Source organism: Manihot esculenta, chromosome 6, assembly GCF_001659605.2.
Source record: "Manihot esculenta cultivar AM560-2 chromosome 6, M.esculenta_v8, whole genome shotgun sequence".
NCBI classification, from domain to species: domain Eukaryota; kingdom Viridiplantae; phylum Streptophyta; class Magnoliopsida; order Malpighiales; family Euphorbiaceae; genus Manihot; species Manihot esculenta.
In genome coordinates this window covers 27265439-27406666 of record NC_035166.2, presented here as the reverse complement: position 1 = coordinate 27406666, position 141228 = coordinate 27265439, and the positions used below count along the sequence as shown (strand labels likewise).

The window sequence follows — 141228 nt, the reverse complement described above, 5'->3', positions numbered from 1 at the left end:
ACAACTTCGTCCCCAGTTCATCCAGGTAAATGCTCTTTTTCATATCCGCATATATATGTGTTTTCGTTTTGTATTTATTTTCGCGTGTTTTACTGTGTTGAATCTGTTGGTGGGTTTCTTTTGTATTCTACTGTTAGACGTCACCACAAGATTGGCTCTTATTGTTTGTGCATGGAGATGAAGTCTGAAAGATAATCATCTGTTAATATGTTGATTTCATGGATTAATTTGTGTATTTAATTTCTCATATCGGCTTATTATATTTCTCAAGACGGTTTAGTTGAAGTTCATACTTAACTTTTTCACTTTTTGCTTTGGTGCCAAGAAAACTATGGAATCATAACAAAATATTAAAGAAATAAATATCAGCTTATTTTTGCTCAGATATTATTGGCTTCGTTTTTCTTCTTCTTCTTCTTTTGCATAATTCCTGAATATTGATTAGAAATTATATGCTGTTTATTAAGTGATTGATACGAAGTGCTAATGTTATTGAAGAATAATTAATGACTGATTTTTTCCCTTCTGAATTCCCTTTGTTTTTTCGATAGCGCCTTTTTTTTTGTTCATTTTATTGATTACTGGGTGAAGTAGGATACTGTAGCTACTTGTTTTTGGTGAATTTGTTGGAAGATAATAGCTCTATGATTAAAATCCATTTACAGAAAGATATTAGGAGAATTTTTTGTGCTTTTTCTTCCCCAACTCTAGATGTAAAGATATTATGACTTGGTCCTTGTCAGTTAAGATTGGTTTCTTGGCTTCTTAGTATAATATTATTCTAACTTAAATTTTCTGAATGGGGATGGGTTAGTGGTGCTGTGCTGCAATGTGGCAAGCGTGTGGTTGTGAGATTGAAGCAGGTACACAGATAATTTAGTTCTGTTTTTCGGGAACATTTTACCAAGAAGTTGATTTATTTCAAGCATTCACATGTAGTTATGTCAGGATTTTGTCTCATAGACCTGACTCTGAATAGTAATCTCCATTGACAACACAAAATGAAGAAAAAAAGAGGATAGAAGAATGAGAAGAAGGAAAGCTTGAAGAAGATAATAGAAGATAAGGAAAAAGAATTAGTGAGAAAGGAACTGATTCTTGTATTATTCATCAATGATCATATTCTATACAATCAAGAGTATTTATTCTAGAGTTAAAATCCCTCCTGCCAATCAGTGAATCAGTTACAACTATTTCAGCTATTCTTACCGACTGCTAACTCCTTACCAGCTCAGAACTACCTGTAGCTAATCCCAGCTCACCAACTACTTGCGCCAGTCACAACAAATTATCGATAATATAATTTTTCATGCATTTGAACTTAAGCATGTTTTTATTTCCATTTCAATAGTGCAGCATTAATCACTTGAATCATTAACTGATATGTTGACACCATGTGAAACCCAATGACTGAAACCGGTGGTACCAATATTTAGGCTTGCACAGCAACCAATATTTAGGGGGATAGAGAGAGCTGGATGGGATTTCAAAAATGATAAAAAATTATAATGGCACATCAAGATCTTTGCTATCTTGAGTTTAATGAAATTTTCGTATGCATAATACCTGCGGTGATCATTTATCATACTTTTTATTTGATTATATAATTACTTCTACCTCTATGATGCAAAGTTTTGACTTTTGATATAGAAGTTAATGAAACAAGAGTATTGCAACTCTTGCTGCTTTCTTTAAGGGAGTCTCTAAGAATCCTAGAGTAATTCAACACAGTGATCTCTTTTCCCCTTTAGTATGTCTTACATAATGCTTTATTTCCTTTTGCTTACTAAATACCGTCTCTGTGCAGGTACTTCAGACACCTGACTTTCGGAATTGCAAGGCAGCTCATGAACTTCGAATACGTTAGTCCCTGTATTTTAACTGTGTTGCTTGATGCATGGAATTTTAATGGACATATATTGTCCCAAAAATTTTCTGATATTTGTGGGATTTGCTGTATGGTGATAAAAGATCAGATTTTCTGTTTTGTTAATGGATTCATTTATCCAACTTGCAGAAATAAAGCTTGTTATGGATTTATACAAGCAGATGACCGTGGAGATACAGCCACTTGAGAAGGCAGTGTTAGAATGTCAGCCGTCCTCAGGTAAAAGCATGCCTGTAAAACAATCCTGGGGCGCAGAAAAAGATGGGAAAGTAGCAGAGTTGCTTCAACATAAACAGCCATCAGAACAACCTGCGGAAAGCAAAACACCTGCATATTTCAACTCACAGAGGAAGCTTGATGATGGCCAGTCCCGAAAGAGTTATATTGTGGGTGGTTCAGTTTTTGGTTGGAACTTCATCACATTTGGAGGCAGTAGCCCTGTTTATTATGGGAGGACGAAGGAGTCGTATAGAAACAACCTTAAGAGGAAAATGCCCTGAACCTGGTGTACTTCCCGTAGTAGCCGACTCTCTCAAGTAATAACACAGATATGCATATTCCGCAGTAGCAACCTTACAGTAACCATTTGAAGCCAGAAAATATTCATTTTGTTTCAGAAAGTCGAAATTTTTTAATGGAAAGAAGCCATTTGTCATGTTACTAACAGACAAGACCAATTTTGTCATTAACAAGATGGGTGGGAATGGATTTAGAATTAATCCATATTGCTTTCAAGATGGGCCACGGTGCAGCTTATTGTTTCCATTTTTCTTGCTTTTTGAGTCACTCTTCTAGGTTCTAGTACTTGCTTGTCTTTTGTTCTGGTGAATATCGTCCAGTGAATGTCTTAATCATAGTGTTTCGTCTTGCCCTCAAATTCAAATGTGGCGGTTTCCCTTTTGTTTGGAACTGCAGATCATTGTATAAAAGCCCAGAAGGGCCACAAGGGCATATTGAGGCCTAAGCCGTAAGAAAACCCATATCCCGATCAAAGGGACCTAAAGCTCAATCCGTATAAGTAACGATGGAGAAGATGGTTCCGCCAACATTGTTACCGACTGAAACTCAGAAAAGATTAGAACCATCCAGAAGGAAGCAAACAATAGAAAAGCTCAAATCAAAATGATTTTATGATGATTTTTTACTGTATAAATGTACATCATAAATATATTCTGATACTTAAATTTTTTTAAGAAAAAAGAAATTATCATATGCAATAGCTAATATGTATAATTGAGTATATATTAACTATTAATCACGACAGAATTCACCATAATCAAGTACTATAATCTATTTATTTATTTATTCAGTAATTTCTTCTAGGACAGGCTACTAATGCTTAGTGTTTTTGAACCATTATAAAACTGGACCTAGGCTATTGAGTTCGGTGTGGTAAAATCGCAAGCCCTGCATGCAGAACATAGTAGAGTGAACAGAGACCCATCTTGCGGATGGAATTCAGAACATAGTAGAGTGACCAATTGACCATTGATGAAGAAAGCCCACAAATTTTAATCCAGTCTCCTTGCATGCAGAAGATCACCTTTTAAATTATAAAAATTATAATAATTAAACATAAATTAGTCATTCAATTAATAATTTGTGAAAGAAAAAATAACAAACAATTTCAATATGTTACTGAATATTACTTTAAATTTTACTAGCTGAAATCTAACTTTTATAAAATAATAATTTATATTTAATAAAATGAAAGTCGTTTTGTCATGTAAACAAATTTAGAGTATAGCCATTAAAATCTATAATATAATCAGTAATAATTAGGATTATCCTTTACTTGTTTTGACGAATATCAATTATATGAATAATGTATTTAACTCTAATGATAATAAGTTATTTTAATTTAGATATTCAATGAATTAATTTTAAATGGTATAGATATGCTAATATATATTTAGTTGATAAATATTACATGGATGATTCACTGGGATGATTTCATATTAGATTTTTTTTAGAGATTGTATTTGTTGTATATGCAGACTCGTCAATGTCTGGTTGTTCTTTGCATAAGTTAGTTTCAGCCTACTATTAGAAAATATCCTCCTTTTTTTTTTTTAAGAAAAGAAGCTGGCAACTATTCCTTTATAACAAAATAAATCAGTCTCGGAAATAAAAATAATGAAAGTACAACTGAATAATTAAAATCTAGCAAATGGTAACGTGGCGTCATGTATCCTTGGTTTGAAGGAGAACAGCTTTAATAGAGAGAGAAACTCCCTTTTCTAGCTTAGCTTTCTAGAATTCAAGACATCCTTAGCTTCGAGGAGGCATGCATGGTTGGTGGATCAACGATTTGTGTGGTTTGGAATCTTTGGGGACGTTATCAGTGCCAACGAGGTGCATCCAGTCCTTTGAAACAGCTCAAGAGATTGAGATTACCACAGGAGCTCTTCTGCCCACCCGTGGTCACTCTGTCACATATCCTTTTGGCACAAGATGGTTTTATTACTAGGGAACGGTTCCCCTGAGTTTTTCTCAGCTGTTGCGATTCTAGTTGTGAAGTTCCAGATGTGTCTCTGACAAAAAAAAGTTCCAGATGTGTATGGTTCTTCCGTCCTCCATCTTGATGCCGATGGTGACATGCAAAATATTTATTGATATGTTTTTTGCCGGGTTCAGATTGGGTCCTTGGGTCCTAGAGTTTCATGGCTTTTCTGTTTTCTTTGGGCTGGGTATTTATAATGGGTTGGGCTTTTAGTAGATCTTTTACCCCTTTTTATGAATCTGTCCTATGTATCTTGGAGCTTTTTAGACCCTTTCAATGATAATCTCTTATCTTTAGGAGGGAAAAAAAAACAGCTTTAATAATTAAAAAAAATAACGAAAGGAAAAGTCCATTTCGATTTCTGTCTAAACCACAAAGAAGCCGAAGAACAAAAATCAGTGAGATTAATATAAAAATTTAAAATGTTCCACTAAGCTTTTCTTTTACCTGATACTCTACATAATTCCTGTTTTAGGTATCTTGTAGCCCCAGAGAAGCGATATGAATAAACCATATCCTAATGCTAAAATGAACAATTGAACATGCACAAATATGCATACACGCAGCAAGATACACCTCGCACATAAACGTATAAACAGAAACGCTTGTTTTACCTCCATAAGCAAGTAGTCATCCTGCCAGAGCTTATAAGAGTCTGGGTTGTTTCCTTCATTTTACATAGTATCTGAAACCTACAGAAAAAAGTAAACAATATAGCAAAAGCATCATCTGAACAAAGCCCACCGAAGACAGAATAAAGCACTACTAAACAAAACCAGAAAGAGTTTTTTTTTTTTCTTTAAATAAAGAAGTCCAAAAAATTTAACGTGCATAACGGTTTAAGCACATCAAATCACATTGAAATTTTGCTTAGTTAAAATTTTCATCCCACAACACGAAATAAAAGAAGCTACACATCTACCAGATGATTCTATTTAGCCAAATTTGCAACACCATGAATTTTTTATGTCATTTAACCCCAAGCATAGGGCAGGAATTGCAAATTTCATAGAGCACCTGCCTTGCATCTCCAGTATAAATCCTCAAAACACACTTAAAACCTCAGTATTGCATCCATCATGTGAATTATAGCATATTGGAAATTCAAATTAGGATAATAATTCCTTTAGCACTTGCAAGTTCAGAGTAAAGTTAGTTGGTCTAACTAATTACATTATCAGTCTCAAGTAGGCGACTGGCCTTAGACAGTAACCTAAACATTCTATATGCATCCCTCCCATATCTTTTCAACACTATAGATTCCACCTGCAATATAGAAAATGGAACCAGACATTTGTTGACATTTAATTGACACCAGTGCTTCAAATTTTGAGGAAAATCCATAAAATCAAACAGACTTCTTCACTCTGAGCTACTTCAATAATACACTGGAAATCTGCATAAAAAGCACATTAATAAGTCATTAGAAGAGATGGAGCCATCTTGGAAGATTTTATATTCGAGCAGTACCAAACTTGAAAGAAAAAAGACAAACGATTACCTATACTATATGATTCATCAACCCCTGTTAGAAATGGCGGAGGAGAACTCAACTGAATAAGAGCAGCTCCGACTTGATCAAAGGTCATGTTACGGCCTATTTCACTCTTAATTACTTCTTCATAACTGGAATTCGCCCACAATGCAACTGCAAAACTTGTACTTGTCAGCATCGACACGAGTAAATAACTGGAAGAGTTGCTTGAAAATTGGCAGAGAAGAGGATTCATATTTTTCTTGCTTTCTTAAATTCTTCCTCTTATTTTCTTTTAACAAAACACTGGAACAATATGGAAAAAAGATATACATAAAATAAAAAAGATGTAAATAAATTACAAGTGAGTTACAACTAACAATACGTGCTCTACTTCTACTAACAAAGACATCTTTCACTAAATCCAGTGACAAGTCTATAAAGCTGATTAATTTGAACCTTAAATTGATGAGACTAAAGTAGTTGCTCTCATTAGATGATACCATTCCTAACTTGGGACTCTGCACTGGCCTAAATCATTTAGCCAACACAGAAACCAGCATATTTTGCATCACCAGTAATTCAGGAATCATTAGCTGCAAAACTCAACAACTTCAGGATAGTTCTTTTGTTTTTTTGTATTCAGATCTAGAGTCATGAAGCATCAGTTGCAAAGCTATTTAGGGCAAACATCTTCAGTTATGCCACCTATATATAGTAATCTTTGTTTGTTTGTGTCATATACATGGAAATATATTGATACAAACACGGTGCCAAGAGAGAAAAAAGGGAGAGCAAGAAACACATGGATCGAATATTCACGGAGGGCAAGGAAAAATCCAGAAACAGTGGGGCTGAGTTAGTTATAAGAAATGATGACATAGGTGCCTAGGTGCAGAAGTTGTTACATCTGCAGAGGTTATTACATGGGTATATAGCTATAAATAGAATAAGACAAGAGAAGGGGGGTATCGAATGTTTTCTGATTCTAAAAGATAGGAGCAGATCTCTGCTTGAGGGGAGCCTGTTCTCCTTAGTAGTTCTGTTTGGCTTGTATTTACTCTGAGAAGTTGTAATACAAGTTACCATTTCTCCATCCCTCTGTTAAACCCAAGTCTGTTCCTCTCCTCTCTTCTTGTTATCTATCATATATCCAGTCATTTACATAGGAATTAAAGCAATTAAGCAATCATCTAAGAAATATTATCACCTGAACATGCTGTTTTCACTTTCTTCTCTTCAGTTTTAGATGCCTCTAGCATTGCACTTAAGACAATGGCAGCTCCATCATCAAGCCATTCTTTCACATTCTCAACACAAGCCTAGTATGTAATAAAACAAAGAGCATCATTTAAATATAAATATGCAACAAAGCACACACACACACACACATTAATCAGTGCCTGCAGAAAATTTTACAGGATATATATATACCATTCCAACATTTTGGCTACGTTACTTTACCAGGAACTTTGTCTAAAAGAAAAAAGCTATAGAAACTGCCACTTTGCACCCACTTTAAACCAGCCTATGAAGATAAAAGACAATAGTCATGCATGCACCATGTGACTGCTTTTGCGACTTTCTGAAGCTATCTTGTGTCTATTTCTTCAATGAGTCCAACCTATCCACATACATGTTATGGTGGAGAATAGCAGCAAAAAAGGGGAATCATCCTGTTTAAAATCTGAAGAGGACAGTAATCTTCCAGTACTATACAATTTTAAGACCTAAGATATTTGCCTTGACCATTAAGAGACTATACAAAAGAATCAGAAAGAAAACAACTGAAAATTACATTTGAATTTTTCAAACCTTACCAATGCAAAATTTATTGGAAAAATATCATGCCCTTGTTTGTTTTAATATAAAAGTGTAATGGAATGGTTAAACCAACCTTATGCCTAGGCCAACAAACAAGTTCCTCAAAATTAGCAAGCCAAAGAACTACTTGATTTTCTGGAGCCTTGCTATCTATATCAGGCTCTGAAGCATCAAACTTGCCCTATAAAATGTGAGAATGAAATATTAGTACGTGTGAACTTCATAATTTGACAAAAAACTCATACATAACCTTGTCTCCAACATGTTTGTCAGAGGTTTATTCTGGTTGTTTTCATCATCACTTAGTTCAGCATCCATTACAAGTGAAAATCTTTGTGCTTCCATAGGCATTGCTGCTGCTAGAACACGTTGTTCTGTGGTTTCTAATTCTATAACTGTCCGCAAATAGTAGAAACAGTTTATACAATGAGAACTATCACATAAAGGAACCTAATCATCTACTTTGGAAAGATAAATGTTCCTTTAGACTATATGGTAGTTCATTGATAAATCAGTAATTTCCCATGCACAACAAATCAAGTGTTACTTCTTTTCTATTTGACAAGAACCTGCAGATAAATTGTCCGTAAATAAACAATAATCTTAGCAGATTTAGCACCTCGCTTCCTCGCAGGCATATCTTCTTCAGTTGGTGATGCAAGAAAAGGTTCAGAATTGTTCAGGACGCAATTTGGCCATGAAATGCAAGATATCCAAGCATTCAGGACGCCAATTGGGCCATGAAATGCACTTCTGCAGTTCCAAAAGGAAAAAAAAAAATCAGGAGATAATTATCTTCCTTATGACTTGAATTGGCTCTCTCAACAATTTGCTTCAGTGTAAGCCTACCATGTTGAACCAAACCCTCAACAATGTCTACACACTGCAAAGATCAATACTCCAAGAATGATTATCCAAATCTAAGCCAATTTCATAAGATTAGTTTACATCAAAATGAAACAAAGACAACTAACCAGCTTATCGAATTCTTGAGATATAATTGCACAAAATTTGGAAAACCTCCCGCGGTGGAGTATGTTATCAAACAATGCCACATACTGAGTACTCTGTTTTGTAGCGCTCTGAGATATTCAAAGAACTCCTTACCTGAATTTGATTATTTCAATCAAAAAAATGGATCACCTGTTTCGTGGATACAGAAAGCTTGAACACAGTTGTGCTGAATTAAGACTAGTAAACCGTTCTTGACTTGCATCTGAGTGAGCTCCGTGTATCGGACAGTAGTATGTACAGGTAGGGATCCTCTGCGGAGAGGACATTCGCAAATTTTCAGTTTCAGATTAAACTCGTCATAATCCGTCTAATCATAAATGGACGTTTTAGACATAACATACATCCAGAGAGAGAGAAAGAAACTTACAGCGACGAGATTACCGATGTGATTAGTGTTTAGGTGACGGCGTGTTTGATGCCGTGATTAGCCTTCACCGTTGTTGTTGCTTACTGCTCTTTCTGACGAGGAGAGGCGCGAAGAAAAAGGAAACCGAAAAGCAACAGAAGACAAATATAGTAATCATTTGACATTAAACAAATTGGGTCCATAGCTCAGTGGTAGAGCATTTGACTGCAGATCAAGAGGTCACCGGTTCGAACCCGGTTGGGCCCTTTTTTTTTTCCGTTCCATTTTTTTAAAGATTCAATTTCATATTATTTTATTATATACTAAAAAATTTAAATTTTACCATCCATATATATATAATTCTAACCTCATAAATGGCGGTAAAGCCCAAGTTGTGATAGGGCTATATGTCCTTTACATGATTTTAGGTATTCTCTTTTTAAACTAATTTATTAGAGGTGGGTTACATTTAGCCTATTTTTTAAAAAAAATAATGCAAGTGTTTCTCAGTTTAATTTTATATTTTTCACAAATATTTTACACTTTGTATTTATTTTTAAGTGTAAAGACATTTAGTAAATTTTAGTTTTGTCATAAAAATAACATATTTTTTCCATAGTATTAGACGTTTCTTTTTCTTTAAATTAACTTTAAAAAGTAAAATATATTGAAATAATTTATTAACAATAATTTTTTAATTATTAACAATATTATTAATTCTACTATTTCATTTTATAATTTTTATTCATTTCATTTTTTTATTATTTTAAAATTATTCTTATTTTTAAAATTATAATAATACATAAATTCACTATTATAATTCTATTTAATTTTATTTTGTTTTTAAATTTTTTAAAATATTTTTTAATATTTAATATATTTAAAATGAATATAATTAAAAAATTAATATAAAAATTATATTTATTAATATATATGAAAAAATAAAATAAATAAAAATTATGAGAGAAGGAGAATATTATTTTATAAACCACTTATTTTTATTAGTTTAAATTTTTAAAACTGATTTATATACGCACAACAATTTATGTGAACTATAAAATAAAATATCAAAATTCTAAAATTATAATTTTTTAAAATAAAATAAAGATATTAAATTAATATTTTATCATGAAATAATTACTTGGGTAATGTAAAATAAATTTATAAATTTAATAAAATTGAAAACTTTTCATTAAATAAATTTATTTTATTTTTAATATTAATAATAGAGAAAATTACTTTTTAGTCCCTAAGGTTTAACGTAATTAACACTTCTGTCCCTCTATTTTGGTGACCCAACACTTAAGTCTCTTACTTTCTTTTCTGTCCAAATTCGTAGTCCTTTCATCCAAAATAGTCGTTTGGGACACGTGAATTGACAAAATTGACTCTCACTAAAAGTCCCGCTATTTCAAAATCACGAAACCCAAACCCAATGTCTCTTCACTGTAGATTCTTCTTCTTCTTCTTCACCATAACCCTACTCTTTCTACAACTTCTTCTTCTTCTTCACCACAACTCCTACCCTTTCTGTAACTCTCAAATAATGCTTCAGGGAGAAGAAAGATGAAAAAGAAAAAAAAAAAAATCAACAATGTCAAAAGGAAATAGAGAAAATATGAGGGAGGACAACGATGAAAAAGAGAAAAAAAAAAAGAAAAATCAATAATGTAAAAAAAATTAGAGAAAATATAAGGGAGAAAAAAGATGAAAAAGAGAAAAAAAAAATCAATAATATCAAAAGGAAATAGAGAAAATATGAGGGAGAAGAAAGATGAAAAATAGAGAGAGATAGAAAAAGAGAGAATTACCAATGGATAAAAGGAAATGGAGAAGATATGAAAAAAAAGAAAAATAGGGATTTCACGTTGAGAGGAGGGTATTTTTAAAAAAAATTATCACATCTCACCTTTGAATTTTTTATCAAACGGCTTAAATGGATAAAAGGACTATGAATTTGGACGGAAGAGAAAGTGAGGGACTTAAATGTTGGATCGCCAAAATAGAGGGATAAAAGTGTTAATTACGTTAAATCTCAGAGACTAAAAAGTAATTTTCCCTTAATAATATAACCATAGAATTCATCTCTTCTTAAAATAAAATTGGAGCTCTTCTATGTATTGACCGGGTTTTGTACTATTGAGTTTTAGTCTTTGTTTTCTTTTCTTTTGTTTTTTTCAAGAGTTTTTGTCTTGTTAATTTGAGCTTTTTTGCAAAATTTCTACAGTATTGCAGTGTGGAGTTATTAATAAAACGCTTAACCATCTCCTTTGATTGATTAATAAAACGATCAAATTTGTGTTATTTTCATAATTAACCATGTCCAAGCATCTGTGGTAATGGCAGACACATTCTCAGAGTGATGCGCTGATGTTCTTTTCCCCTGAGATAGAAGTATCGAATCTTTTTCAAATAAAAGAATAAAATTTAATTAATTAAAAACTCATGCTTATGGTATAAAAATCTCGACAGGCTGTTCACTTTTTTTTATAAAATTTTGTAGGAACCCAGATGTTGAGTATAAATTCAAAAAAATAATTGATTCCAACAAACGTACAAGGAGCTCAGAAGAGTTTCTGATAATGCTCAGCTCTAAACGACATGCTTAATTTCACATGGGAACATTAATGGATGGACAGGATTATGATGTAACAAGACAATATTGAAAGAAATAAGTAACACTTACGTTGATGTACAATGCGATTTTTATTTTCCAAATAGGGTAAATATTATTATTGTTATCGTCCGGATCGCAACCGATCAGAAAAAAATTAAAGCTAAGTCCAAAAAAATGAATCGAGTCTAAAGTTTTCAAGGTCTATCCCGGTAGACCGATCCAGCACTTTCAGCTCTAATTCAAACACGTGAAACAAAGCAGGTCGGATCACTCACAAGTCAGATTCAGTAGGAATAAGCTCAGCTCAGTGACGTGACGTGACGTGACGTAAGGAAAGATAATAGGTTCAGTCATGCAGTTCTGTCCGCATGCGCGACGGGAGAATTAAATAGCCGTTTGACTTAGAGAGGAGTTTTAACACATCCGTGCGTACGAATCTTAACGATAGAAACATGTGACAATCTTAACGATAGAAACATGTGACAATAGATCGTTAGGCGTCATTGACAGACGAAGGAAAGGAAATAAAAGGAGATGAATATTTTTCTTTTTGACTAAACTCACAATCGCACTGTAAACTTCATTATCTGGATCTCAAGACATTAATAGCTAATATTAAAATTATTTTATATAAATTAATTATTATGTATATTTAATTAATAAAATAAAAAAAAATGGAAAAAATTGGAGAACTAATGTGAAACGATGCATTTTGATGAGTTAAAGAGAAAAACAATATTGAAAGGGGAGGAGAGAGCGGACAGAATAATTTAATAAAACTAAATAATTATATAGTAATCTGGTTATACCAGGTAAAATTATTTATAAAATATAATAAATTAATAAAAGATAGATAATTATATAAATATAATCTAATAATGGATAAATTTTAAAAATATAATAATTAAAAAAAGAAAATAAATGTTTTTATATAATTATTTATTTTTTATTGATTTATTATATCATATAGATAATGTTATATAATATAACTGCTTTATCGTAAAGTTGAGGAAGAAGAAAGAGAAAAGGAGGAGGAGAACAAGACGAGCCCATGTGTACCAAATCGAGGGGACACACAGACGCAAGTGCATCGTGAGAAGATCATGCGTGTGGTGTGCCGCTAATACGGTCAGTGGTTACCACTAGCATCTCACATGAGAGAAATATGGCTTATTATAATGGCTTTAATTAATTTCTCATGTTCATGCCTCCTGTCAACTCTCAACAATTTTTCTTTTTCTTTCTTTTGATACCCTCTTCAAAATTCCAACGTCTTTCCCTTAATAGGAGGACGACATGTACATGACCACCGGCCAAATTCTTTCAAATCATTTATATTATAACAGTATTTCATCAGCCCCACTGCATGCTTTCCTCAAATAATTCATGATATTCGTTTTATCATCCATAAATAATTAATTCATTTTGAATTTAGTTATGACTGTCAAACTTCTTTCTCCTAATTGTGTTTCTCATCTTTACAAATCTCATAACATGCATGTTTTTAATTCTTTTTCATTTTAATTATGTAAAAAATAATCTTTAGATATATGTATTTTTAAATATATACCAAATCCATTAAGTCGGACATATACAATATCATCTCTTTGGTTGACCACACACGTGCGGCCTTGGATATTTTAATTTATTGAAATAGTTATATTTGGATGTGAAGTTAATAAAAGCAGCAATAATGAAGAAGAAAAGAAGGAAGAGGCCTTACGCTGTCATTTTCTTGAATGGACTAAGTGCTTAGTTTCTTCCTAACACCAATAGTTGTTTGATCGCTATTCTTACCTGCCTTCTAGTTATAAAAAAAATTATCTAAATTGAATCTACGAAAACTCGCAATATAAATTTATAAAATTTGATAGGAGTAATATTCTTTTTTACATGGATCTATATTAATAATATATAATTTTTCTTAAATCACATATTTTCTGGATTATTTTATCTGCTTTTCTTATTACTTATTTATTTTTAATTTCTTCTACATTATACTAATTAATTTTTATTTTTCATAATTATCTATATACATAGAAGTTGACACAAAATAAAAATAGATTTAAATAAATTGGGAGAAAAAAAATAAAACGTAAAACTTAAGTATTTTGAAATATGAAAAAATTATTAGGCGAAAATTTAAATCACCATAGACTCAAAAACATAATTCTCTGGAGACTTATGTTTTGATCTATATGAACAGGATTCCTTTGAAATATGAATGTATATTTTTTTTTTCATGAAAAGCTTATTTTAGTTTTCCCAATAATTCCATTTGCAAAGAGAGAACTAGTTTAGTAATTTCACAAGTAGAGATACAGAAAAAGGAATCATATTGATACAGGCTGCCTAACATCCTATCACACCAAATGCGTGAAGGAAAGTAGGAGGGTGTAACAGTCACCAAAAACACCCAACATTATTTCTTCCTTCCTTCCTTCTATAAATCAAGATGTAGAGCAACCCTAGGTTTTGGATTTCCATATATGCTACTGCTTATCCAATCATTTCTGCGTCGCTGATAATTAGTGCAGGGTGGAGAGTTCCAAAGGGATCGCATTGATCTGATGATTTCTGCTGATTCGTCTCAATGATCGTTAATCATCATTTTTGTTCATTGGATCATGCGATCCCTTTAGAATTTTCCACCACTTGCTCTAACTTCTCACTATATGTTCTCTCCAGGTTAGCCAACTTTTATGTCTGTTTCTCTCTTCTCAACTTTCTTATGGCCTTAGTTTGTTTTTAACTTTCACTTCTGGAAATTTATTAGAAAGGCATTGCTTCTCTTCTTGTTAAAATTGAATTTCTGATTTATTAGCACTACTACATGGATGAGCATACTGATTATGTGGATGATCTTTTAAAGGGATTTAACCATGTACTGAGTTATTTCTAGCATATATATGTACTAAGTCTCAGAGTTGTTAATTTCATTTATTTATTTTTATTTGATTCTGAATGATATTTAAATTCAAAAAAGCTTCCACTTTGAAATAAAAAATTTTATAAGAATATCATATATCTTATTTAAAATAAAAAAATAATTTATAAATTTTTTATTTAAAAAAAAAAGAAATTATGCATAATTTTATTTAAATTTTTTTAAATTTTTTTTACAAAATAAATCGTGTGAAACAGTGGAAAAAGTTAAAACTATATATTTATTGTTGATTTCACACTTTTTTTTAACTATTAATTATATATATATATATATATACATATATATATATATATGTATATATATATATATATATAATAAAGGTGTAAGAAAAGTTTTTCTTTTCGTTTTTTCCTTTTTTAGAAAAGGTTTTAATTGCTTCCACTCTTTATTCTTTATTCTTTCTTCACTTTCCTCCTCAATAATTGGCTTTATGGGCCAAATACATTAATTTAATTAAATTTTTTTCTTTAAACACATTGTGTAATTTAATTTATCTAAACACTTAGATAAAAGTTCTTGTCTAAACTGCCGTAATTTTATTCCTTAACTCCAAATGGACCTATCCTATGCTAATTTCTTCTCAACGGTGGACTCGATGTACCCTACAAGGAATTGTAATAAAAGAAAAGAAAAATAGGAGCTTTTTCATAACCTAAATGCGTCTAGCTGCTTCATCTTCAACTACTTACAGCTTCTGGATAACATGGTTCATCCCAGAAACTTTCATTTAGCGGCACGAAAGTAAATCTTCAAAAAAATTACTATTCATGAGATCTTTTCCAACCTGAAGAGCCTAGAAATTAAAGGCAGACATGAAAACATTATTAATATATGGCAATATGAGAAACAGATGAATGGCTATTGAGGAATCCACTGGATTTCATTAGCTAGGCATGGGCGGGCAAAAAATTTTTCGGCAGAACTGTTTCTGTTTTGTTGTTGAGGTAGCTTTAGAAATGTACATCATATGAAATGCAGATTTGGTGGTACTGTGTTTATATTATGCCTCATGCCTACGCTACAACAATCATACAGATCAGTCAAATTTCACTCTTGTTTAAGTAAATTCCATCTCTTGTTCTTCTTATATTTATCTATCTTCAAGCTTTCTTGATTTTTATGTTGAATTAGATTTTCAAAAGAAAAAAAAATCTTTATTAATATTATTACTTTACTCATGTAAAACTTATGTAAAATCTCTTTCGTTATTATATAACCATCTAGGAGGTTAGCATTTCAAGTAAGGCATAATAATCAAAATATTTTATTTTCAACCGTCATTTATCTCCCGTTCATTATTGTGAAATACATGATTTCATTAAAAACAAAATCTAAATGAAATCAAAGTTGAAGGGGAACAATAACAGAAAGCTAGCTACTTAATGGAAAATGAGAAATTATTAGACTCAGCACAAAATAATTTGTATTTAAAAAGAATATTTTCTAGAAATATTTTTAAAAAATAATTTACACAGAAAATATTTTTTAATAATATAACTTATTTTTTCATTGTTTAGTTTAATTTAAAAAATAAAATATATTAATAAATTTATATATGAAAGTGTTATTAACATTCTCAAAATAATTTATATTTAAAAAATATTTTTTAATAATATAATTTATTTTTTTATTTAATAACATTCTCAAAGTATATAAAATTATATATTTTTTTTGAAATGGAAAGTCATTATTTTTAAAATATTTAATTTTTTATTTAATTAAAAAAAATTTGTTAATAATTTTTTTAATATTTTAAACATTAAAAAAATATTTTTTTAAAAAAAACAGATGCTTAGTTTTCACAGAATACTCTCTTAAGACTTAAATAATTATATATATTTTTTTCATATTTTTACAATTTTTTGAAAAATTGTATGAGTTTAGGAATTTATTTAGAATTTGTAAAAAAAGCATATTCATAGCACGTGTAAAGTGCTCAGACAGGGCGACACCAGATGTTCTGAAGCTCATGGCTCAAAGGCCCCAAAACTATGTTCAGACCATAAATTCTCTCTCAGGTCCAATACAAGCTCAGGCCTACACGAGCCCCGGCCCTAATATTAATATGCTTCTTTTATTTAGGCATACGAACTTGTTTGACATTGATATTGAATAGTTAGAAAAGTTTAGAAAACTTTTCTGTTATGTTGGTGTTCTTGTAAATTATATTTAAATTAATTTTAAACTAAATATTTGATATTCTCCAACTATTTGTCTTTTTCTCAATTTTATTTTAGAAAGGTAATTTTTTATTAATTTTTCAATTATATTATTTTAAATATATTAAATTTTATTAAATATTTAAAAATATTTTAAATATTTATTTAAAAAATAATAATTAATAAAAAATTATTTAAAAAATAAAATAAAATAATATTATAATAATCAATTTATATATTAATATGATGTAAAATAAGAAAAATAGATAATAATTTTATAACAACTAAAAAATTTATAAAAAATATTATAAAACAGAAAAACAGTTAATATAATAATTTTAGTTTATTTTTAATATAATTTTTTATTAATTATTTATTTTTTTAGAATAAGAAGTCAATTTTTTTTTTTTTTGAATCAAAAGAAGTCAAATTAACTTTTACTATTTAATTCAAATCATATGTTTTTAATAACGTTATTATTATTATTTTTATTTCAATAAGATTTACTATCTTATTTTATATTTTAAAAAATATAATTGAAAAGTAAATAGAAATTTTTTTAATTAAAATAATAATTATTAAAATTTAATACGTATGAAAAAATAAAATATATTTTATAAACAATAACTTGCAATAGGTAATGATTGGATCAACGGAGGGCTAACCGCAAGAGAAGCTGGTAAGTGATTGTTTTATTATATAAAATAAAAATTATAATTAATTTAATTATTATTTAAAATATTTTTACACTATCGCCTTTATAATTATAAATAATTTACCAAAATAATATTAATTTAAACACATGAAAAATTTGTAACTGATAATTTTTTTAAAAAATAATATAATTTAACTAAAAATATAGCTACTAAATCATAAGCTGTTGTAGAATCATCAAACATCCTCTAACAGTCTGTTAGCTAATCTATTAATTGTTATATAGCTGAGATTGGCTTTCATTGTACGTAGTTGATTCCATTATTAATAAAACCTCCTTCTGTTGAAAACCTCTAATCCCTTCTTGTCTTTTCTCTCTCAAGTCTCAACCTTGCATTTTCTCATCTACTTTCCCACTGTTTCTGGGGTCCCAAACAGATGGTGGGTTAGGTCGCACAATGTGATATTCAACATCCACATTAATGCAAATTAAACATTTAATAAGTTTGTTAAAACATAAAATTTATCTTAATTAAAGTTCAAATATAAATCATGCGGGTTGAATGATCTTCTCAAGCAAGCAGACTTGATTTAGAAAAGTAGTTTAAATAGGAAGCTTTAGATTATACCAACTCTCCATAGAAACTCGAAGATGTCTTCTCGACTCCAGCCTAACTCCGTAGTCAAAAGATTTTAAGGTCTGTTCACCGTCGTCTCTGTAGAATGTACAGAAGAAGAAACATCCTTTTCAAAGTTCGCTCCGATAATCACGGAGGAGAAAAGTCATTGTAAAAAGCCAATACTTTCCCAGCACCGCCACAAGGCCACCTTATTTTTACTGCTCAGCTTTTCCAATTAATCAGCAGCCGCCTCTGGAAGTTTCAGACACTGACTTCTCCTTCTCGAGGTTTTTGTTTCTTAATTCGAAATAATTTATTAAAATAAGGAATTATCAATTACTAGCTTAAATATTTTTATTTTATTTTATATTTTTTAATAAGATATACAAGACAGCATATCCTTGCAAAAAAGAAATTATCATGAGCATGGCAATGCCACTAAAATCACACAAGAACAGAGAATATACTGGGATTTATGTTTTTAACAAATCTTCTTTATTTTTGAGGTAACCCTCGCCTTTTTAAACATTGAAACGTAATAGATTTTTGAAAAACCATGTGACCAAACAAGACACCTCTTCGTAAATCTCAATCGTGATGTGATGATGGACGAAAGAATCCAAAAGAAAAGTATATCAGTTAGCAACAGCATGCATTAATAGTAATAATTAGTCTCAACCCTCATCACAACCAAAATCAACGAGATGTGCATCAGCATCCGCCATTGATAGCGCTGATCATTGACTCTCGCCAACATAGCTTCTTTTTGGAGGAAAACACTTGACACACCTTTAGGACACGTATCCCTGCTTGTGGGGTTAGTGCCATTCACAGTTGAAACTCATAAATTTCATCGTGGACTTCCAATCCACAGTGCCATTTGAAAACAATTATATAAATGCCGAAACCTTCTCTCGAGACTTCACAAACTAAATCAAGCTCCTAGCAGACAGAGCACGAAGTTGTTGGGCATATATTATTTCCCATAAAAACTTGTGCCAATGGCTTGCTTCAAGACCCTGGCTGTCCTGGCTTTTGCCCTTGTTCTATGTGCCCAAGTCACTCGAGGTAAAAATATAGCATATTTTTCTCTTTATTAAGTAGCTCAATAATAAGCTTGATGGTGAACTGCAGGAGAAATCAGATGCGAGCATTTGGACCAAGACACATGTTCTTATGCAATCTCATCCACCGGCAAGCGCTGCGTACTTGAAAAGCATGTCAAAAGGAGCGGTGAAGAATCATACACTTGCGGAACCTCTGAAATTGAAGCTGATAGATTGAGGAACTGGATCGAAACTGATCAGTGCATCAAAGCATGTGGCCTCGACAGAAAATCACTGGGAATCTCATCTGATTCTCTCCTCGAGTCTCGCTTCACACAACAGCTCTGCTCTCCTCAGTGCTACGATAGCTGCCCCAACATTATCGACCTTTACTTCAATCTTGCGGCTGGAGAAGGTACAAACACAACCCTCGTTGTCATTTTCACAAATACTTCATCAATATTTACAATAATTTCCTGTGTCATATTGCAGGTGTATTTCTTCCCAAGCTCTGCGAGGCACAAGAGGGAAATGCACGTAGAGGATTGATGGCTGATATCAGGAGCTCTGGTCTCGTTGCACCAGGACCAATTCAACCAGTGAAGTACACGATTGCCCCAGTAGTTGCCCCAGCATTGGCTCCCTTTTAGTCAATGAAAACACAGAGAATCAGAACATAGATGTGAACTTAGACAATGAGTATGCGAATAAAAACAAAGTAGCACCAAGATTTTAGTAGCAGGCCAGCTTGATTGCTTACGCAAGCATGTGGTGGTTCTGTTATTTGAATCAAGGTGTTATTGTAGGCAGATAATTTTAGTCGTTCTTGTATTCGGAGGATTATAGATATACTGGAACCACACAATAAAGGATTTGGTATTTTCTAGAGCTTTTGAACTTTTATTATTTCAACGAGGTAAGATCGTCTCATATTTGAATTAAGATTGTATTTCTTTTTCGTATAACTACTTATTCTAAAAACACATACTTATTATTAGAAAAATTATTTAATTTTTTTTCATCAAACTTCATGAATTCAGTTTGAATTGAAAATGAATGTCGATATACCCAATCAAAAACTTCATTAATTAATTTGAGAATATTCTTAATTATTAGTATTATTAACTTCAAATAATAAAGAACTGGACTATTGAGATATCAAATTTTATATACTAACTTATTAAGGTTTTTTTAAATAGTAAAATAAGAGTTTTAGTTATTTGTAGTACATCGTTTGTAATGTGTATGTGTTGAAGTTTGACATTAAACTTAATTAAACTTTTTAAACATTATTAATATCTCATATAACTTTTTGTTTACTGCTCGAAGGAAAGGGGGAGTGCATTACTGAAAAATAAATTTGCAACACATATGGACTGTATACCAACTTAGTCATTAAGCTCATAGAATCTAGAGATACACTAGCTACACTAGCCCAAAGCTTCAATTACAGACATCAGCACAATAAAACCCAGGAGCAACTGGAGAGTATTTCACAACCCAACGAGAAACGCATTGGCGGAAACATCGGCCTACCTCCCTCGCACCGCCAAGAAGTGATGGAATATGCTTTGACAAATTTTAAATGTACTTAAGAACCACTTAAGCTTTGTCTTTTGAGGGTCTCCTTTGTTCATTCTATATACGACTTTCACATTAGAGGTCGTAAGGTCTACTCAAAGGAATTCCATGAAGCAATACAGTTTGTTAGGGTGCAATTTGATTTTGGTATAATATTAATAAAATCTTATGATTTGATTTTTTTTCCAGAATTTTTATAATAAAAAATCTCAATTTAAATCCAAATTTCAATAAAACATTTCACAGCATAGAATAAATCATAAATGGGTTGTGTACAGGAAAGATCTACTGATCTGAGATAAAATAAATCCTTTTATGTCAAAATTTTCCGAGATAGGATTTAATAAAATTTGCTTTCAAACAAATTGTTAAAACAATCCCAGCAAAATTGTGTTAATTTTCCCTATTACTAATGATATTTTAACCCATGAAAAATCGGAAAATCTTTAATTAATTACAGCCAACAGTAACCCTGATCAACTAGGCCACGGACTGTTATACACTTGGGGCTAAAAGCTTAATGGCTTTTAATACAATAATAATAATATCAGCTTATATTAACTATTGGTTGCCAAAGGTGAACTGCGCATATTAACTATAGTCAACCATTTACTGACAGTAAGAATGAGGGTAAACCATGTTTGCCTACACTACAATATCAAAGGTCCCATATCATCACAATCCAAACTCCCAAATAAGATATTCAGGTACAAAAACAAAACATTAAAATCAACAACACAATTGCAGCAAAACACAAAGCCTGACACTAACAATATAGCACTTAAACTTCCTCTTGAACCTCCTCTTCGTCCTCGTAGTCATAACCTTCCTCATCTGCTGTTGCATCTTGGTATTGTTGGTACTCAGATACCAGATCATTCATGTTACTCTCTGCCTCGGTAAACTCCATCTCATCCATACCCTCTCCTGTGTACCAATGCAAGAAAGCCTTCCTGCGGAACATGGCTGTGAACTGTTCACTAACCCTACGGAACATTTCCTGAATTGATGTTGAGTTCCCGATGAATGTTGAGGCCATCTTTAAACCAGTTGGGGGGATGTCACAAACTGTTGATTTCACATTGTTGGGGATCCACTCAACAAAGTAAGATGAATTCTTATTCTGAACATTAATCATCTGTTCATCAACTTCTTTAGTGCTCATTTTTCCACGGAACATGGCTGAAGCAGTCAAATATCGGCCATGACGAGGATCAGCAGCACACATCATGTTCTTGGCATCCCACATTTGCTGAGTTAATTCAGGTACAGTAAGGGCTCTATACTGCTGTGACCCACGAGATGTGAGTGGAGCAAATCCAACCATAAAGAAATGCAACCGAGGGAATGGGATAAGATTAACAGCAAGCTTGCGAAGGTCGGAGTTGAGTTGACCAGGAAATCGAAGGCAGCATGTCACTCCACTCATGGTGGCAGAAATAAGGTGGTTGAGGTCGCCAACTAGATTTAAGAACATGGAGTACCATCAAGGTTATTATTGTTCATAAATATATTCATTTAGAAGTAACATAGTATAAATAAAGCGTGTGGTAGTTTAAACACAAATACCTACCAAAGAATGATGCCATACAATAATAGAGCAGATAATAAATCACAGGGTAATATGGTCCCCTACAACAGTACATATCACAGTAGGGGACCAGGTGAGAAATAGATTTGACTCTCTACACTAGCCTCCAGGTGAGATCTAGATTCAAGATTTTATTTTTGGGAATAACACAAAGAGCTAATAAAACAAATTTATCATTTTCCACAAATGAGAATCGAGATCTTCAAAAAAATGCCAACCATCCGTCTAAACATAAAAAGCAGATAAGGACCACGTGCAACCAATGGCTCACAGCTGTAAAGAACATGATAATGCCTGACCTTATTACTTTGGCAGCAAAAAGGTGAAAATACTAATCCCCAATTCCAAAACATAAACAATTAACAAAGATGCCTCACAGAAAAATTAGGAAAGATTTTTCTATTAAACGACACCATATTTAAGGACCAGGCACCAAAAGTCACATAGAGTTGGGCCATATCAAACTAAAAAGAAAGTTTTAGAACTTCAAACATGATAAAATGAAAAAGCATAACATTTGGAAATAGCAAAGACTTACAGCTGGGAGTAGTAAGCTTAAGTGTTCGGAAGCAAATGTCATACAAGGCCTCATTATCCAAAACCATACACTCATCTGCATTCTCAACAAGTTGGTGGACGGAAAGGGTCGCATTGTATGGTTCAACAACAGTGTCAGACACCTTCGGGGACGGGAACACAGAGAAGGTGAGCATCATTCTATCTGGATACTCTTCTCTGATCTTGGAAATTAGTAGGGTTCCCATGCCAGACCCAGTACCACCTCCCAATGAGTGGCAAACCTGAAAACCTGCATAAGTTGAAACTTGTAAATCCCGCAACCCACAAACGTAATGATGAATAAAAATAAAAAATAGCCAAACAAAGAGCTCCGCATCAGCTTATCCAGATTAAAGATTAATCGCTAGAAAAGTTCAAATTATGTACTTGCAAATCAATATACTAAAAAGAACAGTAATATCTAGTTCCCGCATACAGTACCATTAAACTGAAAATTCAAGTTGTTCAGGTGCCATTAGCATAGAAAAACAAAGGTCTTTTTAATGTAAATTAATCTCCAGAGTTCAACTGAGCACTTGATACAAATTAGTACTCTCAATTCATGTTATTGAACTCTGAAACTCATCTTCAACCACTTTTGACACAGTTAAGTGAACCAAACACAACTTGTCAAGTACTTTTAGACTGATTAAAAGTTAAAACCAGCATCACAGCATGGTTTGGAAGTTAATAAATATGCATCTTCGGAATTATTGGATCCCAATTCTATATCCAAATATTCGCCTTAGAAATACTTTGAAGACAAATTAAAATAATTGCGCATAGAACACATAGACAACCACCTCCAGTGAGTGAGAATAGAGAAGATAAAACAGTCTATTTTGAATCCAACGGATCTATAGATTGAAAATATAAAATGCAGCAAAACCAGCTTCTGTGAGAAAAGAAAAATAAAGAACACGGATAAACTAATGAATGGATTTCATAAAGCACATACCACGCTATCCAGGTCACAAAATAGTATAATAACCCAAAAAATATTTTCCTAAAAGACTGCATAGGAAGTACCTTGCAAACAGTCACAGTTCTCGGCTTCCTTCCTCACAACGTCAAGAACCGAGTCAATTAACTCAGCTCCCTCCGTATAGTGTCCCTTAGCCCAGTTGTTTCCCGCACCAGACTGGCCGAAAACAAAGTTATCAGGACGGAATATCTGCCCGTAGGGCCCGGATCTGACACTGTCCATGGTGCCTGGTTCCAGATCCATGAGGACGGCGCGTGGAACATACCTTCCGCAACTCGCCTCGTTATAGTAAACATTGACTCGTTCAAGTTGTAGATCGTTGTCCCCCTGGTACCTGCCTGTGGAATCAATCCCGTGCTCGGCGCAAACCACCTCCCAGAACTTGGCCCCGATCTGGTTACCGCATTGGCCTCCCTGGATGTGAAGAATCTCACGCATTTTGATCGGAAACTTTTGAGTTTTCGGAAGAGAGAGAGGGGTAGAGAAGTGGAGAGCTCGCTTCAAGCAACCACTGAGAACAGAGAAGAGAAAAAGTGCGCGAGGAAGATGGGCAAATGAGAGAGAGATAAAGAGGCTTATATAGTACGGAAAAGACGGAGAGATTCTCTGCCGTTATATTCGTAATAAGTTAACGAAGAATTTGACGGAAGTTTTTGTTTAAGGGGGAATTTCAAATTTCAAATTTGAAATTTGGCAAACCCCTCACTAGTTTTATTTTCGTGTGAAATTGTGATTACGGTTACATTAGGTGTGGAAATTGGGAGACGGGAAGCCCACGCTCCGTTAAGGAGATATAACAAGACGCGCTTTGTCATCCGGCTAAAAATTAGAAGGAAAGAATATCGCATCTGTTTGTGCGCACATGAAAGTGGTTGAGAAGCACGTGATCTGGAAGTGTATCATGTGAATCCAGCAGAGAACAGAATACAATCACCTTTTGCCGCTGCCTGGCCCAACGCTTCTTCAACGTGAAAGCTAAACAACATATGGCCCACACATTCCATCTTTTGTTTTTTTTCTCTGAAAAAATTTCTTCTTCCCTTTTTTACTATTAATTTTTACCGTTAATGAGGAAATAAGCAACAATTAAGTTGCTTGATTTGATTATGATGTAAGGTATTTGAATATTGCAAAGAATGCTAATCCGATGGCCCACATAGAGCAGATGGCAAATGGGCCAAGCAAGCGTACGTTGCACTCATGCAAGGAGGCTTCAGGTTGAGAGCATTGAGGAAGACAAAAGAAGAAGGCTTTTCGGCCTTCGAGTTGACAAAAAGAGAAGCAAAACGGCAATGTAGTGGCGATCAAGTAACCCTCTTCTAGTGGGACCATTGCTCAACCAAGGACTATCATTTCTTATGTCAAGAATCTGATTCAGCCAATAGTGTTGCATTCTCTTTGAAGCAACTTCATCCAAATTTTACTGTCATTCGCTGGCAACTGCAACTATTACTGCAATATTTCTTCCTTTTATTAGAGACTCTCCCCTTCAACTTTATTTTCCATTGACTGCTGCCTCCTACTTCGAATGGGCTAAGTGGATCGAACATCGTAATACCCCTTTCCTTCTGTTAAAAAAAAAAAAAAAAAACTTTATTTTCCAATTGATTCTGGGTCATGCGACCCTATTTTGATGGCTTAAAATACTAAATTACGTGTTTATTTATGCCGTTTAATTACTTTTTACTGTAAAACATGTGTATCTCTTAATTTATATTAGCAATTTATTAATTTTCAGTAACAATTTATTTTAAAATACAGTTGTAGATCATTCTATTTTAGTACAATAGCCTTTAGGTGGCAGCTGCCTCCTAATTTTATGTTTTTTTCTTTGAAAATTTTTTATGTATACTCAACTTATAGTAAAAATTTAATGGAGAGACTTTTAATTTAACTGAATCAAATACAGTAATAAACAATTAACTATTAAAAAACAAAATTCCATTAAATTTATTGTTCAATTAATTTTTTAAGTTGATTATATTTAATAATTAAAATCGCTCTTAAAAAAAAAAAGTCTGTTAAGACGGTTGGGTATTCTCATAGTGGAAACTTGTGACCCCCTCATTTATCTCTATACACGTGACGTCACATAGTTTATTTCTCGTTGATGGCTCGATCCAGCCTTTACAATATGCAAAGCGAAAAACACATAGGAGCACGAAATTACAATAGTAGATATATTTATTTAGCCCTAGTAGATATATAATTAAATATTTATAACTAAAAATTTTAATTTTAAATAATAAAGTTACATCTTTAAATTTATTGTAATTATATTTAATTTTTAAAATAATTTAAATATATTTTTTATTGGTACATATCTTGCCATGCCGCAAGTTGTTTATTTCATTTTTAAATATTAATTAAATTTATATAAATGATCCCTTAATTTTAATTATTTATATATGCTAAAATACTTAATTTTTATTATCTTAATTTTTAATTTAAACTATTAAAACTTTTAATTTAAACTAGTCAAATTTAAGAATTTATTTAATAAATATTTAAAAAATTAAATAAATAATCAGAGAGCATGCCACATATACTAATTTAAAATTGATTAAAATAATTTTAAAATTTCTTTTATTGAAAAATAATTTTAAAAGTTAATTATAATTATAATAAAATTGAAATATTTGAATATGAAATTAAAGTTTTGGTTATATTTATGATTAAAAATAAAGGTTCATATTTTTATATCTAATTGAATAAATTATATTATAAATTAATTATAATTACAACAATTTTAAAAATTGAAATCTTGTCATTCAAAATTAAAATTTTAATTATAATCAGGATTAACCCTAAATTTTTAGCCTTTTATGTTCAATAAGCCATTTAATTATTTAATTCTTATGCAATTAACCAGCCAAATTAGAATTCTTCTGAAAAAAAGAACTAAAATGGAAATTGAATTGATAATTTTCAATTCAGTTGTCCTTTAACAGTCTCAAGAACTGTATATTATGAAAAAAGTGAATATTCAATTGACTTTTGATCTTCAAAGCATGAAGTCGAGTATGGTCTGAACCAATTTAATTTGTAACTGCACATTTGATAATTTGAATTGGGAAAATAAATCCAACAGATAAGGTTAGTTGGGACTGTAAGTCTGTAACTGATGGAGCAATTTCAAGTAAATGGAGGATTATGAGCACAAAACTTGTGGTGGTTAGTTTGTCTATTTGGTGAGGCGTCTTGAATGATTGCTTGTTGGTGAATATAACATGACACTGCACCTTATAACTGGTGAATTAGACAATCAAAGCTCTGAATAAAAAATACATGATTATTTCTTCATGACAGCATTGGGGAAAAAGTCAGAGATGAATGCTGCAAAATCTTTTTTTTTTCTTCTTCTTCCTCCCACTGTGTTTGATTTGGGAGTTGCCACCGAGGTAATTTAACAGGGAGTAAAATAAGTCTCTAATGAATTTTATACTTAAACATGTGTAACAATCCGATTCTAAATAATTTTTAAATCTATTTTCCACTTGATTTAAATACAATTCAATATGATAGTTGTTTTACCAATGCTAGGCTACCCAAGCAATGGCTTACATGGTGTCTACAGATCTCAATTTGGCATCATGCTGATATATATGGTGTGTTCCTTTTATTTGGGCCACTTAGAAGAAATGTTTTTGCAAAGGACGACACCTGAATTACAAGTAAATTTCATCTGACAATAGGACCCAAAAAAAAAATAATGGGGAAAACTTTAAACTATATATAGAAAGATTGGAGTACTAATGTTCTGGAATTTAATCTGAATATTGCAAAGAATTAATGTTTTAGCATTATATGATTTCCTACTAAAGCATATTAAGGAAAAATTCATGGGTCTGCAATGGTGAATTTGCTAAGACCTCTTGTCCAAAATTTTATAGAAACTCTGATTAAACGATCTTTAACCATTGCCACAATGAGTTTTTCACAATATTTCACTTGTCGGACGCTGCATGCATGCATTCTTGTTAGTTGATTCATGCATGATGAACGTGGAGCTTCTAATTCTTGTACGGGGTTTTTGTTTAATCCTTTTGCTAGAGTTCTTGTAAGTTTGAGAAAGCAAAAGGATATTATTATAAGAAATTACTACCCATTGGTTACAGAAATCAAACGTGATAAGAAACGAGACCATCAAGGAAAATAGTAACAAGTACGTGAAACCATTATCCTAAAAATAATTTATCAATTTATTATTCGGTTTTTTAATAAAAAAAAAAATGAAAGGTTGACAAAGAGGTCAAGCAGGTAAAGACGTGGCAATGGAAACAGTAATTTGCTCATTATTTTCGCTTGATTCGATGGATAAACAGCAAGAAAAACATGGTTGTGGACATGATGAGCTTTGGAAGCTTAGACAATTCTCAACCCTTGTTTTTGCGCCCCCTCAAATTTCTCTTCCTTCTCTTACTCGTCTGACCTCTCCATATTAATGTGTCCCCACTATTAAGGATCTCTACCATTTCTCCTTTTCATTCTCCATTTTTCTTCTTCTCTTCAATCATTTCCTTCAAGGCCATAGCTCTCATACTTGAACTGCAAACATGGTATCTCTCTCGCTCTCTTTCTATGATCTTGTTATTGTAATCATGCCTGAGAAAGGGACAAGCAGCAAAAATTTAATCTATCAAATAACATTGTATTTGGTTCATGAAATATTAAAACCTATTAATTCCCTAGCATAAAAGATTTGCATTATCTTTTTTATTTATTCTATATCTAGTTTCATTAATGGTTCTCTCGGGGATTCATGCGTTTCTAAATATTCTCCATATTCATTCTTTGTGTATGGCCCCATTAAAATGCTGGGTTAGGCGAATTCGGCATCTGGAATGGCTGTGCATGATGACTGCAAGCTCAAGTTTCTGGAACTAAAAGCAAAGAGGAACTACCGATTCATCGTTTTCAAGATTGAAGCTCAGCAAGTGGTGGTAGACAAACTTGGAGGCCCTGAAGAAACCTACGCGGATTTCACTTCATCTCTGCCAACTGATGAATGCCGCTATGCTGTCTATGATTTTGATTTCACCACTGATGAGAATTGCCAGAAAAGCAAAATTTTCTTCATTGCATGGTAAATTTCACCCGTTTCTGATCACATTTAACAAATTTGACATTCTATTTGTATGTGGCATGCATAATAACTATAAGGTTTCATATGTCCTCGTAGGTCACCTGACACTTCAAAGGTGAGAATGAAGATGGTGTATGCAAGCTCCAAAGACAGATTCAAGAGGGAACTAGATGGGATTCAGTTTGAGTTGCAAGCAACTGATCCAAGCGAGATGAGCCTCGACATTGTAAAAGGGCGAGCTATTTAGACACTAATTAATCCTTCTCTTATTTATTTTTTGTGACAAAATTACATGTCATCAGACTCAGCATTGATTATTTTTTTGTTTTAATTATTTAATTTATTTTCTGTTGGATGGGGTTTTAGTTTTACACTAACCCCCTCTAGTTTTTATGTAATATGCGTACGTACTTCTATGTTGTTTGTTCCTTTTTCTGCCGCTTCATTTGGCAACCTACTATTCTTTCCTCTTGTAATTTTCACATTTGTAATTGGCCTGTAGCTTCAGAGAAATATTGCAATTAAGTTGAATGAGAATCTTGAATTTGCTCAACCATTGCTTCTGCAATTTGCATCAGCATAAGCAAATTTTTTCCAAGATGAAGATATTCTTATAAAAATATTTGATCAACTGATTCTAGCACTCCCATATTCCCAATATTCTTCGGGTTCTCTCTCGTATAGTTCAAATTGTTTTTGGGACAAATTCAATGACCGTAATCCTAACAGAACTGTAATATATTGTCTCTGGAAACTGTCCTGATCATAGCTTGTTGTTTGAAAAATCCATGCTAGTTACCGGTGTTAAAAAATGCTGTTCATATTCAACTTCTCTTCCTTTTGTTGTCGCCATATATGCATTCTCTAAAACATAGCCTACTGAAGAATAAAAAATCTTGGTGCTTGGACTTTGTACCATGGCCATGGCTGCGGGATTGGTCAGGCATTTTGGTACTGTTCCTGACAAATTAATTGTTATCAGCAAAGTTCACTATTTGAAGAGATGTGAGCCCACAAATTACTGCAGAATTTCCCTTTTTCTTTTGGTGAGAATTACTGCAGAATTTCGTCATTGAACATATTGGAACGAAGACTAAGAACCAATATAGATTTCGAAAACGAGTGCCCATCCAAGACGGTGTCTTTCCAGCAAAATCATTTGCTGCAAATTCAAGAGCGCCAACAGTTGAGTACAGTTTCAAAGAGACTGAGGAATTTCTCTAGAGAGGCTGTCGTGGCGCAAATTGCAAAGGTTGCAGGTCCACTAAGTATCTTATGGAATTCGATATGTTTTCATTGTTTCACAGCAACGTTAAAAAATAGAGATTAATTAATAATTTTATGCAATAATAACTTAACCATGTTAATAATATCCCAAAGAAAGGAAGTGATTTTATCTTCTAAAAAGAAAAAGTGATTCAAATATCAGAAAATATAAAAAATATTTTTTATTAAACAAACAGTGCTAAGAACCACAAGTATCAAAATATATTTATCAATGATAATCTCCTAAAGATATATTCACATAAAAAAATGAGTGAAATGAGTTTCATACAATTTAATAGCCAATCAAATGTTTTAATGGGTCCAAACACAAAATTAAATTGAAGATCAACAGAACAAGTATTACTGAATTCTAAAATGCTATTTATTTATTCCACTGAAAATTTTCCTGTTAACATTATCTAAAAGGGAATAATACAAAGGAGGGCAAAACTGAGAAATTTGAGTCTATACATGTCCTTTGTAATAAGCCAAGCCCAGTTACTAGGTTTGTCTGTGAACACACCTCTCTAAGACTACTTGGTTTGATGCTGCCAGAATTTCTTCTCCCATAACCGCACCACCTTTATAGCAGTTGCTTTTTTCCTTATAACAGCAAGAAGAGATGAAGGGTCATATGGAGAAGGCAAGGTGCATGGACCTGCATCTTCAGGAACCTTCACCAAAGATTCCATCATAAACTTTTTCTCTGTTCCTTCCGCTGGGCAAGCCATTATTTCCGAACATAGTTCAGTTGCATTTCTAGGTATAGTAGGCTTAAATGTCAAAAGCTTTGCATACTCGCTTAAGAGATGAAACATGTAATCATACACATCATCAATCTTCAACTCCTCTTGAATGAATTTACTTGCTGCATTTCCAATTTTCTGGGCCTGATAAACTCATGGAGAACAACTGCATAAGAAAATTATAACTTGAAAAAAACAAGACGACTCAAAAGTTTCAGGTCAATTCAGTTCATTTATCGTTTCTTCTTTTCTCTTAATGATCTACCCATTAAGTCCAACAAGAAACAAGAAACTAACAAATGATTGCACACACTGAATTCCACATAAATTTTTAGACCAAAAAATAACTTCACAACAGATTTTTCCCTTAATATTTTCGTTTAGTGCATTTAGAGCAATAATAGCTGATGAGGCTAATAGCAGAACAACAGTTAGAAGTCCACTGTAGGCCTGTACTGTGGTGCAAGATACTTCAGATTTCTTAATTCTAATGGCAAAATCGAAACCTTCTGAATCAAAAGTTGTTACCTTTTGTCTATGGCTGTTACCCCAGTCAACTGCGAACTTAATAGACCTGCATTTCTCGTCCTCACTTAGAGGCCAATAGTGCTGAAATGGCATCAGACCTCTTGAAAAGAAATCATAGTAACGGGGCTTCACAATAAGAGTGACTGAATCACAGGCAAGAATATACTTTTCACTGACTGACCATGCAGACCCTTCGATATAGATTTTGTACCTGCATGAACATTGAAATATGCATTACAAATGAGCTTTAAAAACAAATAATAACATATATGAACTTTGTACCTGTGAAGGCATTGATTTGCCAAGTCTGATTGCTTGAATCCTTGCTGGGATTCTCGGACCCAATCCTGTAATAGATTTCTAAGTCATTTCCTTTCATTAATCCCAGGATTACTCTCCATTGAAAATTATCACATTGATGGTTACCTGTCTATATAAACGAGCATTCCACTCCTGTTGTTCAGAGACATTACATTTGATAAGGTCTTGCCTGCTCTCAGCAACATCTGGATTGCCTTTCCAATAAGCATAAGGTTCTCTGTCCAGCCATCTACTCCTTCCGTTGCCTTCTTTCAGGTCGACTAGTATATGCTCCCATGGTTTTAAATTCGTCTCAGCCCTGTAGAATATAATTGATTAACCCGGCATTTTGGTGAATTTAATGTTTTGAAAAAATTAAATGAAGAACAGTTAACAGGTCTTGCCAGCCCCAGAAGGACCAGTCAGGGAAAACGAGGTCCAGCGTATCATCGTTCCCGCAATAGCGAAACAGAGGCGGTGGGGCCGTCGCATTAGGCCCAGTAAAATCGACGGACTTGATAACCGGCCAGTCTACGCAATCAAACATCATCTCCATGTCAGGCAGTCTTCCCGGATATCTACGTAACAACTGTAGGATTCCCCACAGTGTAAAAACATCTCTAGTCTGAAACGCCTTCTCATAAGTTTCGAGATAAGCTCTGCCGTTCACTATTGCCAATCTGAAATTTGCTGTTGTTTTAGCTCTTTCCACCATGTCTCTGCTGATACCCGTCCGGGCCCATGGCCGTAAATCTTCATGGATCCACCGGAAGTACTGTGGACACGTTGGAGGTGATGGACGATCAGGATCTTGTGAAAACGTCGTGGGGTAGTCTCTGGGGCATGTTCGTGTGAGGTTGAGTACATCGCAGTTTAGTGGAATTTCAATATGATCTCGCGGCTTGGCTGTTTTGGCAGTGAAAATTGACTTCTCAGCCAAGCTGCCTGTAATAACCTACATCAGAGAAGCTCAAGTTGAAAAAGTCAAGAGGGGCTTATCAGCTTAGCCTAATTCTGCAGTTTGAGTTAAAAAAAGGAAAATTTTTATTTAAAAAACCCACAAAATTCACGACAATTACGCCTGAGTTTCGAATGTGATCCAGTAAGGGTGGTGTCCCAGAAAAAAATAGCAAGAGAGAGTCAGGTTTCAGACGGCGTCGTATAGTGTAGCTCGTTTTAAACTCACCCATCAATTGCATATCTCGGAGGAGAGAAAAAGTAAAAAAAATCTTGCATGAATGTAACACTAATTATATTAGTTTGCTTACATTGGACTGAAGGAAGCGCGTGAAGAGGAAAGCACCGAGCATCAAGAAGAGAAACGAGACAAAGGTAGTGGAGGATTGCACAAATCCCTGCGTAAACAGCCGCCTGATCATCTCGGTGGAATGGCATAAAAACCCCAGATCCAATCAACAAATACTCTGGTGCATGTTTCTGGCTCTGTATTCTCCTTTTATCTGTAAGGATAATGTGTGACAAAGGTGCTGGATTTCTCAAATGGATATTCTTACAGTGTTAAATTGAAGACAATGCAATTTCATTGAACGCGGTCGATCCTTTGTATTTTAACTGGAATAACGGGAATATTTAAGCTGAAAATTCATTGAAAAGCAAGTTCCAATAAGGAACTCCTGCATGTGACGTGAGAGATAAGGTTAGAAGGTAATTCTAATGTTTACAACTTATGAGAACTGAAGAACTCTTTCTCTAGAGAATAACAGAAGCAATGAAGCAGCAACTTGAAGGGCATGATTTGCTTGGTAGAAAATGGGCCAAGTGGCTAATATATAGCATATAAAATATGTATTAAATAAAAACAATATAAAACTGTAAAAAAAAATTTTAATTGACAAAATTATAACAAAATCTATATGCTGGATATAATATAGCACAGTTATAATTTTTATTATTATATTACAAAATATATCAACATCAAAGTGTTAATCTAATACTACGTAATTGAAAATTTTTAATTAAAGTAAAAATAGCTAGATTTTAAGATATAATAGGATATGATGAAAAAATAATCATTAAAATTAAAATAACAGAAAAATAAAGATTAATAGAGTAGATTTATCATGTTAAAATAAATTTATATTTAATAAATTAATCAATTTAAATTTGTATGAAAATTGTGATTATTAATTTTATTTATCATAAAAATATATAAACAAAATAATTTTTTAATTTTAATAAATAAAAAAAGAAAATAAATAAGAATAAGGGGTGATAAAAAAAATTGCACTAATAGATTTAATCAGGTGGTAATCAAGTGGTAAGTACGTATAAATAAATCTGAAAAATTTCAAATTTTATTTCTCTAATACCTAAATTTCTATTAAAAAAAATTAAAATAAAAAAATTAACGGGTAATTAATCAATACACCAAGAGCACTAAAAATAGTGTTCCACATTAAGAGGGCATGTGCTCCAAGAACATTGTATAATCTCACTGGATGAGAAGTGTGTACAATGAGCATTAATGGCCTTCTATATTATGAATTCGGATTTTCTCACATTTGATCAAACAATCTCAAATCTCAACGTAATATGAGCCATAAAAAATACTGTATTATTATACTTATTAATACAGTTTTAAAAATAGTTGAGGGAGCTAAAATTTATATTTGTAAAATTAGATTATAAAAAAAATGTCATTATTATGTGTTCTAAAAATAAAAATTATTTTATAAAATAAATATAGAAAGGCTTAACTTTCTATAAGGATATCTAAGTCTAACAACATTGCCCCAGACATAATCTACAAGAATCTATGAAACAAAAACCATTTATAATTTGCACAATTAGCCCATTTCTACGTCATTCTCTTCTATTGGAATGGTTTGTATGAATGAAGCAGGAGAAGCTCTCTCTAGTTTCTAGTGTTAGGAGTCAGCAGACGCTTTTCCTTACCCTATGAGTGGAAAAAGCTCCTCTCTCACCATCCAAAACGTGAGTTTCCTCTACTTTCGAATGCTGTGTGAATAATTTTTTGTTTGTTTATTTAAAGGAGATCTAGTGGTTTCCTTGAGAGGGTTGGATAAATCTACTTCTCTTATTTATTTCTTGTTAAAGTTCAATTGATTTTCATGTTTGATGCTTTGGATATTTTGCCTTTCCGGTGATTGAGAGAAAGTCTCACAGGTATTCACGAAGAACATGGGAAGCTCTCGGTCCATCAAAGCCTATGAGAGAGTGAGATGGCTAGAGTCCTGCCTCCTCCTCATCTACTTGACCACGACACTCTATGCATCTAGGGATACAACGTTTGTAGATCTATTTCTTGAAGACGGTAGTTCAAGCCTCTACTTTACCTTTGTCCTCCGTAAGTTTGCTTCTCATTATTTGGGCAATTTAGTTATGGGTGTAATTGATGAAAAGTGCATTCGTTTAAGCTATCTATTAGTGTTTCAAGTTTGGGACCAACTTTCTCAGGCAAATCTTCCTCTACTCTGCTAGGATTTAGTTTGTGGGCTTATGGGCTTGGATTATTATTTTTTTGTTTTTGTATTTGTACTCCTGAACCTCCTGTAATATGTGTACTTTAAATTCTAACAATGAAATTTTTTCTCTCTTATTAAAAGAAAAAGAAGTGTTTTTAAATTTTCATTTAATTGAGTGATTTTAATAGGTTTGGTTGTTGAAACATTCTAGAAGAAAAAGGCCATGACACTCCATTCTTCATAGATTTATCTATACGGACACAAAAACAATGATTCTAGGTAGAAAGAAAGGAGAATGAGTTGCTTGTGTGAATTACCAAATCTATAAATTAAGCCAAGTCTAGCACAAACTGAATAAATTTGAGAACATTATAAAACATTGCATTCGTACAGTTAGCTCATTGTACAGTTATTTTACTCATCTTCTAAATTTCTAAATTACGTCATAAATTAAATTAATCTTTTTCTATAAAAAAATTAAATTAATATTTAAAACTAAAGTCATCAATATTAATGTACGTGACGCTAAACTGCAAGTGAAACACATAAAAGCATGCTAATGTAAATAAATAAATACGAGAGAATAGATTTACTTAAATTATTTCATTTTTTCTTTCTCTCCTTAACCATTTGAATATCTATGGTAAAATTTTAAGGGCTATAGTGAATTTGCACACTCCAATGCAGAGTAAAATACACGAAGAGAAATAGTAACAGCAGTTATTTTTTCAAAATGATTATCAAACACCCATTATTATATTGGTTATAATTAATTATTAATTAAAGAGAGATGAAATAATAAATAATAATAAAATGAAAAGTGTTTGACAATTATTTAAAAGAGGATTATCGCTAACATTTCTAAAAAAATAAAAAAAAATACTGCAGTATGATATTTGCCTATGTTTTAAAAACATTAAATTTAGTAGAAAATAGTTGGAAAATTAATATTTATGTGTATATATGATATCCTTTCATTTGCATAGGGTTAAATTATTGTGTTGCTCATAACTTAAAGAGAAAATAAGATGAGTATAAAATTACAAAAAGGCATGTGACTTTAAGGACAATTAAAGCAAACATATGCATTCCTCATATATGATAACTATCGTGCAAAATGATGTCATGAATTGAATTGATTATCACATGGCCTCAGATCTAGAATGTGGAGGAGGAAGTGATCTCTTTTTAATAAAGAAAGTCTCGTTGTCGGATAATTGAGCGTTTTTTTAATACACAAAAGATTCTTAATTAATATTTTAGTATCTATTATATTCAGCTGCATGTATCGAAACTAACTTCCCCATAATGCTCCTTAGTTACAGCAGTTTTGCTCCCGTAACGCAACTCAAACTTGTTTTATTTAATTCTCTGTTTCTGCTAAAGATGGCATCAACAACAATAATTAAATAATCATATGAAGGCACTATATATGTTGTACATTCCAAGGATTTCTTAATTAATTATTTTGATTGTCCCAGTATTTCTTCTCCCATAACTCTACTTGTTTTATTGTATTCTCTTTTCTCCTAAAAATGGCGTGAAGAGATGGAGGGTCGTAGGGAGGAAGCATGGTGCATGGACTCGTCTCTGCAGGGCCCTTCACCATGGATTCCATCATGAACTCCTTCTCTACTCCACCCAATCGGCAAGCCATGGATTCTGAACACAGTTCAATAGCTTGTGGAGGTACAACGGGCTTGAACGTCAACAGATTAGCATACTCATTTAAGAGATGAAACATGTAATCGTATACATACTCCATCTGCAATTCATTTTGAATGAATTCACTTGCTGCCTTTCCAATGGCCTGTGCCTAAAAATTCCATGGAGAATATAACTGAATCCAAACCATATATATATCTGCGGTGTTCAAGAAAAGATCAGCTCAGAATTTTACCTTCCGCTTATGGCTGTTGCCCCACTCAACGGCAAACTTAATGGATCTGCACTTGCTATTATCCTTTATAGGCCAGTAGTGCTCAATTGGCCTCAGGCTTCTCGTGAAGAAATCATAGTAATGGGGTTTTACGACTAAGGTAACAGAATCACAGGCGAGAATGTATTTTTCGCTGACTGACCATGCAGACCCTTCAATGTAGATCTTATACCTGCGTCATTCATTTAGAAAGCAACAACAAAGTAGTGAGAAAGATACTAAAGAGAAAATTAACGAGAAAACACAAAAAATATGTGCAGAATTTTGAATTTGTTTCTACCTGTGGCTGCATTGGCTTGCCAAGTTTGATTGTTTGTACCCTTGCTGTGATTCTCGAATCCAATCCTGAAAAAGATTTCGGGGTATCACAAAGACGGCTAGACTTGGTTTCTTATTTCCTCTCCTCTAAAGGAGAAAAGGTGATAAATTAAAAATGTTGCTGAGGAAACAATGCTCAAACAAACTTTCACACTGGAAGAAGCAATTCCAATTTCTGTTACAGGCTAAGCTGAATGAAGATATAAACAAGGACGGGAACAGTCGAATATTTACCTGGGCATATACACGAGCACTCCAATCTTGTTGTTCAGAGACATTACATCTCATAAGGTCCTGCCTGGTTTCAGCAACAACTGGATTTCCTTTCCAGTAAGCATAAGGTTCCCTGTCCATCCATCTGGTCTTCTTGTTGCCTTCTTTTAAATCATTCAGCAAATTCTCCCATGGCTTTATGTTGACCTCAGGCCTTCATAAAGTTACAGAGCCAAGTTTAACAAGTGAAATTAGGCCACTTTCCACTCTCCATACTAGGACAGACAAATACGAGGGAGATTAAAAGTCAAAGGAAAGGTCTTACCATCCCCAAAAGGACCAATCAGGGAAAACGATATCAAGCGTGTCATCATCCCCACAGTACCGAAACAAAGGTGGTGGGGCCATTGCATTGGGCCCACTATACTCCCTCGATTTTACTACCGGCCAGTCAACACAATCGAACATCAGCTCCAAATCCGGCACTCTTCCTGGGTATCTTCGTAACAACTGTAGGATTCCCCACAGCGTAAAAACGTCTCTGGTCTGAAACGACTTGGTGTATGTCTCCAAATAGGCTTTGCCCTTCAAAATCACTAACCTAAAATTCGCCGTCCTTTTAGCTCTATCAACCATTTCTCTCGTGATCCCCGTGCGAGCCCATGGGCGCAAGTCTTCGTGGATCCAGCGGAAGTACTCTGGACAAGTTGAAACAGATGGACGGTATTGATTTTCTGAAATGATCGTGGGGTAATTTGCCGGACAGGTTCCTGTGAGGTTGAAAGCATCGCAGTCGAGTGGGATCTCGATTTTCTTTATCGGGGTTTCGGGATTTTGGGTCGTTGTCTCGGTAGTTAACAGTGGCTCTTGAGCCGAGCCGCGAGTACCATCCTGCAAAAGCACAAGGCCCAAACCAAAAGTTGACAATTTGTAACATAGTCAATTAACGGCCAATCTTGCGCGTGTCCTGGGGTGGGACCCGTACACATGAAAATGCAAAAGCATGCAATGACACGTTTCCTACTAACATTCAACTTTTCAAAGAAAAAAGAAAAGATGTAAATTGATAAAATAAACCGACACTCGCGGCGTACGTCAGGCCGTTGGATCGTATCTCTAATTAATTACTATATGCAAAATTACACTAAAATATAATAAACACCCTAAAGAAATCGATTAATTTAAAGTGACTGTTTTAGAGAATTTAAACTGAATTTTATATTATTACAAATGAAAATATACATATAATAAAAATACTGAATATAACTCCTCACTATAGTATGTCAGCGAATCTAGAATTGCAAAGTGTTTTTCTATAGAAAAGGCAAAAAATTGCAAAGGTTTAGAGATTAAAAAGGACGCTGTTTCTAAATTTGAAAGCAATGCGGGTCCATAGTAAGTACTAAGTGGTAACTGCGCTCTTTTCGCCGTGCATTTCCCGTCCGCAAGGATCAAAAAAGTCATAATTTTGTTTTTGTCGAAAGTGACTTTTGTTTTAACAAGCAGAATTTATTAAATAAAATAATTAAATATTTTTAGGGCGAATTAAGTAAATAAAATAAATTAAATAATAAATTCAAGTTTAATAAAACAAAGGAAATATTTATCACCAATTTTATTTATTTTTACGTTACATAATTCATTAATGGAAATAATATATTAATTTTAAAATAATATATATCTATATTATGTTACTTATGAATTTACAAGCTTTTGTATAAATTTATTAAAGAACCTATTTTAATTTTAGATGTATCACAATCACATGTCTAATCACAATCACATGTCTAATAATTTGTAAACAGTAAATGCAAACGGAAAACAAAATTTACAGTATGTATATATATAGAAAAATGTTAACTTATATGCTTTTTATAATTGTTTTATTTTTAAATCACTTTATTAATAATTTATGTATTTCATCAAAATAACTCACTAGTAAAATAATTTTAATAACTTATTTAATATTAATTATTAAAAATAATATCTATTTGTTAAAAGAAAAAGAGAGATTGGCTAATAATTTCTTCATACAAAAATTTACTTGCAATTTACTCTTGTATTTTTGTCAGGACTATGGCATTTTACTTACAGTGGAGTTAAGGAGGCGCGTGGAGACGAACGCGCAGACGAGGATGAAGAGGAGGAAGATGAAGAGCGAGAATCTTGCAGGTAACTTAGTAGAAGTCCAGATCGTCTCTTTCAACTGACAATAAAACCCCGATCCATATTGCAAGTAACTCTGTACTCTCTGTTGCGCCCTATTTTCTCTCATTTTCTCTTTCTGTAAATTCTCTTCAACTACTTTCTGACTATCGTTTGTCAGCTAACATGCTTGGCTGATTCCTGTACTTAAGTTTTGGCTGCTGCAGAGATCTTTAATGCATAACCAGACCATGCTCACTTTTCCAAAAATCTTCCAGGAGTTTCAGAATTGGCTTGTAATTTTTCCTAGGGAAATTACTAAGCAGCTGGATCGAGATCGAAAAGACACTATAAGATCAAACACAGTGGTATTTTTGCATTCGGCAAGTGCTCTTGATCGAAGGTGGGTGGAGAGAGAGAGAGAGCGCGCGGAAGAAAAGGAGAAATAGAAGTTATCAAGAGAGATAAAGGAAACCAGGTGAGAGGGTGAGATCCAAATAAGGATTACAGGGTGGGTGGAGTCTCGTGATAGTGCGGCAACTTCTTTACTTGATTCGGTCCTCGACGAGGAAGCAAAAATAATGTAAAGGCCACAGGTGGAGTTGGAGAGAACCCAAGCAATTTCTGAGAAAATCAAACAAAGAATGTAAAGGCAATTTGTGGGAAAATGAAACAAGGACCGGAGAAAAACCAAACGAAGCAATTTCTAAAGAAAATGAAAACATCGGGAACTGTGGGACCGCTCGTTGACAATAAAAAAGCAAGTGCTTATGTGAATTCAACTTTTAATTACAAGTCAATTAACTTAAATAATTTAAACGTTTTGATGGATTAATTTATACATTTTAAAATTTTAATTTAAATAGTTAAATTAAAATTTTAAATTTTATTATAATTTAATAAATAATCTAAATTAATTTTAATTAAAATATAAAATTATCATCCTCTCATTTTACTTTGTATTTTTATTATTTTTTAATATAATTTTTTATTTATTACCTAAAATAATTCAAACGAATTCATGTTTATATTTTAATTTTTTTAATTCAATTCATACTTTTTAAAAATTTATATTTATATTATAATCTTTAATATTAAATAGTTATAAAAATAATTATCAAGATACTAAAAAAATCAATAGTCACTACTTTAGTTAAAGCATCAAAAAATAAAAATAAATAAATTGATCATTATTTTTTTTTATAATTTTTTATAATAATAAAAAGAATAGAATCTAAAATAATAATAATAATAAAAATAAAAATAATGAGTGAGAGAATTAATTTGAAAGAAAAAACGGTTAGAAAAAAATGTTTTTTTAAAAACCAATCTCATTTATTTATTATTTTTCTATTTATTATCACTTTATTTATTTAAATTATATTATCTCTTTTTATAATTAGAGCGATTATCGACTAATTTAACTTTTTTTATACTAACATTTTGATAAGAATGTGATTATTGATATTTGTGTTTTGTCTTTTAAAATTTAAATATTAAAATATAAATATAAATTTATAAATATTTAATTTATTTTTTCCATTTATTTAAAGTTATAAAAATATTTAGATTATTTCATTTAAAATATAAAAAATATAATAAAAAAAATAATGTGGAATGACATATGATATTTTTAAATTTTAGTCAAAATTAATTTAATATTATAAACAAAATTGTGATAAATCTTAAAATTTTAATTTAATTATTTAAAATTAAAAATTAAAAATACAAATGTGAGTTAACTAAAGTGTTTGGATTATTTGAGTTAATATGTTTTAATTATATATTTTTTAGAAGTCTTTTTAATAATTGAATTAGATATTTTTATTTAAATTAAATATTTATTATTTGGTAAATCTATTAATATTAAATTAAATATTCATATCTAATTTATGGATTCATTTATGTATTTTTAATAAATTTTAGTAGAGAATATTTTAATTTAATAATCATTAAATTTACCTTAATTTAAACATATTTTTATTATATTTAAATATAATACTATATAATTAATATTCTCCTTTTATAGTTGTGGTTGATTTGCTCATAATCAGAACAATTGATATACTATAATACGCTAAAAACTTATGCACATTACAAAGATTTGTAATAAATAGTATAATAACTTGATCTGGTTTTTTAGACTCATCACAACTCGTTACAACATACTGATTTTTTTTGTCATTTCCTTTTTTTGAACGGCAAATATTACCATACAAAGCTGCTAATCATTTCCTGAATCCATACCAGTCTTCAATTCAGGGATGCATTGAATAATTGAAATGCTCAGTGTCCATACGAGAGGGATAACATGGATTACCTAACCCCTTCTTCGAAGATTGAAAAGAAAAAATCCAATTAACTGAGTTTAGATTTAAATTCAGTTATATATATAATATATATATATTAATTGATTATTCTTCGAAGAAAAAATCCAATTAACTGAGTTTAGATTTAAATTCAGTTATATATATAATATATATATATTAATTGATTATGGTTAGAGGTGAGCAGTATTCGGTTCAAATTGAAAAAATCGACTAAACCGAACTGAATTGAAAATTCGGTTCGTTTTTTCATATATTTCGGTTTGATTCGATTCTTAATTTCAAAAATTTTAATTATTTCGGTTTGATTCGATTTTGATCAGAAAAAAATCGAAAAAATCAAACCGAACCGATTAGTGATAATAATATGTTTTTTCAATAATATAAAGAAATTAAATTATATTAAGATTAAAATATTTTAATTAAATTTTGAAATACTAAAATAAAGTGTAAAAAATAAAAAAATATTAAAAATCGAAACCGATCAAACCGAACCAAATCGAACCAAATCAGACCGGTTTGGTTCGGTTTCTGATCAAAATCGGTTCGGTTAGATTTTTATAAACACTAAAATTTCAGTTTTCGGTTCATTCAGTTCGGTTTGATTTTGAACCGAACCGACCGAATGCTCACTCCTAATTATGGAGCATAAATGTGTACACATGGGCCTTCCAACTTCATGGCCTACGGATCCGAATGGGCAAAAGCCCAAACCTCTTAATATTAGCCCGAATGGTCAATTTATATCTCCAGCCTTGTATTGGTTCGTGAACTTAAAACCCCAATTAGGCTGTATTTGCTTTCGGTTTGCAATTGACTCGAGAAAAATCGTATAAAATTAATACCTCTTAGTACGAATTTTAATAAAAATATTTTAAATTTTTTAAATCACAATATCATAATATAAAATATTATTTTAATATAAATTAAATAACACACAATAAAATAAATCTTGATTCTAAAGTGAAAAATTCACGACGCTATTTTTGAAATTTTTCTAAAAAAATATAATAAATGAATAGAAGTGGTTTGGTGGTGACTAGCTGAGGCTGATTGGGGAATGGATGTTTAGAAACTTTTATTTTTATTTTTCTTCTCCAGAAATTCTAAATTTTCGTATTTAAATCATATTTTTAATATTATACTTTTTGTTATTTGACTTAAATAGTTAAATACAGTAGTTTTAGTAATATAAAAAATAATTAAATCAAAAAAATTATATTAAATCAACAAAAATTTTAAACTGCAAATTTTTTACACAAGCCCAATATTATATTAAAATATTAAATATTTTAAATAATAAATATTTAGTTATTAGTTTAATTTAGTATAATGTTATTGATAAACGCAAAAATTATCTAAAAGTTCAAGCGTTGGTAATCATTTTAGAAAAAGCAATAAAATAATTTCACCGATAAAGCTGGCTGAAACTAGTCCATAGGCCTTGTGATTTAGAAAAAAAAAAAAAAAAACTATATATGCAATATTATTTATTTACTCATATAAAAATAAAAATTATTTAATAAATTAATATAATATTTTAAAATCGTAGTATGACAAATTAATATATAGTTGAAATAATAGAACTAAACATAATAATTATTTAAAATTAAAATAAGTTAATTAATGTTTTTTTAATAAAATTACTATATAGTTTGATATTACAAATATAAGAGATTTTTAATTAAGTAATTCAAAAATAAAGATTAAATAATTAATTTTATAAAACACAAGAACCTTTTATAAACATTGCTTTTTTTATAAATTAAAAATTACTTTTAAATTATTTTTTTAAGCGATAGTGTCTGATATGTTTATAATAGGTGAATTATGATCAGGTTATTAATATTTTTCAAAATTAACTTATTATTTAGAAAATGACAAAATTAACTATTTAATGCATATCTTAAAATATTCAATTAAAATATTTATGTATTTATAAAATCAATTTTCTTAATCCTCTTAAAAAGAAAATGATAAATTAATTTTAATTAATTGATTTTAAAATAATGATTTTTTAATTTTTTAGTTTTTTTTAAAAAATAAAAAATAAACACAAACGCGATGGTAATTACCGTTGTATAATTTGTCCGGAGACGCAGCCAATAATCTTCCCTATTTTGGCCACAAACTCCACGAAAACAGCCGCCACCACCTGCAGGCTGTACGTACGACTCACATCCCTGCTTTTTAAAAAGGCCACAGAGCACTCCAATAAACTCATTCATTTTTTTCTCACTTTCTTCAAAGTTCATAGCAATCGCCTCTTCCAATGGCTCAGGTACAATACCTCTACTTTTCTGCCCTCTGAATAAATTTATTGCTCATAATCCTGTTAATTCTCCCTTCTTTTTATTTTCTACAATTGTTTACTGCAATTCTTTTGCAAGAAATTCAAGTGAAAGAAAAAGATGGATTGCTTTTCTAGTATGCTGTCTGATTTCTAGAGTGGGATTTTGTAGCAGAAGGCGGTGTTGAAGATCTTGACTATGACCGATGATAAGACTAAGCAGAAGGCCATAGAAGCTGCCGCCGATATCTTTGGTATTCTGTAGTTTCTTTTGTGTTTTTCATTTGATTTCGGCGATCATTTTTTTTTTCCATTGAAGAATATAGATCATGGTTTATCAGATTCATATTAAAAAGATTGAAATAATAGGGATTGATTCGATTGCCGCGGATCTGAAGGAACAAAAGCTAACAGTGATAGGGCAGATGGATCCAGTTGCAGTGGTGAAGAAGTTGAAGAAAGTAGGGAAAGTGGACATAATTTCAGTTGGCCCTGCCAAAGAAGAAAAGAAAGAAGAGAAAAAAGAAGAGAAGAAAGAGGAAAAGAAAGAAGAAAAGAAGGAAGAGAAGAAAGAAGAGAAGAAAGAGGAAAAGAAGTAAAAATCTTATTCATGATTTTAAGAAAATTTTCCCCATCATAGGGTCAGTTTCTTCAGTTTCACATGGTTTTCAAGAATCTATGGTTAATATTATTTCAGCAAATAGTACAAAAGTGTTGAGTTAAGGTGAGCCTGGTTTCCTGCATATGTTCACATGGTACTCTCATGGGTTTTAGTCCATTTTCACTTTTTGTTTTGTTTTTAAATTAAACATCATATTTCAGTTTAAAATGTCAGCAATTAAACTAAGAAATGTAATTGGTCATTTTCACTTTTTGTTTTGCTTTTGTCAAGTTGCAAGCTAACGAGTCACTGTCCTAAACAAGATCACACAAAATTCTGCATGCGCCGACGAAATGCTCACCACAAAGGAAATGGGCAATTGCGTCACCTCACCTCCTGAAGCTTCTTCAGGTTAAGTCACTTTAACAAGAAGCAAATATAGAAGTAAGCTGATCGTCATCTTTTTATTTTTTCTTGGTTCAATTTGAAAGCAACAAATTAGGCAGATATTCCCTCATGCAATAGGCAATAGCAATCAACCACCGGGAGGCTGATCTTAACCAAATGAAAATTTTCAGATAAGTTAGCAATCACTAGCGAAAAGTAAAGTGATGGTGATTTGATATTTTAGCGTTGGTTAATTATTAGATTCCCTAATCACTTACACTGAAATCAGCCTTAATCGATTTCTGAAATTTCAGTGCCTTTCCTGACCAGTTTATGATTCAAAATTAAAAATAAATCAATTCAATTTAAAATAAACTTGCACTGAAATCAGCCTTAATCAAATTAAAACAATTCAATTAGATTTTTTTAATTATAACTCAATTTGATGAATATCAAAAGTCAAAACCAAAAAAGTCAGACTTATTCCAATTCTCTTAAACATTAAAGAGAACCTTGAATATAAGCCTATCATTATAGGACACTTATATAGTATGAAAAATAAATAAAGTAGAAAAATGAATTAATTACTATTTTTTTAAATTTTATTCGATCACTTTTATATTATATTTATTTAATTCTTATTGAGAAAGGGAAAGGGGAAGATAGCATAAAAAGAATAAATGATAGAAATAAAAAAATTACTCCATCTTTATATAAAATTTCATTTTACCACTAATTTTATTATCATTTTATTTATTCCTTAAATTTCAAATAGTTAATAATTTAACAACATAAGCGCAAATACATATAATTCATTCAACTTTTAGTAACGTAATAACTGTATACACAAAAAACATGAATGATTATTAATTTATTCAGCTTCAAAATGAATAAATTCAAACTTAATAAATTTAATATCAAATGCTAATATAATACCTTGTAAAAAACTCTTCAAAAAGGAAGAAAAAAGGAATGATTAAACTCTTCCTCCGTGAACCATTATTCAATGTGAAACGGGAGGAGAAAGGAATTCGCAATTTGTCTTCGTTAGACTTGAAACTTTATAATAGTAATAGTGGGCCATCCAAACCACTAAGCATGACAATTGACAAGAAGCCATGCTTTGGAACTTATTGAATGCTTAGCTGGGAATGACGATAATGGCCAAACACGGAAATGGCATTGGCAAGTGGCAATTCCCCCCTATTTTCAAACTCTTGGCCACTGAGCTTCATGACAAGCGTGCTGATTTTGAATTCCATTCCCACTAAGAAAATGACAAATTCATCAAACCTGAGAATAATATAAAATTTCCAGTAGTAGCACCACATCTCATTTTGGAAAAATTGTACATTTACTATTCATATGAGAAGATGAGAATGCAAAACTACCTTTAAAAAGTGAAAGATTGGTTGAAACAGGGCTGCTCATTGCTTCATATGGCAGCGCTGATACCTGAACAGTAAGTGCGTGTTTATTCTCAGAACCAATCTGGTGTAGGGTGACTTTGCTTGCTTCTACTCATCTTCAGTCGCAGCGATATTTCCACAGGTAAATTTAGAATCAATATCTGGTTCGTAGTAGCTGGACTTTGGCAAGCATAATATCACAAGCTAGCAGCATAGAGAATTAAAGCAGCAGAAAAGTATAATGGTGAACAAAAACAGTGGAATGGTAATTTCATGAGCATCCATCTGTACAAGGTTGCCGACCTCTAAGGCACGTTATAAAGGTTAAAAGACCATCACGAAGCGATCAGTTTCTGTGTAAAGCCCAAAGTTTTGTTCACCATGCAATTCCTTCAAATGTGGTCTAGGCTTCAGATGAAAAGCATACCCGCATTGAATGTTAGAAAGAATCAAAGCAAGGTCACTGATCATTTTATCTTTATCCTCTGTCCAAGATGCCTTTTTCTCTTTAGCAATTACACAAGTTTATACTCAACTAATCTAATCCCTTCTCCCAAATCAATCTCATATTACTAAAACTTACTGATCGAATGATGGATTTAACATGAGGTTACTCAAACATCTGGGAAACATAAAGGCTGCATAATTACCAACACAATGGCTGAAATGCATATGATTGCAAAACAATTATAAATATGGTTGTCTGCATCTAACGCAATTATATCAGGACAAGGAAGATGGAATAATATGGAGAATTGCCAACATATTCCAATAATGGCAGCTTAAAGAAGACAAGTCTCTTCGGTCCCTTGTTCTCGTCATTAATTTGTACCAACAACATAGTTCTTTCTTGAATTAACAGTCAAAGCTGGGGAAAGTAAAATTTTTCAAGTGTTCTTCTAGTTGCTTCCACCAAAGGTTCAGTATAGAATTTAGAACCTTGGACTACCAGAAGTCTCTGCTCATTTCAAGATCTCCATTTATCAGAGATCTCAAATTCAGGAAAAACAATGAACAAGGATTTACAGGAGATCTCTAAATTAGTTTCACCATGCCCCTCTTGTCAGCGCCAGCATCATAACTATTTGGCAATGATCATTCCATCTTTCTGACAAATAGCAATGCAGAGCCAATGCTGAAACAGCCATTACTAAAATTACAATGCACCCCTTAACCCACCATCCTCATCATTTACATTGCTGCACCATTACATAAGGAACAACCACAACCTTCTCTAGTGTCACTTTTTTCATCTATTCCTAAGCCTTGCATAGAGTTTCAGAGTGGAAAAGAGGAGACCAAAAATTCCACTCCTTAAATTTAAATTCCAAAAATAGATAAATAATTACAAGTACGAGAGCAGTATATCACAACGTCAATGATCCATCAAAAAATTCTAAGATCCAAGAGGAAGTACAATCAACTGAGGAAACTTAGAAAAAGAAAAGCAAAGGTAATTAGTAATATGTAGAGAACAGTATAAACAATCATAGAGATTTAGCTAACTTATCAGACAGAAGTTTAGAAATAACTTATGAACCTCAAGTATGTGATCAACCAGCCAAGCAGCAATAAAAGGAAACTCATGCTCTAGATTGACCAAACAGCACATTTTTGCTCCTGTAAAAGGAATCAGATTGAAGGAATGACAAAACACATCCTTAAACATTCAGTTGAACTTTTCCTCTGCACTTCTTGAATCTTCCTAGTATGTAGCTCCACACACAAAAAGGAAAGGAAAATAAGCACAATCTAGTGACCAGAATCCCATCGTTCAATTAAGAATTGGGCATTGTAGTAAGCTAATATTTGATATCTATTATAGATCACAACATATTTATACATGAGAGACTTTATCTAGAAAGGAAAGAAAATCAAGACTATGATCATGCAACCCCTAAAATTAAGCAACTAACACATCTATCAATATTTACTTCTTATATTAAGATATTTACTTTATATTCCTATATTAACATATTTGCTTCCTATGAGTTATAACACTCCTCTCAAGTTGGAATATAAATGTTAATCATGCCCAACTTGTTACATATATAATCAACTCGAGTCCCATTTAGTGTTTTAGTAAAGATATTTCCTAATTGTTCTACAATTTGGATATGTCCTGTTGAGATTATATTTTGTTGGACCTTCTCACGAACAAAATGACAGTCAATCTCGATGTGTTTAGTCCTCTCATGAAATATTGGATTGGAGGCAATGTGAATAGCTGCTTGATTATCACACCACAACTTAGGAGACACCGAATTTGTGAACCCAACCTCTTCCAACAGTTGACGCACCCACAAGATTTCACATACGGCTTGTGTCATGACTCGATATTCAGATTCGGAACTAGAACAAGAGACCACATTTGCTTCTTACTTTTCCATGATATCAGGTTACCTTCCATAGAAACACAATATCCAGTAGTTGACCTCCTATCAACCTTCAAGCCTACCCAATCAGCATCAGAAAAACATTCACTATTTAAGTGCCCATGGTTACCATAGAAAATGCCTCATTCTGGGGGCCCCTTTCAAGTAGCAAAGAATCTATCCCATAACATCCCACTAAGCAACAGTAGGAAATGATATAAACTGACTTACCACACTCACTTAATATGCAATATCAGTACGAGTCACCGTCAAATAATTCAACTTGCCAACTAATCTTCTATACATTTTAGGATCTACAAATGACTCAATGTCTTATGTGGTAAGTTGAAGATTAGGGGTCATTGGAGCACTACAAGGCTTAGCACCAAATTTTCCTGTTTCTGCCAACAAATCAAGAACATATTTTATTTGAGATAAAAAGATGCGTTTTTTACACTGCATAACTTTCATGCCCAAAAAATATTTCAAGGAACCCAAATTCTTTGTATGAAACTGTGTTTTAAAAAATTCCTTTAGGGATGTGATGCTAGCAACGTCACTTCCTGTGATAACGATATCATCCATAAATACTACAAGCATAATTGCTCCATCATCAGAATTTCTATAAAACTCTGAGTGATCACACTTACTCATCTTCATTCCAAACTGTTGGAGCACCTCACTAAACCTGCCAAACCATGCCCGAGGACTCTGTTTTAAGCCATAGAGGGATTTTCAAAGTCTACAAACCTTGCTTAACTCCCCCCGAGCAACAAAACCAGGTGGTTGCTCGATATAAATCTCCTCCTAAAGATCACCATGAAGAAAAGCATTTTTAATATCCAGTTGATGCAAAGGCCAATCATGTGTAGCTGCCAAGGAAATAAACAGTCGACGGATGCGAGCTTGGCAACTGGAGAGAATGTATCAGAATAGTCAACTCCATAAGTTTGAGCATAACCTTTAGCCACTAAACGGACCTTGAGGCGAGCAACAGATCCATCAGGGTTTACTTTCACTGCAAACACCCATTTACATCCAATAGCCCGCTTTCCTGGGGGCAAGGACATCAACTCCCAAGCACCATTAACGTCTAAGGCCATTATTTCCTCTTCCATTGCAGTACGCCAATCAGGATGGGATAAAGCCTCAATAACAATTTTAGGGACTGAAATAGAATCTAAAGTAGTGGCAAAACAATGAGAAGAAAATGATAATTGACCATAAGAGACAAAAGACGAAATAGGATGAGTGCAAGCACATTTACCTTGGCAAATAGCAATGGGCAAATCCAAATCAGACGGTGAAGGATCAGTGGGAGCAGGATCTGTCGATGAAGAAGTGGATAGCGGAGCGGAGTCAGAGTCCTCTAAGCGTCTAGAATAAACATGAAAGATGGGAGGGCAACATGGCACATGAGCGGAAGGTGTAGGAATAGTCTGAAGTGAGAGAGCAAACAGTGTATAACAAGAGGTCATCTTCCTCCCCCTGGGTGTCATAAACAGATGATGGCGGAAAAAAAAGGAAAAAATGGAGTGGACTCAAAAAATGTTACATCAGCAGACACAAGGTACCGATTAAGATCAGGAGAAAAACAACGATACCTTTTTTGACGTCGAGAGTAGCCAAAAAAGACATTTGAGTGATTTGAGATCCAATTTAGTAATCTGTGGACGAACATCACGAATAAAACAAGTACAACCAAAGATACGTGGCTCAATAGGAAACAAAGATTTAGTGGAAAACAATATGTTGTAAGAGATATCACCATGAAGAACGAAAGAGGGCATGCGATTGATCAAAAAACAAGTATTGGATACAGTATAAGCCCAAAAATATTTAGGTACTTTCATTCGGAATAAGAGGGCTCTGGCTACTTTAAGAAGATGTCAATTTTTTTTTTCTGGCAACTCCATTCTGTGAAGAAGTGACAACACAGAAAAACTGATAAAAAATCCATTTTTATATCAAATAAGATCGAAATTCTCCAGAAAAATACTCTTTAGCATTATCACTTTGCAATATTCGAATGGAAATATTGAATTGAATTTGGATTTCAGCATAAAAGGCATAAAAGATAGAGAATAATTCTGAACGACTCTTCATTAAAAGTAACCAAGTAGTGCGAGAGAAATCATCAACAAAAGTAACAAAGTACTTAAAACCAGACTTAAACACAATAGGACAAGAACCCCAAACATCGGAATGTACTAACTCAAAGGGGGGACGAAGCCCGTTTAATGACTTGAGACACTGTAGGTAAACGGTGAGGTTTAGCAAATTGACAAGATTCACAATTTAAAACAGACAAAGAATGAAACTGTGGATATAACTTCTTCAAAACCGAGAGAGAATGATGCTCCAAACGACAATGAACATCAAAAGGTGTTAAACGCATGGAACATGCAAGAAATTTAAGTAGTTACTGATCCAAGACAAAAAGACCCTCTGACTCACGCCCTCTACCAATAATCTGCTTCGTTGAAAGATCCTTAAAAACACAATGATCAGGAAAGAATGAGACACAACAAATCAGTGCACGAGTGAGTTTACTAACAGAAAGCAAATTAAAGGCGAACTTAGGAAGACATGACATAGAGAATACAGAAATGGAAGGGGTTGAGTTGACATGTCCAGAACCCATGACAGAAGATTTAGTGCCATCAGCAATAATAACATAAGAAGTCGATGCATGAGACTTAATGGTAGAATTACCTGACATATGATCGGTAGCACCAGAATCAATAACCCATTTAGAGGATGAAGACACAAGATATGCAGTAGAGTTACCTGACTCGACAATTGCAATGATAGAGTTAGAGGATTTCAGAGATGCCTGAATTTGGGTGAATTGTGCATACTCATCGGCAGATATCAAAATTCCCTGATCAGAAGAGGCCTCAACTGCCATATGCGCCATTTATGAGCGCTGATTTTTATTCTGAAGTTTCTAGCATGTCTTCTTAGTATGTCAGTAATAACAAATGATTCCACCGGAATCAGAAGTAGAAACTGTTTCCCCAGGACGCTGAGATCTTCTACCACCATTAAAACTTCCCCTGTGTCTACCTCTGTTATTATGTCTGCCACTGTCATTGTAACTAACAAGAGCACTAGGGGTGTCTGAAGGACTTGGAGACTCTGTATGCAACACCCTAGTGAACACATCATGTAACGATGATATTTCAGAAACAGAAAGAATCTGAGATTTAGCTGTCTCAAACTTTGGAGGGAGACTTGCAAGAAAACTCATAACAGCCATTTGCTCTTGTTGAGCTTGTTGAGTTTTCACATCTGTACTAAAAGACATCAAGCCATTAAGTTTCTCGTACACTCTTTTGAAATCCATAAAATAAGAGGTCAAAGTTCTATCATTTTTCTCAGCTCGATAAAACACCTTACACACATTATAAATACGAGAAATATTCCATTTACCAAAATATAAAAATTTCAAATACTCCATTAATTTTTTAACAAATTTACAGTGATTAATAAGGTTGATTACCTTACTATGAATAGAATTTCGGATCTGCAAAAATAATCGAGCATCCTTAATTCAATCTCTCCTAGTAAGATGATTATTCATTCTGATACTTCGTAAATAAATACGGATAGTCTTACTCCAATCCAAAAAATTAAATCCATTTAATTTGTATTTTGTAATTTTAATCATCACAGGAATCACATCAGTTACGATGGTTTTAACTTCAGCCATGAGAACAACTAACCCAAAGCAATAGCAACAAAAGAAACAAAAAATCAGAAAACAGGAGGTGAACAGTACTCGAACATGAACAGTACCCAAAGCGAATGGGGCGGCAGAACTTTGTCGTAGCGCTTGAGGCTCACTTGCCGGCCAAATGCCCGTCGGCTCTTCAAGGATGCTTCGCCGGCACTCTGGCGCCCTTCCTAGGTGGGCGGTGAGATCCAAATATTACCAACTAAGGGTAACCCAAATGAACAGAGCCCTAAGTCTCAAAACAAATGAACAAAGCCCTAAATCTCTAAAAAAATTTAAACTTCTATGGGAGAGGCTCTGATACCATGTAGAAAGGTAATATTTGATATGTATTATAATAGAGATTACAACATATTTATACATGAGAGACTGTATCTAAAAAGGAAAGAAAATCAAGACTATAATCATGCAATTAGTAAGATTAAGCAACTAATACATCTATCAATATTTACTTCCTATATTAACATATTTACTTCCTATAACCTATAACAGGCATGAAATTGATGAATGAAAAAAACCAAATGCCTTACTAATTGCTACCGAAAGAAAAATTAAGTTGCCAAAAAAAAGAGGAAGACTAACAAACAACAATATTTGGTAATAGATAGTAATCTCCATCTTATAGCATGTAGCATCCACTGGTCAGACCAACATCAAAAATATACAAAGAATTAAAAAAGGCAACATATGTTAAAGTTTTCCTCACGGGGCTGCATAACCGAAATTCTTATTTTTATTATTTCATGACAAGATGGAAGGCCAACCAACGCTTGACCTTGACATTAGCCATTAATTACATAAGAAATTTAACAGCCCCAGATTTTTGTAACTTATAAGATTAATAGATGATAATATTGCCCAATAAAAGGGCATACTCACTTTCCACCCATACAAGACATTGGAAGACTAAGTGCATTCTACTAAAAGAACCCAAGCTTTGGAAATGCTTCAATTTTTATTGTCAATTTTTGGACCATATTTTTTTATCCCCAAATTCTTCTCCAAATATTTATCAATGAATGCCAACTGCTTTCTAAATTGAAAAACAAACATTCCATCTATTATTTTTTAGACCAGAAAATTGATCAACAATAAATATGATAACAGTAAAATTTCAAAATCCAGATTCAAATACAAACAATTTTTTTCCCTCAATCTTTTGGACAAAATTTACTGAAAAGCAGGATATTATCGTAATTCAAGGTGTTCAGAAACATGCCACTAATTTAATGCAGGTAGTGAGCATCAAAGCAAAAAGATTAGGAGAAATAGATGATACATGCAACTATATCTCATTAGTTGCTCCACAGGAATTCCCAAAGAATGACTTTACTTAAGGAAGCGCAAAAACAAAGATAGGTAATTATAAAGAAAAACAGCTTTCTTTTCCATTTCAGTTACACTCAATGAACAAAGAATGACAAGGTTAAAATTTACCCTTTTAGTTTCCAGGACATCTATTAAGGTCAGCAGGTACAAGGATCCAACCTGAGCCAAGCCTATGAGTATTATGCCAGTGAAGTTAACCATTAAAATTCTCCACTGGAGACAGCCTATTACTTCAGCACCCTCTATATCCTTTGAACTTTGAGACTAGATGGACATTATGCCCTTTCTCTATCATCTGTCTTATTACTTTACGAGCTTCAGAAAGCTTTCCAGCATGCCGCAAATTGCACAATAGGGTACTGTACACAACAAAATTAGGATTACATCCTCTGGATTCCATTTCCTGGAGCATGGAGCAGGCCTCCTCAAACCTCCCTGCCATACAAAATCCACGAATCATAGAATTATAGGTAAATACATTTGGTAAGTTGCCCCTCGCTTTCATCTCATCAAACAACACCTGAGCCCTTTCAAGCTCTCCCACCACTATGTATCCAGTGATCATTACAGTGTAACAAACAACATCTGGCATGCATCCATATTTTATCATTTCATCAAAGAAATACTTGCAGGCTTCTAAATTCCCAGCTCGGCTCAATCCATCTATCAAAGTAGTGAAGTGAAGGACATTTGGATCGATCCCAACTTCCTTCATATGATTCAAAAGATTAAGTGCTGCAAGTGGCTTGTCCCCTTTACCAAGAACATGGAGAAGGATATTATAAGTATAAAAATCTGGTGAAAATCCACTCCTACCCATTTCATCAAGCAATCTATTAAACTGATCCAACTTCCCCAATCTATACTTTACACACATAAGAATATTATAAGTTAGAATATCTGGGGAATGACCCTCAACTAGCATCTGCTGATGTACCCACTCAATCAACTTGTAGTGATGAACTACAAAAAGTGAATGTAGAATTGCATTGAAAGAGTGCTTGAATGGCCTATAATTGAATTTCTTTGATTTAATGAACCTCTCCACGACTTTTCTAGCCAGTCCTGCCTCACCACAACTACAGATCAATATGTTAAATGTCCGTGCTGTAGTTGGGAACCCATCCTCAACCATCTCATCAAGCAATCTCCACATTGCCTTGAACTCCTCACATTCTGCTAATATCTTCATTATCAAATGATATGTATTCGCAGTGTGCCTGTAATTTTCCTGCTGACCAGACCACAAGAAAAAAGTATACCCTAATCTAGCAGACCTTTCTTTATTCTCATAATTTATGTTCTTCAAAATCCCCATAAGGACTTCCCTGACAAGAAGCCCCGACATCCTTATATGCAACTGACTTAATGCTGCTTTTGCATCGAAGCCTAGGCCATCTTGTCTGAGAATATCAAGAACGCTTGCAGCATCCCTCCTCACGTGCTCAAAAAATCGGTGCTTCAGGGTGAAATGCTCTTCATTACTGATTTCGTATCCAGAAGAATCAAAATCTGAATATCTGCATACTCTCTTCAAGGGTTCATCAATGTGCTCAAATCCATTCTCACTTTTATCACAATCAAAACTATAGTCACACAGTTTTCTCGAAATGTACGAGCTAAACGATAACCTATAAGGAGCCATCCTTGCAACAAATAGAGCTATAGTGTTCATTGTTCGAGTCGATTAGATCCATTATCTCTGCAACCTTGAGGTACTGAACATATCCAATAAACCCACCAACAAATTGGCGTTTCTAATGCACAGAGTTCAACAACCCTTATAAAATCGAATTGAAAAAAACCCATAAAATTGGGAAACCTCCATGCAGAAAATTGCTTAATTTGAACCGGAAATGTTCATTGAATAGAAGTATTACTCGGTAAATTTTCCCAAGACAACCAGAGAGAACTTCTAAAAAATAAGCAGACTTCGGAGTTACCTGGTACAAGGAAGCTTGTGATTGTCCAGCGCTCTTAAGCTGTCTCAAGTCATGGCCTGAGTTTTCGTAGTGTTTCTCTGCAAGGGTTTTGATACGGATGCAGGGAAGCCAAGATATAAACCCAGCCCAGCTGCGAGGGACTGAGAAGGCAATCTTGTGTTATCACCGAATAGAATGCTCTTAACGAAAGCTAATCGTATAACGCCACGTAAGTAATGTATTTTCTTGAAAATACCTTTTTTTAAAATGATAGTTTTCTCAATTAATTGGCGATGTCGTTTCTAAAACTAAACACCAAAAGTATGCCCAAAGGCACTAATTTAATAAATTAATTAAAATATGTTTGAATTGTATTAAATAATCTTTATAAAAGTTTTATTTATATATACACATGCATTTTACTCCATCGTTATTCTAATTTTTATCCAATTTAATTTTTTATAAAAACTAGAAAATAATAGTTATTTTAGTTGAAAATAAATTTTTAATTATATCAATTTTTTAAATAGGATGAGAATAAAAATAAAATTATTATTATTATTAATATATTTCTGAATTAAATATTATGAAAAAATTAATGTGATTATACTTAAATAATATAAAATTAAATAAGTTATACTAATTGATTAATTCTAATATAAAAAAGAATAAAACAAAATTCTGAAACACCTAAAAAAGTAATTTATAATTAAATGTATTATTAATGTCGCCCTAATAGACTTATTTTGCAATTGATTAATTTGTAAGAAAAAAAGGAAGTGATTGAAATTTAACGCTTAAGTCAATAAATTAAAAACAAATAGCGAGTGAAATGAGAAATTTTGTATCTCGAAAGTAGTGATGTAAAAATATGTATTTTAATATTCATATTCATTCATTTTTATACGATAAAAAAAGTATAATTGATTATTAAATCTTTTAAAAAATTTAATTAGCACCGACTAGTAAATAGAGATCATGTAATTATAGGTGTAATGAGAATTTATTTAATTGTATTCTCTAATAAATGATAACTTTTTATGAAATATCGCTTCATAGATAAAAGAATAAATTTTGATAAAAAATTGAAATCTGTAGCATTCTAATTTTATTTTTCACATGTGAAATTATATATTATTTAATTAAATTTTTATTACGTAATTCTATTTTCGTTACGAATCACAGTTATTATTATTTAATATCAATTATAATTTTAATAATTTAAGGGTACATTAGTATGAAATAATAAAAAATATATATATAACTCGATCATGATTATATTAGAAATTTAACTATTTTATTTAATAATAAAAAAATTATGTAATATATTACTAATTTTTTGGGATAATCAACGATAACTTGATATAATTATAATAATTTATTTTAATTTATTGCTAGTTAAATATAATTACTCCCTGTTCAAAAAAAAATATAATTACTCAGTTATCATTCCATATTAATCTATTAAATATATTAATTAAAATGATCATTTATTGAATCCTCTAAATTTATAAAATTATGATAATTAAATATTTTATTTTTTTATAATTTTTATTCATCTTTTTATTTTTAGAGGTTTTAAAATATTTTTTTTCTATTATGATTAATGTACAAATTTATTATTACAATTCATTTTATATTTATAACCACTCATTAATTAATGAATTATTTTTTAATTCAAACCACATCTTTGTTAATAAAAATGATTTTGCTTTTCAATAAAACTTAATTTTTCCATTTTATATTAAAAATAATATAATTAAAAAAATAATAGGAAAAAATTGACATTTAATTAAAATTATTATTATTTTTTAATCTATATAAAAACATAAAGTGAATAAAAATTATAAGATAATAGAGTGTAAATTAATTATATAATTAATACTTTATTAAAAAATAAAAAAACAATTCAATTTATTGTTAATTGTATATGATATTTTGCTAATTGAAATTTAAATTTTCATAAAATGAAAAATATAATGGCTGAATTTTTAATTTATAAAAATTTAAACTGCCGTTAGAGCACTCCGAGACTTAGCCTGGTGGAAAGTGCATCTTTGTAGTCTTGTGAGGTCAAAGGTTCGACTCCCCCACCCCTTGTTTCAAAAAAAAAACTGCCATTAAAAAAATGCCAAATATGTACAATATGTGTGATCTTTTTTTATAATAAATTATCTATAGTATGAATAATTTAAATTTAATTATTATGATTTCTATAAATAAAATGTTAAATATATTAAAATTTTAATTTAAATATTTAATACTCTTTATCCTATAATTTTATTAATTTTACATTTTCACATTTTTTTAACTTTTCAATTATTTCATTTTAAAAATATTAAATAAATTTTATTAAATATTAAAAAATATTTTAAATATTTATTTAAAAATAAATAATTAATAAAATATTTTTTAAAATAAAATAAAATAAATAGAATTATAATAATTTATTTTATATATTATTATAATAAAATATAGACAATAATTTTTAAAAAATAAAAATTACAAAATAAAAAGAGTATATTAATCCAAATTATTGCTAATCGCCACCCAATCATCAAATTCTACTCTCTTATTATTATTAGAATGAATATTTAACAGGTTTAATTTAAAATTAAATTAAATTAAATAAATTAAAAATTAAAAATTTAATGTTTATAAAAATTGAATCGAATTAATTTCAATTCAATTTAATTGATTTAGTTTTTTAATAATTTTTTTTTACTTTATTTTAAATATTTTTAAAAAAATAATTAAAAATTTTCAAATTAAAAACTAAACAAACTAAATAAAAATTTTAATTAATTTAATTTAATTTAATCAATATTTTTAATTTAAACAGAATATTATTCTCCCTTAATTATCATTGTTGCCGCCACAACCAATGCTACCGCCTAATGATCACCGTGGCCGCTTTGCATTACATATTATATATTAAAAATCGATTATATTTATATTCTTTCAAATATGGTAATGTAATGTTTAATATATTACTTTTATATTAAAAAAATTATTTATTAATTAATTTTTTAATTTTAAAAATATATATTAATTTAACTCACCATTAATTTTATCGTTAATTTTATTTTTTAATAAAACATATTAATTTTTTTCTCTATTAATTTTATCATAAAAAAATATCATTTTTTATATTTTAAAAAATATATTAATTGATCACTCACATTTTTAAAAATTTATTAATTAATTTTTCTATTTATTAATTAATTTTTTCATATTAAAAATATTTTAATTTTTTTATAATATTTAATGATTAAAATTAATAAAAAAAATTAATTAATTAAAAATTTTAAAACGTAATGTATTTTTTAATTTAATAATTAAAATGAATAAATATTTTAAAATAATTTTAATATATTTTTCAAACCTCAAATCTATTTAAAACTGCTGAAGTCAGTGTGAACGAGTAAGGGATCATTGACCTTTCTGGGGTCATGAAGACAATCCCTGCCCCACTCCTTTGATGCGAGTAAATCGTATTGGTTGGTAGAACCTTTCAATAACCAAAAGAAGGCGGCCTTGGTGGCTGCATCGCATTCATTAAGTGAAGGGTGCGGTTGGCCAAGAGATGGGTAGAGGCGAGAAGCACGCGTTCTTGGATAACCAGCTGAATGAAAAAACCTGCCGTGTTGGCATTCTTTGGTCTTTCTCCTAGAGATGCCCAGAGAAATTCATCCTTGGTTCTATCTTTTTTTCCCCGAATATAAAGAGGGAGATGAGATTTCTCCTCCGACCTACCTTGCCTATTCTTGCTCTGGAAAGGCTTAGTCAAAGGCCTGATCTTGTAACCCAATTAACAATGAATAATAGAAATGAATAGGCTAACATTACATATTTAATATTTGTACACAAATTCAGATAAAAAGTTCATGACTTAAAAAAACTCGCATCGTCTAAAAAAATTAAATAGCAATTTTTTAGATTATAAAATTATATTATATTATATTAATTTTTCCTTTATATTATATATTAAATTTTCTTTTATATTACAAAATTTCGTTATATTATATTATACTAAACGTAACCCGTGCTTCTTAAGCTAAATTTAAAGCTTATTAATTTTAAATTAGTTTTATTAGAATTTTTGAAAATTGTAAAAGATTTTGAATTATTTATTAGGACAATGCGGAAAAAAGGCACTTGAATTATTTATTACAACTATTTATTGAAACTGAAAACACTGACCACACAGCAAGCAAAACAAGGCCCCTGTCATCCCGAATAATCGCCTCCATAATGTAGCAGCATCAGCTTTAAACAATGGGAGTGTCGTCCATGGTAGCTGTCAGGCCAGACAACCAGATATCTTTTCACGGGAGGAAACAGAGGGAGACGGCATCAAGCAAGACAGGCGAAAATACGGTTTTCACTCCTTCATATACATAACACGCACACAAGAGAAGATGCCTTCTCTTAAGCAGAATCATCTCCATTCATCTTTATTCATATCACACTCTTATCAAAACAAACTAACTTCGATTTAAAAAGCAAGCACGCACTCCTGCTCAATTTCCTGATTCTTGAAGTCTCCTCTCTGTTTTTTTCCCACTAGCGGAAGCTGTTTCAGTACCTGCAGAACCAAACACCAAAAAGATGACGAACAATAAATTTCCATTTTAAATTGAAGAGTACCAGAGATTTCAGGTACCAGCAGAGGAATCCAGTGAGTGCTCCGGAGTCTCTGTGCCTTTTCCGAACAGCGAACCAACTACCCCTTTAACCTTTTCCACCATACCACTCCCAGAAACGTGCACAGAGCCTGTATTCACACGTTCTCCAGAATCCTCTTCCATACCTCCCAATCGCCTGTTCACTTCCTCAGACTCCGTCACTCTTCCCATCGGCTTATCTGCCTTCTCTGCATCTGGCTTTTTCTTATGTAAAGCCTCCGAAATCACTTCAGACAAGGCCCTGTCCTCCTCACCAGGCTTCAACTTCTCGGTCACATAATCCTTCACTGACACCCCTTTATCTTGGTCGGTAGCCTTGTGTTCTACTTCTTTGTCACTGCCAGTGCGAGTTCCATGCACTTTTGACATCACAGTGCTTCCTGTCTCGGCAACTTTCTCATAAACGGGAGTCAGTTTCTCCGTCACACTTGTCGCAATTCTCCTCCCATATTCCAGGGCTGGCGCTGCCTTGGTCTGGTCTTGTCCTCCATGCATTTCATGTTCCTTAGCGTCGTCTTTCCTGGCGTCAGTCAGGAGAGCTGATGTAGGATTTTCTTGGAACGTCATGGGTATCGGAGGAGTAGGCTCCGGAGAGAATTGGTCATGGCTTCCGGTGGGAAAAATAGACTGGTCGTACTTTCTAGTAGAGAGATTTTCTTCTGTTACAGGATTTGGTTCATCTGAGAACTTCATGTTGTCAAAAGAACGAAGAATTGGACCAACTTCTACTTCTTCACCACCTGCAATTAATGTGATATAACATATAAGCAAATCAACTAAGCATTTAAACACTGAATAATTGGGGGGAGAAAATTTACTGAAATGCAAAACAGTCCAATAATCTCTGATAAGTAATGGAGACTCCTACAAGTTCTTACACATTTGAAAAACAAATATCGGATGGATACTTGCATGATTACCTGCACTAGTTGGATCGGAGACCTTTGTCTGATAATTGGAAGGATCATGCTCCCCAGGTCTGGATTTTGGGGCATGAGGATCCTCCTCCAAGCCTATTGGCCTGTCCAAATTGACTTCTGGTTGTCCACGAATCGCCTCTTGTTCCCGAGCGAAATTCCCAATTGGATCAGTACCTTTTGTTTGTTCCATAATCCCAGGCGCAATGGATGCAGGCGTACTTAGTGGAGTATAAGGCACTTCCTTCATATTACTGGTATTTCCAGCAGCGACTTTAAGTTGTCCTCTATCTTCATCGTGTGCATGGATAAAACTCTCCATTGGATCAGTTTCTTTGGCTTGGAAGTCTTTCGAAACATCCTCTTGCCCAGGCATAGAGCTCCTAGTAGGAGCAGACTCGGACGCTGCAGATAAATTTCAATCATATTCGACATCAAAGTTTTTATTCACAATTAAAAATCTACACATGGATTTTTTTATTAGATAGTGTCAATATAGATAATCTCAACTTTGAAGCACTATATACCTGATCCTGCTCCTACATTGTGAACTTCAGGGTCATCAAATTCTTCATCATCTTCCTCGTCCAGGTCATGATCATCAGGTACGTGACCTTCACGGGGTAAGTTCTGGTCATGGTCGTGACCATGGCCATGCAATTTGAGAGTGTCCTTTATTTTCCTGGCCTTAGCCTTCACCTTCTTCAACACCGACTTCTCTTGGTGATGCTCATTTTCGCCTTCTGCTACCAAATTAAAAGAAAGAAACATTACATCTAATTGTTAAAACATAAATTTCCATTTAGAATTTCAAGGAGTAATAGTCCTTACCTGCAGCATGAAGACCAGCATGGTGCTGTTCTTGCTCGTAGCGATGACCATGTGGGCGTTCCATTTGTGAATCCATGTTGGGAAAAAGCTAAACTGCAAGAGATGAGAAGTGCACCTCTTTGCTAACGTTCCTCAAAGAAGACAGAAGGGGTAAAACCAAGGCCAGGAATTTGAATGTTTATAGGAGGATGTAAGGTGCCACATGTCAATGGCTGTGGCTCCCTACAGCAGAGACACGTTTTATGCTAAACGACATGTCTCCAGGTCCTTACACGTACTTGCAGCTAGTTGTACACGCGGAGCTATGGCCACGGAAAGTTTGGATCAATCTTTATCGAAGAGCTTATTAGATAAGTAGATGGGGAAATGATCGCAGCCTGCTTAAAGTCCATCGATTGCAGTTGCGTCTGATATGTATAAACAGAGGAACACAACGGACACGTAGTATGCTTTATGTCGATGAGGTGGAACATTTAAACTGGAATGTGGATCATGATCTTGCAAACGAGCTTTAAAGGTGGGGGCATCGAAGAGTAAATAACCGAAAAAATAAATTTCGCCGTTGCCGGGGATCGAACCCGGGTCACCCGCGTGACAGGCGGGTATACTCACCACTATACTACAACGACATCACGTTTCTAGTACAACACGTAATATAAAATTAGATCAATATTAATATAACCAGCAAATTTCATTTAGTCCTAACATCATCAATTAAAAAAAACAGAAATTAAGATCCACATATTGTGAAGTAAATAACAGACGCATATAAATAACTAAAAAAACCCTATAAAATGAATCAAACATTATATTAACCACTTCAAATTTTGAGTGGCCAATACCAAAATAATAATTCACAAAGGGAGGAAGTTGTTGGGATGGTATTGGTTTGCTAAAATAGAGTCGCCTTCTTTTGTCTTGCGGTGTATGCATGCTTCATTAAGAAGAGAAACTCAGAGGTCTCTTTTTTTACCATCCTCTTTGTTGGATGCGATCCTCAAATGCCATAAATATCGATTATGAGCTTTTCTCTTTGATCTTTCCACAAAACTCGAGAGCTGATATGTTTTGGTGGATCTGTTGGTCGGTAGTGCTGATTGAATTAACATTTTTTTTCTGTTTTTTCCACGTATTTTACCTTTTTTTTTTTCTTTAGAATATTCACATGAAAATTGTATGAAAATCATTTCATAAATTTTAATATTTTATTAACCTTAATATATATATATATATATATATATATATTAATATTATTTATCTATAAATTATAATTAAATAATAAAAGTATTTATAAATTTAGTTTGATAGTAAATTTTATAGCAAGTGTAACTTAATAAACTTGAAAGATTTTAGGATTTACCTCTTTAATTTTTAATTTCATCCGAAAAAAACGTAAATAATTTTTAAGAAATATTTATGGCATAAAAATTATTAATGAGTTACTAGTTTATGGCTTAAAAATTTCACCTTCGTTTTTAAGTGGTTGCATTGCTCCAACACCGCAAGCACTGTTTTTTACCCGGTGGCGCCAAATTCAATTTCCTTTTGAAAAACCAGTCCGTTACCTGTCCCTTTTTTCCTGCCTTTCATAGCTAATACCAAACAATTCAGCAGAAATGCGAACTCGATTTCTCAACACAGACTACTTCACCTCTTATCCCTCTCCAGAAGAAACCCTAAGCTTCCTCAAGCTCCCAATTCCTCACCTCCCTCCTCGTCTCCTGAGCTTCGAAGAAGATTTCTCTCGCTTCGATTCCCAAGCAAATATCTCTCTTGAGGTGGAGAGGTTGCCGATTGATTCAGCTCTCTCTAAGTTTATCTCACAAGTGATACCTGAAATAATTGATGTTGACTATGAAGATTTCGAGGATCATCAGTTTCGTAATGCAAAGCTCTGCGCCGATGAGCAGCGGAAGTTTAGCTGGGGAAGTGACGAGATCCGATACTCCGAGGTTGTTGATTTAAATTTTCGATATAATTTTATTTTCCCATGAAATTCGTTTATTATACTAAAATTTTGAAAATACGAAAGATTAAGTTGGAGCAGAAAAGATAATTCTCATCATTATAACTTAAAGCAGTCAAACGCGGGTACCCTTTTTTTTTTCTTTTTTAATTTTCCTATCTTTTAAGTTGATTAATATCTTCAATGCTGGTTAATCATCCGCATTGAAATTTGACCCAACCCCCACCCACATTTATTTTTCTTTTGGTGTTTTATATTCCTTCTAATTAGATTTATCAATTATTTTTAAGATTGGATGTTAGAGCCTAGAGGTAAAAGACCAGGTTCGCGCAACCAAAGCTCTGAATTGCTTAAAATAATTGATTGGGATTCTTTCTCACGTTTGGTATCTTATAAATTAGAAATTATTTTTCGAATGAAGTAAAACCTTTTCGACTCTTGCCCTGTTTTTCATATTTGTTCGCTAGTTCTACCGTTTCTGAAAAATAAAAAAAAGGTTTAGGTAAAACCAATTCCATATAATTAGAGATATAAAATTTCAAATTAATTTTGTAGGCTCTATCTGTGTCAAGTGTGGATTTCGAATGAATTTTTCAAGTTTTATGGTATTCATTTGTTCCAAACAACCTACAAGTCAAACCAGAATAGAATCTACCATGGGAACTGAGGGAGACGACACTTGTGTTGGTTGCTGGGAAAGTTTTGAGAGAAGCATATGATTCAGACATTCAATTTCTTTTGTAATCATTTTGGACATGAATAATTCGAAATTATCACCTAATCTATAAATCTTCGTCTTGTTCTGTTAATAGGATGGCGCTTGATCTTGTCTAGCAAATGGTTTCTAATGACTGTTGGTTCTGAACTTTCATTTTGGAAATTGAGTTAAAATGAGTTTGAAGTTACTATAGTTTGAGCGTTGGCATCTCATTAATTGTGCACAATCCTGTGTTTAATTCCAGAAAGAAGCCAAGCCTCTTTTTGAAGATACAAAAGAGGGGATTGAAAAAGCATATGGACATGAATCTCTGGAGGTTAAATTTTTATAAGCATTCCAGTGCCCTTATTGAATGATGATAATTGCTTTAATTATTTTCTGTTTGGAGGTTTTCCCTAAGTCCAGGCAATGCATTGCAGAAAGATGGTGAGATTACAGTATACGAGAAGCATATGCAGAGGCTTGAAGTCATCCAATTTGAAGCACCAGAACTCGATGAATTCTCGGTAAGTGAAAGTCTACAGCAGTCTGTAAGATCTGCATTTTGTCAGAACTCTATTCATGTGCATAATGTTTTTTGTGATTTTTCAGGAAAATGTTTGCGGTTTTGAGGAGAGCATGCGAATTCTTTCTGGAGTTCCAGAGTTAGTGAACGGTTCGGTGAGTGCCCAAGTCACTTTGCTTAGCTCATAGTTTTTGTACTATCCACCAGAAGTGGAAGTGATTGTGGTCTCATTTTTTTAGTCCCTTCTATGTAGTCAACAGAGAACCCTGCTTGTTCAGTGGTTATTGCATAAATTGCCTTGACATATTCCAGTATTTGGGTAGATTCAGTGTTTTAAGTATTACTTTTTTTTTTTTCTGGCTTCTTGCCTTTTGTTTCCAAATTCCGGAAGTGGGTATTTATGTGCATATACATTGCATTTGATTGGGTAATGTAAGTTTATTACAATGAGAAGTTTAAACTCGTCTATGGTTGATTTTTCTCACCACTATGGTTCACTCTGGAAAATAGCTTGAAGCGCATTAGTTCAGATTATAACTATAAATATTACGCTGATTGATAAGAGTTCTTTGTTTTTTTTCTCTTACTAGTTTTCCATTCACCGATTAACTAGTCAAAGAAGGATGTAAAAAGGAGTAAATAGGCTAACTATTCAGTTAAGTTTTTAAAAGATAGTTTACAATGTATATCATTCCTCATAGCAACTTGCTTTCATTGCTTGCTCATATTCAAGTTAAGATCAGATGTTTGATAACAAGATTTTCCTATTCCAATTTTAGGGGATTCTGTACATTTTACTATTTAGTTTTGCCACTTGTTTTTGTTTACCTTCCCTGCAGTGATACTTCATCTTTTGATCTGCTTGTCTTTCTGCATTCAGGATATTTTCAAGCCAGGGGTTAAATTGCTGTACTCTGAGAAGACAAAAGAATCAGTTTATTCAGTTGAAGATGTTACTTTAGATCATGACATGGATATAAAAGCTTGTGTATTGGAAGCTGATGATTCCGGTAGTGAACATATGAACTTCCATTATTACGTGTTTCCTTTTTTGGAAGTTGATGAGATAAGTCTGAGGACCTTCACAAACCTGTCCATGGAAGATGAACTATTGTCATTTCTTGAAAATACAACCACTCAATGGAGTCCAAACGATGACGTCCTTGGAGATGGAATGGAGCTATTTGCATCAAAGCCATATGATGTTCTGGAGTTGTTTTCAAACCATTGTCTAACAGAGCAGCGTCTTGAAACTGAGCTGGAATCCATAGATAAAATCCTGGTGATGGATATTATAAGCATGATCGAAAAAGGGGACCCTGCTTTACCAACAAGCCCACTTGTTTTTCAGGAATTTGAATTCCTTGAAGTGGACTCATCTGAAATTTATGAAGTCTTCTTCAAGATGCAAACAACTGAGGAGCCAGAAACAAGTGAGTGGATGTTCAGAGCAGACAAGAACTTTAAGAATTTCAATGAATTGATTGTTAGTTGTGAGCTTGCTCTGGTGGATGACACTTTTAAGTCAATGCCTATACCTGTTCATTCTGACCATCACAAGGTAAGGTCATTGCACGCCATTGTTGATGAAATACTAGCTGAATTAAAGCCAAAACACCTTTCAGCATCCGATGGGATATACTTGGATTGGCACCTCCTGGAAGAAGATAAATGCAACAGTAAGATATTATCCTTATATCAGAATGTATTGGAGTCGGATTTGCACAACATTGATTTTGATCGGGGCTCTTTTGACAAGGGAAAGTGGGTGATGGATTTTGTCTTATCTAACGATGCTTTGGATGGGCCAAAAGTGGAAGAGTTTAAGGAATCACCGGTTATCTTTTCTGAAGGCATTTCCAGTGATCAACTTTTGGGAGTTCCTACAAGTAAATTGTTGGACGATGGATGCTCAAAATCTGGAAATGGGGAGCATTTACGTCAAGAAAATTCTGCGAAGGTGATCTTATTTGAATCTATGTCAAAATTCAACGATCTTGAATTTTTCTTGAATCCTGGGAAGGTCACTGGTGATGACATAAGTGAATCTGCTGTCAAGGCGCATGGTACTAATGCTACATTTCCCAAGGTAAAAATTCTTCACAGTTGTATCAGTGGAAATCTGACTTTCCTTAATACGAACAGAATAGAGGTCAACATTAGGGAATTTTCCATATATATGTTCTCAGTTTATCATCATAATGAAATGCTACTGAGATATTTCCCCCGGGAATTAGTTTATCTTTGGCTAAGGCTGTTGTGGATTCTTTCATGTATTGTTTACATATTTTTTCAATTATAATTGTATGTATGAGTAAATTGACACTAACCTTGTCATAGGAAGGAGAGTCTCAGTCTGCCCTTCACGTGGAAAAAAATACGGATGACCAGAAATTGAAAGAAGTGCTCAATGTTTTTCCTACTGAGATCAAGCAACATGCAACAGCTTCGGATAAAGTAGAGCCTACGCCTATAGAGGTTCCTGAAGTGTCCTGTTCAATGAAATCAGAGCAGACTCAAGCATGCATGATTCCTTTCCCTGACACCATAGTTGTTGTGAATACTCAAAATTTTGACAAGGAAATGATAATATCCAGAAGAAGCACGTACCAAAAAATTCTTGCAATGGAGAAAGAGGGATTACAAGTCGTGGAACGTGATATCGATCTGCCTGTGGATGTTGTGATTATTTCGGCCATTTGCTTGGTGTGGTACCATTGCAGAAACATTAGAAAGAAAGCAACTACTGCAGATGAAGCTTCTTCAGGCTTGCCATTTTGCATTGAGAATATTGCTACAAATGTTTTGCCATTGCTGAGTTTCACTTTCAGCTGCTGCATTCTGGTATTTGCTGTCCACTGTCCACTAATTATGGTCACCTATTATTCTCTATCAGATTATAAGAGTTATGCCATCTAGGGAAGTATAAAATTTATGTATTTCCCTCATTTCTTTGGGTTCTTGGAATATGTTGAAGTGATTTCCCTTAGCTTTATGAATAGAAAAAAGAAACACTGTTGGATTCATTGCCATACTCAAGTAGGCATACCTTTTTACTATTGAAGCATTTTAAAGTTAATCCTATATTTTATAAAATTAGTTCTTGCAGCTTCTCTGTATTTTGTATAAAAGCCCCGTCTAAGAGGTTGGAAACATGGTTTAGGGGAGTATGCCTGAAAGTATTTCAGAAGCAGTGCCAAAAAGAATTTCACAAGATTCATATTCTAATGATCCTGATTTGTACTAAATTCTTGGTGATTTGGTCTGTTTGCTTCAACATTTTCTTTTTCTGTTTTAACAAATATATGCCTAAAAATATCACTCTTTTTTTTTCTCCTCATAGGAGATTTGGGATTTACCTTTAGATCTACATATCATTTATGCCAATATGGCAACAAATACTAGAAAGTTTTCTTTAGGATTTCCGTGTCAACAAAAATGCTTCATGGAAAATTTGCTATTCTAAAACTCATATCTTTATCTTCTATTTATTTTTCTCAGCTGTTTGAGGGAGAGATCAACTTCCTTTCCTCTGTAATGGAATCCTCAGATGGACTCTATGCAACAGCAGCAAGCCTGGGAATCGATTTACAGCTTTTCTGTTCCTATTCATCCGAGTTGACTGATGAAATCATATTAAGCAATATCTTGTATGCTGCTAAGTTGTGTAGGGGCATATTTCCTAAAATGCCTGAATCAGAAACTCTTGCAGAATCGTTCCTTACCAAATTTCCTTCGATAAATCCATTGACAGCTCATGCAATACTCTCTTCTGGAAGCAAGCTAATCGAGTTTCTTGAGTGGTCAAATGAACGCAGGATTCTTGCACTCCAACATTATCATGTTCCTGAAGAAAGTATTGTCCTATTTAGTGCTTTTTGCAGCTATGGCGAACGGGAGGATTCTAAATCTATAATGACCGACTGTTCTTCTTCTGTATCCTCGGGTCCTGACTCCAATAAATGTCATTTTAATGTGGCTTCTGAAAAAAAACCAAAAAAATGCATACGTAGCCCCTCGAAAATTGGAATGCATATGAACGATGCATGGCAGTTTGAACCTTTAAACCATTTCCCTGATGACGTGCAGGGTCCTCCTGGAGTGTTAAAGGGAGATGATTGCTGGATGTTGAGAGATACTGAGATACTTGATGATTTGCAATGGCCGCGGCCATCTTTGAAAGATATGTTTGGTCAAAACCAGGGAATGGATATTGCACAGACAGTGGATTATTCTACTATCTCCAAGCCACGTGATTCCCATAACTCAAAGGTTCCTGTAATATTAGATGAAGTTGAAAATCCAGGGTTATATTTGAATGATAAATTTTGGGGTCAAGATGAAGGATCAGAAATGGTAATCAATAACAAGTTGGACTGGAAAAATACAAGCCAATCTGAGAATCCGCATGAGGACTTTCTAGGTGAAGTAATTAACCTCACTGATATAATCGGTAAGGATGTTCCTTCTATCACTAACTCGATGTATTTCTCAACTTGGCTGCCAGAAACAGAACAAGACTCCACAAGAAAGTCGGCCGCAAGAAGATTGTTATTTGGTAAAAACAATTGCCCTACTTTTCCTTCGGCTGCTGCAATTAACTCTGTTTCAGATTTATTCTCCTCCGTAAAAGATCACAGAAAGAGTTCACAAAAAAACAATAGTTATGCTGAAAATGACATGCCTTTAAAACGCACCAAAAAGCAATTAGAAGATATATTAATGCAAGGATCTGTAAGAAACACCAAAGAGCTGGCGTTCAAAGAGGAGGTATCACATTATGGTGGAACACCTCTCTCTAAAGCAATTCATTCTGCCCATCCACAACCAGGTTCGCCCTGGACAATAGAGTTTCTTAATAGAGTCCGGGAAAAGAGTAGAATGCGGCAGCAGTCTTTTCCATGTGATACATCAACCCCCGATTTTGGATGTTCGGGCGGTATTTCTAAAGTGACTAAGAGAAAAAGTCCATCCATTCTTGAGTTTTTCAAGTACAAAGGGGGCAGTAATCCTGAGAAATTACACAATCAAAAGAAGCAGAAGCAGTATAAACAATTCCCAAGCTCATCCAATTGTGGAAGATATTCAGCTTCTTTCCTTCCGACAAGGACACCCGCTGATAAGAGATCAAGACAGGTGTGATTTGAGATGCTTTTGCGATATTATATTTTGTACGCTTTTATTTAAATTTATTATCCTAAGATACTTATCGCATGCAGACTCTATCTTTTGCAATGAATGAAAGCGGAAGCCAAACTAGGCTTGTCTGGAGCGATGGAAGTGCACACCGACAAAGCAAAAAGTCGCGGAAGCAATAAATAACTAAGAAAGTACAACCAAGGAATTGATCGTAGAATCATAGCTAGGGTCTTGTTGATGAAGTTAGAGGTTGGTGGTTCATTTTTGTAGCAATGCTATACTCTTATTTCAAAAATCTCTAATGAGTTCTTAAAAAAAAAAAAAAAAAAAATTCCACAACACCACCATCCATTTATAGTACAGACTTTCGCTAAGCCATCTTTTTCTTGTAAATTCTACAACAGTGCTATCATTTTAGTGATGAGTAAGTCTATGGAAAGCTCAAACTCATGTCAGTTTGAGCTTTATAATGACTGGATTAAATATTATATTTAGATTTATATATTCATTGCATATGCTCCTTTAACTAATTCTACTAAAAACTTATATAAATATTTAATTTAGTGGTTATTAAACTCATTACCATATGAGGTTGAGCATATACTGGATGCAACTTGTAGGGATTAAAACTAGAACATAGTTATGATGCAAGAATTGCTTCTATAAATATTTTAAATGCAGATTATCATTTTGCATGTGCGGCTCAGCCCACCTTGAGAATTTGGTTTTTCAGTGTCATAAAGAGAATTACTGAACCATTTGTTTAAAGCGCATGTCCCGCTACCACACCAAATCCCAGTTAATCTCAACTATGCTTCATGTTATTCAAGATATAACATTATATCTTTCCTTTGTTTTGTGTACCAAAGGGGCCCCAACTTCACAAAATTCTTATCTACTCTAATTTGGAATTCCAGGACACATTAAACGCTACACGATTGGAGGTGATGTTAATGAGAAATGTCATAGTATGATAGTAAATATGAATTTGCCGCTATATTTTAATTCTTTACAGAGATTTCTGATATTTGGCATCCCTTTTTTGTTTCATTGCAGTTCAATATTTGCATTCCTTGCAAATTTACCATATATAAAATCACATAATAATTCTTCACCAATTCTCCTGTATGAATATCATATACAAAAAGTAACATTATGTATCCCGCAAGAATGTGATGATGAATACAATTTATTGAAGGTTAATTGTTTAGTGAAATTTGGACTGCTGTTTTAGCAGATTTAGCTCAAACAGTTGATAAACCGTTCATAGAGGAAGAGCCGAGAGCAAACATCCTACAACTCAAGGAATGCTAGTTCTTCTTACCGCTCTTGAGGTTGCGTACAGTCATGACAAGTTGTTGTCTTTCACCTTCTACTACTGCAAATTTGAGGCTTATCTCTGAATATCTCTCTTGCATATCTTTCAATTCACTTTCCATGGATTTGTTCCTTTCCCTCAGCAGTTCCATTTCAGTCAACAATTCAGTAAGGTTGCTGTCATCCCTGGCATAGAAAATGTTGACTTTCAGATCTTTGTCTGAGCAAATTTTTCATTTTTTTGTGGATACATAATTTGAAAGTGAATAGAAACAAAAACATCAGTAGATGCACTCTGTTCATTTAAAGAGAAGGTTCCTAGCCTTATTTCAGTCAGTACTAGGAAATTAAGGAAATAAAAAAAATGCAGTAGACACAGCAAAGGCACAGCGGATTTAGATTTCAATGAGATGGCCTTGAAATTGTACCTTTCAAGTGGTGCTACGCTAACTTCTTCCTTGGCAGACATTCTTTCAGTGGCAGTCATCCCAGAATGCTGAATTTTCTCCCTTTTGTATTTGCTTTCTTCAGATTCCTTGACATTTGCAGCATTTATTGCGGCACATCTTGTCCCCCTATTTTCATTATATATTGGAGTGCAGTTCTTTCCCTCTGAAAATGCAGCTACACTGCTATTGTTTTTTAGCTTACTTCCTTCTTTTGTCTTGTGTAGCTCATGCTTTAATTCAAGCAATTGTTTCTGCAGGTTTTCTTTCTCCAGTTCTTCTTTAGACAAGCTATGTTTTAACTCAACATGCTGAGACCTAAGGCTTTCTGCTTCTGATGACAGTTTGTCAACCAGTGTCTCTTTTTCATTATTCAAAGACCTCAACACGAATAATTCTTCTTGGGCCTTTTCTGCTTCCTTCTTTGCGAAAACATAATTTTTCTCCAATTCATCTCTCTCTTGATTCCATCTTTCTATTAGCACCTCTGTTTCTTCAAGCGATGTCTTTTTCTCTGCTTGGAGCATTTGAATTTCCACCGAGAAAGCCTCTTGTTTTTCTTCTTTATGCTTCTGTGCACATCTCAGTTGCTGGGATGTAGCTTCTAGTTCTAATGACATATGCTCTAAGTGTTTTGTTTTCAAATCTAGTTGAGTCGATAGCTCTTCCACTCTTATTCTGTTCTGGTCCCTGACTAATGAAAGTTCTTCATTAGCTTTGTGAAGCCTTTCTTCCAGATTTCGGTTCTGAACATGTAGTTCATTAGCTTCTGCCATTGCTTTAGTCATCAGCTTCTCATTTTCATCAAACTTGCCTGCCATATCTACTGAAAGTCTTCTAAATTCCTCTTGCAGCTTCTCTGCTGTCATAGCATTTTTCCACCTTGTCTTCCTCAAGGCCTCTTCTGCTCGAATGGCTCTTTGTTCCTGCTCAATTTTGGCTTGCATCATTGTATTCAGATCGTTTTCAAATCCCTGTGCCTGCTTTTCCAGTTCTTTATCCATTTCTTTGACCTGACTTTCGAGTTCTTTGATGGAAATCAATGATTCTGAGAATTCTTGTGTCTGCTGCTTTAATTGTTCCTCCAATCTCTGAATCTGTAGTTCAAGTCGTTCAGTAGAAGCCAAAGTTTCCATGGATTCATTTTGCATCTTCAGTTCTTCTACCCTGCTCTGCTCTAACTTAAAAGACAAATCGTGGTTTTCCTGCTGTAAATCTGCATTCTCTTGGGCAAGTTGTTCAATATAATTCTCCAGTTTTTCCCTATCTTCTCTGTATAGTTCAATTTCATCAAAGAGATCTGCAATTTTTTGCTTCAGTAAGCATAATTCACAGGCATCATTTTGCTCCCTTGCTAATTTTTCCAGTACAGCTACTAATCGTTGGTCATCCTCTTTCATGTTGCATTTACATTTTTTCTCCTGAACCTTATCAATATTCTTACTTAACTCAAGCTTCACAGAAAGATGAGATATTTCCATATTCTTCTGCTCCAACATATCATCAAGGTCTCTCACTGCAAGAATCAACTCTGAATTGGAATCTTGTGTTTTCTGTAGTTGCAACTTGAGATCATTATTCATCTCCTTTTCATGACTAAGCTCTCGCTTGATTTCTTCTAGTTGATCCATGGCATCCTTATTCTGAGCTTGGAATCTGTTCAGGGATTCTCCTCCACCAATAAACTTCTGTTGGGACCTGAGTTCTTCATATTCTGTCTTGATTGTGTCTCTCTCCTCTTTAAGGTCGACAATTTGCCTTGATAAATCCTGTGCTCTTCTGCTCTCCTTTGTAATTTGCTTCCGCAGAGACTGCGTTTCCAATTCTGATAATTCTGCCTGCCTTGTTAAACTGGAAATTTCACTTTTAAGTTTTTCAATGGTTTCATCTGAAGCCCCTTGCAGTTCTCTTGGAAGGCTGTTTGTTGAGTCAGCTAAACTTCCATCTGAAGCTGAATCCACTGACCAATCTGTGCTTGATCTTCTATGCAGACGGTTCTTTGTTGTGAAAGTATCAACCATTGTCTTTTGAGGCATGGAATTTTGTCTTGGAGTTGATTGGATGCTGGCATTAGAACCAATAGATGCTTTGAAGCTGCCATCTTGGTCAGCATTTTCGAATGAGAAAATATCCAAGTTCCTGTCCTGTGACATGATTGCAAAGCAGTTCAGTTCAACCTGGCAAATTGGCCATGCATCAATAGGTTCTGATAAAAATGATTTCAACACCTCCTGTAATTAGTGTGAAGGAAAATTCTAAGACAGATGATATTAAACCTTACTTCAGTGGAATTTCTGTAAGTTTCATCTGTGTAGCCATTGCTCAATGTGTTCTTCAAGCTTTCCACTTGGGGAAGTGCGGAATCTCCATTATCTTCAATGTATCTGAGATTGCAATTTTCAATTTTTAAATGCTATTAACAAAGGGGAAAAGGTTAACAACTAAAATGGCAACTGCAAAAGAAAGAAACAAAAGAAAGAAAATAAGAAGAAAATAAGAAGAAAATGAGTTGTTAAGCTTAATTTGTACCTTTGATCGGTACCTCCCTGTAACTTCTGAACTGTCACCTGTGTCCATGAACCAAGATTACTTCACATATGAGGTATGAAGTAAAATTTATAATCAGATCACAAGATCTTTAGCTTTAGAGGCAATTCTCAGAAAGGAGTCAATTGGGGACAAATGGTAGATTCGAGGGACAAATGTTAGCATGTCTCTGTGTGTGTGTGTGAGAGAGAGAGAGAGAGAGAGAGAGAGAGAGAGAGCTGACATGTAAAACTGCACCAGAGTTGGCGAACTTAAGCGGCAGAGAGACGGTCAATGGCTCGGTTTCCTCCGCAAAATCTGCAAAATCAATTGAAGCTTCTCCAAGATAACCTGATTTTGAAGATCCCTGCAGGAAATTGTGGAATTAGCAAGCACGAGCAGACCTGCTAAACCTTGGAAAAGAAAAGCTTGGAAAGTGAGAATTGCGTACGCTAGACACAATGAAATGGTATATTTTCTCATTCAGTTTTCCTGTTTTTGCCTGTCTGATGAGTTTCACTGTTACATATATAGGTTTCTCCCATGAACAGGTTCCATCCTGCACAGCAGCTTTCTCCAATTTGAATGTTGGCTTTCCTACATCCTCTGGCAACAAAGATATAGTCAATGCAGGTTTCTTTAGATGTGGCACCTGAAATGAAGATACAGAACAAGGTGAGTGTTTTTTCCTAATAAACTGGTTAATTGCTTAATCCATTTGGCTACATTATACACTGATTGAATATAGCTGCAATGAAACTAGAAAATACACCGATCCAAAGCGAATCCGTTTGAAATTCAGTATTGGTACCTGAGTTGCCTGAAACTGCAACTTGAAAACAGCTTTGATCTTTTTGTTGTTGCTCCTCCACGACTTAAACATGTTTTTGGGCTTACTCCGGATTCTCTAGAGAATCTTCATAAAAAGTCTCACTCTCCTTAGAATACTCTTAACGTTGGACTGCTTTGTGACAAATTTGATTTTGTTTTGGTCAATTAGGGACAAAACGATGTATGGTTTCTTCCCAACTGTAAAACCCAAAAACAAACGAAAGCTGTAGCAGCGGTTTTCTCGTTGTCTTCGCAAAGTAGAAACGCCTTGATTAGTTTGGAAATTAGGACAGGGATGGTTCAAATCCAGACAGTAAACGGATCCATCAGAATAAAAAATATGAAAATCTTATCTGTACTGGCTTAAACAAACCATGTGATATTATTGTAAAGAACCTACTAGCTGTACTATTATCAGCTTTCTTTTTAATTCAGGAAGGCATGAGGTGCGGAGCTGTAAATGACAAAGATGACCCTACACTTTCAGTGCTATGTCCTCATCACCCAGAAAACTTTTAGGTTAAAAACTTTTGCCAAGCCCGTTGCATGAGAGCCTGCCCTGTCCCGCTATGCGGTGAAAGGAATATCAATACTGTCGGGGGCAAAGAATTTAGAGAAAAAAGGTAGCCCATGGGAGGTTTCTATATTGATGGATATTGCAGAGAAGGAAATTTGTGGAATGGCATTGAGCTGGACCATTACAAGTTTGCCATTGAGAGCGATGTAGGTGCCAAATTTAGAGGTTTATATTACAGCCTGGCTCAAAATTTTAGCTGATAAGCATATACATGGGAGGACTAAGCTGTTCATATAGATCTCTAGTGTAATCAGCCTAAAATGGAGGATTATATTATTCAAATCCAACAATTATGGCAGGTTAATCACTCAACAAATATAAGAAGGTAAACATTAAAAACCCCAGGATTTTTTTTTATAAAAATTTTCATTTAGTGTTACACGAGATTCTTGCTGGTGAAGCTAGGAATCGTAGCAATATGTGCTCAACCAGCAACCACATGTGCCTTTCCTTGCATTATTGCAGTGCCCATTATGGAACCTTGATATTGATAAATAGAAGCAAAATTATTGGGGAATTAAGGGTAAGATCAAGGCTTGATTTTTGACCCACAATTATTTACCAGGATAAGATTGGCCCTTGGTAGTTAAGCATGCTCAAAACTACCCCAAAATATATTAGCACATCCTCCTCTACGAGCATAATGATCTGATTCAGAATTAAAATTGAATTGGTATAATTTAAAATTCAAAATAAATTAACATTAAATAAATTAATTTTAAATCATTAAATTTGACGAAGCTCATACTTAAGAGTGACTGGACCCAACAATTATAATTCCTCTAAAACTTTTAAACCAGTGGCCACCCCAGTCCTCATCCAGCTCATGTAGGGAGCATGTACACAATAAAACACCATTTATTGTTGGACGCCTCATTTGTGGTCAAAACGCCAGCCAAGTTGTCATGTTAATGTGTGGAACCACGTGGGAGCATGTGCTCTCTCCCTCTCTCAACTCCCAAGGACTCCAACAAGACTCGCTTCTTCTGCAACTGATTTCCCAAATGGTAAATATATTAATCAAGTTATCTCTAAGAGGAACAGTAGTATCTGTAACTCCAACACTCTGTTTGAGATGGAATTTTTTAAAATAATGAAAGTTTTCAAAATTTAAAAATTTGTAACTTATGTTTAGGAGGATGTGAGGGTTTTAAAAGTAGGTTTTTTTTTTAGTTTTTTAAAATTTTTTAAAAAAATTTAATTTCAATCTATCAAATTAATGTATTGAGAATTTTTTTTAAAAAAATTCTAAATATTTTTTTAAAAAAATTATTTTCTTTTCAAATAATAAAAAATTATTAAAATTTAAAAACTATGAAAAAACTTATCTTATAAAATCATAGTTTAAAAAATTTTATTTTATTCTACCTCTACTCAAGTAGAAAACTCCCATTAAAGGACATAGCTACTATATTATGAAAGGTTTAACTTATTATTGAGAAAAAGCACCAAAAGGATCAGATTATCTGTCACAATAGAAAAATCCTATTGAATTAAAAGTTATTTAAAAAAATTGAAAAATTTAATTTTACATAATAAGAAAGATTTTAATCAAATAATTTTAAAATAATAATCGATTAGTAAATTTTTTAAAAAATTAATAATTTACTTAATAATTTTTTTTATTAATAAATAATATATTATTTTATAATTAAGAAAAATAATCCATCAAATAAATAAAATCCAATAAGAACCTAAAAATCAGAGAACATCGCAGACCTATGAAATTTTGTAACATAAACTTAGACTTAAGTCCTACGACATGAAAATTCTAAAACTAAATAGAAATAGAAAGGACACTTATAAGTTATAATCGGACTTTCTTGTTAAATTTTCTTTTTTAACTCATCTAAAATGACGTCTAACGACTAAAAAAAAAGAAAAAATCATGATATTTTCTTTTTTTAAAAATTATATCCTTGCATGAAAAGAAAGGAAAAAACCATAATATTTCATTTTTTTTTAAAAATTACATCATTGCATAGAAAGAACTAGTGATCTAAAAAATTATGAACACATATTTGTAGATATGCAATAGCGTCATAGTTAAAATTCATACAACTTCTCACTTTTCAAAGGTCAAACAATAAAGATAAACCGATCAAAAAACTCCATAAGTGATTATCCTTATAATAAAAGTAATGTACTCTTTAAACGGTTAAAAAAGACAAAAAATATATTTACGCAATAAAAACAATAAACACATATGATATGCAAGAATTAATTTGAGTCAAAAATTATTGTGCTTACTAGATCGTCTGATAGCATAAAAATACAATTTTATTTTATATGCAATTCATTCGAAAACAAGAAGGCAAAACTCCTTTTTCGAAATAAGTAGAGGAAGCTTCCCTATCTCGACGTGATAGAGAGAGTCAACGGAGCAGTAGACAACCAGAGATTGATACTTTAGAGAAAAGATAGCAGGAGAAGATTTTGATATGAATATTTATAGTCTTGACTCTATAGGAACTCCCTCCAAAATAAAATGGAAAAATACATTGAAAGTGGTATTGGTTCAACCATGTTAGGCCCGTTAAACTACGAGAGCTATCAAACCCAGCCCTTAGGAAGTGATCTCAAACCCATCGAACCAAGAGAATTCCGTCCAATCAAGAAAAATAATGTGAGAAAAAGTTAAAAAAAAAGTGCGCCCATCAAATTTCACAGATCCAATAAAGCTGCTGTTGTAAAAGATTACACCAATCACTCTCATTTTTGCGTCACACGTGATCTCACCTTTCTGACCATCATGCAATGGCCTTATTACGGTGCCGTCCTGGTTTTCCCTTTTCACAAAACTCTGGTGGCTGGAGCTCTCCATGCGCTTCTCAAAATCAAACGACTCAGCATTTAATCATTTTTATCATAATAATAAAGTACATATATAATTACGTATTAGGACATCCACTTCACACGAGGCTGAGCCGGGATCACTCATACACAAGGGTATCAAGTCACCCATCTGTCATATCCACGTGGCATCAATCCAAGAACGAAGGAAATATTCATCCAACGGTCATGGCCGCATGGAATTACTAGTAGAAACAACGCAGACGCAGCCAACCAAACGGATAAAAGTGCGCGTCTCTTTCTCTCTCTCTTCCTGTTCGTCCATAGCAGTTTTTTATGGTCTTTTAGTTTCTAGATTAAGAAAACAAAGACCAAGGTGAGCAAATATGGCTTTCGAGATTAAAGCACTACCGTTCACGTTTGTTGCACACGCGCTTGCTATCGTTGGCGCGGTTTTGGTATTGGTTTGGTGCATACACTTCAGAGGTGGCTTGGCCTGGGAATCTTCCAACAAAAGTCTCATCTTCAATGTAAGGTTTTATTTGTTTCGCATTGTCAATTCTCCTTTGTTTTTCTGGAAATTGCGTGGTCTCTCCCTATCTCCTGGATTGGTTTTTTTCTTTGATTTTAGGTTTATCGTGTCCATCAGAATTAAAGGCTTTTGTTTGGTTGTGCTATTGTAGGGTTTGGCATATAGTCGTCGTTTTTGGGTTATTTGATACTCGATGATTAAACCGTTTATACAACTTACCTAACAAATTAGTTTTGGTTCTTGAAAATTGAAATATGCTTAGTATTGGCTAATGAAAGCGAGAATCCTGCCTGCCTGCCTTGCTCTGCCTTTTGCTATTTGCTCTAATTGATTCTTTCATTTGTCATTGGTTGCCATCCAATTCACCAGTGGACTGTTTCCTTGTTTTATTCTTCCTGTTGTTCTCTCTGAAATCATCAACTGAATTAAAAAGTATGGCTTTTAATATATTCAGGGGCCATTTTAAATTTTCAAAAGTCTATGTGATAAAGTCAGGTCGGAATATCATATTGTCAAGTGTGAGTGATTTAAATTTGGACTAATATGCTAAACATCTAGGAGAACCTGTAACGTGTCTGCTGTTGGGGTTAAGCATGTAATTGTGGAAAGTATTAGTTTTCTTTTCTTTTTTTTTTTTTGGGTGTTTTTACCTAACCATGTTTTTAATTACTTTATTGTTGTGCACCTACCTTTCTTTTTCGCTTTGAAGTTTAAATGGCACCAGAAATCTCCTTAAGGCAACCAGGCTATTCTTGAAATGTCTGTAACATCCTTCATTTATGATCTCAACTAATAAGCCCACCCGTTTGTTTTCTATCCGTGAACTGATGTCCACTGTACATCAATGCTCCGAAGCTTTCTCTGTGAAGCAGGTGCAAAATTTAATAAAAAAACATTATCATTTAGTATCTAAGATTCAGTTAGTTAAGGAGATAATGATATGTAAGTGAAGGTTTAATTTACATAAAAATTAATGGATTTGAATTTTTCAGAATTTAAGGATGTTAGAGATTTTTTTTTCTTTCAGTTCAGAACTTATAGAATTTTAGTTTTTTTTAAAAGAACTGTTCTTTACGTAATTGGTTCGGGGTTATTAATATCTTGAACATTTTAGTATATTGTGAGAAAAAAATAAGATGATTTATTTTTTTATGAATAATCAACTAATAAATACTGAACTATTTTTATCATATTTTATTCATCACTTGTGTCTTGTCTGTCAATTCTATCTGCACGTGCAATGACAATCCTATTGAAAATCTGCATATTTTAATAAAATTGATCTGCGCACTTCATACATGATTTAGATTAGATATATAAGAGTTCAAATTTATAATATAATCGAATCAGACAGATAATATGAATTTTTATTTTTATTTTTATATACATGCATTCCAATCTTAAAAACTCCATCATTATTATGTTATAATTTACTAAAATTGATTATTTAATTTTTATATTAAAATTATTAATATTAATTATTTCAATTATTGTAATTTTATTTTTATAATTTTAAAATCATAGTTGTTTTTGAAAGGTATGAGGGTGAATTTTTTTTTATTTTTGAAAAATGAGAGTGATTAATTAATCATTCTCCCCTATTCATAATTTATAATTTTTTTCTTATCTTTTTTATTGTATATTTATATTTTTTATATCATAATAATATATAAATTAACTATTATAATTTTATATAACTTTATTTTATTTTTGAAAAATTTTTCATTAGTTATTATTTTAAATAAGTATTTAAAATATTTTTTAATATTTAATAAAATTTAATATTTTTAAAATAAATTTACTTAAAAAATTAATAAAAATTATTTTTTTAATATGTAAAAAAATTGAAATGAATAAAAATTATAACATAGAAAAAATAATTAATAATTAAAAAAAAAAGCCACGAATTGATATGTAAGGGTCTTTTCGGGTTCTTATGGCGAATAGTCAGGCCACGTGTTCATCAACCCTTCAACGTAGCATTGAATTAGGATGCCGTAATGTTCTGGTTCTGGCTATCTAACGAGATGACTGGACAAGCTTATCTATTTAGGACTTTTATGGGAACACTCACCTCACATGATTAGGATTTTTGTGGCGATAAATTGGATATAAAACCTGATATTTATGATCAATATTCAAAGATTTTTCTTCTTGTCAATAGCCATTTGCGTTTTTGTTTTTTTTTTCCTTTGCCGTCTATTCATTGTTACACTTAATTTGCCTTTTCTTTCTTGGTATAGATTTTTTTTTGGGTATTAAAAAGATGATTCTTGGTTCACATCTTTGGTTTTTTTTTTTTTTTTTTTTTCACTCATCTCCATTAAAATTTTATAACTTCTTTTTCTCAAAAAATAAAAAAAATAAAACCATATTCTAAGGAAATTATTTTTCTTTTATAAAAAAAGGAGATTACTTTCAACAAAAAGATAAATTATCGTGCTTTGAAAAATAAAATGTGTGCTTTTTTTAATGGGAAAGTGCTGCTAATTTGGCAACTGTAAAATGTATTTATATTTTTTATATATTGACCCTATATAAATTTCACGTATCTTCTTCTTGAAACAGATTCATCCTGTTCTAATGCTAATCGGTTTAATCATCATAGGAGGTGAAGGTAATTGGGCAGTTTTTTAAACTTCATGTTTGCTTCTAGCTATATGTAACGAAACTTGCTAATATGTGATAAAATTCAAAATGCAGCCATTATAAGTTACAAATCTCTTCCTTTGAAGAAACAAGAGAAGAAATTGATACATTTGGTTCTTCATGCTGTTGCACTAATTCTGGGTATAATTGGCATCTACACTGCTTTCAAATATCATAACGAGAGTGGCATCGCCAATCTTTATAGCTTGCATTCGTGGCTTGGGATCGCGATCATTGTCCTTTATGGCCTTCAGGTAATCAATCACCAACTCAGTCTAAATAGCTTCTTGTGCATTCAAGAATTTTCAACTAAATAATTCATTTTCATGATGGATTACATAAGTAAATAATTTTGGCACATTTCTGGCCACAAATTCTCATAGCCATTTGGTAATAAGTATGATATGTGCAAGGTATCAACACTCAAGTTTCTAGGACTAGCCCCTCAAAACCCTACAATTCGGGAGGAGATTTCGTCCACAACTGATCTGTATTGGAGTTCTATATATTACTGCCTTTTTCTTTTTGTTATCGAAGTTGATCTAAACATGGAGATCTTAATTACCTTGCAGTGGATATATGGGTTTCTTGTATTTTTCTTCCCTGGAGGGTCAACCACAATTAGGAGCGAGTCCCTGCCTTGGCATGTGATAGTAGGGGTGTTCGCCTATATTTTGGCAGTTGCCAACGCTGCTATTGGGTTCTTGGAGAAGCTCACATTCCTGGAGAACTCAGGACTTGCCAAATATGGCTCTGAGGCCTTACTCGTGAACTTTACTGCTGCGGTTGCAATATTTTATGGGGCCTTTGTTATATTGACTGTTGTTAGTCAAGGCCCACCGGTGGAAGATGATTACAGCTATACGGCTATATAGGATATAATAGATTATAGATTTTCTAGTGGCTGGCTTTCAGTCTAAACTAGAACTTGTACTTGTTTATATATGATTGTCTTGTATGTGTATAAGATTGGCAATTTAATTATTAATCGATAATATCATAGCTAGCTTTGGTATCCTGTTGCATAAACAAAGAAAAGCATCTTGCCTAAAAAAGAGATTTAAGAAAAAAAATCAACCTCAAGATATTGTTCCATATAAATGATACTCTGAGACTAAGTTGGTTTTTGGGTTTTGTAGATAAATTAACATAAGTAATGGTCTTCTTGAATGCTGCAAAATAAGAGAAGAAACCGACATTTGTGAATTATGACAGAATAGGTAAACATCAATGCTACATCTCATAAACGCCTTATCAACTGGGGCAAGTTGTTTCTCAGCTCAGGTGGTCCAAATTTCATACTAACCACGCTACTCCAGGAGTTTTCCCTTTTCCTTAACATATTATATCCACTAAACCCACCACATTTTTTATCCATGACAATGGGTTCTTTAAAATATATACATATAGTGTTCGTAGAGCATGAAAGGGCATAGATATGAACATGAAAAATAAAAGTCTGATTTCTTGGTGAAGAAGAAATTTCAGTTTTTAATTCTTAAGCCTTAAGGCTTTGCTGGGCGACAGCATTCTTGTTGGGACAAGGGAAGTTCCCCGCAGGCCACGTTTTGACGACACGTCGTCTATTGCTATACAAGCTTTAAGCATCATCTGATCCTTTCGGTTGTCCGTTGTGCAACACTCTTCCTACAACCCCCAATACAACTTAAACACGTGTCGCCCACAAGCACACCACACCACACCACATAAGAAAAAAAAATCCCATTGCTTCTGTCAACCTATCTCATATCCAAAAACTATTTATTGCAAAATTTTTACTTAAAACTCTATGCATATAGTTATTGTGAGCCGTTCAAATGACATTGAAATTGATGGATACTTAATTTTTCAAATATAAGATTACTGCATAAATAGTGAGAAGACATGATCAGGTAAGCTCTTTGTTTTTCTATTTAGAAGGATAAATTAATTAACGTAGGAGGGCATTTCAGACAGTTGGATTATATCAAAGGGGTGGCCAATGGCGATATTGGGTTTGCTTATGAAAATCATTATGGTCCTCCAAGTATGTTATTATGGGCATGGGGGGTTGGATAGTCTGCTAGATGTGCCAAATTTTGCAGGTGATGGATAGCTGACGGGCTTCCGGTTGCAGGTGAGGTGGGGACTAATCAACTCCCAAAATAATTCAGCCTTCCTTGGATGACATCAGACCATCATCACCCCTTTGGCATTTACTACTAAATAACGCTTTTTTTCTCTTTTATAATTCATATGTTTTAAACGTTCTAATAATTATATCCAATGGCCCATGATCGTTACGATTGTATGTGTGTATATATACAATTATTTTTCCTTTGCTTTATTTACCCTCATCAAAATCTGATAAAGAGAAAGGGATTTGTATGGTACATAAATTTCATGTTGCAGCTAGGTTTTATATGAAAACGTCCACATCCATCAAATACAAAGTTAAACATGCCCAGCTAGCTTGGGCCCAATTGATGAGATCACGCCCTTCAAAATTAAGGGCTATGAGTCAGTAAGTTCATTGCCGATTGTGAATCTATAGAAGTTGCAATTAATGTGAGGGCTCCTCCAATGTTGAGTACATGCTTATCCAATAACTAAATTAATTTTAAGATTAAAAATTTAATATCTTTTTAATAATATTTAACTGATATATTTTTTTTCCATCACTATGGAAATAAGTGGAGTTGGCAGTATGGGGCTCCAAGAATTAAAGTTGTAGGACCCACGTGAGGGTTTGATAATACAGGTTTGAGATTTATTAAGCTATTAATCTAATCAAGTGCTTAATGCGGTTGAGACTTAGCTTTCTTCGTAGAATTATTATTATTATGATTACACAATGGTCTCTACTCTCTACATACCTTTAAAGCAACTACCTCATTTTGGAAATACACTATTTTTTAAGCCTTTAACCATAAAAATTTTTGGAAATATCTGAGATTTACTATAGTAATTTTTATGCCAAATTCATTGTAATTAAATTAAAATTATTGTAAAAGATTTGTCCTTAATTATGGATTGCAAAACAGATTGATTGCAAAGACGATGATTAGCTACTGTTTAAAGTTGGCCCACAAAAGAATCCTTCGCCACCACGGAATGCTAATGATGTGAGCGGATCATTTGAAAGAGTGCGTTGAGCGACGCCGTTTTTAAAAGTAATCCATAGAAGAGTATATGAATCTAATATAACGCTGTCGTTTCTTTTCTAATTGCAAAATACTCCCTGAAGAAACAAATTTTACAAAAGAAAGGGACTACGGCCCTGTAGACAATAAGTAGTTATCAATTCAATCCAGCTCACAGTTTCAAGATACAGTTACCCACTTTCAACTATAATATCTGAACCAACCAACAACACCCTCCCCCGTTTTTTCCTCTCTCCTCTTACTATCACTATTCACTTATTATTATCATCTTCCTCGGCCTCCTCTGTAATCTTTGCAATTTATTTGGATAGGCTGTATGGCTGAGGAGGAGCCTAAGAAGCTGGAATCGGAAACCCCCTCGGAGCCTCCACCTCCTGCTCCCGCAACTGAAGCTGTTGAACCTCCTAAAGATGTGGCTGAGGAGAAATCTGTAATTCCTCCGCCTACGGAGGAGAAGGGCGACGACTCCAAAGTGCTTGTTGCTGTTGAAAGTATATTATTTTCTCTCTCTGTTATTTTTACCTGCTTTCTCCTCCTTTGGATTTAACTTTAACGTTTGTCTGGCTGATGAAAAAGTACCTTTTCTGACAGTGTACAATCCTTTTTTTTTTAAAAAAAATTATATGAAAATTGACTAAAATACCTTTAAACATACAATACTATTATCCTTCAATTTTTTTAAAAATAAAATGATATGATTTTTATATTTTAAATTAATTAAAATGGATTTTTTCAAATATTGATAAAAGTTTTTTTTTTTTGAGAAATTGAGAGATGTTTAGTTTTACAAAGTTGAAATGTAAAGAATTGAACTGTGAGTTTTATAAATACAATACTACTATTTTGACATTTTTCTTTTTTTTTCTTTAAAAAAAATCAGTTACACTTTATAGAGACGTTTAATTAAGAGAATTGCTTTTTGAATTAGCTTTTTTCTCTCTCGAAAAAATCAGAATAATCGATATTTTTTTTAAGAAAAAATTACAAAGGAAGAAAGTTTTTTTTTTAGAGTTTAATTATATATGAATATTTATGTTCATCCATTGGTGTGGGTAGATTTAATATGTAAAGAAAATAGAAGAGGCACATAAGTTTTTTTTTTTTTTTTTTTAAAGCTTTCATGGAGTGATGATTAAATATGTTCAAAACGAAAAGATACTTAAAATATATTAAATTTAACTATATTTTTCTCAATAATAGTAATTTTGATATGCTTAATCTCATCAATCAACAAAACTTAATTTAGATTTAACAAATTTATCTGTTATTTTAATTATTTATGAACTTCTATCCTATATTCTAAAATCTTGGCTCTTGAGTTTATGTAGAAGATTGCATAGTCATTTTAATTTCGGAATTGCCATGAATTTTATATCCCTCATCCGTCTCGCTCGAAGATGCAAAACATGATTGGTCTGATATTTTATTTTTATTTTGTTGTGGCACACAATAGCATAGCATAGGAGTTAGGAAAATGTAGGACAGAGAGTCTTGTCCATATTACCTTGATGATGTCTGATTTTTCTGCTTGTGGCAGAGGCTCCGGAATCTGCTGAGGCTAAGAGCACCGAGGGATCTGTGAATCGAGGTATTGCTTCAAATGTTAACATTCGCTGGATTATCACTCTTTTTTTCTCTCCCCTTTTAAATATCTGCTGTAGTCTTTTAGTTGTTGAAATAACTAGCTTCTGTTTTGGCATAGATGCTGTGCTTGCTAGGGTTGAAACAGAGAAGAGGATTTCACTTATTAAAGCATGGGAAGAGAGTGAAAAGAGCAAAGCAGAAAACAAGTAAGATTCTTTACTCTTTTGTTATTAATTCCAGCTTTTAGGTGGGCAATTTGTGTTCATTACTACTATTAAGCTCCGATTCTTAAATGTGGCTCTATTGAGAAGCTTAATTTTGAGTTTTTGACTTTTAATGAAGATTGTGATTACTTGACTGAGCTTACTAAATCTAATGAGCAGAGCTCACAAAAAGCTGTCCGCCATCGCCTCATGGGAGAACAGCAAGAAAGCATCTGTAGAGGCTGAGTTGAGGCATATTGAGGTAACAAGTTGAAATTTATATTTCAGTTACAAACTTTTAAGAACTTTCTGTCGTTTGTCAAAAGTTTGCCCTTGAATGCTCACCTATGAATGTTTTTACATATGAAATAACCGTCACTTTGCATGTCAACCAAATTGTTCCGTCTTTTGACTTCTCAGCTGTTTGCTTGTCTCTTCTTTTCATTCAAATGAACAGTAAGTTGAAGTCGCCAACTTCTGCAACCTTTTTGTAAAATTGGCTGCGAACCAACTTCTACAATTTGATTCCTACTCATTGAATTCCACCCAGATTAATACTGGAGCTATTAACTATCTATATTCAGTACAGAAACAGGCTGTTAAAACTTGGGCTGAACTTGACATTGCTTTTGAAATCATATTTGCATCCGATCAGGAGAAATTGGAGAAGACGAAGGCAGAATATGTGGAGAAGATGAAAAACAAAATAGCACTAATCCACAAGGCAGCAGAAGAGAAAAGGGCAATGATTGAAGCTAAACGTGGTGAAGATCTTCTGAAGGCAGAGGAGATTGCAGCGAAGTATCGTGCCACTGGAACTGCTCCAAAGAAGCTACTTGGATGTTTTTAGACGTGAATACTCAGGTTTGAATGAACATTGTATTATTTGTGTATTTATATGTGAGTTTATTCGTTAATTATGTTTGTTCTGTTCATAGAAGAGGTTGCCCAAATGTTCAATTATTGCATGCAAATGTTGATGCATTCGTGTATATATACCATTTGGTATTGTTTGGAAGCTTAACTTATTGAATTTGTAAAAACTGATTGTATGAATCATCTAGCTATTATACGAAACTTACATATGCTTCAGAGTGTTGACGTAGTCCGATGATGAACTGCAAAATTGACATATAATCTTCTGAAATTCCAGATTCCAAATAAACTAGAGGAAAACCAGAAACGAAACTATATAGACCAATAAATATTTTAGTATACTATAAGCAGTACTATATACCTATCAAGATCAGTTGCACTGTAACCAAATTCACCAAAAAAGAGGAGGATCTCTGAAAACGTTGGATGAACTGAGACCTAAAAAAACTGACCACCTATCCTACTTACGTTTCCAAAGTTTCCTACTGTCAGATCCTTGTTGCCGTTTAGTTCTCAAAGATCAAGCACAGCATTGACAAAGGAAAAAAGGAACTAGCTGAACTGTATGTCAGACGTTGGACGGCTAAACTGAAAAGGTAAAGCAAAAATATCATCTGCTTTGATATTACCCTTCAAACAGTAGCAGAAAGTTTAGAGAAAAACAGTGTCAATCACAATTATGATTGCGGTAGCTGGTGAAAATTTCAGTGTCATTCCAAGAATTCCATACCATTGCCAACCGGAACATCCAACAACATCTTCAATACCGTATCTGAATAATCGATAAATTCGTTAGAGCTGATGGAATCTGAACCAGTTATCACATCTGCATTTGGTTTGCAGTTATCTTCTTGTTCATGTACAGTCTCCTGTTTAATGGACATCATTTGGGCTGCATTTTCATTGTCCCCAGATCCAAATTTTGTTGATGAAGATGCTTGTGAGATTGGACTTTCACAAGCCTCCCCAACTTTTCCGTTGATATTACGAAATGATTCCCCAACTTCACAGTTCCATAACTGGAGAAAGTAATCATATTCCATCTTAACTGATGATGATGGATTAAGCAACAATGATTCCATTGACAGACGGGCCTCAGCCTCAACCCTGGCGCTCTCCCATTGTACCATGTGCCGGGTTGATGGAGAATCGCATTTTGCATTGGGCTCAGAAGAAGAGCAAGAAATCTGCAACTTTTGATCCAAGGAAGAAAGACGCTTCTTCAGATGCGTGTTCCAGAAGTTCTTAATCTCATTGTCAGTTCTTCCTGGTAATTGGGACGCTATGGATGCCCACCTGAGTTTTTTGAGTATTTAAAAATGAGTTCAAATGAAAATCTAGAATGAATAAAGCAAGTAGCACCACTTTTCTTATTATCCGATACTTGCAAAACCATGCCAAGCAATTTTCTTATAGCGCCAAGTTATCTTGATTAAATTTTCCTTTGGAGGCACTACAAACCAGGAAACAATATCAATAGCCAGAAAAATTGTCATAGAAGAGAAACCTCTTCAAAATCCACATACAAAACTTAGGGAAAAGCAGGTTTAAGCATTACGCGTAAGCAATAGGAAGAGGCAGTGTATTACTTGTTACCAAGCATGCCATGAAGTTGAATAATAGTAGCTTCTTCTTCAGGAGTAAAGGGACCTCGTTTAATGTCAGGGCGAAGATAGTTTGTCCATCGAAGACGACAGCTCTTCCCGCATCGAAGCAGACCTATCCATAAATCAGAGGAAACAATAAAATTCCCACCAGCATATTGGATTGGAAGCTGTATCAGTTGCAGGGTTGAGCTCATTGAGGTTCAACTATCAACCTATTGCAGCAGTAATGGCTTGAATTCGTAGAAGATTATTAGATCAGATTCTGATTCCGCTGATTGGGTTGCTCAGTTGCTCTTACTTAAGGGGTTCTAAAATTTTAAATTTTCAGTGATCGACATGGCTAACTGATTTGTTGGTGAAGAAGAGGATTTTGTTAAGTATTCAAGCAGTACAGAGAAACGACATGGAGGTTTTAGATGCACTAAAATAGAATTAAAAAATAAAATAAAATTATAAATAAGACAAATCTGAAGTGAGTAGGTAAGTGCCATAAGGAACATTTTGACACGTTGAAATGGAAGAAAGCTCCACCTCTGTAGTAACGCATGACAAAATTGTCGTCGGCATGCTGAAGAATCAACAAGGCCCAAAAGAAGTAAACCCACTTTTGCTCTGTTATTGCATATTACTTTCCAGAACAAAAATTTCACTTTCTTTTCATTTAAATTTCTTGAGATTATACCCGTCGAACAAATTTCAAATTACATGATTCAGTTCATCACTAAATAACATAAACAGAAAGAAAAGCAAGAGGAGAGAGAGGAGACCTGCATTCTTAGGGAGAGAACGCCAGCTACCATGGCCATGTTTTTGGATATATTGAACCAAGATTCTGTCTTCTTCAGGGCTCCAAGCGCCTTTCTTCACTCCATCTTTATCGCAACAAGGAGTTCTTCCCATCTTCTTCTTTTTCACCTCCTCTTCCCTACCATGCACAGCCATCAAAGGACAATTAAACCCAGAAAAAAATATATAGAACAACCCAGCTAGTAATGAGATATTGATAAGCCTAAGCTTTTAACGAGAAACGAGAATACAGAGAGAATCAATTGATGGGATTTATCATCTAGAAATCTGATCATGGATTTATTGCTATATGTGCAAGAAGCAAACCATTATTTATTACTCTAGTCTCTACTAGACCCCCAAAAGCACTGCAAGACTGTGGCAGGTTTCACAAAAAGAGTTAATACAAAAAGATACTATCATCGGAACCCAACCTTGGTGGGCAGGAGATAAAAACAGCCACCAAGTTGCAGTCTTTGAGAACCATTTTACATAAAAAGAGAAGCAGAGATAGACAGAGAAGTTGCCAATAGGCAGAGACCGAGGAAGTTGCAGAAGCAGGAATAGAAAATGGGCATGGTTTACCTTGGGGCTCTGGTCTTCTTCTCAAGAGATGTCATCAAAGTGAGCGAGCTTCTTCTTCTTCTCCTCTCTAGCAAAAAAACAAACTCTAAAAATAAAATGATTTCACAGAATCAGCTTTGGTCAATGCTCTTTCTGTGAACATTGGAAACGCAAGAAGCACTAGTGGCTGACTGATAACTCCGCCTCTTCTTGCACAAAATTTCTGTGCCACCCTAATTCCTCGTTGACACGAATAACACATTTTTGTAATTTTACTTCAAACACCTCGAGGTTTGTAATTAACTCATTATTATAACCCTTTGCAATGTTTAGCCAAAACTGAACTGAAGTGACCCAAACCACCATCAAACGTCACCGCTGGGGTGTCTTGGGTCTCAAGGCTCTGTTATAACCAAGACCATAAGTGTTTCCCTCTTTGTTAACCGTGTCTTCTTTGGTCTGGTCTTGTTTTGTTTTGTCGGCAAAATCGAACAGCTGGTTCGCTATCCTGCACCAGCCCGTCACTTTTTGCCCTTCCCATTATGTTCCATTTTCTAGCAAATTAGCAAATTTCCTCTATTAGGTGCAATTCAGATTAGGGTTTCCATTTGTTTATCAATTATCATCCGTCCATGCATATCTTTGAAGCTTTGTGCTGCTGCGGCACTGCCATTTATAGTCACCATTTCCATTTTAATACCATTGATTTGGTTCTAATTAAATTTTCCATCTTTTCATTTTCTTACTATGATTGGATTTTAAAGTTCCATTATTTACAGTGTATTTATAAGAAATTTAAAATTATGGGTAATAGAATGATGTCCCTCTACCTTAAGTATTGAAATAATGGTTGATTACTACATTTTAAACTTCTAAATTTATTTAAAATTTTCATGTAATAATATTCATAATTCAATTTTTAATAAATATTACATATATTGAAAAATAAAATAAAATTACAAACCGATAAAATACCCTTAAAAATTAAATTACTTAAACTCAAATTTAATTTATATTATTAATATTCGTTTTGAAATTAATTAAAAATTAATTTAAATTATATAATTTTATATATTTTAATTAATAATTTATATAAAAATATGTTTTATTTATAATTTTTATTTAAAAAATTTAATATTTTTAAAAAATATTTAAATTTTAACTTTTAAATAAAAATTATATAAAATATATATATATATTATTATAAAATATATATTTTTATATTAAATTAATTATTTTTACAAACCGATATAAATAGAAGGTTTTATGTGAATAAAATACAAATTTATAACGGATATTATATTTTAAATTTCAACTCCTCTCAAATTCAATTATACTTTATCAAATATTATATTATAATATTTTTTTATCAAATAAATTTATAATTCAATTGTGAGTTTAATTTTAATTTTAATCAAATTTAGTGGTTAATTTTATTTTTATTTGGAATATAAAAATTTAATTTAATCAATATTAAATTAATTAATTGATTTTAAATTAATTTAGACTTAATCGTAATTTATTTTTTTTAATAGGAGTAAAGGAATTAGGAAAGTTAAATTCAAACTTCCTGATTCAATTTTAATATAGTTACAATTAGACTAAGTCCATAATTGCATTCATTTAAAATTTAAACTGAATTAATTGAAGTTCAATTTATTGATAATCAAGTGAAAATAGACAAACTTTAAAAAGTTGGATGATGTGCTTCATGGCGATTACTTATAGAGTTAAGTTTCTTAATTATAGAAAATAACGATTTTTTTTTTTTTTTAAGATAAGAACAAAAAAAGATTCAATAATATATAAAATATATATATATCATATAAAAAGTATATATAAATTAAAAATTTCACACACAAAAGTATGTATTATTTTTATTATTTAAAATTATTTATTATTATTTTTAATTATAATAATATATAAATTGATTACTATAATTCTATTTTATAATTTAAGAAAGTTTTTAAAATATTTTTTAATATTTAATAAATTTAATACATTTAAAATAGATATAATTAAAAAATATATATTTTTAATATATTTTAAAAGAAGTAAAATGAATAATAATTATAAAATAGAGGATATAAATAAATTTTAAATAAAATATAAAATTATAAAATTAAATAATAATTTAAATGAAACCAATATATTATTTTTTTTAATTTTTGTTACTATTTATATATTTTGTTAAGTTAAAATAATATAGCGTTTATTCACCAGCAAAAGGTCTTTAAAATATATTTAAAATTTTTTATAATATAATGACAAAATTAATACGTTAAAAAATTATATAAAATATTTTTTTAATTAAAAAGTACATTTTAGATTCCGATTTCTTAAAAAGGCAAAAAAGTTTCTAAAACGTGCTCGGGGGCATAATCAGATTAAGAAGTTAAAAAACATATTTTTTTTTTTATTATTATAACGAGTTTAATAAGGTTGTAAAGTTATGAAGGATAATATTATGTGGAATAAAAAAAAATCATTTATATTTTTCATACTTTCATATAATACAAGCAAAATTTTAATATTATTATAAAATATAAATGCTTTCCAAAAAATTATAAATTTTATAATATATTAAATTTGAAAAAATTTAAATTATTTAATTAAATAATAATTTAAACGAATTCAAACTTTCATTAATAATCCATTTATATTTTCCTTAAATTATTTTTAATTTTTATTAAATTAAAGCAACATAAGGTAATTTTTATGTAATAATTTACATTAAAATTTTAAAACACTAATTTAATTAAATATTGAAAATTAATATATTATATCATAAGGAAAAAAATAATAACAAACTGCATATACAAAAATTAAATAAAAGTATGCACGATAATTATAAAAAAAATGCAATGCACATTAAATACTAGTATATAAAACATGTGTACAATAACTATTTTACAAGTTTTTCGGTTATTATTTCATTTTCATATTTTTATTTTATAAAATTTAATTAAATAAAAAAGAAAAAAAATCAAATGCATATAAATTTTGAAACACAATAAAAATATTTTTTTGTAATTTAGTATTTAATAAATATAAAATTAATAATTATGAGTAGAGAAGAAACATAAAATAATTTGTGGTGGTTTTAATACAATGAATTTGGCCTCCTAGAAAGTGAAGCTGCAGCTACAATTGTATGCTGACGTTGAATTAAAATTTTTGTCTCTCTTACTATGCTCTCTCTATCCTCTTGGATCCACCGAAAAGCCCATTGCTCAAGGCCCAATTTAGACCCAACCCTGAATCTTTATTACACTTCACAAAACTCCACTCCACCCAACTCTTTGCATGCCTTCTCTTGCTCCCCAAAGGAACATTTGCTTACTTTCAGGGGCTTTTTGCAAAATAAAGTTAAAAAAATATATATTTTTTAAACCCTAGTTTGTGGAAAAAATTTTCCTGAACCAGAGTAAATCAAGCCTTTACCGCATTTTATAAGTGCAGTAGGCTTTACCGCACTTATAAAATGCGGTAGAGAGTCGTTGAACTAAAATTATAATTTTTTTAAATAAAAAAAATTATACCGCACTTTTGAAGTGCGGTAGAATTTGTAATAATTTTTTTTTTAAATCTACCGCACTTTTTGAAGTGCAGTAGAGCTCTGCTAGGTGCATGAATCCCTATACCTGGCAGAGAAGGCAGAGACAAGTCTTGTCTCTGCCCCGTCAGCAGGAGACAGGCACGCCTCCTACCTTCTACCGCACTTTACAAGTGCGGTAGAATCTCTGCCAGGTGCAGGGATTCCTACACCTAGCAAAGAAAGTCCTCTACCGCACTTTAAAAGTGCGATAGAGGAGAGAGTATATTCTACCCCAACCCACTATAAAACCCCATCTTCTTCCTGCTCCCCATCTTCTTCCTGCTCCATACGCCACTTTCTTCCCTGCTCCACCTTCCTGCCACCTTCTTCCCTGCTCCACCTTCCCTCCCTCCCTGCTCCATATTTCTTTTCTCTCAACCCATCTCCATCCATATCAACAAAAAAAAAAATTCAATATTTTCTCTCAGCACAACCCATCTCATCAAATTTTCAACAAAAAAGGTACGTGTTATATTAATTTTTTTTTATGAAATTTAGATAAATAAAAATTTATTAATAAATGTAAATGTTGTATTTTGTAGTTTTTTCTATTCGGATACAGCCTTCGTGGACGCGTGAGATTTGGGATTGATTTTCATACAAGTAAGTAATTAAATATTATTTATAAAAATATGATATATTTTATTTATTTAATTAATTAGTAAGATATTTATATTGTTGAAAAAATTATATTTTGTATGTAATTAATAGTAAAAAATGTATAGTTGTATTTATTTAAAATTATTAAAAGTAATATAAGAAAATGAGAAAAAAAATTTCTGATTTATAGTAATGTGATAAATAAAAAAGAAATGTATAAAAAATAGGGTGGTTTGTGGGGAAATAAATTTATATTATTCATAATAAATATGAAAATTTAATTTTTTAAAAAATTTAATTTACATAAGTTGTTGTGAGCAAAATTGTAGGAATTAAGGTAATATTAAAGTAGGAAAAAATTTATAAATGTAATGTTGTTGTAAATTTTTTGTGTAGGGAAAATATAAGAAAATTAGAAAAAAATTATTTAGTTAGATTTATTTTATTTAAAAAATTAATGAAATAAAAAGTGGTGAAATAAATTTATAATATTCATAATTAATCTGAAAATGTAGTTATTTAAGAAATTTAATATATATAGAGTCTTGGACAAACAAATATAGGGATTAAAATATGAAAAATTTATAAATGTAAATTTTGTTGTGAATTTTTTGTGTATAGAAAATATTAGGAAATGCATAAAAAATTATTTAGTTAGATATATTTGATTTAAAATTTTAAAGTAATATTTTGTGAGGAAATAAATTTATATTATTTATAATAAATATAAAATTTTAGTATTTTAAAAATTAATTTAATATACATAGGTTGTTGTGACAAAAATTGTAGGGATTAAGGTAGTATTAAAGTGAGGAAAATTTATAATTGTAAATGTTGTAGATTTTTTGTTTTGAGAAAATATTAGGAAATGAGTGATTTTTTTATATAGCAAATATGGATGGTGTTATGATATATATGTATTTAGCTTTTTTTTTTTTATTCATAATTTATTCTACTATTATTGTCTACTAGGTGAATTAGGAAGAAAAATTACTACTCCGCGTTATGGTACTGTGTACTGGGACGGGCACATAGTTAATATTGATATTGGATATGATTATGTTGGTGGACAGTCTAGAATGTTTCGTATCGAAAATAAATTGAATTATGAAGAATTAGTGATTAAAATTGTTCGTGCTATGAAATTGTCAACGCATGAAGATATGATAACAATGATTATTTTTAGACAACCGATATTGGATAATGGTATCATTAAATATGGATTAGCACAACTAAGTGATGACGAAGATTGGACATGATGTTTGACTACATATCGACAATCAGGCCAGTAGATTCAATTGTATTATATATAGATATTTTATCTCGTCATCATAGAACAGAAGATGGAGGTGTTGGGCCTTCAACTAGTTGTCCAATCGTTATGGAGGGTGAAGGTGAAGACAATCTCCGGGATGATAATTGTCCGGTTGTGGGGATAGAAACGTGTCATGAATTACAACACAATGCACATGATGTTGGCCAGGGTGAAAACGATGATGATACTGATTTTCTTGATGATTTGGATACAGATGGAGATGATCCTTGGATTGACGAGGAAGACGATATTCCAGGTGTTCAGTTTAATGATGGGGATGATCATGATATAAATTCTTCAATGTGTTTTAATAGTGGATATGAAAATCCTATTAGACCATTGATATTTCCACCTCCGTATTCTGAAATCGACTCTGATGTAATGAGAGTTGATCCTTATGCAAAAGATCCATCGAATCTGTTTTGGGATAAGTCGAAATAATTTTCTGTAGGAATGATATTCAGATCTCGAGAGGCTGTCATGCTAAAGAGTATCATATGCTACGACATCACCAATTTTGTTATGATGAAACTAAGAGTAGGACTTATTCGATCAAGTGTAAGGACAAATTATCTGGTTGTCAATGGCACCTTCGTACATCCCGTAAAGAAAATGATGATGTTTGGAAGATAACAAGATATAACGGTCCGCACACATGTAGAAACGCAGGTGTTAGTAAAGATCATGGTCACCTTGATTCTAGATTTATTTGTGCATTTATCTTACCCATGATCGAAGAACAGCCAGATATGAAAGTTACCACTCTTCAAGCTGAGATAAAAAATAAGGTTGGATATGAACCGTCCTATAAAAAAACATGGATGGAAAAATAATTTGCAATTGAAAAGATTTTTGGTGGATGGGAGGAATCATATGGGAGATTGCGTAAGTTCATGCGTGCTCTTGTGAATTACAATCCCGATACAGTTGTCGCAATTGAAGATGATCCACACTGGATTGAAGGTCGTTTGGATGGGAACGTTAGAGTGTTTGATAGAATGTTTTGGGCATTTCAACAATCAATTGAAGGATTCAAGTTTTGTAGGCCAGTCATCTTTGTTGATGAAACTTTTTTATATGGGAAATATAGTGGTTGTATTCTTTGTGCAACTGGGCTTGATGGAAATAATATGATTTTTCCATTAGCATTTGCATTAGTTGAAAAAGAGGATAGTGACAACTGGGGATGGTTCATGGATTGTCTTCGATTATATGTTATCGACAGAGAAGAATTATGTGTTATATTCGACAGACACATTGAGATTAAAAAGGTTGGTAGAAGCAGCCTGAAGAGTGATGGATTACAATTCATGCACATTGGATTGCCATTTGGGAAGATAGATGGCAAAGGGTGGTTGAAACAGCACCATTACATGGGCCACTACATTATCATTCAGAGTACCTCGAATGGTATAGACGAGTTTCTCGTCGATGAATATCGCATCGTGGTGCAGCTATTGGCACTGTGGTAATATTTAATTATTCATTATATTTACATATATTTATTTTTTTTAAACATATCAATGTTTAATTTTTATTTTGCTAACAAGAGGATGGTATCGAGAATATACATTTAATTAATCGACAGTTTCCTAATCCGGGCACAAATTTTATTGAAAGACAAACAACAGCAATGTTCTATGCTATGGAAGAAGAGAAACGAATAACAGAGATACCTCCACCACAGCCAGCACCTCGGGCGCAACCTATACCAGATGACCCTGAAGAGCCTGTTGACCTGCCGAGGAGGCCTAGGCGTAGACGTAGCTCTCGCCAACAAGCTGATCCTGATATACATACTACTGTCCCGGCAAATGTCATCATTCCGACACCCGTTTCATTCCACACTCATCAATCATTTGGTGAGATTGGACAGTTTTCAGCAGGACCTAGTGTTCCACAAGAAGGTGGATCACAATATACTACGTGGACACATGGTAGTTATATGCCATCACCTCATATAACCCCAACACAGTGGTCCTTCCAGCAGATTGGTATTCAAGATAATCCATTTCAAATGCAGACCCCGATAGGTAGTACCTTTGATGCTTTTGCACAACATGGTAGCTCCATTAATGCATTTTCGGCTAGACATTCTGTGGATATTCCTTCATCTAGCCTAGACACACAACCATTCTCTGGCAGTTTTGTACAGTACACATCGGGCCAGCAGTACTCCACTTTTACATCTGATGATATCTATTTACGATCGCATTATACTGCAACACGAGATCCGAGCTCGGTAGCTCCTGATCTTAATATTAATCCTGCTGCTGCTGAAACTGAAGGTACAAGTGGTAACTGTCGGCCATATAGAACTCGACATCCACATGAACGAAGGGGACGTCCATGTGGCACGGGAGAACATTTGGGACATCATTAGCATTATTTTTTTATTTTATCATTTGTAATTATATTATATTATTTTTATTACATTCTATAATTTTAATTATTTATATGTTTTTTTTTTAAATTTTTATGATTCTTAAATATTTATTTATTTATTTATAAATATAATTCTAATAAAAATAATAAATTCTATGAATAAAAATAAAATATATAATATTATATTTAAATAAATATAATTATAATGTTATATATATATAATTTTAATTATTAAAATAAATTTTTATATGATCATTATTATATTAAATTTTAATTATATTAAATAATTAATATTAATATAATTTTTATAATTATCTATAAATTTTATATATAAATAAATAAATATAATTAATATAATATATTTAATATAAACCCTACTATTACGGCACCTTAAAAGTGCGGTAATATGTAAAAATGAGAAATTGATATTACCGGACTTTGAACGTGCGGTAATATGTAAATTAAAAAATTAATTTAATTATTGAAAATTATAAAAATTTTCAATTATTGTAAAATTTAACATTTTATTGTCCTTTTAGTTTGCGGTAGAATTTTAATTATTAAAAATAAATTTAAATAAAATTTTATCACATTATAAAAGTGCTATTTTTATAAAATTATTTTTTTATATTAACCACTTTCTATCACATTTTATAAGTGCGGTAAAGCCTACCACACTTATAAAATGTGATAGAGACTTGATTCACATGAAATGTTTTTTTCGCAAATAGGATTTAAGAAATTTTTTTTTTTAAACTTTATTTTGCAAGCCTCCGTTCTGTTGCCAATTTTTCAACTCTTTTTGCGCAGGTTTTGCAGCGGTCTCATTTCAATGCCTGTCGAGTATTGATAGGGCAAGGCGACATTTATACTTTACGTTTGGCATAATTTATATTGTAAAAAAAAAAAAATTAATAAATTTTTATAATTTCATATAAATTTTATTTTTTTAAATGAAAACAATTTAAATTAAAAGAATATTTGTATTTAAAACAAAAAGAATTATTAAAAAAAATTAATCAAATTAAATTTTCGCTAAATTCTTAATTTCATATAAAGGGCTCTGTTATGAGGCAAATTTAGTTAGGCATTTTCTAGCTGTCCTGAACTTGTTTGAATATCATTTGCTAATTCTTATTATTTGTTGTGATTTATCCAATATAGCATTCAGTCTTAATTTGGTGTTAAATACATATAAATAAATCTGAGAGATCTCAAGTTTTACTCTCTCATTTTCGTTTTTCATTTCAAAAAAATAAATTACTCAAAATAATATATTTTTTTATATCAATGTGATCATCTAGTACCTACATATATATATTATTTGAAGTCCCAACTGAATAAAAAAATAATAAATCCCAGCATCACTTCTGGAAAAAATGGCATCTGTGTTATATACTTTTCTTTTTCATTAAAAAGTCAATGGAACAACTAGAACCTTTAAGGACTAAATTTTCTATTAATTTCTGTTGCTGTACCTTGTTTGGTGCGTGTAGCTGCCTTGATTTTTCTTCAATTTTTGTCAATTCAATTTTCATAAATAGAAATTTCTAACGACATTATAATATAATGCAAACCCTTAATTAATTATTAGAATTCAGATCAATCTTCTCTTCTTGATGGGAATACTTAGATATATTAACTGTAAAAATAAGCATTAATTAAGCAAAAAAGATGAATAGAGATTGCATGAATTGTTTATTTCTGAAACAAATGGCTGATGGTTTCTCAAAGAGCAATGCTTCCCAATAACCACTAATTACACTAAGCCAAACTAATTAATTATCATATCAAGTACAATTAGTGATCATTCTTCCTGGAAGTTTCTCTGAAACGTTAACGTTCTCTGCTCAGTGTTCATATATATACCTCAACTCGCTCCTCATGTTGAACTCACTACAAATATCCTCTCCACAGCTAAAATCAACAAACTGTTCATTTCCTGAACTCTGGCATTCAAATTTAAGCTGTGAACTAAACATGTCGTCTGGGGACGCATAGCTTAGCAAATTACGATACTCACCATTGCCAAATGTTCCCTCGTTCAAGAAACAACCTTGCATGAAATTATCCTGGAAGCTGGAACTGACATTTTGATCCTTGGAACTCATTATTCCCTCACAGCTTAAACTTGAAAAGCTGTCGAGCGAAAGCCACTCGGCAAACATAAGCTTAGGCAAGGAGCTTCTGTTGGGTTGTTTAGGAGATTCAGACATCCGTGGAACCGACTGATCTGCATCGGTTGATGAGTTTTCCATGTTCATTAATAATGATTCAAAGTCTGGAGTTTGCATCATTGTGATTTTCTTGGGTGAATTATTATCCAAATTATCTGAGGTTGTGTTGTATACATTGGCTTCCTTTGTTCCTTGATCACCTTTGAGCACCTTTTTCTTCAAATGGGAATGCCAGTAATTCTTTATCTCATTATCTGTTCTTCCAGGCAAATGCTGTGCTATTTGAGACCACCTACTCAGTTACAAAATATAAAGGCACGTTAAAGAAATTAAATTATTTATTTATTTGTGGGGTTGTTGGGGATAAGACTAGCTGGGAGAGTATCCCCTAATCGTAGAGTTTGAGGTAAATTGATAAATAAGGGTACATGTGTATTAAATAAAAATAAATGAAAATTTAGTATTCTTGCTTACTTGTTGCCTAACAAGCGATGGAGGGTGAGGATTGTCTCCTCTTCTTGTGAAGAAAACAAGCCTCGTTTGAGTCCTGGTCTCAAGTAATTAATCCACCTCAATCTGCAGCTCTTCCCGTTCCTCTGCAGGCCTGCATGAATAAATCCATAACAAAAATCCATGTAAGTCAACTATAATAGGGTAGTTCAGTAATTGTAACTAGAAGTCTTTTTCGAATTTCAACCTCTGGAACTTAGCTAATTAACAGTCCGTAGGTTTTCATATGATCATGATTACACTTCATGCTGCGATATGGTATGGTATTAACCTACACTAGAAATAATTTATTACTTTTCTATACGTTTTGAATGACTCAGGCTCCCATCAAAAAAAAAAAAAAAAATGCATTAGCTGAAGCGTGGAAGAGGACGAGGGATTTTCATTATCTTTGTGACGTTAAAAAAATTGACTTTCTAAAAGAATATTACCTGTAGCAATTAAAGAATTATCAGAGTCAGAAACGGCATTAAAACACATATTGATTATAAAAACAAAAAATATCATAAATAAATCTGAAAACTATTCCCATCAATCTGCAATTAAAGCAAGTGCTTTTCCGAGGTTAGATCAGTATCGGTGGAGGAAATTCCAGAATGATTTCCATTTCCAGGAAACATATAACAAAAAGAAAACAATAGGTGTTGTAGAATGCTCTATATCCATTTGATATATATAAAAGGGATCCATGTATATTAATTGGAATTAATTCTGAAGAAGAAGAAGAAGAAGAAATACAATTATAGCTAAGTGATTGCTTTATATGTATCAGCATAACTTGTGCTGTATATATGATTATTTGATGCGTATTCCATTTGCTGCATTATCGAGTGTGGTGTTCCTACAGCCATAGAGAAAGATAATGAATGGAAGGAGTGTGAGTAAACTCACCAGCGTTAATGGGGACGGAGCTCCAACAGCCATGGCCATGTTTGAGGACGTAGTTTCTGAGCCTTTGATCTTCATCAGGTGACCACAAGCCCTTCCTGTGCTTTGGCTTTTGCTTTGGCTTGTCTGAGGACTTGCAACCCATTTAGCCACAAAAAGGAAAATGGATCGGAGCTGATAATGACAAGTTTATGACTTGTTTTTGAGGAAGAGAGACAGAGAGAGTTGTTTTGATGCATAAAGGCTTTGGTATATAAAGCAAAGATTAGTTAAGGTCTAACATATTAAAAATACAACTAAGGAATTATAAAACATATACTTGTCTGCATACAAGCAAGCATAAGATGATTCTTTTTTAAAAAATAAAAAATGAAATAATTGTAGTATTAATATTCTTGTAAAATTTAAAATTTTTAGATCATTAAATAAAAAAAATGAGTTATTGTAATTTCTATAAAATTTATTTATGCATTTAAATTATAAATTCAGTCTAAGTGAAAATTCGAAATTGGATAAATTGAAAATTTTAATATAATATGTAGTCTGCTTAGTTATATAATTTATTAACGTTTATGTGAAATTATAATCTAATCAGTTGTTTTAATTTTAATAATTTAAATCAAACTAAAATTTTTTGTTGCAATTTTATTTAAATAATTCAATTTTTAATATTTCCAATTTGCACTAGAAAATGAAAATAATTAATAATAATATGGAAACCTATAGAAGTTTTTTTTAAAACATAAAAAAAGAAAAAGAAAAACTTGTTTAAGGAAAAGAAAAATAGGATAAAAAAAGAAAATATCCATATAGAAAAAGAAAAAGAAATAAAGAATATTCATAGATATAAATGGAACGAAATATTAATTAACCTTATTTTGATTATAATTATTTTTATTAAAAAGAAAAAATAATAACTTTCAAATTAAAGACAAGTACAAGTTTAATACCCTAAGCACTGATTTAGTGGATTAAAGCCTAAAACCAATTGGGTTACTATATAATTGAGTTTTTAAAATGTAATTGGTGTAGGTATAAATTTTGCTCTTCCAACACTCGAAAAGGTAATTATAATCTATAAAAGGGCTTCTTTATCGTTATAATGTTATTTTAATTATCTCTCCATACTTACCGTTTTAGCCTTGCAAGATAGACTACTTACTCCATTCAGATGTATTCATTCACCTATTTGATCCAAATTTAAATTTATAATAACTCTTATCTTCTGTTTGAGATGAAAAAAATTTCAAACGAATTTATTTTAATTAATGTTTTATTTCATAAACTTTAAAATGATCGATATAAATATAAATATTATATTTCATTGAATGTCTCACGAACACATATTCTAATGTGGATTAGGAAAAACGATAAAAGATAAGTATAATTATTATACTCTATTGAATGTTTCACGAACACATGTTGTAATGTGAATTAGAAAAAACGACAAGAAAATTAGGTGGCCTCCCAAGCTCGACTCTAAAAAAGCCAGAAGGTGAGACAGGACCAGATACTGCCGTTTTCATGAAAACCACGGACATGTAACAAAAGAATATTGACAGTTGAAAGACAGGATCGAGAGGTTAGTAAGAAACGACACACTTTGAAAGTTCATAAGGAAGAGTAGGAGATCCGAGCGCAAGGTAACCACCCTTGACAGAGGATCTATCAAGGGTTATTAATGTAATTATAGGACTCAACTATGGAGACTCGGTACTTAAAAGAAAAAGAAGTAGCAGATACCAAGTTTGATAAATTGGGCAAAGACTGGAAAGGACTATTTAGGATTCCGAATGTTATTCATCTAGGGTCTTGTAAGCTAGCTAAGCTAGATGACCGAGTCATTCCTTGAAATATTTGTAATCTAAGAAAATTTTATTAATAATAGTTAATAATACATTTTTCATATTTTGTGATGTTTAGTGACAAGGGGTGAAGGGTTGCTTTCTTTAAAAGGATAAAAGAGCACTAAAAAGGTCATAAGGCAACCACCAGGCTATCTGAATGTTGGACCCACTAAAACAAAGGTCATAAGACAACCACTAGGCAATTCGGGTGTCAGATCACTAAAACAAAGGCCATAAGACAATCGCTAGGCCATCCAGACATTAGACCCACTAAACAAGGCTTCAAGGTGGGTTACACTAGACTAGAAGACTGGGCGTTAGTCTCACTAATCAAGACATTAGTGTCAGACCACAAGACGGGTTCCGCCAAACTAGAAAATTGAGCATTGGTCCCACTAATCAAGGCATTAGTGCTAGACCATAAGGCCGGTTTTGCTAGGCCAGAAGACCAAGCGTTGGTCCCATTTATCAAGGCATTTATGTTAGGCCATAAGGCAAGTTACGCCAGGCCAACCAACCTAGTGTTAGCTTCACTTCACAAGATATTTCTAAGGCATTCATGCCAGGCCATAAGACAAATTACGCCGGGCCGACCAGTTTGATGTAAGTCCTGATTCACAAGATATTTCTAAAGTATTAATGTCAGGTCATAAAACAAGTTATACTAGACCGACCAACAGAGCGTTAACCCCATTTCACAAGATGATTCTAATGCATTTCATGCCTTGGCTATAAGGTGGATATGCACTAGGCCGACCAACTAGGCATTAGCCCCGCTTTACAAGATATTTCTAAAGCATTTCATGCTCAAGCCACAAGATGGGAATACGTCAGACCGACCAATCGGGTATTAGCCCTACTTCACAAGATGTTTTTAAGATATTTCATGCCCAGACCACAAAGCGAAATGCGCCAAGCTGACCAATCAGATGTTAGTCCCAAAAAGTCTCCAAGACATTTGACACTGCTCTTGCAATTATTCCCAGAAATCGAAAACTTTTTAAAAGGAAGAAGGCTCATTGTAGGCTGGCAAGATTTTTTGACAATCGGCAAAACGGTCTGCTAAGCGAGTGAGTAAAGTTTGCTAGAAAGACAATGACCACAAGCTCGTCAAGATTGGTCAGAGCAAGAAATATTCGAAAGTACGTGAGGGCTGAACTAAGGTCGCATGGTTCTACTCAGACAGCTAGTATGATTTACACTTTAGGATCGTGACACATTTTACGACCAGGCCACCAGGATAACGACCAAGTATCGGTCCGGATTAATAATATTTTTAAGTCATGCCTGGGTGTTAAGCTCAATTTATTATTTACGGCCACAAGACAATGGTCATTTATGGGTAGGAGCAGACAAAGCGATGCGAGTATGGAAGGCTAATTTAAACAAGCCACGTATTTTAGATCATGAAGATAACTTTCACCTCAAATCTAAATAATCGAAAACTAGCGGGGGACCTTTAATGTTACACAACAATCGCGCAAAATAAGCAATAAGCTGTCACTATAAGACAGGACCACGTGACAATGATCTGACAAACCAATACACGGTCCCACCCGTAGAAAGAAAAATCCGGACAACCGTAGTACCCAACTCTTCATCAAAACTCACCCATTCCAGAGCAGACCGAATATTCACTTTAAGTTAGCATTAGAGATAATCTAGTAGATCTTCATTATATTTATAATTGCAGGATCATCAGCTGATTAGCCTGCAAGACCCCTTATCAATTAGCCAGTCACATCATTCAAATTTTCAGAAAATATTATATTAACTCCATCTAGTATAAAAGCTAATGATCATAAGGATAAAAGTACACAATTCTCTTACACTAATATTTAAACTTACTGATTTGAGCGTCAGAATGGCTGCTGCATGCGTCAATCACCTCACATTTTTTTTGTAAGTTTAATTAATTACAGCACAACTATATTTTTCTATCACACCACTGAGTATTAAAAAAATGATTTTTAATCAAGAGAATACATTATATATATATATATATAAATTTCTAATGTAGGAGAAGACGTACATGTATATATATATATATATATATATATATATATATATATATATATATATAATTAAAAGGAAAATCAATGTGGGACATAAGAGGCAAAAACACAAAATCAAAGTCGTTGACATTCATTAATGTTAGGAAACATATTCTTCTTAATCATTGTTAATAAAAAGATGATGGGTTTTGATCCTTTGACAGATTGTATTTTTTTTTTAGTTTAAAAAGAAAAGAAAAAGGACACGTATATGTATGCTTCTTCTAATCAATGAAACCACCAACCTTCTAGCTAGCTACATGTCAAACCCATTATCTTATTCTTCTTTCAGAATTAAACAAAATAAAATAAAACACTTGCCCACCTACTAACTCTGAAATATATTTTAATAAATAGCTACAAAATGCATTAAAAATTTTAATATATTCCACATGCCAGAAATGGGAAAAAAGTTGACATGATCAAATTGGGATTTTGGTGTTGAATTACAGAGTAATTATGTATTAATTATATGGTATGAGTAGGACTATTGAGCCATATATCATCACTGTGAAAAGAGAATTGAAGAATGAATTCTTTTCTTCAACAAGAGGTGATTAAGTGTTGATTTTTTACGAATGCTTTGTTTACGTATGTGTTATATTAATCAACTGAAAATTTCCAGAATCAAATGCGAAACAAGTTTGATATACGTAGTAAGTTCATAAAAGCTAAGTCTCACATCACGTTTGAAAAACTAAATTACATCATATTTAAGAAAAGTCATTGTTTGCAGTTATCAGCTTAACCAGGTCGATGGCTGATGGTAACTGTAGCAGAGTTGAAACAATTCTCATAATTTCCTATTTTAATTTAGAAAAAGGGGGAAAAAAGCCATTGTTTAATTACCGGCTAAAATTAAGAATTAAGATTAATATAAATTTTAAAAATAATTAATTTACCTTATATATAACAAATTTGAGGGGCCATGAAAAGATTTTGATGTTAGACAATATCCAGTTTGTATTTCTTTTTCACTACTTTCAAGTGGGTTAATTTATTAGTATAGTTAAATAAAAAACAAGGTTATATACTCCATGCATTTTCACATTGCATTAAATTTGAAATATAACGTATTTTCTTATTAATATAATTATTCAAATAATTAACCTTTAACAATTAAAAATATATTCATATAATAAAAATGGAAATTGAATTATGCAATTATATTTTTGTGAAATAGAAGAACTTGTATTCATTATTAGGCACTAAAATCACCGGCCATATATAAATTGTCAAACATGACTTAACACAGTGTTTGGTTTGTCCAAGTTGAAGGCAGCAGGCTATTTTTGCTTTTATTTAAATACAAGTCAATCCCAAATTAATCCCAATCCAATTTAATCTTTTAATCGGTTCTGGTTTATTTTAGTTTCTTTATTATCATTATTATTATTATTATTTTGTGCTTTAGATATTTCCATTACTTATTTTTTTCTGTTTACATAAACATAACTTGTCTTTTATATATTTAATTGAATCTGTCTCATTCCCGGTAGAAGAAAAAAAAAAAAGTGGTGGAAAATTTCCAAAATTATTCTGATATTTTTTATGAGAGTTTTCTGATTTGCTGGCCATTTTTTGTATTTGAAAGCTTTTGACATGTTCCCTTTCAGAGAACAAGACTGAGTGAGGAAGTACTTATGAATAGACATTTAATTGTTGTTTAATTTAAAATAAAATTGAATTAATAAAGAAAAAGGGTAAAAGGACAGTGAGTGTGAATAGAGAATACAAAGGGAAGCCGTCTGTGCAATAGGGTGCTGCTATGTGTTCAACATAATTACGTCTTTAATTTCTAAATCACCCTTCAAAAATAAACAACATTCATTCTTTCACTCTTATAAAAAATAAATAATTATATAAAAAAAAACTCTTAACAACTCTCGTTGATTTTTAAATATATAAATAAAAAAATAATCAATTATAGTAAGCATGGTATCAAACAATGCAAAGTAATTAATAAATTAGTCCTTTTGTATATATGTCATGGTCCACTCCTTCATATCTCCCAGCGCAGAATGCACATATATTTCAATTTTCTATGCTATTTTTTAATAACAATATCTTTTTTGCTTTTTTTTAAAAAAAAAAATACAAAAATGCCAAGCCATCACCAAGCATAGGAAACACAAATTAAGGGTTTTGATTTCACAAATTAAATATATGTGTAAGGGTTTAAAAACGTAAAATTTTTCACAAATTAAAAATAATTAAAAATTGATTTTGATTTCAAAATAAATATTTATTGCAAAAGTTTGAGCTAGCTAATTACATTTTGTAACTATTCTGTTAAATATATTTTCAAAGACTTGCATATAAATTTAGAATTGACTTTACACAGAATGTTTCTTTCATCATTCACAATTTTTTTTTCATCTTAAATAATATTTAAATCAAAACAATATATTGTTCGACCATTCAATGACAGTCAATGAATAAATGAAATTATTTAGTGAGGCATAATTAAACCTACACAAGTTTATCGAATCTCAGTGGCTGCAATCGTTATCTTCTTATTATTGTTATAAAGTCTAATTAATATTTATAAAGATAGAGAGAGAGACAAGTACAAAAATATTATATTAATTTGCATATGATTGGAATTAATAAGAATACCTAAAACATTTTTGTCGGCATATGACAGTAAGGAATACATGAGCAAGATGGTGTCATTAGGGTCATTATCAATTTTAATTTAATTACTAATTGTAATTAATTAGTTTGATGTTGTGTTTTTTATGCCTTAATTAACAATGTTGAGTTGACCATCCCCAACTTTGATTTTATAAATACCATACGTATTTCGCAGAATGCTAAGCCAATACAATTCTTTGGAAGTTCAATGTTATATCAGAATACATGTGTATTTTTTTTTCCTAATAGTCAACAAAAGCCAAAGTCTGCAATACCACAAGCATCCCAATTGGAGGTGGATATCAATAACTTCAATTAATTGCCCTTGAAACAGAGTAAGCCAGATTATAATCATCATGGTTACACTTTTAAGAAAAATCCACCCTTAAAAACTAGCCTAATTTCAACACTTATGTGAGGTTAAATGCTAAATGAAAAACTCTGATACCATTTTTAAAAATAAATCAGATTTAATTCATTTTAAAAATTACTTAAAAGGGCACAAGATTTAACATATACCATTTCATTTGAAGTCAACATATGAAAAAGCGTTCTAAACATATAATTAAGTTTTCATAAGTGTTAATGTGTATATTTTATTATTTTTTTATCTATTACTTAAATACTAAAAATATTCAATTATAATATTTAAAATTAAATATCTTTATATAAAATTTAAAATACTGTTAGAAATACAGTAACCTAATAAATATTGAATTTTTAATCATTAATCTAAATTAATTAAATATATTTAAATTAATAAATATTATATTCACATTCATTTAAAAATCATTGGTTAATTGATAAGCAATTTTGTTTTAATTACTCAATAGTTGAGTTAATGTTTTATAAATTCAGCCTCTTCACCATATTAACTTTTGGACCAAATTTAATTTCACCGTTAATAAGTATTAAAATTTTATTTAAACAAAATATCAAAATAATGAAATATTTTTATTATAAATATCCTTTAGTAAAATCTGAATTTTTTTAAAATTTATTTTGTGTGGGGGGAGGGTGGGTTTAGAAGGGGGGAGGCTTTGCATTAAATTGCGCAAATTTATAAAGTAGTAATTAAAAATTGCCATTTCCCCAGCAACTTTTATACCAAGAGGCTATGACTGCAAAAGAATTGAGCTGAGTAAAGCTTTAGCAAACTCGGGCTGGATTTGTTTAACGGACCATCCTCAGAGGGGAACAGGGAAGCCAAAGATCTAACCGACTCAACTGCTCTGCAAAATAAATTGGATCGTCCACGAAAAGATGTGTTCTTTAAACTGTTCCAATCACACAGAAAGCAGATGTTTACTCACTTTCAAGTGAAACACAGTTGTACACTGTTTCCTAAAATCCAAGAACAACTTCACACTGTAATGCACTCAAATTTATGTTTCAAAAAACAATGAAAAGAGAAAAGGAAAAAGAAAAAAGAAAAAACTAGGCAGATAAACTATCCTGTGTTGTCTTTCTATGCAAAAAGTGGCAGTAGCATCAACTCTGCACAGACGTTTTCACTGGAAATGCAAAGCAAGTGTTAAACTAAACAATTTCCTACATTAATTGCGTGATACAGATCTCATCAACAGGGATCCTAGAATTCATACACAAACTCCATCTGGCAAAAGCTGAGTACCACCAAATATAAAGAGATGAACCAGACAATCATTTACCAAATTGGATATCTAATAATCAACGTAAAAAGGTCTGTTATAAGGTATCCTTAACTTGGAAATTCAGTTATAAATTACTTTGCATCAGCTCTCAGATCTATACCGATGCTATATTTTGCAGGAATCCGAGGAATATATTGAAGGCATAAACTCTAAAAATCCGGGCTAAGATCACGTAGTGATCCAGTTGAATTGGAATCTGGAAAGATATTGAATGGTCTATTTCTTTCTCAGCAAACTAACTAGAGAAGAGAGACAACAAGGCCATATATGCCATCTTAAAAGAAGCAAATAAAGGGTATGTGAGTGGAGGGAACAAAAAGCAAAAGTTTAATAATCAAGGATGAAGCAATCCACTGAACAGCTTGTGGTTGTAGAGGGTTATCAGTAGGAGCTTCTAGAAGTTCCTTTGAGCTGTAACTTATTTTGGTAAGTTAGTTAATCCAGCTCATAAAAAGAATGCAGTTTTTCATTTTCTCTCAAATCAGAATTTTATCACCATTAGGCATGCTTTCAGTAAAAGAACGGGTTAACTTAAAAGGAAATGATTCTGTCACATGAACTTTCATTTGCATCGAATTGTCAACTGTTGGCTCAGACGAAAGATTTCAACCCAACGGCTGATAAGTTGTGTAAGCACATGCACCGAATCAATTTCCAAAGGAAAAATAACAAAGAACCCTTTGCAGTGGTATTTGCAGGCTTCATCTTGTGGTACAATCGCCAGTTACCTTTTACCCAACCATGAAAAGTTTTCAATTCTTTAATCATTATGCAGAGTCCATCCAGCATTTAAAACCATGAAATATCTCATACTGTGAAAAATATCATAAATCAAATTTAGCAGACGCTCCTGCAGGACCGCATCTGATACGGATTCAATAGGGCAAATTTCTAACAATGGTGTGGAGCAAACTTATGTCATTCAAATGGATCTAAAAGGAGTTCAAAATCATATTCATATGATCTATATATATTTGGGGAGTGCTTCAACTCATATGGGACAGATTTGGTGCAATACTTGCAATCATAGGCTTAGGGAGCCTAATCAAACCTATGGGCTAAAACTACACAAAAGGAAGCCTAAAGTGAAGATCAAGTAAGACTTTTGTGAAGACTCAGCTTTGTTATGATGGGTTTGCTATATTTTTATTATTTAACACTTGTTTTATTTTAGTTTTGTTTGGGCTTGTATTCTGGCCATACTTTATCTTTTAAGTTTTAGAATGTTGGGCCATGTTTTGGGCTTATGTTTTAATACTTATGTGTTATTTTAGTGTGTGATTGGGTTTGGGCCTTATGTGTTTAAGTCAGGTCCAAGAAGAGTGTCTTAGGGTTTTATTTGTTTTTCTCCTTACTATATAAGGATAAGAAACAATTGTAAGAGACAGCTTTTAATCAAATATTTCAGAATTTTTTTCATGTCTTTGGCATGTATTGCTTTGAGTGAGAGTGAGAGTGAGAGTGAGGATTTGCTTTCATCAATTGCACCAAGAATCTTGGCTAACTTATCAACTATTCGTTGTGGCGTTTGTCGGATTCTCATCTAAATCCTTCGATCATTGGTGTTTCAGCTTCTCTAAGTTTGGGGTGCCATAGGAGGTGAGTTTATCAAATCTATGGATTCCATATCTACTTGTGCGTGTGGGTTTGAGACTTGTGCCATAGGGTTCCGCGTCAGTTGGTATCAGAGCCAAAGTGAGGTAAATTCTGATTTATCTTAGGATCTAGGGTTTTTGAGTTTTTATTTTCTTCCTTGTTGTTTTCGGTGAAAGCTTGTGTGTCCATGACTGCATCTTCTTGATTATTAATCATCAAAAAAAAAAAATCGAAATCCAAAAAAAAAAAAAAAAACATCGCCTTTGCCTTATTTACCTTGATCTAGCCGAAATTATGATATGCTTCCTTTTTCATCTATATTGCCTTACCTATCTTAATTAATTGCAGTAATTTATGGGAATCAATTTGAATTTTGAATTTTGAATTTGGTTGAATCCAGATTAGGAGATAAAAGAAATTCTGCCTGCTATTTCCTAAAGTGCACATTTAGGGCAATTGCATCTAAATTGATTTGATGTCAAATCCTTCTTGTAACACCAGAATTTTCGTCCATGTTTCTGATCTGAGAGAAATTTACATTTTTCTTTTCAGATTCTATTTGTGGGGTTTTGATACTTTCCTTTTTGGGTAGATTTAAGTAGATCCATATTTAATTTGCGTTGAAGTGAATTAAATGCAATATTTTTTTGTCCAAGTTCGTTTTTATTTGATTTCTAAGTTTCTTTTTTGGTTTAAGCTTGCTTTTGCTTCCTTTACATTGCTGGAGTATTGTTTGCTTGTGTCTATACTCTAGGTGATATTTTTCAAGTAACACAAAACCTAATTCATGTGTTACTTTCCAAATTGTCAGTTTCTTCTTTCTAGTTTTTGCGCGCTTCCTTCTTTCTTTAGGATTTCTTCTTTGTTTCATTAAACGCACCTTGTGGTTAGTTGGTTGACCTTAGTTTCTGAAGTGCAATTGAAGAATCAACAAAAGAATGGTAAGAGTGCAAACACTTGAGTATTTCTTTAACACAATATTTGCTAGTTCTTTTTGTTCTTTGTTGATTTAAGGTAGGATGAGTAAAGACAAGAATGTGGTGGATCGTACTGATGGAAGTGAATCGAATATGGGTAACGATTATAAGCTCTTTAAGAAGTCAGTCAGTGGTGAGTTACAAAGGCTCAATAAGACTCTTGAGAGGTTGACTGAAACTATGGAGAGTTTGAATGTCTCACAAGCTTCCACTTCTACAAGAATACCTCAAAAAACTCCTAATTGCAATAATGACTGTGATGATTCGGATGTGTTGGTTAATAATGTGTTGCTTGCTGCACATTGTGAGATGCTTGTTGCTAGGCGTGCTCTGAATATGCAGGTTAAGAAAGAAAGCCTAGAACAACGGGAAAACATATTTCACACTAGGTGTTTGGTTAATGGAAAAGTGTGTACTCTCATTATTGATGGAGGTAGTTGTACAAATGTGGCTAGTGTGTATATGGTGGAGAAATTGGGCTTGGCTTCTATTGAACACCCTAAGCCATACAGATTGCAATGGTTGAATGATTGTGGTGAGGTTAAGGTTACACGCCAGGTGGTTATACCATTTTTTATTGGTAGGTACAAGGATAAGATATTGTGTGATGTGGTACCTATGCAGGCAAGCCATATGTTATTGGGTAGGCCGTGGCAACATGATAGAAAGGTGCAACATGATGGGTTCAATAACAAGTACTCCTTCACTCATGAAGGACAAAAGGTTATACTCGCTCCTTTATCACCTCAAGAGGTATATGTTGATCAAATAAAGATGCTGGAGAGGGAGAGGGAGGCTTCGGCCTTGGCCACAAAGGGGAGTGAGAGCTTGAATTCTGCGGAAAAGATGAGAGAAAAGAGTGAGTTTGAGGGTAAAGAGGCTGGGAAAGAATCAAGACTAGTTCAAGGAGGAAAGGTGGAGAAAGAAAAGGAGAAAGAAGAGGCTAAAGTTCCAATCTCAACTTCCATAGAGATTGAAATTGAAGAGGAAGTTGTAATGCATGAATCTAATGTAGTTGTTGTTGAGAATTCCATCAATGAACTTATAGAAGAGGTTGTGAATGACGAGGGACATGGGGAGCACGTGATTGATGAGGTGGAGGAGGTGAATGAGACTGTTTTGGAAGTTGTAGAGGAGAATGGGTCACATCCACAAGATCTTTCTATGACTAATATTTTTATGCCTAGTTCATTTGTTCTTGATGTGCAGGTTGTTGATGAAAACATTCATGACGAAAGTTTTATCCTATTTCCACCTATTCAAAAGGAGGTCTTTGAAGACACATGGGTTCCTAAAACTTCCCTTTTTGACATAAATATCAGCAAGATTCGAGGACGAATCTTTTCTAAAGAAGGAGAGAACGATACGGATTCAATAGGGCAAATTTCTAACAATGGTGTGGAGCAAACTTATGTCATTCAAATGGATCTAAAAGGAGTTCAAAATCATATTCATATGATCCATATATATTTGGGGCGTGCTTCAACTCATATGGGACAGATTTGGTGCAATACTTGCAATCATAGGCTTAGGGAGCCTAATCAAACCTATGGGCTAAAACTACACAAAGAGAAGCCTAAAGTGAAGATCAAGTAAGACTTTTGTGAAGACTCAGCTTTGTTATGATGGGCTTGCTATATTTTTATTATTTAACACTTGTTTTATTTTAGCTTTGTTTGGGCTTGTATTCTGGTCATACTTTATCTTTTAAGTTTTAGAGTGTTGGGCCATGTTTTGGGCTTATATTTTAATACTTATGTGTTATTTTAGTGTGTGATTGGGTTTGGGCCTTATGTGTTTAAGTCAGGTCCAAGAAGAGTGTCTTAGGGTTTTATTTGTTTTTCTCCTTACTATATAAGGATAAGAAACAATTGTAAGAGACAGCTTTTAATTAAATATTTCAGAATTTTTTTCATGCCTTTGGCGTGTATTGCTTTGAGTGAGAGTGAGAGTGAGGATTTGCTTTCATCAATTGCACCAAGAATCTTGGCTAACTTATCAACTATTCGTTGTGGCGTTTGTCGGATTCTCATCTAAATCTTTCGATCATTGGTGTTTCAGCTTCTCTAAGTTTGGGGTGCCATAGGAGGTGAGTTTATCAAATCTATGGATTCCATATCTACTTGTGCGTGTGGGTTTGAGGCTTGTGCCATAGGGTTCCGCGTCAGCATCTACCCATTGTCATAGAGTTCAAACAATGGGACAGCAAGGAGTTTTAAATTTTTGGGTCCAGCAAAGTTATCTTTCAGGTAAATGAACAAGGAAAGCTTCTTGCGTTCATGTGTTACCAATGATGGGGACAAAAGCAGATCAGTATAATCCATACAAGGAGGAAAGCAAAAACCCAAATAAGACAGGAAAATTTGTATTCTTCAGTTTGGTAACCTTAGGTTTAGGGATGGCAGGCGAGCGGGTTTTTACGGGTACCCGATCCGTCCAAACCCTATTAGGACGAATTTGGGTTCTTACAAAACGGATTTGGGCGGATTCGGATTTGAAAATTTTTACCCGTCTCGGATTCGGGTAGGGTTCGGACTTAAGTGATTGGATAACCGTTACCCGAACCCGGATACCTATACTAACAACACTAACCCTAATCCCTAATATTTATTTTTTCATTTTACTCGGTCATACACAGCTCTCTCTCTCCGTCGGCGCCTCTGCCTCCCTTCCCATAATTTCCAATCGCCTTTCTCCCCCATTTCACTGACGACCGCCGGCAGTCCAGTGAGCACCGACGGCGTCTCGTTTATCTCTTAAGCGATGATAAATCTTCTCTCTCAATTCTAGTCCAATAGCGGACTAACAGCATAAAGGCGCCACACGCCAAACGTCGACGTCGGGAGAGAGAGAGGGAGAGGAAGCTGTGAGAGTGAGAAAGCGAGAAGAAAGCCATTTCTCAGTTCTCACCACCTCGCCGGAGAAAGAGTACGTCTCAACTCTCTACTAGCTTAATGCCGGTTCTTTTACCTCTCTTTTCTTATAAATATCACGCTATTCTTGGTCGATATATATTAATATTATCTCTATCTCTCGATCCGCTCATTTCACCTTTCTCTCATTTTCCCCATATAATTTTGCTTCTTGTTCATGCGGTACCACACGTTTTCACATTTTCTTTTCTTTTGTATCTTTAATCACTTAACCTGTTTTCGAGATCAATTTATTCTCTTTGATCCTGTAATTACCATCTTCGTTTCTGGTTATCGTCGTCTAGTTTCTATGCTTCTGTTGTAAATTTAGCTATATTTTTAATTTGTTTCAAGATTTTAGATGTCTTGAGCTAAATTTGTTTATTGTGTAATTTGATTTCTCGTTTTCTGTTTGGCAAGAAAGAAAATTATTGTGATGGTTATTTTTTACCCACAGCTTCTTGTACTTTCGTGTTTATGGTTACTTTGTGGCTGATTTGCACTTTCCTGTTTCTTTGCAGAAACGGTGGATAATTAGTAAAAAAATCGGATTCGGTCGGGTTCGGGTATTGTTAAACGGATTTGGGACGGGTACGGGTATTAAAATTAAAATACTAAACGGGTTTGGAACGGGTTCGGGAATTTTACATATATTCGGGTTCGGATTTGGGTACTCTCAATTTCGCGGGTACCCTACCGTTGCCATCCCTACTTAGGTTTAGTTAGGTGGGGAAGGCAATATGGATTCAAGATTGTCTCAAAGTTTGGCCTCCATGAAATGGCCACACATTCACCAATCTGTGAGAAGATGCCAAGTGACAAAAAATAAACATCAAATATCCAATTCACTCAGTATATAGAAAGCAAAGAGAACATGACATCCAACAATAAGCATATGTTTTATATACCTTTTTTTTTTCTCTCTACTGCCCATCTTTTTGGGACTTATTTTTTATAGGCTTCCTCTACTCATATTAGACTCATCGTCTTTGGTTTATGCCATGACTCAGGACTAGAGTAAAAGAGGAAAGAAATACCTACCAATCTGGCACCAGTGCAAGTGAATTAGCACCAAGCTTGCTGGTCAGTTTTCTTTCCAAACCTTCAATTTCTGTGGCATATGCATGAAAGTTTTAAGCAACAGAAAGAATCTGGAGTAATAAATACAAATAAAAGGACATGTTCTGCAACTGTCTTGATGAAGATAAGGCAATATAACAGAAGAAAAAAAATGAACAGCAGAGTTATACCATTCTCTCCTGGCTTTAGTCGCCTACCCAGCAGTCTGCAGAATGTGTTTCCAATTGAAGAATGTGAGAATGAGCATGCTCTTGTACCTGCAAAGATCAACTACATAATGAGCCAAGAGAGAGGTGAGAACTTCTAGGCCTTTGTGCTGAAACACGTAACTTGATGCTTTATTTTTCCAACCAAGGATGCTTTTTGAGAGGGAAAGATTAGATAGCGACACCCTATGGATTAATCTTTAGCTTAGTGCAAAACACTGGACAAACTAGAGAAATTGTCAAAAATTGTGAAGTAATAAGCTTCCCCTTTCTTTTTCCCCTTTTTTTTGTTTTCCTTTGGGCGTGTGGCTAAGGACCCTCCAGATAAACATCTTTATGAAAAGATTATCGTAGATGAAATGATTCTTTTCAAATTTAATTATCTGTTGAAATGAACCTAGCAATCAAAATTAGCTGCTCAAAATAAAGATAATGAACTATCATACAGGAGTGGGCCGATTATACCAGAATTCCACACACATTCATTTTACAAAACAAATGCTTAACCACAAAAATTGTTCTTAGATTGCCAAACTTTTCGATCGTCAAGCACATTGGCGTGCAGTTTTAGACAGCAGGAGGGCAGATATCCAAATTGGAAATAACAGAGAGAGAGGGAGGGAGCAAGAGAGAGAACAATGTCATTTAAGAATGAATATTACAACTTCAATATAACAAATTTAATTCTACCTTGACATGGCTTGGCCTGCAAGTCACAATCTACACCAGCTTCAATTTCAATGTCAATACAAGGAAATAGCACGTGCTAACAATCATAAGCTGCTGCATGCACAAGGATTGTGTGCGAGTTTGTGGTTGTGTATTGATTGTTTACAAGCTAAACCACCATTGAAAAAAGACAGAGAGATGGCTAGCTGATAAATAAATTGAGTTTATTAAAACGTTATCTGTAACTATAATTCATAATCATTTTAAATAGAAAAAGGAAATCACAGTTTGGCTAGAAATTGTGCAAATATGGCTATAAGTAAAGTAGGAAAGCGTAATACTATTAAGTTCACTTTGCAATTGGTCAAGCTACAGATTTAAACAAAAGCAACATGAACATATCAGCAAAATTGCTTCGACACTTGTCTCATTCCTTCTTCAATATGGCTGTAACACAGAACCAACAGCAGTAATCAAACTCCAGCAGGTTGATGCAGGAAAGCCACTAGAAGCATCACATACACTATTTTCATTAGTCATGGTTGTTAAATTATTGAAATGTTTGTCGTGAGTAGAACTCCAAAACCATATTTAGCCAGTTTATTTTTGTGAGAGTTTCAAATGTTTGCGCACGACTTGCAGCTTTTAGCTCTGCATTGAAAGTGATGCGGAATTTCCCATTTCCAGGTAAAAATCCGACAGAAGGAATAAAACTAGAGTTTGAATCACAAGTTGATTACGAAAACAACCGCATAAACATCTGAAGGTGATACTTTTCACTATTTGATGAATAAAGTAGACATTGAATAATCAAAAAGAAAATGTCATCAGTCCTTCGGCCATCTTTCGTCAGAATTAAGGAGAGGACCAATGTTTATCTAGGGTTTCAAATTGCTCTACTGTCACAGTTGCAGAGAGAGCTTACTAGGCTTTCATGCAACGACACGATCAGCGGCGGAGACATCTTTCTCCATTTTCGGTTCTTTTGTGCCAAATGAGTAACTGGACAGAGGATGGTTGTTCACCGCCGATGAGTTCACCATTCATCTGTGTAATATGTTCAGCGGCATGGGCCAGAACGAGGGCATGGAGGGAACAGGAGTTACAGAGTGAGACGGATGGCCTGTAATACGTGTTGGGATCTTTCAGAAGTAGCAGGGCTTTTCTGGAAACTTTCTGTTTAGCTCTAATGACCGCCCGATCTAAATAAATAAAGGTCTTAACCTAGAATCTGCGGTAACCTTTGTGCGTTATGACCCATGTGATGACTGCTGTTCGTTTCTGTTATCTTCCTCCTCGATTTAGGCTCGACCAAACTCTTTCTTACCTTTTCGGGAAAAAAAAAAACTCTTTCTCATCTTTGGTAAATAAATATATATATAAAAAAACAATTTCTCGCTTTTGGAATTAATTTTTTTTTAATTTTAGACTATATATATTTAGAGAAAATAATTTATATTTAAAAAATATTTTTATAAAGAATAATTTTTAATGAAATAATATATTTTTTATTATTTAATTTTAATTTAAAAATAAAATTTATTAATAAATTTATATATAAAAATTTTAATAATATTTTAAAAATTATTTTAAAATAGTTTATTTTTTTATCAAGAAAATATTTTTTATTAATTAATTTTTTAATATTTTAAATATTAAAAAATATAAAAATATATTTTTTATTTGTAAATTATAATACAATTTTATACTTAATATCTTACAAGTTTTTTTATATTTTTTATTTTAATAACATATTGAAAAATATAGTTTTTTAAAGTCATTTGTTTTCATTATGCGCAAATGTTATAGTATTATAGTAAAAAAATAATTTGAAATTAAAATGTATAACCTAAAATCACAAAATCACAAATTCACGAAAATTTAAAAAGTCACAATAGTAAAAATTGTGATAGTGAAACAAAGTTCTCATATTATGGATTAAATAAAAAAAAAAAAACATATACCTATGAAGAAAAAAGCATGTAAAGTTCATTTGCAAATTAGTATTATGTACAAATTAAATTCCTATAAATAACAGATAACTACAGTAAACTTTTATTTTTTTTGTTTTTATTTCCCAAATAGGGTATAGAGGAATAAAAATAAGCATAAAGAAGATAAAATTTCAAATCAGAAAAAATATTTAATTAATAATTTATAGTGCAAATATTTAGTAGAATGATATTAAAAAAAAATCCGTGAAATAAGTTGTTTGGAAGAAACCATGTGGTTGCTCTTATCAATTTAATAGAAGCAAAAGTTTAAATTCCCAAGTGCTTGTGGGCTCATAATTAGGGATGATCACTTTTAGAGATTTTTTTTTTTTAAAATGGGAATATTCATTGAAATTAAGATGGCATGGAAACAAAGATAAGGTTAAAAGAGCTCAAATTTCCTTTTGAATCGTTTAATTTGTAGTCACATGAATATAGGGATCATTGCCAATGCCTGCTGCGTTCAACTTTCATTTTTAATGCTGATTGCCAAAACAAGGACAAGAGTAACACATTTTTATAAATAAATTTATTAATTTATTTAAATTGTAACTCCATTTCAAGGATTTTTAGATGAAAATTAAAACTCTAAAAAATCTATCACAAAAATTAATATATTTATTTAAAAATTAATATATGATACTTTAACAGCATCATACTCTATTGCTCCAAAAGAGATTTTTTTTTTTTTTTTATGTTTTTATCCCTCGTCTTTTAAAAATATTTATTGATTAAATTTTCTATAAATATCGTTCAAACGATGAATTATTAATTTTTTTAAAAAATAATTTAATAATATGAATTATAATAAAATATTATTAGATATGTTCCACATATCAGTCGATAATGTTTTAGTAGTATTAATTAGTTATTTTATTAACTATTAGTTTTGAGATTAATCATTAGCGACCAGTTATTTATATATTTTTTAAAATAAAATTATTCAATATAAAATAAATATTAAATTGATTATTAAATATAAAATATTAATAAATATATAAATTTATAAAAAAATATAAATATAATAAAAATATAAATTAATAGTTGTCAATCACTAAACATTAAAGAGAGTAGGTTTTCAATAACTATTAATTTAATCATAAAATATTATTATAAAATAATAATTACTAAATAATAAATAATAAAAATTATTATTTTGACTTAAACGAAACGTTATTATTTATCTGTATTTTTTATGGATAAATATATAATATATTAATCAAAATTATGAAAAGTCTCATATTAAATTTGAAATTAATAATATCATAATGATTGAATATACATACATTCAATAAGAAATTTCCATTCTTTCTTTCTGCATGCATATTGGACTTCTCAATGAAGCAATTACAACTACAGTTAATTAAAGAGGAAGTGAAAAGAAAATAAGCTGGAGCCTAAAAATAAAGCACCAGATGACCCGACGATAACAAGGAGAGCCAGTTTGATCCTTTACCACTCACTCCAGCTCACAAACAACTTTATGGTCAGCATATTATCCTAAAAGAAGCAGATACAAAATGAGCTTTTATTTTTATGCCATTTTATCTTGAACCAGTGGCTGCATCTGTCTTCCTTTTGCCTTTAAAAAGTTGCAGGACCCCATCTGATCCTCCTGCAACTAGTGTACATTCGTCCTCCCTCACTTGCCTCCAACATACGCTGCTTACAAACCCATGGTCGCCCACTGGCTCCAACCCATGCATCCATATGGGCTCGCCCCACCTCTTGTCGTAAACGAACACTGTGTTGTCTTCGGATCCGCACCCCAATAAACCTCCATTTCTCCACACTGATAATCCAACGAAGTTCCTGTTATTCACGTGTCCTTTGTACGTGCGAATCATTTGGGAATCATGTAAATTCCACATCCTTAAGCACCCATCAATTCCTGCTGTTACCAATGTAAGCTCATTCACAAACCTGACGTATGTCACCGTTTTCTTATGCCCGTCAAGCACGAATACCGGGTCTTTCATCATCCGGATATCGTACCCGTATGCTCTCCTGTCAGCACATCCAACGGCTATCATTGATCCACCAAACGGATTAAACTCCACGCTACATACGGCCCTGCGGGTCACGCTGGGTTGAACTGTAGCCACACATCCACCATCCCCCTCACAACGTGGGTCCCACATTTGCATGGTGCCATCGTCGGATCCAGACGCACCCAACATCGGATCACAATGCGAATAGTCCACGCTCCATACCCGACGCCCGCCATGCTCGTCGCGTTCGAAGATCGGTACTTTTCTCTCAAGATCATACTCCAGCACAACTCCATCATAGTCTCCGGACACTATAACACGGCTATTAGAACCAGGTTTCCATCGGAGACTGCTAAGCTTAGCCGGTGTACATATGTAGTACTCGCATGCTTTAGAATGGTCTAACAAAGCAACATCGCTTCCATTTTGGCTACCTTCATGAGGAAGCAAAGAATTGACGTTGTAGATTCTTATCTTTCTGGCTATTCCACCGGTGGCAAGGATGGTTTCAGACTGGTCGAATTGGATTACACCGAGGGCATCGGACCCAGCTCCACGGCTGCTTGACGAAACCACCGTCTCAAGACTGAAATCCCATTCACATCTAGCTTTTTCTTCTCCGTGGTGGTCTATGGTTTGGGTTTCTTGGTCTTCTTGTATTAGCGCTTCAACCCTAGTTGCAGGATGGAATTGATCAGACGGGTTTTTCATTGCCCATTCACCGTATCTCGTAGAGATGTTAATGTTGTAACGTTTTCGGCGTTTGGACCAATGAAAGGTTCCCATGAATCTACCAAAGTTTGTATAGTTGCTAAGGATAACAGAGGGACAGGACAGCTGATTTATCCCCCGCTTTTTATTTTTGTTTTCTTTCTTTTTCAATTTTCTGCATTCCCTCTTATAAGATTTTATTTTCTTCTTACAATAATAGCCCGCTGTGTTTCAACATATTGCAAAAATGCCATTCAGTCCACTGCCCCTATGGTAACTCTGATTTTGTTTTCCTTTTCATTTTTTTATCAAAACAATTTTATATATTAAAAAGTTATTAAGTAGATTGAAATTTTTATAGACGAAATTAAATGAATAACATAAATTTAAATAAAAATAATACTGGTAATTTTTTTTGGTCGTTGTTGATTTTAAATCGAAAAAATAAAAAATAAAAATATTTTTATCAATTAAACTCAATTTAATTAATAAATAAATTAAATTAAATGAAAATAAAATAATTAAATCAAATTAATTTTATTTTCAGTTGCTTTGATTCAATGGTTTCCTTTCTACACGAATCCCAATTTTTTTTTCCATAAAATCAATTTTATTTATCCAGAAAAATCAAAGTAACGCATAATTTCAAACGCAAATTATTAAAATCAATAAAATTTACAGTATTCGTTACAAATTCATAAACTTACGATCAAATACAAACACAAACTCAAAATTATAAAGATATGAAAAAACATAAAAAAGAAAATACAAATAGAAGAAAAATTATAGACCGAAGATAAAATTCAATGATCCATTGTTCACTTAAAATATATTTAAAATGTGTAATTTAATTGAAATATTTTAATTTTTTAAAAATAAATTAAAATAAATTTAAAAACTGATAAATTTTTAAATCTTAATCAAGCTAAAATTTAACATTAAAAAATTAAATTAATTCGCTGTAATTTGATTTAATTTTTCAGCTATATCCTAATAATGCTTTCCTTTGTAGCATCCCTTCTATTCTGCAACAATAACATTACAAAACATAACTAAGTTTTTAAGACCACTTATTTGTTTCAAAGTCAGGTTGATTTGGATTAAAATTCAAACTCAAGCTAGATTTAATTTGATAAAAGTAATGGGTGTTAATATACATGGTGTTAAAAAGTTGCTATTTTTGAATGTGGTTCTTTGGTAGATGAAATGGGTATTTATGGTATTTTATAATACTCAGAAACACAGGATTCCAAGGAGACGCTAGTTATGACAATCATTATTAATCAATTAGTTTGGCAGACAAAAGAGAAGTGGTGGTCGCTTTTGTGCCTCATTTATGTATGTGATGGGCGTGTGTGGATACAGGCTGTTCAGTTTCTGTAGTTTACGTGGTTTAAGCCAAGCCTCTTGTCTCCGCTTTTCTCAACTTCCTAACCTCCATATAAATTTAATATCTGGAGGTGCATATAGTACTATCCAATTGCTTTTAATATTATATATACGAAAAGGGCAATTCAGTACTTTACTCATCAATAATTTACTCTATAATACTAGCAAAAATGTATTTAATGCACTGATTTTCAATTTTTGTGATATTTTCTGTTTGTGTGATTGGGCAGTCACCTCTTTCATTGATGACAAGGAAGAAAAGAGAATCACTAATTTTTATTACATGGCATGGACCACGCACAGGTAGGAATGCTTTTGAGTTTTTGACAAGGAAGTTAAGCATTTTCATTATCCCCTTCAACTGCATGAGTCGCCTTGTTTCTCTTTTGCAGTCTGCAAATAGATAAGAGGGAAAAGTACTGGGTTAGTGTCCCGATAACTCAGTTTGTACTGTAGTAAAATGATACGACGCTGTTTTATTACTGGGAAGTGAACTGGAGGAGAAGAATCTAGGATGGGCTCATTGCAGCCCAACTCCTTGAGGTCAAGCTGGGCTCTAATGGACTTGGACCGGCAAGTGCTTACGTGCTTAAAGCCTAAAGCAAAGGAATCAAATACTTGCGAGACCCAGGAAGCCGTTTGATATCCACCAATCGGAACCACATAAATGTTCGAAAATTCAGAGTACTATACAGGGAACGAGGTTGTCAGGAAGTAGCTTCACACGTGATTTGAACATACATGTGTTAGAGAGGATTCATCGCTAAGGAACAAGCTCACACACATCGCCTTGCTCAGGATTATGCTTAGAAGGTCTCTCTCTCACTCTCTCTCACTGTTTCTCTTAATCGCATTTGTATGTTTGGATACGAAGCGGAAAATTGGATCTGTTTAGATCTGGTTTCACTACTCTTTTAATTACACGCAAATGAGAGATCTGAATGGTAATTGAAGCTCCACAGACTGGCCTTTTTTTTTTTTTTTTCTTTTTCAATTGTTGAGAATCATTGCTTAGCTGAATTCGAATGTTCAATGTATAATTCAAACTTTTCTTTTAAGATCTTATTTCTGCGAGTTAGAATTCTCTGCCTGAGCAAAATAAAAGAGAAGAAAACTGGATGCCCACGATTATGAATGTTGGATCATCTTTTCTTCGAAGGCATAAATTTGAAGAATGAAGAGAATGCTATGTGTAAAGATTATCTCTATTACTTTCCCCCTGTTTTCTAAATCCTTCTCAATATGCTTTATTAAGGTTGTCTATTATTATTATTGTTATTTTCGGAAAATTAAGCTTTTCTCGTCACTTTCTTGCTTTCTACCCTCCCTTGCAAGAATTGAATTGATTTCTTTTCCAACAATTTTTTTTGGGAATAAAAGAATTCAATTCTTTTTAACTTGTAAAAGGAGTAGAATTCTTAGATGATTTTGCAAGAATTCATTTGAATTCTTTTACTGGGTATAATCCATGTTGAAACGTCTCTCCATAAATTTAAGTCTAAAATGACTTCGTAAAGAGCTCTCCTAACTCTTGAATTGCTAATGTCAAGTTTCAGTTTCTTGTTTGTATAGGTTTCATGTCGCATTGGAATATTTGGGAATCTGATGAGATGGATGAGGGCTTCTCTGTTGGCAGGAGATGGGAGGACTTGGATACTGATATTTTGGTCAAGATATTCCAGTCTTTCGATATTTTCCAATTAACTTCAGGCATTGCTCACGTTTGTAGCGCATGGCGCTTGGCCTGCTGCGATCCTTTGCTCTGGAAAACACTTGACCTCTCCATGTTGAAATCTAATTTCATTAAAATCCCTTTGGAGCCTTATGTGTATGTGGATGGTCGTTCTGATAAGACATTGACTCGGTTGTTGAAGATATCCTTGAATCTCAGTCAGGGAAACATAACATCACTGATTTTCCACTTCAATTTGTATGTAAGCGACGAGCAGTTGACTTATACTGCTGAAAGGCGAGTTTATAGTACTTTTCAATTTTAAGCCGTTCTAAAGTTTCTAAAAATATCGATGATGTGGATGGGTTTGGATTATTCTCTTCTGGAGTGTTACATCAAAATATGGATTTTAAGCTGTTCTCAAGGTTCTGCTGTCTCATCACATAATTTTGGCGGCTAAAGGACCAATAGTTACATTTATTTCAGATGGAGTATAGAATATATGGCATATGTGTTCATTTATGGTTCCTAGTTATCAAGTTTATGTTGTTTGCTTAATGGATGTCACGTTTGCTTTTATTTGCTAATTGTAGGCAAATGTGTCATTGGCCATCTGCTGTAAAAGCATTTCCTTCCATTTGCAATTTTAAGAAACAAATTGCATTCTAAGCTGTTATTTTCCAACTTCTGTTTGACTTGTATCCTTACTGTCTCAATACATCTAGTGATCCATATGACATTTTTTTTGTCCCCCTTCCCTCTTAAAACATAAGCAACATTTTAGCTGGGAAAACTGATTATCACTCTGTATATCTGGATTTCTTTTCTCGACTTCATTTGAAATCTAACCCTCTTTCATTTTTCCCCCCCTCTGCTCCAGGTGCCCACGACTTAGAAGACTTGTTCTGCCAGCATGGAACCGAATAAAAACGACTGGAATATGCAAGGCTATACAAAAGTGGGAAGATCTTGAGTCCTTGACAATGCCTAGCATAGCAAATCCCCGTGACCTGATTGAAAAAATTGCCAATAATTGTAGGAACTTCAGTGAACTCAAGGTCATGGGTCCTTTTGATGTTTCTTTTGCTTCCACGCTAGCTGAATATCTTCCAAAACTAAAAGTTTTGAGCCTCCGTTGTTCAATGCTAATTAAGGATGCGTTGATCCTAATGTTGGATCGTTTGCAATGCCTAGAAGTTCTCAACATATCACATTGCCTTTTGATAGAAACCCCTGCACCTCCTGCTCCAAGACGAATTATTAAGGAGCTTGATCAAACCATCCTAGAGAAGGCATCCCGGTTACGTGAATTCTTAACTTGCATGGCAGATTCCTGCATTATGTGCCAGAGGACAGAAAATGATGAAGGGCTCATGCGGTGGTACAAGTACGAGGAAGGTTTGTGGAAGGCAGATGAGGTGAGTTCTCTTTCTCTTTGATTGGAGGATCCTGGGGTAATATTTTAGTTCCTAGAAGCTATAGGACATGCTCCTTTTTCTTGATTATTGCTTTGTTTTAATGATAGAAACAAAATAAATGATGTTTGAATGGATGTAATTAAAAAGCTCTCATCACATCCTCTCAGTGGCTGGTCATGGAGAGGGGTCTGAGGATTTGCTGATAATCTGTTTCTTTTGCAGAGATATCCTTGTAATTGTAGCGATAATGTATATATGGTAAATTATCCCTTTCTGTTGTTCCCAGGTCATTTTCTCTATCTATCTATCATTATGCTATTTAGATAAGTTAATTCGTGTATGCATTAATCTACTTAATGACCAGCATTTGCTTTTCTCTGGCATGATCATATCTAGGAACTAAAGCTTTAGCAATTTTGTCCCCAAGGGTAGGCAAATTTTTGGCTAGTCTAGAATGTTACCTTCTTCACCGCTAGATGTTACGCTTGTCAATCATGCACATGAGTCATGTAGACTAGACCAATTATTCCTGATTTTCTACCTCAACGAGGACCAGACATTCTATTATCAGACTTCTAATTCTTTATCTACCAGAAACGGGGATTTTACTGGCAGCTTATGTTGACTGTTTGTGGGATTTCTTTTCTATTTTGAAATTCTGAAGCTAATAGATCTTCAATTTTCTTGTGTAATCTCATTGAAAACGGTGCAACAGTGTTTCTTTTAATTTATGTTTAATCTTGACGCTAATGTCATAAGTTTGTTTTGTTTTTCCTCACGTTTTGATACCACATCATTGTAGCTATGCATTCTATTATTCAAAGCTTAGGTTAAAGGAACTTCTGTAGCTCCAAGAGTTGAGCAACTAACTTACTAAAGGGTGACTGATAATTAGTAAACCATTAAACTGTTTATTTAGCATCAGTTATTAACTGGAAGCAAAATTTAGCCATGACCCATGAGTTGGAATCTTCTCTTGTACCACGGAAGCATGCGAACTTTGGTGAAGCTCAGTAGTAAAATACCACGGGCCTTTGACAAGAAAGAAAAAAAAAACATGGGCCCATTCTATAATTTTGCCACAGCCACGGCTATTGTTCTCTGGTGTGTGTGGGTGAGTGTTTTTTTTTTTTTTTTAATAATTTCCAATTGAACCATAAATTCAAAATTTCAGTCTCAAAAAATGACTAATCTCGAGCTATAAAAATTCAATCTGAAAAATGACTAGAAAATTGCTGAGAAGGTCATTTTTTGTTTCTCAATTGCTTGGCTTGATGACCATTTTTTACCCCACTCATCTGCTTCCCTTCGGTCTGTTGAGTTATCCATTTTAGGCCATTATCCACGATTTTACAAAATTAGAGCTAATCCACAGACGTTAAAGATGACTATAAGAGGAATTTCATTTTGGATTTGGCTTGAAGGGCTTGTTTCAATTAGGTTTGGCAATTCATCAGACACTGCCAGACTAAAATAACCAAAAAAAGTTTCAGAAAGAAGAGATTGAGCAAGTGCAACTTCAACGGCCAAATTGCAAAATGACAGTGAACGTGGCAGATTATACAGTACTTGTCCCCATTTAAGACTATTAGTTTCACCAGCAAGCATTTATCACATAGGATTCTTTACGCCTACAATATCAGATACGTTAACAAAATGGAGAATGTGCTAACTAGCCCTATTTGCAAATTCCAAGTCACCGCGGCTCAAAATCTAAATCTCTTTCTCTATTAATTGGGACTTTGCAATTTCTAATTGGTCCTGATGTGAAGCTTCTCCTTCTCTCAATCTCTGTTCAAGCGAGGCCCAAATCTCCACCCACCCATTTCCATATTCAGAGCTATCATGCAGGGTGATGTAATCAAGGTTGTAGAAAGCAATAAAAAAAAACAAGTCAAAGAGAACATACAAAATCATGAGATGTACAGATACTGATATTATCCAATAACTGAGGCTTTCATGGGATTACTTGCAAGAATTTTAAGACTGCCATTCAAAATATAACCCTAATTTTCAGGTAATTACTTTTTTCTGGGCTCAAGAGTTCATTCTAATGAATGGAACAGTACCCTTACTCTTTCAAGCGCTTATTGGCTCTACTTCGTTCATGGCTGCTCTCTAGCTCTTAGACCAGCAAGCTCCTCAACCATGCTTCCCTATAAAATTCCACAATCAATTACTTCACTGCATGGAAGTTAACAGATTTTTTCCATGGTTGGAAAGCATAGTAATTGCTTGACTGTCTTGGTTCTCCTCGAAAAGGCTTTCTGCCTTTGATGTGATTGAAGTTTCTGGCAGAAGGCTGATGGTTTTTGATGTCCTGTAAACCAGTAAGGGGTAGGTTGAATGGTTTTTGATGTACTACGATCCGGTAAGGGTAGGCTCAAGGTGTATTTTGGTAAAATTAATCTGGTCCTTTTCCCTTTTGTTCTCTAGTAACGCCTTATTGTCGTCATGCGTTTGTACCCTCCTACCACGGTTATGTTGACCGTATATACGAACATACTGTGTCATTTCCCACAGTCAGGTGACTATTTAATTTTATCCGGCATCATGTGGATACAATCCTGAGCGTTACGGGATTTGTTATCTCACGGGACCAGAGGGATAAATAGGGTCTAGCCTTTCGCGCACAGGCCCGAGCATGGTCCGGCTCATTAATGCTAGTTTTGGGCTTATACGTGAGGCAAGCCTAACTTGTAATACCCGGCTAGACTCCGGTATTGGAATTCCTACCGTCCGGTGGAATCTCGGATGTCAGAGACCTCTAGAAGGGTAAAATCATATTTTTATAAAATGTTTTAATGTATTTTATGATTTTAAGTAAGAAGGAAATTGAGTTTTGAATGAAAAAGACCAATGAGGCATTTCCAGGTTCGGCCGCCGAACCTCAGGTTCGGTCGTCGAACGTGGGATAGTTTAGGGAGGCAAGTTAGGCTTCCGAAAGTGGCTCAGGTTCGGCCGCCGAACTTGCATGAGTTTTGGAGACACTTTAGGCTGCCGAAAGGTGGTCTGGCCAGCCCCTATAAGAGGGCTCCATGGCCGAAATGGGCGAGCTTTCTCCCCATTTTCGGCCAACGGTGAGTCCATGCTCTCCCATGGTTGTTTTTTATGATTTTCGTCAAATCCTTTAAGTTTTAACAAGTCTTTATCTTGGTTTGAAGATATTTGAGCAAAAAGATCAAGTTTTGGAGCTTGGAGACCCAAGGAGTTAGATCTCCCCCATCTCCAAGTTGGATCGCCTCTCCTCTCGATCTTCAAGAGGTAAGAGTAGATCTTTAGCTCATTCTATGTTTTAAACAAGTTTTATGAAAGTTTATGGGGTAGAAATGCATGTTTAGGTTATTTTTGAGTTTATGAGTTTATGTTGAGTTTTGAGCAATGTGAGTTGTATGTGTATGTTTGATGTGTTGTAGTTGGGGTTTAGGATAGTTTGAAGCCCTTAAGAGCTTATGTATGTGTGTATGCATGTTGTGGAAGTGTTGGTTTTGAGTTGAATGGGTTGGGAGGCAAATGTGCATTGTTGGAGGCTGAGTTCTGCCCTTTGGAAGAACTCAAGTTCGGCAGCCGAAGGGACTTTCGGCCGCCGAACCTGCCTGTGGAGGCAAGCCTTTGGCTGCCGAACCCTGCCCCCGAAAGTGGACTTTCAGCTCTGGAAGGGAGTTTCGACCGCCGAAGGTGCCGCCGAACATGCATGATTTTCGTCTCTGGAGAGAACCTTCGGCCGCCGAAAGTGCCACCAAAGGTGCATGACTTTCGGCCGCCAAACCTGCCGCCGAAAGTGCCCTGTTCAGCCTTCCTTTGCATGATTTCTATGAATGTTTTAAGGTGTTTTAGGGGGTTTTTAGGGAGTATTTTAGAGTCATGTTCTTGAGTGTTTGGTCCCTCATTTGAGTCCACCTGTGTAAGTTCGGACCCGAGGAACCGAGGACCCCAGCAGTGAGCTAGCAACTTTAGAGTCAGCCAGAGATGAGTAGAATAAAACTTTATATTTTAACTTAATGAAAGTTTTAGCATGACTCATGCATCACGAATGCCATGTGATATTCTAGGTTGTTGCATTAGAAATTCACGAATATGTTGCATTGCATATTATGTTGTTGATGTGGATGAATATTGAATGATCCATTAGTCCTCGTATGATATGGTATGATGTGATGATGATGATATGGTATGGAAGTCCAGGAAGACCCATTCTACGTCCCTTGCACATTGGAATGTTATGATATGTTATGTAAGAGGAAGTCCAGGAAGACCCATTCTACGTCCCTGGCGCTATTGGATATGTAGAGGACTTTTGGTGACAAGTTCATCCTTGATGTGATTTGTCTGTGATGTGATGCATTTCATTATAGCATATGTTTTAAATGCTTTATTGTTCTGCTCACTGGACTCTAGTAGCTCACCCCATTTCCCTAATCCCCCAGGTTTGCAGGTACGGGATAGGCCAGGAGGTCAAGAAGAGTAAAGTTATGTCTATGTAATAATTAGATGTGGACATGATGAATTGTAAAGTATTGAATAGTCATGTAATAATGTTATTGAGGATTAGAATTGTGCTTGACCCTATGTGTATGGTTATCCCCTTTTGGTTATATGATCTTTTAATGAAATGTCTTTATGATGTTCAAGTTTAACCAAACTTTTATGATGCTATGTTACCCCATTGGAGCTTTGATGAGGACTCCAATGTGGGGTTGATGATTATGATCATTAGTTGTGCATGCACAGATTGAGTTTGGTAAATGAATGAGAAAAGTTTAAAATTTTTATATATGTGTTGATCATGTATGGGATTAAACAGGTGTACAGGTTATATGTTAGGCTTGCTACGGGTCTCGGCGGCCTTAAGCCGATCTGGATCCTAGCGCTGGTAACGGTCCGGTTTCCGGGTCGTTACATAACTGTTGGGCCTTAATAGAGTTGAGACTTGACCTTTCCAACACGAACCTAGCCTGAGCCGGGGTGTCCAGGACTCGGTTATCATATATATCGTTATAGTACTCGGAAGACCTTCTAAGTCAATTAGGTGGTGCTTGAAAGTCTAACTTTTCACTACCATATCATAGACGTACACCTCCACATTTCTCCCTATCTGATTTTTGAAGATTTTATTCATCAGTCGCTGGTATGTTGCTCCAGCATTTTTCAACCCAAAAGGCATAGCCTTGTAGCAATATGTCCCATCTTCAGTTATGAAGATGGGTTTTTCTTCATCCAATCTATCCATAAGAATTTGATGATACCCTGATATAGCATCTATAGACGATAAGTAATCAAAATCGATCATAGAGTCGACCATTTTATTAATATCTAGAGGGGTTAACAATCTTTTAGGCAGACATGGTTTAAATTAGTGAAATGTATACACATTATACACTTTCCATTGGCTTTTTTTACTAATACAGCTGTGCATACATCACTTCCCTAATAAACTCGGCTTCCTCTAACTTCCCTAATAAACCCGACTTCCCTAATAAACCCGACTTCCTCTAACTTCTCTACCTCTTCCCTCGTAGCCTACTGTTTCTCCTTTTCGAAAACTCTTTTTTTTTTGTTTCACTGGCTTGGTTCCGGGGAGGATGTTCAGCTCGTGGGTAATTACTTCTAGATCAACCCCTGGCATATCCAATAGCTTCCAGGCAAAGCTTGAGGCGTACCTCTAGATTAGGGCCATTGCAACTTCCTTCTGGCTTTCTTCTAGGCTCGAATTTATGCGGAAGACTTATTTGCTTTCTTCTTTAGATAATGGGAAGGTCTTCAGCTTGTCTACAGTCTCAGTCCTGGTCTCCTTCTTTTTATCTTAGACCTTCATAACTTCAGGGCTTATTTCTTCTGTTTAGGCGCATTGTTCCTCCACTGTGGCCAGATATACAGCTCAGGCCTCTTCTTGTCTTCCTCGGACAACTTTAATCCCTGTCTCTATTGGAAACTTCATGGCCAGAACCGAATATTGGTCACTGCTTCAAACTCATAAAGTATCGGTATTCCCAAAATGGCGTCGTAGCTCAAGGGTAACTTTACTGTAACGACCCAGAATCCGGACCGCTACCGGCGCTAGGATCCAAGTCGACTTAAGGTCACCGGGACCCGTAGCAAGCCTGCTATACTGTCTGTGTACCTGTAAAATCCCATACATGATCATACATTTTCTGTAAAAGTATAAAACTCTGCTCTGAACCACGGCTCAACCTGTACATGCACTATCTCTGTACTTACAGAACCCCTTACTAGAGCTTGCTCTAGACAGGTTAAACTCATACTATGGTAAGCCTGGTTTCCAGCCTCATAAAAATATGTACATACAATAAACAGATCATGTATACCAAAAGGATTTACAACACATCTAGGTCTAGCACAATACTAAACTCTATACAATACCATTACATCTCTTTACAAATATTACATGTCCACACTATGCTATTACAAAACTCTTTACTCTTTCTGTCCTCTTCTGACTTCCCCTGTACTTCCCCTGTACTCTGAGCCTGCAAGACTGGGGTGAAGGGAGAGGGGTGAGCTATACTAGCCCAGTGAGTAGAACAGTAAAACCTGTTATTAAACATGCTCTCATGTAATGCATCACATCACAAACAAGTCACATCATCTCGGGTGAACATGTCCCCAATAGTCCCGACATCCTAAACTCGTGCCAGGGCGTAGAATGGGCACCTGGTCTTCCTGTTATATCACATCATAACATAACTTACCTTATACCGTGCCAGGGCGTAGAATGGGCACCTGGACTTTCTACTATTCCGTGCCAGGGCGTAGAATGGGCACCTGGTCTTTCTCAGGGACTAATGGATCATCCACTATCACCCACATCAACAACAATATAGAATACAATGCAACATATTCGTGATGTCTAATGCAATCAACCTATTGCATAATCTTGATGCATGAAACATGCTAAAAGCATTTAAGTTCTCATAGTAAACTATTAAGTTTAGTTTAGTTCCACTCACCTCTGGCTGACTCTGAACTGACTCTGACTCTGAAAACTCTGAAGCAGTGCTCACTGCTGATCGCTTTGGTTCCTCTGGTCTGTTCCTACACAAATGGACTCAAATGAGGGACCAAACTAGCTTAAGAACAACTCTATAAAACTCCCCAAAACCCCCTTAAAACATCCTAAAAGAATCAAGAAAAACATGCAAAGAAGGCTGGACAGGGCACTTTCGGCTGCCGAAAGTCCCTTCCAGAGCCGAAACTCAAGCACTTTCGGCGGCACTTCGGCTGCCGAAAGTCCTCTCCAGAGACGAAAGTCCCTAACCTTCGGCGGCCGAAACCCCCCTCTAGAGCCGAAAGTCCAAACTTTCGGGGGCAAGCTTAGGCAGCCAAAACCACCTCCTTAGCATGTTCGGCGGTCGAACCCTCTTTCGGCGGTCGAAACTGGGTTTCCCAGTAAGGCAGAACCCTGCACAACTTCATGAAATCTTCCTCCAAACTTCTCAAACATGCAAACCTCAACTCTAAAACACACATATACTCAAACATATGCACAAAGGGGTCCAAAACTACCTCAAAACCCCAACAAACATCACAACTAAACACATAAGCATGCTTTGACCACAAATCAACCAAAAACTCAACTTACCCTAATCATGCATCTCTACCTATAAAACCTTCATAAAACATCAAAGAAGCTAAGGATCTACACTTACCTCTTGAAGATCTAGAGGATATGTAATCCTAACGTGGAGATGTGGAGAAACTCACTCTCAAACTCTCCAAACTTCAAAATCTTGGTTTTTAGCTCAAAACCTTCAAAACAACATACAAACTCATCAAAACTTTGAAAGATTTGTAAAAATCATGAAGATCACCCAAGGAAGAGCATGGTCTCACCTCTGTCTGTGAAAATGGAAGAACCTTATCCATTTCACCGACCTAGGGCCTTTTATAGGTGGCTGGCCAGACCACCTTCGGCGGCCAAACGTGAAACCAAAAGCCATGCATGTTCGGCAGCCGAACCTGGCTTTCCTTTCTTGGTGCTTTTCTTTCACAAACTCAATTCCTTTACACTTAAAACATTCAAACTTACTAAAATACTTTAAAAAAACATAAATCTTACCCTTCTAGAGGGTTCCGACATCCTGGATTCCACCAGAAAGTAGAATTCTGATGCCGGACTCTAGCCGGGTATTACAATCTCCCCCCTTAAGAACATTCGTCCCCGAATGTTCCTCAAACAAATAAACACATAAAAAGGAGGAAAACTAACCTTAAAACAGATATGGATATTGCTAGAGTATAGACTCCCATGTCTCCGAGGTGCACTCTTCTAGATTATGGTGGTTCCACAGGACTTTCACCATTGGAATTTCCTTGTTCCTTAGCTTTCTGATCTGTGTGTCAAGGATCCGTACTAGCTGCTCTACATAGGTGAGATCTCCAAGGATCTCCACATCAGGCTCATTAAGAACCTTACTCGGATCTGACACGAACTTTCAGAGCATAGAAACATGAAAAACCGGGTGAATTCTCTCCATAGAAGCAGGTAAATCCAGCTTATACGACACATTCCCGATCTTCTGCAAGATCTCAAAGGGTCCGATGTATCGTGGAGCTAGCTTACCTTTTTTCCCAAACCGAACCACTCCTTTCATTGGAGACACCTTCAGCAACACCATATCACCTTCCTGAAACTCTATCTACTTTCTGCGGATATCTGCATAGCTTTTCTATCTGCTCTGAGCAGTTCTGATTCTCTCTCTGATCATGGACACCACTCTGTTGGTGATCTCTACTAGCTCCGGCCCTACAAGAGCCGCCTCTCCTACTTCTTCCCAACAAACAGGTGATTTGCACTTCCTCCCATACAAAGCTTCATAAGGAGCCATCCCTATGCTAGCATGATGGCTGTTATTGTAGGCAAACTCCACCAAAGGTAGATGCTGCCTCCAAGAACCGCCAAAGTCTAACACATACATTCTGAGCATATCCTCTATGGTCTGGATGGTCCTCTCTGACTGACCGTCAGTCTGTGGATGGAAAGCAGTGCTAAAATCCAACCTTGTGCCCATAGCACTCTGTAGACTCCGCCAAAATCTGGAGGTGAACTGAGGTCCTCTGTCTGACACCATAGACACTGGAACCCCATGCAACCGTACTATCTCGTCCACATAAACCTGTGTTAACTTGTCCACAGAGTAGTTGCTCCTAACAGGGATAAAATGAGCAGATTTTGTGAGTCTGTTCACAATCACCCATATGAAGTCTATCCTGTTGGACGCTGCCGGTAAGCCCACTACAAAATCCATAGCTATATTCTCCCATTTCCACTCTGGAATCAGCAGTGGGTTAAGCATTCCAGTCGGCTTCTGATGTTCCAGTTTCACCCTCTGGCAAACCTCACAGGCGGACACAAACTGTGCCACTTTTTTCTTCATGGCTGGCCACCAATACACTCTTTTCAGATCCTGATACATCTTGGTGGCTCCAGGGTGAACACTGTACCTTGTATTATGAGTTTCCCTCATAATGTCTCCCTTTAGACTTATGTCATCTGGTACACATAGTCGCTTCCCATGGCGAAGGATCCCTTTGCTGTCAAATCTGAACTCTGCACTGTTGCCTGACTGAACAGTCCTGGCAATTTTAACTAACGCAGGGTCCTCATGCTGTTTCTGAGCCACCTGCTCCAGAAACACTAGTATCACTCTCATCTGTGCTATCAATGCACCTGTACCAGACAACTCTAGCTGTAGCCCTTCGTCGATGAGCTTGTAAAACTCCATCATCACTGGTCTTCTCTCTGCTACTATATAGGACAAACTGCCTAGTGATTTCCAGCTTAGGGCGTCTGCCACAACATTTGCCTTTCCCGGATGATACTGAATGCTGCACTCATAGTCACTGAGCAGTTCTACCCATCTTCTCTGCCTCAAATTCAGCTCTTTCTGACTCAAGATGTACTGTAAACTCTTGTGATCGGTGAAGATCTCGCATTTAACCCCATAAAGGTAATGTCTCCACATCTTGAGTGCAAAGATAACTGCCGCCATCTCTAAGTCATGGGTGGGGTAATTCAACTCGTACTTCTTCAGCTGTCTAGAAGCATAAGCGATCACCCTGCCGTTCTGCATTAAAACACAACCCAATCCCACTTTGGACGCATCACAGAACACTGTGAAGTCCTCATTACTGACGGGCAGAGCTAACACCGGTGCTGATGTTAATCTTTTCTTTAGCTCCTCAGAGCTCTCTTCACATTGGTCCGTCCACACGAACCTCTGATTCTTCTTAGTCAGTTTGGTCATAGGAGTAGCTATCTTGGAGAAGTCCTGAACGAACCTCCTGTAGTAACCTGCCAAACCCAGAAAGCTTTTGATCGCAATCACTGATGTGGATCTGGTCCAGTTAGCTACAGCCTCTGTCTTCTTGGGGTCTACCTCAATACCTTCTGCTGATACTACATGCTCCAAGAAGGAAATGCTCCTCAACCAAAATTCACACTTAGAGAACTTGGCATACAAGCCATGCTCTCTCAGTGTCTGCAGAACTGTCCTCAGATGCTGGGCATGCTCCTCTGCATCTCTGGAGTACACTAAGATATCATCGATAAAGACAATAACAAAGTGATCCAGATACTCGCTAAACACTCTGTTCATGAGATCCATGAATGCTGCAGGGGCATTAGTTAACCCGAACGGCATTACCAAGAACTCATAATGCCCATATCTGGTCCTGAAAGCTGTCTTTGACACATCTGCCTCCCTGACTCTCAACTGATGATACCCGGATCTCAGATCTATTTTAGAGAAACAACCTGCTCTAGCTAGCTGGTCAAATAGATCATCGATCCTAGGTAGGGGATACTTATTCTTGGTAGTGACTTTGTTCAACTGCCTGTAGTCGATACAAAGTCTGAGGGATCCATCCTTCTTTTTGACAAATAACACTGGAGCACCCCAAGGTGAGGTACTAGAGCGGATGAAACCCTTATCTACCAAGTCCTGCAACTGCTCTTTCAGCTCTTTTAACTCTGCTGGTGCCATCCTGTAGGGAGGAATAGAGATAGGTCTGGTACCAGGCAGCAAGTCTATTTCAAACTCCATCTCCCTATCAGGTGGTAGTCCTGGAAGCTCGTTTGGGAAGACATCTGGAAATTCTCGGACTACTGGTACTGAGGCTGGTTCCCTCACCTGACTATCTAACTCTTTCACATGAGCTAGAAACCCCTGACAACCCCTCCTAAGCAACCTACGAGCCTGAAGGGCTGAGATCAAACCTCTAGGAGTACCCCTCCTGTCTCCTCTGAAGACACACTCTGACCCATCCTGGTCTCTGAGACTAACTACCTTGTCTCTACAGTCCAAGGTAACTCCATATGTAGATAGCCAATCCATCCCTAGAATGACATCAAAATCCGTCAAATCTAGAACCACAAGGTCAGCTGGAAGGCATCTACCCTCTATGAACACTAGACTGAAGCGACAGACTGACACTGCCACTGATGGGTCACATTTGGGTCCACTGACCCAGAGAGGACACTCTAACTCAGAGATCATCAGACCCAATCTCTCCACGGCTCCAGAAGCAATAAAAGAGTGAGAAGCACCGGGGTCCATCAAAGCATACACATCAGAACACCCAATGATGAGATTACCTGACATCACTGTGTTCGACGTGTTTGCCTCCTCCTGAGTCATAGTGAAGATCCGTGCTAGGGCTACAGGACCTCCACCTCGGGAACCTGCTGCTGGAGAAGAGGCTGACCCTCTCCCTCTACCTCTGCCACTACTCTGAGGTATAGCTGAAGCTGCTAGCTGAGCCACACTGCCAGAAGTCATCTGCTGGGATGGTGCCATAAAGGTCGCCTTAGGACATTCCCGTGCAAAATGCCCCTCCTGCCCACAATTAAAGTAGGCTGTAGATCTCAACCGATAAACTCCTTTGTGCGGTCTCCCACATCTCCCACATACTGAACTGCTTGCGCCAGAGCTTGAGCCACTACCCATTCCCAGACTAGACTTGATCTTGCTCCAGAACTTATTCTTTGTACCTTTTGCCTTTTCCCATTTCTTGCTGCCTGAAGTTGCTACACTGGGGGTCTTCGACCCCGAAGGCTGTGCCACTTGCTGTTTTACTGTCCCCTGAATGATGGCACTTGCCTTCATCTTCCTGGCGGCATCCACTATAGCGTGGAAACTCTCCTTCTCTGCTGGAAGAATCAAGGAGGAATACCTGGGATGAAGTCTCATGGTATATCTCCTTGCCTTCTTCTGGTCAGTGTCATAAGCTTGACCCACATACTGAAGCAGATCCAGGAACTTGTCTGTGTATTCATCTACACTCCTCTCCTCGGTCTGCCTCAACTGCTCAAATTCTATCACTTTCAGCTCCCTGAAACTGTCAGGAAAAGCCCACCCTGCAAACTCATTGGCGAACTCTCCCCATGACATGCTGTCCAACCTAGAGTCCACATAATTCTTGAACCACTCTCGAGCTTTCTTACATTTGAGTGTGAACCCTGCCATCTCAATGGCTCTGCTATCATCAGCTCCTAACTCATCGGTTATCATCTTAACCGTTCTGAGGTACTCAAATGGATCATCTCCCGTATTGAATTTGGGAGCATCCAACTTCAAATACTCTGTCATTTTCACTTTACTTCCTTCAGCTGAGCTAGGTTGAGGTACTTGGACAACAGGGGCTACTGGTTCTAGTTCTAGTGGTGGAGGAGGTACTAAACTTGGCTCTGGGTATGCTGAACTGGGATGGAAAGGTGTGGGTGGATACATGGGATATGGTGGGTAAAAAGGAGGATAAGGCATGTAAGGCATGTAGGTAGGATATGAGGTAAAACCAGAGTAATCTGACATACCCCCCATCGGATACCCCGGGCCCTGTGAAAAGGGTGGATAATGGGGTGGATAACCAAACCCCGAGGCCTGAGCGCCTCCCTGAGATTCTCCCATACCCTCTTCCGACCTGTCCATACCCATGCTTTCCTCTCTTGGCTGATCCACATCCATGGCCTCCCTCACTTCCTCTGACCTTCCTCCTCTATCTGTTCCTCTTTTACTCTCGTCAAAAGACCTTCTAGGGTCCCTTGACGTACCCTCCCTGCTTGATCTCTGAGATCTCGCCCTTGGCAATGCAGGAGGACGAGCAGCTGCACCCTCACTTTCTGGTGGGACTCCAGTCAATCGTACAGATCGACGAGTTCCTCTCATCTTAGCTTACTGGAAAACAACACATAACAGCACATATCAGCATATAAACATCACATAACAACAATGCACATGCATAAATCATGGCATTACACATCATCATAAAGACAGGACTCTACATCCTATCCTAGTGGACATGATTTCCTATTGTGCTTGATCTACACTCTATGAGCCCGACACTCTCTCTATAGGTCCGACCATATGAACCTAGGGCTCTAATACCAATATGTAATGACCCGGAATCCGGACCGCTACCGGCGCTAGGATCCAGGTCGACTTAAGGTCGCCGGGACCCGTAGCAAGCCTGCTATACTGTCTGTGTACCTGTAAAATCCCATACATGATCATACATTTTCTGTAAAAGTATAAAACTCTGC

The 141228-nt window shown here is 33.8% G+C and overlaps 16 protein-coding genes, 1 long non-coding RNA gene, 2 other non-coding genes and 1 pseudogene across 28 annotated transcripts in view; 9 read left to right on the top strand and 11 right to left on the bottom strand.

The window, feature by feature from the left end:
- The window catches only part of LOC110616723, a 2908-nt gene extending 258 nt beyond the window's left edge, over positions 1-2650 (top strand). Inside the window, exons 1-3 of the mRNA XM_021759198.2 lie at positions 1-25; positions 1808-1862; positions 2018-2650. The exon at positions 1-25 is cut by the window's left edge and continues 258 nt beyond it. Coding sequence (XP_021614890.1) covers positions 1-25; positions 1808-1862; positions 2018-2388 — 451 coding nt within the window. The 3' untranslated portion in view covers positions 2389-2650. The remainder of the gene's footprint in view (positions 26-1807; positions 1863-2017) is intronic.
- Positions 2651-9244: 6594 nt separating this feature from the next.
- On the top strand, positions 9245-9316 carry TRNAC-GCA. The gene has a single exon. It is a non-coding gene; the product is annotated as a tRNA-Cys (tRNA).
- A 9602-nt stretch (positions 9317-18918) lies between these two features.
- On the top strand, positions 18919-19978 carry LOC110617135. Its single transcript, XM_021759745.2, has 3 exons — positions 18919-19114; positions 19181-19507; positions 19585-19978. The coding sequence occupies exons 1-3, from the start codon at positions 19048-19050 to the stop codon at positions 19740-19742; spliced, it is 552 nt and encodes a 183-aa protein (XP_021615437.1). The 5' UTR covers positions 18919-19047; the 3' UTR covers positions 19743-19978.
- A 1278-nt stretch (positions 19979-21256) lies between these two features.
- On the bottom strand, positions 21257-24372 carry LOC110617134 (tubulin beta-1 chain). The gene is made up of 3 exons (XM_021759743.2): positions 23852-24372; positions 22803-23072; positions 21257-22134 (listed from the first exon to the last, which is right to left on the bottom strand). Exons 1-3 carry the CDS (start codon positions 24243-24245, stop codon positions 21455-21457), a joined length of 1344 nt encoding a protein of 447 aa, XP_021615435.1. The 5' UTR covers positions 24246-24372; the 3' UTR covers positions 21257-21454.
- A 4249-nt stretch (positions 24373-28621) lies between these two features.
- Positions 28622-29383, top strand: LOC110617136 (actin-depolymerizing factor 7). The gene is made up of 2 exons (XM_021759746.1): positions 28622-28893; positions 28990-29383. Exons 1-2 carry the CDS (start codon positions 28652-28654, stop codon positions 29138-29140), a joined length of 393 nt encoding a protein of 130 aa, XP_021615438.1. The 5' UTR covers positions 28622-28651; the 3' UTR covers positions 29141-29383.
- A 1166-nt stretch (positions 29384-30549) lies between these two features.
- Positions 30550-32673, bottom strand: LOC110617137 (protein O-glucosyltransferase 1). Its single transcript, XM_021759747.2, has 5 exons — positions 32138-32673; positions 31860-32052; positions 31716-31780; positions 31434-31644; positions 30550-31049 (listed from the first exon to the last, which is right to left on the bottom strand). The coding sequence occupies exons 1-5, from the start codon at positions 32446-32448 to the stop codon at positions 30693-30695; spliced, it is 1137 nt and encodes a 378-aa protein (XP_021615439.1). The 5' UTR covers positions 32449-32673; the 3' UTR covers positions 30550-30692.
- Positions 32674-36522: 3849 nt separating this feature from the next.
- LOC110616450 (O-glucosyltransferase rumi homolog) lies at positions 36523-40506 on the bottom strand. The gene is made up of 6 exons (XM_021758794.2): positions 39742-40506; positions 37975-38540; positions 37671-37863; positions 37399-37463; positions 37080-37290; positions 36523-36995 (listed from the first exon to the last, which is right to left on the bottom strand). Exons 1-6 carry the CDS (start codon positions 39922-39924, stop codon positions 36639-36641), a joined length of 1575 nt encoding a protein of 524 aa, XP_021614486.1. The 5' UTR covers positions 39925-40506; the 3' UTR covers positions 36523-36638.
- A 3728-nt stretch (positions 40507-44234) lies between these two features.
- LOC110617536 (heavy metal-associated isoprenylated plant protein 39) lies at positions 44235-45285 on the top strand. 2 transcript variants are annotated; one of them, XM_021760393.2, is made up of 3 exons: positions 44235-44402; positions 44587-44665; positions 44781-45285. In XM_021760393.2, the coding sequence occupies exons 1-3, from the start codon at positions 44394-44396 to the stop codon at positions 45008-45010; spliced, it is 318 nt and encodes a 105-aa protein (XP_021616085.1). In that variant the 5' UTR covers positions 44235-44393; the 3' UTR covers positions 45011-45285. The 2 variants fall into 2 exon arrangements, with proteins under 2 accessions (XP_021616085.1, XP_021616084.1); XM_021760392.2 differs by having other exon boundaries at positions 44239-44402; positions 44584-44665.
- Positions 45286-54285: 9000 nt separating this feature from the next.
- LOC110617535 (pentatricopeptide repeat-containing protein At3g60050) lies at positions 54286-56341 on the bottom strand. The gene has a single exon (XM_021760391.2). The coding sequence runs from the start codon at positions 55924-55926 to the stop codon at positions 54484-54486; it is 1443 nt and encodes a 480-aa protein (XP_021616083.1). The 5' UTR covers positions 55927-56341; the 3' UTR covers positions 54286-54483.
- A 3931-nt stretch (positions 56342-60272) lies between these two features.
- Positions 60273-62771, bottom strand: LOC110617082 (low-temperature-induced 65 kDa protein). Of its 2 annotated transcripts, none has more exons than XM_021759686.2 (5): positions 62610-62771; positions 62306-62521; positions 61782-62183; positions 60840-61601; positions 60273-60761 (listed from the first exon to the last, which is right to left on the bottom strand). In XM_021759686.2, the coding sequence occupies exons 1-5, from the start codon at positions 62683-62685 to the stop codon at positions 60697-60699; spliced, it is 1521 nt and encodes a 506-aa protein (XP_021615378.1). In that variant the 5' UTR covers positions 62686-62771; the 3' UTR covers positions 60273-60696. The 2 variants fall into 2 exon arrangements, with proteins under 2 accessions (XP_021615378.1, XP_021615377.1); XM_021759685.2 differs by having other exon boundaries at positions 62306-62524; positions 62610-62769.
- Positions 62772-63166: 395 nt separating this feature from the next.
- On the bottom strand, positions 63167-63238 carry TRNAD-GUC. The gene has a single exon. It is a non-coding gene; the product is annotated as a tRNA-Asp (tRNA).
- An 830-nt stretch (positions 63239-64068) lies between these two features.
- LOC110617067 (protein SHORTAGE IN CHIASMATA 1) lies at positions 64069-71531 on the top strand. Of its 2 annotated transcripts, XM_021759664.2 has the most exons (8): positions 64069-64561; positions 65538-65609; positions 65713-65799; positions 65885-65953; positions 66679-67887; positions 68139-68642; positions 69300-70934; positions 71018-71531. In XM_021759664.2, the coding sequence occupies exons 1-8, from the start codon at positions 64226-64228 to the stop codon at positions 71114-71116; spliced, it is 4011 nt and encodes a 1336-aa protein (XP_021615356.1). In that variant the 5' UTR covers positions 64069-64225; the 3' UTR covers positions 71117-71531. The 2 variants fall into 2 exon arrangements, with proteins under 2 accessions (XP_021615356.1, XP_043813551.1); XM_043957616.1 differs by lacking the exon at positions 65538-65609 and having other exon boundaries at positions 64070-64561.
- A 495-nt stretch (positions 71532-72026) lies between these two features.
- Positions 72027-76699, bottom strand: LOC110616535 (girdin). Of its 2 annotated transcripts, none has more exons than XM_043957617.1 (7): positions 76038-76699; positions 75678-75878; positions 75471-75593; positions 75230-75267; positions 74982-75084; positions 72683-74877; positions 72027-72440 (listed from the first exon to the last, which is right to left on the bottom strand). In XM_043957617.1, the coding sequence occupies exons 1-7, from the start codon at positions 76107-76109 to the stop codon at positions 72248-72250; spliced, it is 2925 nt and encodes a 974-aa protein (XP_043813552.1). In that variant the 5' UTR covers positions 76110-76699; the 3' UTR covers positions 72027-72247. The 2 variants fall into 2 exon arrangements, with proteins under 2 accessions (XP_043813552.1, XP_021614620.1); XM_021758928.2 differs by having other exon boundaries at positions 72683-74844; positions 76038-76680.
- A 2869-nt stretch (positions 76700-79568) lies between these two features.
- LOC110616461 (transmembrane ascorbate ferrireductase 1) lies at positions 79569-83623 on the top strand. Its single transcript, XM_021758821.1, has 4 exons — positions 79569-79957; positions 82528-82576; positions 82663-82862; positions 83181-83623. Exons 1-4 carry the CDS (start codon positions 79814-79816, stop codon positions 83481-83483), a joined length of 696 nt encoding a protein of 231 aa, XP_021614513.1. The 5' UTR covers positions 79569-79813; the 3' UTR covers positions 83484-83623.
- Positions 83624-85907: 2284 nt separating this feature from the next.
- LOC110617725 (remorin) lies at positions 85908-88630 on the top strand. 2 transcript variants are annotated; one of them, XM_021760698.1, is made up of 5 exons: positions 85908-86242; positions 87289-87339; positions 87454-87541; positions 87719-87800; positions 88194-88630. In XM_021760698.1, exons 1-5 carry the CDS (start codon positions 86068-86070, stop codon positions 88386-88388), a joined length of 591 nt encoding a protein of 196 aa, XP_021616390.1. In that variant the 5' UTR covers positions 85908-86067; the 3' UTR covers positions 88389-88630. The 2 variants fall into 2 exon arrangements, with proteins under 2 accessions (XP_021616390.1, XP_043813600.1); XM_043957665.1 differs by having other exon boundaries at positions 85911-86242; positions 87289-87541.
- Positions 88631-89011: 381 nt separating this feature from the next.
- On the bottom strand, positions 89012-91576 carry LOC110617724 (annotated as a pseudogene).
- Positions 91577-100954: 9378 nt separating this feature from the next.
- On the bottom strand, positions 100955-103063 carry LOC110618256 (transcription factor LAF1). Its single transcript, XM_021761392.2, has 3 exons — positions 102848-103063; positions 101921-102050; positions 100955-101738 (listed from the first exon to the last, which is right to left on the bottom strand). The coding sequence occupies exons 1-3, from the start codon at positions 102987-102989 to the stop codon at positions 101120-101122; spliced, it is 891 nt and encodes a 296-aa protein (XP_021617084.1). The 5' UTR covers positions 102990-103063; the 3' UTR covers positions 100955-101119.
- A 14293-nt stretch (positions 103064-117356) lies between these two features.
- Positions 117357-119749, bottom strand: LOC110617042. The gene is made up of 3 exons (XR_002488300.2): positions 119421-119749; positions 117791-117877; positions 117357-117651 (listed from the first exon to the last, which is right to left on the bottom strand). It is a non-coding gene; the product is annotated as an uncharacterized LOC110617042 (long non-coding RNA).
- Positions 119750-121729: 1980 nt separating this feature from the next.
- LOC110616732 (WD repeat-containing protein RUP2) lies at positions 121730-123339 on the bottom strand. Its single transcript, XM_021759209.2, has one exon. The coding sequence runs from the start codon at positions 123264-123266 to the stop codon at positions 122034-122036; it is 1233 nt and encodes a 410-aa protein (XP_021614901.1). The 5' UTR covers positions 123267-123339; the 3' UTR covers positions 121730-122033.
- Positions 123340-124961: 1622 nt separating this feature from the next.
- On the top strand, positions 124962-127955 carry LOC110618179 (F-box/LRR-repeat protein At3g48880). 5 transcript variants are annotated; one of them, XM_021761268.2, is made up of 3 exons: positions 124962-125524; positions 126153-126549; positions 127133-127955. In XM_021761268.2, exons 1-3 carry the CDS (start codon positions 125509-125511, stop codon positions 127689-127691), a joined length of 972 nt encoding a protein of 323 aa, XP_021616960.1. In that variant the 5' UTR covers positions 124962-125508; the 3' UTR covers positions 127692-127955. The 5 variants fall into 5 exon arrangements, with proteins under 5 accessions (XP_021616960.1, XP_021616963.1, XP_021616959.1 ...); XM_021761271.2 differs by having other exon boundaries at positions 124964-125393; positions 126137-126549; XM_021761267.2 differs by having other exon boundaries at positions 124964-125524; positions 126137-126549.
- Positions 127956-141228: the final 13273 nt, after the last annotated feature.

Coding starts and splice junctions, on each gene's coding strand:
- LOC110617067 (XM_021759664.2), top strand. CDS start 64,226: ATGCGAACTCGATTTCTCAACACAGACTACTTCACCTCTTATCCCTCT. Junction 64,562..65,537: donor ACGAGATCCGATACTCCGAG/GTTGTTGATTTA, acceptor GTTTAATTCCAG/AAAGAAGCCAAGCCTCTTTT. Junction 67,888..68,138: donor CTAATGCTACATTTCCCAAG/GTAAAAATTCTT, acceptor ACCTTGTCATAG/GAAGGAGAGTCTCAGTCTGC.
- LOC110616535 (XM_043957617.1), bottom strand. CDS start 76,109: ATGTTTAAGTCGTGGAGGAGCAACAACAAAAAGATCAAAGCTGTTTTC. Junction 75,879..76,037: donor TGCAGTTTCAGGCAACTCAG/GTACCAATACTG, acceptor TCTTCATTTCAG/GTGCCACATCTAAAGAAACC. Junction 75,085..75,229: donor CAGGGAGGTACCGATCAAAG/GTACAAATTAAG, acceptor TTGCAATCTCAG/ATACATTGAAGATAATGGAG.
- LOC110617137 (XM_021759747.2), bottom strand. CDS start 32,448: ATGGTGGAAAGAGCTAAAACAACAGCAAATTTCAGATTGGCAATAGTG. Junction 32,053..32,137: donor GACTGGTCCTTCTGGGGCTG/GCAAGACCTGTT, acceptor TATATTCTACAG/GGCTGAGACGAATTTAAAAC. Junction 31,645..31,715: donor GCAAATCAATGCCTTCACAG/GTACAAAGTTCA, acceptor ATGTTCATGCAG/GTACAAAATCTATATCGAAG.
- LOC110617536 (XM_021760392.2), top strand. Junction 44,666..44,780: donor AGCTGCCGCCGATATCTTTG/GTATTCTGTAGT, acceptor TTGAAATAATAG/GGATTGATTCGATTGCCGCG.
- LOC110617535 (XM_021760391.2), bottom strand. CDS start 55,926: ATGAACACTATAGCTCTATTTGTTGCAAGGATGGCTCCTTATAGGTTA.
- LOC110617134 (XM_021759743.2), bottom strand. CDS start 24,245: ATGCGTGAGATTCTTCACATCCAGGGAGGCCAATGCGGTAACCAGATC. Junction 23,073..23,851: donor GAACTGTGACTGTTTGCAAG/GTACTTCCTATG, acceptor CAACTTATGCAG/GTTTTCAGGTTTGCCACTCA. Junction 22,135..22,802: donor TAAGCTTACTACTCCCAGCT/GTAAGTCTTTGC, acceptor TCTTAAATCTAG/TTGGCGACCTCAACCACCTT.
- LOC110616450 (XM_021758794.2), bottom strand. CDS start 39,924: ATGAGAGAAAATAGGGCGCAACAGAGAGTACAGAGTTACTTGCAATAT. Junction 38,541..39,741: donor CGCGCCTCCTTAACTCCACT/GTAAGTAAAATG, acceptor GTGCTTTTGCAG/GATGGTACTCGCGGCTCGGC. Junction 36,996..37,079: donor GCAACAGCCATAAGCGGAAG/GTAAAATTCTGA, acceptor TGGAATTTTTAG/GCACAGGCCATTGGAAAGGC.
- LOC110616732 (XM_021759209.2), bottom strand. CDS start 123,266: ATGGGAACCTTTCATTGGTCCAAACGCCGAAAACGTTACAACATTAAC.
- LOC110617082 (XM_021759685.2), bottom strand. CDS start 62,685: ATGGATTCACAAATGGAACGCCCACATGGTCATCGCTACGAGCAAGAA. Junction 62,184..62,305: donor CAATGTAGGAGCAGGATCAG/GTATATAGTGCT, acceptor ATTTATCTGCAG/CGTCCGAGTCTGCTCCTACT. Junction 61,602..61,781: donor CTCCGATCCAACTAGTGCAG/GTAATCATGCAA, acceptor CATTAATTGCAG/GTGGTGAAGAAGTAGAAGTT.
- LOC110617725 (XM_043957665.1), top strand. CDS start 86,068: ATGGCTGAGGAGGAGCCTAAGAAGCTGGAATCGGAAACCCCCTCGGAG. Junction 86,243..87,288: donor AGTGCTTGTTGCTGTTGAAA/GTATATTATTTT, acceptor TGCTTGTGGCAG/AGGCTCCGGAATCTGCTGAG. Junction 87,801..88,193: donor CTGAGTTGAGGCATATTGAG/GTAACAAGTTGA, acceptor GCATCCGATCAG/GAGAAATTGGAGAAGACGAA.
- LOC110617136 (XM_021759746.1), top strand. CDS start 28,652: ATGGCTGTGCATGATGACTGCAAGCTCAAGTTTCTGGAACTAAAAGCA. Junction 28,894..28,989: donor AAAATTTTCTTCATTGCATG/GTAAATTTCACC, acceptor ATGTCCTCGTAG/GTCACCTGACACTTCAAAGG.
- LOC110617135 (XM_021759745.2), top strand. CDS start 19,048: ATGGCTTGCTTCAAGACCCTGGCTGTCCTGGCTTTTGCCCTTGTTCTA. Junction 19,115..19,180: donor ATGTGCCCAAGTCACTCGAG/GTAAAAATATAG, acceptor GGTGAACTGCAG/GAGAAATCAGATGCGAGCAT. Junction 19,508..19,584: donor CAATCTTGCGGCTGGAGAAG/GTACAAACACAA, acceptor GTCATATTGCAG/GTGTATTTCTTCCCAAGCTC.
- LOC110616461 (XM_021758821.1), top strand. CDS start 79,814: ATGGCTTTCGAGATTAAAGCACTACCGTTCACGTTTGTTGCACACGCG. Junction 82,577..82,662: donor AATCATCATAGGAGGTGAAG/GTAATTGGGCAG, acceptor TTCAAAATGCAG/CCATTATAAGTTACAAATCT. Junction 82,863..83,180: donor TTGTCCTTTATGGCCTTCAG/GTAATCAATCAC, acceptor ATTACCTTGCAG/TGGATATATGGGTTTCTTGT.
- LOC110618179 (XM_043957837.1), top strand. Junction 126,550..127,132: donor TTGACTTATACTGCTGAAAG/GCGAGTTTATAG, acceptor CCTCTGCTCCAG/GTGCCCACGACTTAGAAGAC.
- LOC110618256 (XM_021761392.2), bottom strand. CDS start 102,989: ATGGGTTGCAAGTCCTCAGACAAGCCAAAGCAAAAGCCAAAGCACAGG. Junction 102,051..102,847: donor CTCCGTCCCCATTAACGCTG/GTGAGTTTACTC, acceptor TTATTCATGCAG/GCCTGCAGAGGAACGGGAAG. Junction 101,739..101,920: donor CATCGCTTGTTAGGCAACAA/GTAAGCAAGAAT, acceptor GTAACTGAGTAG/GTGGTCTCAAATAGCACAGC.